This window comes from Phoca vitulina, unplaced genomic scaffold (genome assembly GCF_004348235.1).
Source record: "Phoca vitulina isolate PV1807 unplaced genomic scaffold, GSC_HSeal_1.0 scaffold1, whole genome shotgun sequence".
Classification (NCBI taxonomy): Eukaryota; Metazoa; Chordata; class Mammalia; order Carnivora; family Phocidae; genus Phoca; species Phoca vitulina.
Genome location: NW_022589704.1, coordinates 91,802,125 through 91,934,838, shown reverse-complemented (window position 1 = coordinate 91,934,838; position 132,714 = coordinate 91,802,125). Strand labels below are relative to the sequence as shown.

General features: G+C 38.0%; 1 protein-coding gene and 1 non-coding gene across 4 annotated transcripts; both read right to left on the bottom strand.

Moving 5' to 3' along the window:
* Positions 1-5,521: 5,521 nt before the first annotated feature.
* On the bottom strand, positions 5,522-5,615 carry LOC116638240. The gene has a single exon (XR_004300669.1). It is a non-coding gene; the product is annotated as a small nucleolar SNORD12/SNORD106 (small nucleolar RNA).
* Positions 5,616-18,857: 13,242 nt separating this feature from the next.
* DARS1 (aspartyl-tRNA synthetase 1) lies at positions 18,858-77,012 on the bottom strand. Of its 3 annotated transcripts, XM_032411218.1 has the most exons (17): positions 76,753-76,842; positions 75,927-76,111; positions 74,559-74,616; positions 70,806-70,898; positions 59,672-59,774; positions 39,533-39,635; positions 36,697-36,777; positions 35,423-35,482; positions 33,549-33,660; positions 32,581-32,715; positions 30,446-30,593; positions 26,408-26,554; positions 25,117-25,159; positions 23,706-23,786; positions 22,269-22,380; positions 21,997-22,068; positions 18,858-19,523 (listed from the first exon to the last, which is right to left on the bottom strand). In XM_032411218.1, the coding sequence occupies exons 3-17, from the start codon at positions 74,581-74,583 to the stop codon at positions 19,432-19,434; spliced, it is 1,407 nt and encodes a 468-aa protein (XP_032267109.1). In that variant the 5' UTR covers positions 74,584-74,616; positions 75,927-76,111; positions 76,753-76,842; the 3' UTR covers positions 18,858-19,431. The 3 variants fall into 3 exon arrangements, with proteins under 3 accessions (XP_032267109.1, XP_032267104.1, XP_032267111.1); XM_032411213.1 differs by lacking the exon at positions 75,927-76,111 and having other exon boundaries at positions 76,753-77,012; XM_032411220.1 differs by lacking the exons at positions 74,559-74,616; positions 75,927-76,111; positions 76,753-76,842 and adding an exon at positions 71,680-71,857.
* Positions 77,013-132,714: the final 55,702 nt, after the last annotated feature.

Genomic DNA, 132,714 nt, shown 5'->3' with positions numbered 1-132,714 from the left:
CAAGATCTTACAGTTGTAAATATTTATGCCCCCAACTTGGGAGCACCAAATATATAAATCAATTAATAATAAACATAAAGAAACTCATTGATAATAATACAATAATAGTAGATTTTAATACCCCACTTACAGCAATGAACAGATCATCTAAGTAGAAAATCAACAAGGAAACAATGGCTTTGAATGACATATTGCACCAGATGGACTTAACAGATATATTCAGAACATTTTATCCTAAAGCAGCAGAATACACATTCTCTTTGAGTGCACATGGAGTGTTCTCCAGAATACATCACATACTAGGTCACAAATCAGCCCTCAACAAGTACAAAAAAATTGAGATCATACTATGCATATTTTCAGACCCCAATGCTATGAAACTTGAAGTCAACCACAAGAGAAAATTTGGAAAGACCACAAATACACAGAATTTAAAGAACATCCTACTAAAGAATGAATAGGTTAACCAGTAAAATAAAAAAGAAATTAAAAATCCATGGAAGCAAATGAAAATGAAAACACAACAGTCCAAAACCTTTGGGATGCAGAAAGGGCAGTCCTAAGAAGGAAGTGTATGGCAATATAGGCATACCCAAGAAGCAAGAAAAGTCTCAAATACATAACCTAACCCTACACCTAAATGACCTAGAAAACTAACAATAAATAAAGCCTAAAGCCAGCAGAAGAAGGAAAATAATAAAGATTAGAGCAGAAATAAATGATACAGAAACAACAACAACAATAATAACAAAAACCCAGTAGAACAAATAAACAAAACTAAGAGCTGGTTCTTTGAAAGAATTAATAAAATTGATAAACCTTTAGCCAGATTTATCAAAAAGGAAAGAGAAAGGACCCAAATAAATAAAATCACGAATGAAAGAGGAGAGATCACAACCAACACCACTGAACAAATAATTATAAGATACTATTATGAAAAATCCTATGCCAACAAACTGGGCAATCTGAAAGAAATGGACAAATTCCTAGAAACATACAGACTACCAAAGCTGAAAAGGAAGAAATAAGAAATTTGAACAGACCCATAACCAGCCAAGAAATTGAATCAGTAATCAAAAATCTCCCAATAAGCAAAAGTCCAGGGCCAGATGGCTTCCCAGGGAATTCTACCAGACATTTAAACATTTAAAGAAGAGTTAATACCTATTTTTCTCCAATTCTCTCTCTCTCTCTCTTTTTTTTTAAAGATTTTATTTTTTTGAGAGATAGTGAGTAAGCAAGAGAGAGCACAGGAGCAGAGGCAGAGGGAGAAGCAGACTCCCCTGATGAGAAGGGAGCCAATGCGGGGCCCGATCCCAGGACCCTGGGATCATGACCTGAGCCAAAGTCAGACGCTTAACAACTGAGCCACCCAGGTGTCCCTTCTCCAATTGTTTCAAAAAATAGAAATGGAAGGGAAACTTCCAAACTCCTTCTATGAGGCCAGCATTATCTTGATTCCAAAACCAGACAAAGACCCCACTAAAAAGGAGAATTATAAGCCAACCCCCTTGATGAACATGAATGCGAAAATTCTCAACAAGATACTAGCAAATCAAATCCAATAATACATTAAAAGAATTATTCACCAGGGCGCCTGGGTGGCTCCGTTGGTTGAGCATCCAACTCCTGATTTCGGCTCAGTTCATGGTCTTGGGGTCACGTGTCGGGCTCTGAGCTCAGCGTGGAGTCTGCTTGAGATTCTCTCCCTCTCCTTCTGCCCCTCCCCGCATTGGTGTGCTCGCTCTCTCTCTCCCTCTCTCGCTAAAATAAGTAAATAAATAAAATCTTAAAAAGAATTGGGGCACCTGGGTGCCTCAGTTGGTTAAGTGTCTGCCTTTGGCTCAGGTTATGATCCCGGGGTCCTGGGATTGAGCCCCGCATTGGGCTCCCTGCTTAGTGGAGAGCCCCCTTCTCCCTCTCCCTCTGCTGTTCCCCCTGCTTGTGCTCTCTCTCTCTGTGTCAAATAAATAAATAAAATATTTTTAAAAAGAAAAGAAGCCAGATCCAAAAATAATAAAATAAAATAAAACAGAAGCTAAATCCTATTTCCCCTAGAGCTGAAGCCTTGCAGCACTCTATGATCAGTAGACTTGGTGCATGCAAGGGGTTTGTGCTGGTCTTCTCGGGGAGGGGCCTGTTGTGTTGATTCTCAGACAAACTTGCCCTAGTGGAGATGCACCTGCAGGGTGCATCCCCCTCTTCTCTTCTCTAAGGAGGTCTCAGCAGACCTGTAGAACACTTCTACCCAAGACTTCAGATAGAAAAACCCAAGAATGAAGGTTAGGAATATAAATATGCGAGGAGTGTGACTAGCCAAAGGGTCTGAATCCTTGATTGCTTCTCCCTTCAGAGATTGTGATGCATTGGCTGTGCACCAGACTGCCAGGGCACCTTTCCCCTATGAGGCCTGCCAGGTAAGGCCTTTGTAATCACCTATGGCCAGGCCTAAAAAATCACACATAGATTTTTAACAAGGTGCTAGACTCCCCAATCAGTAGACCCCATGGTATTGTGCCTACTGTTTTGCTATAAAGTAGGACTCTTAGTATGAGTTGTAGTGTGGGATTCCATGTTGCTCGATCAAAATTTGTAAGCTGCTGGATATTGTTACTAGATGAGACTTTGTGGAAAGGAAAGAAAAACCCATACCTTAAGTATGTGTTGAGTCAAGTCAAGGGGAATGGCCGCCCTTTCTAGGGTGGAAGGGTCCAATGTAATCAACTTGCTAAAAAGTGAAGGGTTGGTTTCCTCAAGAGATGGTGCCATACTGGGGCTCAGCACTGATTTCTGTCACTAACAGATAGGACATTTAGCAGTGAGAATAATTAGATCAGCTTTGGTGTGTGGAAACTCATACTGGGTCCATATCCACTATCTCTGCCACTGGGCTACTCTTTCAAGAGCCTATTGTGCCAGCCTTGCAGTGGCTGACATCAGCTGGCCCAGTCACTCTGTCCACCAATGCCTCCTCCGTGGTGCTTCTTCTCTGGGGGGCATTAACATGTGATGCTAAGATCTTTACATTTTGTGCATATGTCTTTTTTTTTTCAAAGATTTTATTTATTTATTTGACAGAGACAGCGAGAGAGGGAACACAGCAGGGGGAGTGGGAGAGGGAGAAGCAGGCTTCCTGCTGAGCAGGGAGCCCGATGCGGGACTCGATCCCAGGACCCTGGGATCACGACCTGAGCCGAAGGCAGATGCTTAACAACTGAGCCACCCAGGTGCCCCACATATGTCTTTTTTATAAGCCTCCTTATTCCCAATTTCCAAACTTTCTCTTTCCCTGCCTCTGACTAATCAGCGTAGCCATTTCATTTGCGCACAAATGAATGTATAGTCTTACCTAGGGCCACTTCTCTTTCTATACAAAACAGATAGCCAGAGGCACTGTCCACTGGAAGGATTTAAAATCTTTCAAGTCCACCCTTGAGTTACCACTCAAGGGTAGTAGTGTTCAACAGCAGTTACTTGCAAAGTCAGCCCAACCCTGAACCAAATATGGCCCTTTTCTTCCTCTGCCAACAGGTCCTTTCCCCCTCTGTCCCATACAAGGCCATAAGTTTGAGCTGAGGAGCAATGAAGCACCAGTAGTGATGACAAGGGACCCTGAGAGTCCTGATCATCTAACTTACTTGGGCCTTTTTCTATTCAAGTCCAGTCCCAGATGTACAACCCACTATCTTATGATGGATTGCTATTGACCCTTATAATTTGGTGGATCTGATAGAACCCAGCACATAATGGGAAGGTCTGGCCACAAGGTCACTTGATGTCCTATAATCAGGTGCTCTATCTCCACCAGGGCCCTGTAGCAAGCCAGGGGCTGTTTACTGAATGGTGTATAGTTTTCTGCTGCAGATGGCATAGCATTGCTCCAGAACCTATGGGGACTATGTTGTGATTCTCCTCTTGAGGCTGCCTATAAACTCCACATGGTATCTTTTCCACCAGTGATACAATTAGAACCATGGGTTCTGCTGCTTGAACCACAGCCTGGACCTGGTGTAGAGCCCTCTCCTGTTCTAGGCACTACTCATACCTGAGAGCATTCCACATAGATGGGTCAGAGCAGTATTCTGTGAAGTAGTCTGTTAAGAGTTATTAGTTCCATGTGTTCTAGACTTGGAAAGTAAAAAGAAACTAGGATATTATTATTATTATTACACTTTCTGAATGTCTTATAAAAAGTGGGGCAACCATAAAAATGTATGGAGGAAATCTCTTTAATCCACAATCATGAATGCAGCAGAGTGTTTAAAGCAAACACTAGAAATGATTAAGCTTAGTGAGGAAGGCATGTTGAAAGCCGAGACAGGCTGAAAGCTAGGCCTCTTGTGCCAGCTAGTCAAGTTGTAAATGTGAAGGAAAAGTTCTTGAAGGATATTAAAAGTGCTACTCCAGTGAACACCTAAATGATAAGAAAGTGGAACAGCCTTATTGCTGATATGGATAAAGTTTTGTGGTCTCGATTGATCAAAGCAATCAGAACATTTCCTTAACCAAAGCTTAAACCAGGGCAAGGCTTTAGCCCTCTTCAATTCTGAGAGAGGTAAGGAAGCTGCAGAAGAAAAGTTGGAAGCTAGCAGAGGTTGGTTCATGATGTGTAAGGCAAGAAGCCATCTCTTTAACATAAAAGTGCAAGGTGAAGCAGCAAGTACTGATGTAGAAGCTGCAGCAAGTTATGCAGAACATCAAGCTAAGATGACTACTGAAATTGATGATAATAAACAGATTTTCAATGTAGACAAAACAGCCTTCTGTTGAGAGAAGATGCCTCTAGTGCTTTCATAGCTAGAGAGAAGTCAATGCCTGGCTCCAAATCTTCAAAGCACAGGCTGACTCTCTTCTTAGGGGCTAATGCAGTTGGTGACTTGAAGTGAAAGCCAATGCTCATTTGCCATTCTGAACATCCTAGAGCCCTTACAAATTATGCTCAACCTATTCTGTGTGTGGTCTATAAACAACAAAGCCTGGAAGACAGCACATCTATTTACAACATGGTTTACTGACTATTTTAAGCCCACTGCTCAGACCAACTGCTCAGAATAAAGGATTCCTATAAAAATATTACTGCTTATTGACAATGCTGCTTGTCACCCAAGAGCTCTGATGGAGATGTGCAATGAGATGAATGTTTTCATGCCTGCTAACACAACATCCATTCCATAGCCATGGGTCAAGGAGTAATTTTGACTTTCAAGTCTTATTACTTAAGAAATACCTTTCATAAGGCTACAGCTGCCATAGATAGTGATTCCCCTGATGGATCTGGGCAAAGACAATTGAAAACCTTCTAAAAAGGATTCACCATTCCAGATGCCATTGGAACATTCATGATTCATGGGAAGGGGTCAAAATATCATCACGAACAAGAGTTTGGAGGAAGTTTATTCCAACCTTCATGGATGACTTTGAGAAGTTCAAACTTCACTGGAGGAAACAGCAAGAACTAGAATTAGAAATGGAACCTGAAGGTGGCTGAATTGCTGTTCTTCTTTTTTTTTTTTTTTTCCTTTCCAATGCATCAGATAAAACACTGGCTAATGGTTCAGCTGGATCAACAGGGTTAATCTGATGGGGAAAAATGTTATGTCATCAGCTGCATTATTGCTTCTACCTTATGATAAAAATTTAATGGGTGAGGAGTTCCTTCTTATAGATGAGCAAGGAAAGTGGTTTCTTGAGATGGAACCTATGTCTGGTGAAGATGCTGTGAAGGTTGTTTAAATGACAACAAAGGATTTAGAATATCACATTAATTTAGTTGATCAAGCAGTGGCAGGGTTTGAGAGGATTGACTCCAATTTTGAAAGAAGTTCAATTGTGGGTAAAATGCTATCAAACAGTGTGATATGCTACAGAGAAATTGTTCATGAAGGAGTCAATTGATGCAGCAAGCTTCGTTATGGTTTATTTTAGGAAATTGCCACAGCCACCCCAACCTGTAGCAACCACCACCGTGATCAGTCAGGAGCTGTCAACATTGAGACAAGACCCTCTACCAGCAAACAGATTATGACTGGCTGAAGATGGTTAGCATTCTTTAACAATAAAGTCCTTTTGTTTATTTTTATTTTTTAAAAATATTTATTTATTTATTTTAAAGAGAGAGAGAGAGAGAGCAAGCAGGGAGGGGCAGAGGGAGAGAGAAACTTTAGCAGACTCCTTGCTGAATTCGAAGCCTGATGCAGGACTTGATGTTGCAATGCCGAGATCATGACCTGAGCTGAAACCGAGTTGGACACTTAACCAACTGTGCCACCCAGGGCCCTAGCACAATGTACTTTTAAATTAAGGGATGCATATTGGTTTTTTTTTTGACATATTGCATACTTAACAGACTACAGTATAGTGTAAACATAACTTTTATATGCACTGAGAAACCAAAAAATCTCATTTGACTTGTTTTATTGAGATATTCACTTTATTGGGGTGGTCTGGAATTGATTTGCAGTATCTCCAAGGTATGCCTGTAGTTAATTTGAAAATGATTTCTGTAAAGATTTGACTAAATTAGAAAAATGGATGAACTATTTTGAAGCTGAAATAATCCATCAGTATATGTCATCTACTTATTTTTTAAAAGCACATATGAGGGGTGCCTGGGTGGCTCAGTTGGTTAAGCATCTGCCTTTGGCTCAGGTCATGATCCCAGGGTCCTGGGATCGAGTCCCGCATTGGGCTCCCTGCTCAGCGGGAAGCCTGTTTCTCCTTTTCCCTTTGCCCCCCCCCCCCCCGCCCCCGTCCACTTGTGCTCTCTGACTCCCTCTTTTTCTGGCAAATAAATAAATAAAATCTTAAAAAAAAAAAAAAGCACATAGGAAAAAAAGCATAGGGTTAAAAATGACATTGCTGTTTATATCCTTTCAGACCTCTCTGAGTACACACACATATTTGGATATGTACATATCATTTTCCGTAAACAGTGTGACACGGTATCTAGGTTGGGTCCCGGTGGAAAACACATGGCACACTCAGGAGTGATATGCTTGAAGACAGTTTTGTGAAGTGCTCATAAACAAAGGTTTGGGAAGCTTTAAAGAAAACAGAAAGGGATGGTGATGTACTCTAGAACTAGTAACTATAGGAAGCTATTACCACCTCTAGACCTGAAGGGGCAAAGAGAGAGAGTAGTTAACTGGAACCTGAGAAGAAGCTGTGGCTATATGGAGGGAGTTGTGACCTTCTGCTCAGTGCAGGCTGTGGTCTTCAGGAGAGGACAGCAGAAATGGCCAAAATATGGCTCAGCAGAGAAGGAAAATAAATATCCTGACCTTTCTCTTCTCCTTTCATTTGATCTCGTGTTGGTGCTTTCCAAAGACCAAATCCAATCAGAAGCCATTGAGAAGGCTACTTGGTTGATGCAGTCTATAGGGGGCCTCCTAGGGCACACATCAGAGTGGAAAAGGGCAGAGAGTGGGGAGAAGGGGGGAAATAAAGAATGTCTAGCTCACAGACAGAGCTTTCAATAACAATAACTATACATATATGTAGTCCTAGCTTTGCATGGTTCTGATATATACAACTCTCAGTTACCACTGTTTTGTTAAATTACACCAGTCTTCTAACAACATGGTTCAAATTCCAGTTATCATGGTATATTACAATTGCAAAAATACAAACTTCACGGCTAACTCTCCAGTCCACAAATCGTTCTGCAAATAACAGATGTTCATCATGTTTAGGGATCAATCATGTCACCTCTTTCAAAATCTGTCAGTGATTGGTCACTGCACATGTTGTTAGTTTATACAGACAGCAAAATGTGTAGTTGCGTTGCCTCCTTGTCTCCCACTAATGAACCTATGTGACATTTTATAAAAGCAGATAATTGAAAGAGGGAACTGGCTAACAAAGATGAAAGTAACACAAAGAGGGATGCCTGGGTGGCTCAGTTGGTTAAGCGTCCCCCTTCAGCTCAGCTCATAATCCCAGGGTCCTGGGATTGAGTCCCACATCGGGCTCCTTGCTCAGCAGGGAGCCTGCTTCTCCCTCTGCCTGACGCTCCCCCTGCTTGTGCTCACTTGCGTGCTCTCTCTCTGACAAATAAATAAATAAATAAATAAATAAATAAATAAATAAATAAAATCTTAAAAAAAAAAGTAACACAAAGAAAAACAGAATTCCATAAGTGAAATCTGAATAGAATGTACATGGAGTCAGAAATAGTAGCTGACCATGGAGACATGGTCCTATTTGAGAAACTCCAGATATGCAGCCAGAGGAACTTAGTAAAGATGAACTTATTGACATGAACAAGGAAAGTAGTTGTGATTGAAAGGATGAAGATATCTCAGAGGAAGTGACAACAGCAAAATATTTCACATTAAAGGAACTCTTGCAGATATTTCATGACACTGCAAGTACAAAGGATAAAGTGTGGGAGGCTATCTGAACTCAGGAAGTAGTATGGTAATTCACCAAGGTATAGGAGAGTCACTCCATACTGAAAGTTTTATGACTAGAAGAAGAGCAGTACTGTTCAAATTACTCTTGCTAAGTTTTCTTACAAAGGAATAAAACAATTGAATTCTTAATCTTGTAATGTTTTAAATCATAATGTACTAAATATTAGTTTTCCTATTTTTTGTTTGACAAATTTTAAAAGTCATAGAATAATCCTATTCTCCCCCCCCCCCCTTTTTTAACATTGTTTTGCAATTTAGTTTGTATGGTGATTTTTAGGGTCCTACACAACTGTGCAAAGCAAGGATTGCCTGTATTGTGTTTTCCAATGACTGATTAACATTCTATAACATGCACAAAAGCATTATTTAGTGGAAATTTGGGTTTTTTGCATTTTTTCTACTGGTATAAACAGTGCTGCAATAAATATCCTTAAAACATCTTATTTTGTGCACCTGAATTCTTAGGACAAATTCTAACAATGACGGGTCAGAGGCTATGCACCTTCACATTTTGATATGTGCTGCTAAACTGCCTTCCTGACAGGCTGGCTGGTGCCAGTTTACACTTCACCAACAGTGCCTCCAAGTTTCCAATTCTCCGTCCATGTCTTATCATCATTGCCAGTTTGATATCTCAGTGTTTCAATTTGATTGCCAGAGAAGTTGAAAATCTTGAAGAGATAAGGTTTTAAGAAGTTACTTGGAGGGGCGCCTGGGTGGCTCAGTTGGTTAAGCGACTGCCTTCAGCTCAGGTCATGATCCCGGAGTCCCGGGATCGAGTCCCTCATCGGGCTCCCAGCTCAGTGGGGAGCCTGCTTCTCCCTCTGACCCTCTCCCCTCTCATGCTGTTTCTCTCTCGCTCGCTCTCTAATGAATAAATAAATAAAATCTTCAAAAAAAAAAAAAAAGTTACTTGGAAAGAGAGTTCCCTAAAGATTACTCATGTTGTAAGTAGACAGAGCGTTTACTTGCTCTAGCGACATAATGACGTCTTGATCTATTAAAAACAAGGGAAGCCACCAGTCCATCTCTCTGAGCAGCAATTAAGAGTCTGGTGTTTCGTTTTAATTAAGCAAAACAAACAATGATTTGAAGAAAGAGTGTACAGAAAAGTGGTAAGACTTTACAAACTGGTGGCTACCACTCTACCAGATGGCTTGTTTTTAAAGGCCTCTGGGTCACACTTTGGTCTTTCAACTAAATATATACACACAGGGTCAGATTTAAATGAACATAATATACTGTCAGATGTGAATGTAAAAATAAACTCCTGTGTAAAAACATTTTATCCTGGGCTTATTATTAAGTTTCATCCCTGAACTACCAAAATTAACCAATTTATAAGTAGTATCAGGCACAAGCCATGTATTCGTTTTGCTATGAATATGGGGCTATAAAAAGTTTAAGATGCGGTCTCTGCCCTCATCATTAACAATACCTGTTCAGAGAATATATTTTATATGCATAGAACTACAAAGGAGCTTTTACCTGTGTCTCTCACTTAGTCCCCACAATCCTGCAAGGTAGGAATTAACTACTATGCAGATGAGGAGATCTGAGACTCAATTACACACCTATTTCCTGTCAGGACTGAACTCAAAGTTTTCTAATTCCCCATTGCTATACCAAATTGTTTAAAAAATCCAGTTGAAGAAACAACCGGCATGAAGAGTAACAAGAATTTTAGACAAAAATTAGGTATAAAACCATGTGGTCTCAATAGTAAGGTGGTATAGTTTTCTATGGGTTGAATAGCCTAGGGTGTAGTCGATTGGATAGATCAATATTTAGAAGATCCTGAGCAACCTTGGGAGCAAAAGAGCCATTCTTCTAAGTGTGTGGGATCTTGAGAGACAGATGCAGGTATGGGAAAGGAAGGGTTGAAGGAGCTTTGCCAGGGTCCCATGAGATAAAAGGAAAACATTTTATGGCTGAGCAAAGGGAAGGAATGACAGATGCAGCTTCTCTGAAGAAGGGTCAGAACATCAAGGGGCAGGTGGTGTCGGCTCTGCTGTACTGGTGAAGTAACGTATCACACAGTTGAACAAAGGGCTACTCTGGTGAGTTCACCATAGTCCTTTGTGTTGGTGTTGACATTTGGAACAAAGTGGCAAAATAAAAATGTTTCTATTGGACTTTTGAGAAACTGAAGTCACCAGATAACAAATACAACTCAAAATCTAGAGAAATCCTCAAATGCCAGCAGGGTGAATTAAAACAGAAATTAGGGGAATGTTGTATTTTCTCTACAACTAGTGCCAAAGCCGGTATCACTGAGTCTGTAACTGCAGCCTTAAAAAAAAAAAAAAAAAAAAAAAAAAAAAAAAGACCAGGCTGACACATGCAAAAGAGTATTTTAATGGTCTAAATATTTCCAGATATGTCAATTATATCTCAATAAAGCTGGAAGAATAAAGAACCCCTTCCCCGTTAAAAACCACCTTCCAGAGCTTGCAGGAGGCTGTTTGCTGAAAAATATATTCTTATGTGATCCATCTGTATAGTAATGTACTAAAAAGAAACATTTACTTCAAGGAAAAAAAATTTAGAAGTCTTGAACTCATGTTTCAGCCTGAGTTAACAAAGTTTTACTTCATAAAGTGCTGTTAACTATAAATAAGTTACAGAGAAAAAAGAAATCTGAAATACAGGAAGTTATTCAGTCCAAGAGATGGTCCATGGCAAAAACCTCAAAACAAATTTGACTCTACCCTAGAACCCTTTGTCTCTCCATGCAACAGCCAAAGAGAGAACTTACTGTGGAGCCTGCTACGCTCAGCCACTACAAAAGCCAACTGGGCAACAATTCAATATGAAAACTACTGTGCTAGGAGATAGCATTTACTCATTGTTCAGATATTATTTTCTTCTTTCATGTTATAATCATCCTCCTCAAGATGGTCCATAGGGTTTACATGTGATAACTCCTTCTATGTGAACACATGTCAAGAACAAAACCAAAATAAAATCAGGCAAAAATATTTTGTAGGACAGTATGATAAAGCATTTATTGAAAGCATAAATGATGGCATAACTCCCAGCAAAGAATATATGAACAAAAATAGGCATAAATGAGGTAAGAACTAATTAGAAATTTTAGAAATGAAAAATATAGCCACCGGAAAAAAATCAATAAATGGGGTTTAGACTAGACATATTTGAAGAGTAATTAAATAAATTAGAAGATAGCACTGAGGAACTCAATCAGAACATAGAACAGAGACAAAGATGAAAAATATGAGAATAGGGGTGCCTGGGTGGCTCAGTCGTTGGGCGTCTGCCTTTGGCTCAGGTCATGATCCCAGGGTCCTGGGATCGAGCCTCGCGTCGGGCTCCCTGCTCAGTGGGAGGCCTGCTTCTCCCTCTCCCACTCCCCCTGCTTGTGTTCCTTCTCTTGCTTTGTATCTCTCTGTCAAATAAATAAATAAAATCTTAAAAAAAAAAAAAAAGAAAAATATGAGAATAGTTAGAGACCTAATAGAATATTCAGAGGCCCAAGCTTAGCCAACTGGAGTTAAAAAAAAAAATGGAGCAAATGGTAAAGAGCAATATTGAAGAGATACTTGCTGAGAAGTTTTCATAATTGAAAAATAGATGTGGGTCTTAGACAAAAAGCACATTCATTACTAAGCAAGATGAATAACTGTTGAACAGATCACAAATATCAAAGATATCTTTGATATCTTTGATATTTGTGTAGAATATCAGAGATAAAGAGGCAACTTAAAAGCTTCCAAGGAAAGAGGCCAGATGATCTACAAAGAAAAACAATTATACTGACAGCAAACTGTTCATAGACAACAAGAGAACTGAATGGTATAGTATTTTAAAGTGCTAAGGGAAAAATAACTGCCAACGTAGAATTTTATACTGCGCCAAACTATCACTCAAGAGGATAGCACATTTTAGCGTTTATAATCAACAGGCTCTAACTTAAAGATATACTAAAGGAAAGAATACTAAATAATACTAAATACTAAAGAAGAAGTGAACCCAGATGAAATGTACAGATATAAAAAATGGCACAAAACTTGATAAAAATAAAAGTCAGTATATTAACTACAGACTATAAAAAAAAAGAAAACTGTAACTTAGCAAACTAGGGGAAAAAAACCTTACAGAAAGCAGAAGGAAGGAAAATGATACAAGAGCAGAAATTAATGAACAACAACAACAAAACAAACACAGAGGATCGATAGGATCAAAAGCTCAAGATATTAGGTGAAGTAATTTAAAAAAATAGAGAAATGCCTAATAAAACCTTAATGATTAAAGAGAAAAAAAGTACAAGAAGATGAAGTTAAAAAATTTTAAAACCCTAAGAGAATACTGGGAACCTTATCCCATTAAATAGAAAACTTTCTATCTCAAACAAAACTTTTCTTTCCTTTCCTTTTTTTAAAGATTTTACTTATGTATTTGCTTATTTATTTAGACAGAGTATGAGCAGGGGGAGGGACAGGAGGAGAGGGAAAGAGAGAATCTCAAGCAGACTCCACACTGAATGCAGAGCCTGACTGGGAGCTTGATCTCACGACCCTGAGATCATGACCTGAGCCAAAATCAAGAGTCAGACGCTTCACCGGCTAAGCCACCCAGGCACCCCTCAAACAAACCTTTTCAAAAATCAGAGGCTGATATGCCATAGATATCCAAACTGGAGAAAAAATATAAAAAAGAAAACAATGGCTATAAACAGAGACATAAAATCCTTAAATAAAAAATTAGTAACTATAAGTGGACTATAGAAGTTAAGAATGTACATTATAGTCTCTAGAGCAACCACTAAAAAACAATACAAAGAAGTTCAATTAAAATACTAATAGGAAAGTGAAATACTAAAAAAAAAATATTTAAAGTCATTACAAAAAAGACAAGAAAGGAAAAACAGGAACAAAAAACAGAGGAAGCAAGTAGAAAACATTAAATGGTAGATACAAATCTAACCATATAAACAACTACATTAAATCTTTTGGGATAAACTTTCCAATTAACATGTAGAGATTGTCAGAATGTATAAATAAGACCCAACTATATGCTGTCTGTAAGAAACTCACTAAACACAAATACAGGTGGGCTGAAGGTAAATGATGAAAAAAGATATGTGCAAACAATAAGCACAAGATGTTAATAGCAATATTAAGATCAGATAAAACAGATTTTAAGAGGGAGCATTACCAGAGTTATAAAGGGACATTTCATCAGATAAAAGGGTCAATTAATCAGGAATATGTAAAAATCATAATATGTATTGCATGCCTAATAACATATACAAAGAGCTTCTCAATACTCGAATCAAAATTTTATGGAATTAAATAGACAATTCCAAAATCATCTGTTCAATTTCTGCGACTGATAGAACTAGACAAAAAACCCAGCAAAGATGGAAGTTCTGAACAACACTATCAATACTATTTCTATCAGTATACCCAACAAGGGCAGACTATACAACCTTTCCAGAAGCACACGGTTAGATTTACAGAGATGTGATGAACTAGTACACGGAACACCAAAAACTACTAAATGCGATGATATTTCATATTCTTGGATTGGAAGACTCAAACTATTAAGATAGCAATTCTCCTCAAATTGATCTATAGAATTAATAAAATCCAAGTCAAAATCCTAGCAGACTTTTTTGAAATTGACATGATGATACAAAAATTTAAATGAAAAGTCACAGGACTTAGAATAGTTAAAATAAACCTGAAAAAGAGGAGGAACAAGACTGGAGGACTTAAACTCCCTGATTCAAGATTTACTTAAAACTGCAAAAATCAAGGTATTGTAGTATTGATGCAAGAATAGACAATATGGGGCGCCTGGGTGGCTCAGTTGGTTAAGCGACTGCCTTCGGCTCAGGTCATGATCCTGGAGTCCCGGGATCGAGTCCCTCATCGGGGGTCCCTGCTCAGCAGGGAGTCTGCTTCTCCCTCTGACCCTCCCCCCTCTCATGTGCTTTCTCTCTCTCTCACTCTCTCTCTCTCTCAAATAAATAAAATCTTAAAAAAAAAGAACAGACAATATGGATCAATGGAATAGAACAGAGTTTAGAAATAGACCCATACCTATAGGGTCAACTCTTTTCTACAAAGGTGCTAAGGTAATTCTACAGGGAAAGGATAGTCTTTTCAACAAATGGTGCTGAATCAACTAAATATCAGTATGAGGGGGTCGGGGTGGGGGAAGAACCTTGACCCTTACAAATACCATATACAAAAATTAACTCAAAATGGATCATAGACCTAAATATAAGAGCTCAAATTACTGAAATTATAGAAAAAAATATAAAACACTTGTGACACTGGCTGAGGCAGAGATTTCTTAAACAGATCATAAGCACAGCCATAAAATTTAAAACTTTTGCTCTTTGAAAGGCAGTTAAGAAAAAAAAAAAAGGCAAGCCACAGACTGGAAGAAACAAGTTGCCAAACATACATCTGTCAGAGTCCTCATATTCAGAATATATAGAGTTCTTATAACTCAAGTAGAAGACAATCAACCCAATAAAAGAAATGGGCAAAAGATATAAAGACACTTCCACAAAGATACAGATATAGCCAATAAGCATATGAAAAGATGCTTAACATCATTAATCAGTAGGGAAATGCAAATTAGAGCCACAATGAGATACTACTATACAATCACTACAACAGCTAAAATTAAAAAGCCTGACATTTCTAAGTGTTGGTGATGATGTGGAGCAGCTTAAATTTTCATTCCCTGCTAGTAGAAATGCACAATGGCACAGCTACTTTGGAAAACAGATTGGCAGTATCTTACAAAGTTAAACATAGACTTCTCATATTACTCAGAAATTTCACTCCTCAGTATCTACCTAATAGAAATGAGAATATGTCTACACAGACTTCCAATGTTCACAGAGGCATTATTTATTATAGATTAAAATCTGGACATACTTATATGTCCATCAACTGAATGGGTAAGTAAATTATGGCATATATATTCTATGGAATACACTCATCAATAAAAAGAAACATACTGGGGCACCTGGGTGACTCAGTCAGTTGAGCATCCGATTCTTGATTTCGGCTCAGATCATGATACCGGATCAGGTCATGATCTCAGGGTTGTGTGACTGAGCCCAAGTGGGGCTCCACACTGGGTGTGGAGCCTACTTAAGATTCTCTCCCTCTCCCCCTTTCCCTTCCTTCCCCTCTCCCTCTCTAAAAAAAAAAATATATATATATATATATATATATATATAATATATATATATTATACATATATACTATTAATACATGCAACATGGATGAACCTCAAAAGCATAATGAATGCTTAAAGAAATCAAGCACAAAAGACTATTATATTGTTCCATTTATATGGAACTCTAGAAAAGGCAAAACAATTGTAATTAAAATAGATCTTTAGTTGCCAGAGGTGGAGACTGACTAAAAAGATGTACTACAGAACTTGCTGGGGCAATGAAAATGTTCTGCAGTTTGATTATGGTACAGGTTACTTCACTGTATAAAATTACCAAAATTAATCAAAATGACACACTTAAGGTAAGTGAATTTTGTTGTATATATTAGCAAGTTGAATTCAGTAGTACATACATACATACATAGTAGTACATACATACATTACATAGTAGTACATACACACATTAGAAAGTAATATGTAGTGATCAAATACTATTTGTTCCAGAAAAATACTAGGAATTTCTATTACTGTAATCTACCATATTCAAAACTAAAAGAAAAAAAAATTGGGCGCCTGGGTGGCTCAGTTGGTTAACCGTCTGCCTTCGGCTCAGGTCATGATCCCAGGGTCCTGGGATCGAGCCCCGCATCGGGCTCCCTGCTCTGCGGGAAGCCTGCTTCTCGATCTTCCTTTCCCTCTGCCCCTCTCCCCCCACTCATATTTTCTATCTCAAATAAATAAAAATTAAAAAAAAAGAAAAAAATTGCAGCAAATACAGAAAAAGTATTTGACAAATTCAACAGTCATTCGTAACAGAAACTCGTAACAAATGGAATCTTCATTAACCTGACAAAAGCATCTGTTAAAAATCTACAGAAAATATCACACTTAATCTTGAGACTTTACAAGTATATAAATAACAACCAAGAAAAGCATGGCCCCATCACTGCTTTTATTCAACCTTCTACTTGAGGGCTCAACTAATGAAATAAGTAAATATGATATAAGAATTAGAAGAAATAAAACTGCTTATCTGCCAGATATTACTCTAGATGACAGGCACTGTTCTAATGGTTTCACGCTTTTTAAACCCCACAATAGTCCCATGAGATAGGATTATGCAAATGAGGAAAGTTAAGGATAAGCCAATTACCCAAGGTTATACAGCTAGTGAACAGCAAAATCAGGATGTGAATCCAGGCAGTACAGCCACAGAATACATACCTTTTACTCCTGTGCTACCCTTCTTCACATCTGTCTACATTGAAAATACAAGACACTCAATACAAACTATAAAACTAAAAGTTCAAGTATGTTGCTGCGCACACACAAAAACATAAAAACTGGTAACTGATAGTGTTCTTATGCCTCAGTAACAGACAACTTAAAAATGTTGGAAAAAAGATCCCATTTCCAATAGAAAATAGTAAGGTACTCTAGCATAAACTAAAAATTAAAGAACAATTTTCAAGGATAGTCAAGAGTACCAATATATTTTATAATTAAAAAAATACCAAAATGAAGGGATATACAATGTTCATTCACTGGAATACTAAAGAGAAGAAAATTCCAAGTCTTTCAGATTAGTCTACAGATTTACGGTAATTCCAATCAAAATCCCAGAATATATCAAATAAATCTGCACAAATAAATACTAGGTAATGTTAATAGAAAGATAAGTATTTAGGTAAAATATAACATGAAAAAGAATTAAAAAACACTGCATTCGGGGGTGCCTGGGTGGCTCAGTCGTTAAGCATCTGCCTTCGGCTCAGGTCATGATCCCAGGGTCCTGGGATCGAGCCCCGCATCAGGCTCCCTGCTCGGTGGGAAGCCTGCTTATCTCTCTCCCGCTCCCCCTGCTTGTGTTCCCTCTCTCACTGTGTCTCTCTCTCTGTTAAATAAATAAAATCTTTAAAAAAAAAAAAAAAAGAATGCTAGCAGATGGCCCAGGGTGATCATGAAAGACATTTAAAAAACAAAAACAAAAACAGAAAAACACTGCATTCATATAACAGTCACCACTAGGGTAGGAAAGAATAGGATCAGAGTGGGTACACATGACACCTTAACGGTTTCCATGTCTTTTCCCCTAAAAAATGAAAATAAAATATTTGAAAGCAAATATGACCATGTTAAGATTTGATAAAGCTGGGTGGCAAGTACATGGATGACCTTTTTATCATGATCTAATCTGGTTGGCATGTTTGGAATACTTCATAATAAAAAAATTAGATAAAAAAGATCATTTATCAGGGGCACCTGGGTGGCTCAGTTGGTTAAGTGTCTGCCTTCAGCTCAGGTCATGATCCCAGAGTCCTGGGATGGAGTCCCACATTGGGCTCCCTGCTCGGCAGGAAGCCTGCTTCTCCTTCTCCCTCTGCCCCCCCCCCCCCAGCCCACTTGTGCTCTCTGGCTTTCTCTGTCAAATAAATAAGTAAAATCTTAAAAAAATATCATATCATTCTAATACTTTACATTTAACAATTTACATTATTTTGAAAGAAGCTATGATTCTATGAATTTGAGAATAGCTTTAGGCTATTTTATTTTAGGGCCTGGGAATTAATACACAAAAAGATGGTTAGTAGTCCATTTATTCTAGGTGTAGCTTAAATTTATTAAATAGTTTTAGAGTGCCTACTATACTCAAGATAGTCTGTAGGATATGAAGGAAAGATATAAAAATTTAGTCTCTACTTTCACAGAAGCTTATAATCTAGGTGGTGAAATAAATTAACTTTCCAAAGTAACAGGCAGATGTTTATGGTCCGGGGTAATGTCCTACCTTTCAGACTTCCCTGTTTTTCTGTGTTATTTTTTCTTTTCCTGTAGGAAAATATCGGTTTTGTTTCTGCCCATTACATGTGGTTCACTGTAAAATTAACATTAGCATCAACCATCTAGAGGGAAGGTGTTCCTAACTGTAATTGTTACACAAAAGTTTCTTTTTGGTAGGGAAAATGAGAGTGCATTTTAGTGACATTCACTAAATATTAGTACCAGTTAAGAATAAAAAAAAATTCTGTAGTATTTTTAACCTATATGAAATAAACTACTAAGCAACCCAAGCTTTCAGCTTTAAGAATTCTATCCTCTTATACCCAATCTGAACTTATATCTTGATATGAATATATGTTATGAATATATCAGCTTTCATTTGTTTTTAGGTATTTACATAAACTAATTGTGTACTTTTTCTTTTCCCAAATTATAAATGCCAAGAACCAGTTACAAAATCAGACTGCCATGAAGTTACACAAAGACAACTACGACTAGCTTTAAAATTTTATTGAAATTCAGGTTAGAATTCAACAATTTAATACAGCATTATATTGATTATCTTCTAATCAGTATTCTCACCTGCTTTACATGATTTCTGGGCACAACTTTAAAGAATTGATACTTTCTGCCTAATTTTCCATGATATGCCAATTATACATTCATTAAAATCTCAGATACTGCCCGAAAATTGTCCTTATTTCAATGTCAGAATTTAAAAAAATAAGCTCAAATATTGAAAATTTAAGACATTAATATCATAGCTACTATAGTATAGAAAAGAAAAAAAACCTTACACAATCTGAACTGTTTAAAATTAACATTTATTGTACTAATGCAATATGAATTTTTAACATAACCAATTTTTCATTAAAATGTTCAACCATTTCCTACTGAAGCATGTCCAAAGTTATAAAAATCTTCTCTTTTAAAGTAACCTATAGTGAATTAATCCAAAGTAACTGTGGCATTTTAGAGAAGACATTTACTCCATTGCATATTTTAAGTAACTAAGGATAGCCTGATCAATAGCACGTTACTGGAAAGAATAAAGAAAGCATAGCTTTCTTTAAGGAGTGAGTCGTTTGGGATCACGGGGAAACATTGAGGTCTGACGAACATTGTGCAATCCCAAAAAAAGCATCGTCACTCGTTCCAACCCTGGGGAAAACAAAATAATCATTAATTCCTTTTCTGAAAACCTTTCAGGGTCTTACTTACTGAAACTACCAACACAGTATCACTGATCAAAAAAATACTTCTATTATTTTGAGTTTATTTAAAATGAATTATTTTGGAACACCTGGGTGGCTTAATCAGTTAGTTGAGCATCTGATTCTTGATTTCTGTTCACGTCATGATCTCAGGGTTGTAGGATCCAGCCCTGTGTCGGGCTCTGCACTGTGCAGGGAGCCTGCTTAGGATTCTCTCTCCCTCTCCCTTTGCACCCCCCCCGCCCGCCCTTGTGCACCTATTATTCTCGCTACAAAATAAAATATAATAAAATGGACTGTTTTGGGTCTGACTCAGGAATAGAAAAAAAGAAATGATGCTGTATGTGGGAAGGACTAAATCAGATATCCTTAAGTTCTCTGGATTCTGTGAACTACAAAAATCTTGTAAATGTCCAAAACTTACAATTTAAATAAACACAGAAAAGCCATTTTATAAGTCTATATGTGGGGCGTCTGGGTGGCTCAGTAGGTTAAGTGTCCGACTTTTGATGTTAGCTCAGGTCGTGATCTCAGGGTGTGAGATCAAACCCCACATTGGGCTCAGGCGCTAGGCATGGAGCCTGCTTAAGATTCTCTCTTTCCCTCTCTCCCTCCCCTCAAGCTCTCTCTTAAGAAAAAAAAAAAAAATACACACACACACACACACACACACACACACACATATGTGCCTACATGTTTGCCTATATGTTTTCAAATGGGACCAGAATCTTAATTATGTAGTCCAGGCCATCAATATAAGATGAGAGCCATAAACTTGTTCAAGGAAGTTTATTAATGGAAATACCAGAAATTTATTGTAATTCAATAGATATGTAACATGGTGGTTCTTAGTATAAAAGACTCTAGGATACATTACTGTAAATGTTCCAAGTGCAGAAGAGACTGATTTTGACATGTGACTTAAATATTGTATTACTGGCAAGAATTAAGACCATGTATCACCTAAGAAACAGAGCAGAACTAGCAAATGAAACTTCATGTGTGCAATTTATCTATTTTACCCAAGTTGTATAAGACATGTATTACAGAAAAAAGGCAAGGTCAAAGAATATTTTTATATAGTAATGACTTTTAATTTTAAAGGAATGTATTTAACACTAAAACAAATAAATATAAGAGCATTAACATTGTTATTGCTATTCCTTACCAAAAAAATCTGCAAATATTTGAACCTTGTATTACAGTAACCTAATACTAATCTTAAAATAAAAACACCATATCCCATCTTCCCTTCAATCATTAATTACCAAAAAATGAGTAGTATTTGATAACCATTCAAATGGTCTTCACAAGTATGATTAAAATTTACACTGTGTAACAAAAATTTTCAAAATATACAAAATGCACATTACTGAATATTTTAAGAGAAAATAGTTGTCACTCTCCCATTAAAAATTAAACTATATATCCAACGTAGCACTGGTATCAATAACAAAAGGCTGGTATCAATCCACATGTCCATCAGTAAGAAGCTGGTTAACAAGATTATGGTGTACCCTTTCAATGGACTGATTCTATGTAGTATTAAAAATATCTTTTTAAAAGTATATTTTTGCATATGCAAAGATTATTTTTGCAAAGGTATAAAGAAAACTAGAAACAATAGTTTCCTATAGGGAGGTGAATACACACTCTTCTATACCCTTTTAATTTGGTAAATTTTAAAGTATATTACCTATTCACCAACCCCCCCAAAACAAACAACAAAAATTTTAATAAAACTATAAATTCAGAATTCTTTTAAGAGTCTCTGATATGGACATCCAAAATTGAGCTAAACATTTATCCTTTTATTTATTTATTTTAAAAAGATTTCTTTATTTTTTTAAGTAGTCTCTACACCCATTATGGGGCTCGAACTCACAAGCCTGAGATTAAGAGCTGCATGCTGCACTAACTGAGCCAGCCAGGCACTCCTTACCCTTTTTAAATCAGAGTGGTATCTTACATATACTCTAGAAGTGGTCCTAAAAGTCAATGAAATGTTACATTACAACAAAAAATTTCGCAGCAATCTGAGCTAACTTGAGGGAGAGCTTTAATTTGGGCTAATCAGAATGAACTCATGGATGCAGAGAGAAAATAGGATACTCAATTTATAAGATGTTTTGCTTCTAAACTCTTCAGAGAAAAAGATGGCTAGAAATGTATTACAATATTTTAGAATACACAAATTAGCTGTTCATTTTGTTCCCTTGAAATCAAATTTTTCATTTAGTCACAACTCAACTTAAAAATTTGTTATAATACTTAGCACGCATGGACTTATTTGTAAGCAACAGCAATATACAAAATTTAGTTTTTGGAGTCCAGTGCTGAAGAAATTAGAACTGAATGAACACTCTGCCAAATGAAATCTGGGTTGGAAATATATAGTCATAATATTAAAATAATATTACCAATGCCTCCGCCAGCATGAGGAGGGGCTCCAAAGCGGAAGGAATCAATGTATGCCTTAATTTTCTCCAAATCTAAAAAAAAGACAAAAACAAACTCAAAAACCAAACATAATGTATCATCTTACTTAGTAACTTAAAAAAAGGTACAAAAGCAATTATCGTTCAATAAAAATTAAAACAAATGATGATGTTTCTAAGAAGTCTTTAAAAGGTTTAAAATGTATTGCTTTCACAATATATATTACTCTCCCAAATATATTTAAGTTGCTTACCAATTCCATGATGTAAGGCTCGCTCTGTTAGCAGCTGAGGATCATGTATTCTTTGAGCTCCTGATAGTATTTCTTCTCCTCTCATGAACATATCATAAGAGTTGGACTGTTTCTTCAGGGAAAAGCAAACACAAGAAAAGACCACTCTTCAAGTTACTGTCATTCTATTTCCATTACTCACATGAGGAATAAAAAAAAAATCTCTTTTGCACGAAGAACAAGTCCATTTTTCCCTACAATTAATGATGCAATCTCCTCCAATGAACACAATTGTTTCTCTAAAACAAGGTTAAACTAGTGAGAGCTCAATAATAACTTCTTCCTTCCCTCTATCAGATTTTATGATCCCCTTCTCCTACACCTTCCAATAACAAATTAGAGTGCCATATCTAACTTTAAGAAGTAGTGCTGATTCTCATTTCACTTTATTTTTTATTTTTTTAAGATTTTATTTATTTGACAGAGAGATAGAGAGCGAGCACAAGTAGGCAGAGCGGCAGGCAGAGGGAGAGGGAGAAGCAGACTCCCCGCTGAGCAGGGGCTCAATCCCAGTACCCCGGGATTATGATCTGAGCTGAAGGCAGCCGTTTAACTGACTGAGCCACCCAGGAGCCCCTCTCATTTCACTTTATCATCTGAAATGTTTTTAGGTGTGATATGATTTGGGGTCATTCTTGGAACTTCAAATTATCAACAGGTGTTAGTCTTTTTAATTAAAAAAAATTTTTTTTTATTTTAACAAAAGTAAATGGAACATCAATTTGCCATAGCTTCACCTATTCCCATATCAGGTTTTAAGTTATTTTCCCTGTCTTTGGACAAACCAATGGTTCTCAAAGTGTGATTCCTGGATCTCAAAGTATGATTCCCGGATCTCAAAGTATGATTCCTGGTAGCCTCAGTATTACCCAGAACTCGTTAGAAATACAAATTATCAAGCTCTCCCAAGACCAGCTAATCAGGAAGTCTGGTGATGGGGCCCAGTCATCTGTGTTTTAAAAAGCCCCCCAAGTGATTCTGACGCACACTGAAGTTTGGGAACCACTGCAATGGAAAAACAGTAAAAGGCCACAAAACACAAATTAGATGAACTCCCAGGACAAACTGTTGTTCTTAGTTCAAAGTCAATGATAATATGATGTGTTAAAGTCTGCAAGTCTAATGATACTATTTACTATTTAAATGGCATCTCTTCCTCATAAATCTTTAAAAAAATGACCCTTGAAAATGATTTTTAATGCAGGTTTTGGGACTAATTTTTTAGAATTCTCACATTTCATGGTATTCTTTTGACTTAAGAATTGATAGAAACTAGTAGTAATATGTATAACAATGGCCCATTAAAATTGCAAATTACTAAGGAAAACCATTATTCCCATGGTCACAATAAAGTTTTCCTTCTCCCCAAAACAAATTACTTAAAATAAAATTACTTACAGGATTTCTTGGGTCAGGCATGGTATAGAAAGGTCTTACAGCCAATGGATATTTATCAAGAATATAAAAGTCTGTATCATACTATAAAAAGAATGATTAAAATTAATTTTAAAAAATTTTAACAAAAGTAAAAAGAAGGCTAACATTTTGATAATTGTCCTTTTAAAAGTAAGTTTTGTTCTTCAAAATTACTATAATTACATTGTATATACAATAAGTATTCTGTTTCTTTCAATTAACATTTGTATCCTCTAGTATTTTGCCATCATGTTAAAAATTTCTCCAATACTTAAATTGTGGGAGCTATTGACTATTCTATCATAGTTCAAATATTCATTTTCTTCTCTTTTTTTTTTTGGACTTGTAATCTCTTTCCAATTTCTTCCCCATTGAAAACTATGCTGTGATAAACTTCTTTGAATTTCATTCTTTTCTTTGCTAATCTAATTCATTTACTCTTTCAGATGCAATTTGTTAACTTCCTGTTAAATTATCCTAAATCTCTTTGGGTTTTACAAAAACTACATTAAATCTATAAATTACTTTAGGAAAAATTGACATCTTTTACAATATTCATCTTCAAAAAAACCTTGATTATTTTCCCAATTTAAATTTTTGTGCGAACATCTAAAAGGAATTTGGTAGTTTTCTTCATATGAAAACTATAATTGAACTAAATAAGTAACATTAACATGAAATTATGACATTTTTGTTACAAAAAATAGTTACTACATGACCTAGATTTAATTAAAAAGAAACCAATCACATTTCAACTCTTTTGACATTAAACATTTTTGCTAAAACTCAAGCGTAGAGGGAATGTCAACAGAGCTGACAAACTGGAATCTGCTCTGCTGAAACAGCATTTTGAAGCTATAAACTCAACACAGCAGTTTCAGAAATAGGTTAGCTCCCCAGTCAATTTTGAGTGCAGCCAGCAGGAGGAGCTCAACGACTGTTTTCATTTATACACAATTCTCTTAATTTCTTGGCTTCTTTGGAGTTTTAGAAAATGAGATAGGAAAGCAGCTTTCACAAAAGAGGCCGAAAAGAACCTCATTCACCTTCAAGTCCCATGAGTCATCAGGGGTACTCAGGGAAGACCATTTCTAAAGAATTTCAAATCATCTTGAGATTGTTTCTAATCTAACAGTCTGATACAGATACCACTTTTAGAGGGACCTCAGTACAACTTAGTACAAAAATCAGATACTGAGCTAATCAAACTGAGCAAAGCCTATCTGAATATTTTTTATTTTTCCAAGAATTAAAAAAAAAAATTGTTCCTTGTGGTTTTTTATTTGTTCTGGGATCTTACCATTCTGGAAAACTGTTCCCCCTCAACTATTCTTTAGTACCAGAATATGTTTCAGATTTAGAAAAAGAAATCCAGCATGCACAAGAGTCCTACCTTTTCCTTTACCAAACGACCCAAGAGTTTTTCATTTGGTGTACTGAAAAACAAAAACAAAAACCCCCATGAAATTAGGTGTTTGAAGATCAAATAGCAACTTAAAGAGTAAGGCCCCTCTTCTATTTGAGGTTCTCAAAGGATAAAAAATGTGGTCAAAATACATAGTTGTCTATCCTGCTCCTTTTTTAAAAGGCAAGTACAGTCACAACATTTAGTAGGTGCTGCTCAAAAATATTTAAATAAAACAATAAACAGATATAGCAATTCACAGATTCAGAAATAACATGGATGAAATAATTTCCTACAATTATATATAATTAAAGTTCACTATAGCAACATAGGCTATTCTTGCCATTAAGTGGTTCTACTTCAAGATGCTCTCTCCTTTTGTTACTCTTTATCAAAGGTTTATAAAACAAAAATCGGTATTTCCAAGTCTTTAAAATGTAATCGTGTTTCTATAGCTAAGAGGCTGTTATTTTAGCTTCTATCCTAGGTAAGAACAACTGACAAAATACTCAAGAAAATATTGCTCAGCTTAAAATAATCATAGAATTTATAGTTTGCCTTAAAAATGTAATCTAGCAATGAAGGAGATGCTTAAAACCATAAACGTATATTTCTGTTAAACAAAAATAAAGGGTTTTGAGCAAAATATGCTTAAAAAAGCCCCAAAAAAGACAATAACCATTCCTTTCATTCCTATATCCATACGAATTATTGTGAGGGCTTAAATATTTTAACTTAAGAACCCTTGAGAAAAATGTACTAAGTACTGTAGACAATAATTTCTTTATTAAACTACATAATTTATTCAAATTATAAGTTATATGATCTGAATTTAGATAACATAATACTATATAACAAAGAACAGATATTTTTATAACTTTTGGAGATATTAATTTTATGCCCTAGTCCGGTGTGGGGATGGATTAAGACTGCTGTCTACCCTCTCTAACACCACTGATTTAGAGAGGTAACATATTAGATGATAAAAAGATCACAGGCCAAAGTCCCTATATATTCTTTAAAGTGTTACAAATATGGGGGTGTGGTAGGGTAAAAAATGGTGTTTATAAACAAAACTATCAAAGCTCAGGCAAACCACATTAAACATAATATTTTATTTCAGATCACACATTAAACAAAACAGCATCATACTATATATATACCAAAGTTAATAAAACTGAAGTTTATCAGCTGGGTGGAAAAAATCATCATTCATTAATATATGCATTCTTTCATATCTTAAACCTAATTACTAAAGTTTAAAAAATCAGAGTCAAACCTCAGATCTTCTTCATCTCCCATTTCGATTCCAGCTTCCCTAAGCATAGCCAATGCTTCACAATACTCGAGTCTTAAAGTTGGCTCCAAAAATTTGAATGGCTCACACGGGAATTGTTTATTCACTGTCTGAATTTCAGTTTGAAACCTATTTGTACAAGATAGAGTTAATAAAAAAAAAAAAAAAATGTGTCGTGTTCTCCCCACAAGAGGTCACTGTAGCAATACATAACACATTTTTTAAGAAAGATTTTACTAATATAAGTGAGATAATGAGTAGATAGCTTTATTCTTCTACAACCTGATACATTTTTTTTTTTTTAAACAAAGAAACAACATTTTTAACATTTCACAGGAGTCACTGTATGTGCGATGATGAGGAAAGGGCAATCTGAGTAGGTTCAGGGGTAGTAGCAGCTCCATGGTCAGCGAAGTGCCTTTTCCAGCTGAGCCACTCAGCCCCACCCCCACAGACCCTCCTAGCTGTCTGGGAAACCCATTCCCTAATGGCTGGCTGACATGAACCCAAGAGTCTACTCTACATACTATTAGTTCTATGTGTTCCACTGATAACAATTTTGAAATTCAGAGGTAACTCAAAAGTAAATGCTTTTATTTTATTTAATTAATTTATTTTTTAGAGGGGGGAAGGGAGGGGCAGAGGGAAAGGGAGAAAGACAATTTTAAGCAGGCTCCATGCTCAGCACTGGGCCCGACGCAGGGCTCCATCTCACAACCCTGAGATCATGACCTGACCCAAAATCAAGAGTTGGGCGCTTAACCAACTGAGCCACCCAGGAGCCCCTAAAAGGAAATGCTTTTAGAGAAAGTTGTTTTGTGTAAAATCAGCCTCAATACAAAAATTGGAGACTTGCAGTCTCTTTTTTTTATTTTATTTTATTATGTTATGTTAATTACCATACGTTACATCATTAGTTTTTGATGTAGTGTTCCATGATTCATTGTTTGTGTATAACACCCAGTGCTCCATTCAGTCCGTGCCCTCTTTAATACCCATCACCAGGCTAACCCAACCCCCCACCCCCCTCCCCTCTAGAACCCTCAGTTTGTTTCTCAGAGTCCATAGTCTCTCATGGTTTGTCTCCCCCTCTGATTCCCCCCCCCTTCATTTTTCCCTTCCTGCTATCTTCTTCTTTTTTTAACATATATTATTTGTTTCAGAGGTGCAGGTTTGTGATTCATCAGTCTTAAACAATTCACAGCGCTCACCATAGCACATACCCTCCCCAATGTCTATCACCCAGCCACTCCATCCCTCCCACCTCCCACCACTCCAGCAACCCTCAGTTTGTTTCCTGAGATTAAGAATTCCTCATATCAGTGAGATCATATGATACATGTCTTTCTCTGATTGACTTATTTCGCTCAGCATAATACCCTCCAGTTCCATCCACATTGTTGCAAATGGCAAGATTTCATTCCTTTTGATGGCTGTATACTATTCCTGTGTGTGTGTGTGTGTGTGTGTGTGTGTGTGTGTACACACACACACACACACACACATCTTCTTTATCCATTCATCTGTCGATGGACATCTTGGCTCTTTCCATAGTTTGGCTATTGTGGACATTGCTGCTATAAACATCAGGGTGCACGTACCCCTTTGGATCCCTACATTTGTATCTTTGGGGTAAATACCCAGTAGTGCAACTGTAGTAGTAGAAACAGCTAAGAAAAAATATCTGGTAGGTACTGAGTACCTAACTATGTCACATAAAATCATTCTTTGAATCAGTGTATGCACCAGGAAAAAGTGTTACCAAGAAATTATTTACATTAAAGATGAAATTTAAATACTCAAAATATTTAACACCTTTCTTAGTCTCCTCTTGTTTTGTCACCACAGTGGCATTAAAGGATTAAAAACTTTATACCTCGTATCAGCTAACACTGTTAGTAACGTAAAATACCCATTTTATGAGGCATTAGAAAGAACTGACTTTTTAATCCTTTAACAACACTTGTTATCCGCAAGGTAGACCAAATTAATGAATATTTGTCTTATCTTCCCCCATTCCCATTATACGGTAAGTCTGTGAGTGCAATCTCCCATTTTAATAACCACTATAGTACAGTGTCTAGCCTTTAAACAGCGGGCACAAATGTTTACTGTATTGAATTGTGGAAGATCATATTTTAGTAAGATTTAAAAAGTATATTTTTGCCACTTATGGATGAAATGATAGCTGGGATTTGCTTCAAAATAATAGGGGATGGGAGAAATGGGTAAACAAAACTGGCCATGGGTTAACAATGGCTGAAATTGGGTGATGAGTACATGGGGGTTCATTAGGCTAGTCTCTATTTTGTATGTGTCTTGAAATTTTACATAATTGACAGAATTGAAAAAGTATGTTTATATTCCATGAAAACACTAGAAATTAAAACATTATCATTTCCTGATTAGTCTTAAAGACTTTCATGGGAGCAATAAAGCTTAGCCATTGATTTATTCAAATCTTGATGTAAGAAGGGTTAAGAAGATCCCAATAATTGATTTCTAAATTCTTTCTTTGCTTTGGATATTAACCCAATCATGTCTATCAATATTTTAAAATACATTTGCCTATTATTCTTCTATGAGAGATAAGTACTAAGGATAAACATGAGAGGTATATGACACTAGCCAGGTAACACAACTTACAACTGACAGAGAAACTCAGAATTCCTAAATGACTTACAGAATATAAAAATAAGGCTTTTATTTCTAGGTTGCCACCTTAAATCTACTTGAAAAAGTCCAGTGATGATGGTGTTTGAATCTCTAATTTGTAAACAGAGATTTGATTAATCCCAAGGGCCCGATTAATGCTCGATCTATTATTACAAAAACTGAAGTGGAAATTTCATATCCCAATATTAGAGAAGATATCAATACCCAAAATAAATGGGCTTCAGAAACCTTCTTGATTTATAAATGTGGGGAAAAAAAAACAAGAGAAAAGCTCTGTTCCTTCACTGTAGTTTCAAAGGGTATTTTATTTTATAAGGAAACATCAGTTGTTCCATAGACTACGTGAACGAAAGTTGCTTAAAATAAACGGCATTGAAATTTTCAGAGTACAAAGGTTTAAAAAAAAAGGCTGTCTACAATGAGCTAGTCATCAACATACCAATGCAATGCGGAGAATGCCTGGAAAATATCGGTACTTATGCTACAAGATTTTTGTAAGATCAATGATTAATTTCTGTGTCCTTGAAATTACTCATTAGACTTGCAATGGAGTAAATAAGATTCATAGTATTTTTGAACTCTTTTTAAGTATCAATGAAGCATATCCAAATACATCAACAATTAACAGTTAAATCAGTGGTCTTTAAATAAAAATTTCAAATACAGCCCTTTGTCAATTATCAAAGTGCTAGATAAGTCTACAATAGCCTACTTAATATTTAGTACTGTCTCAAGTATGGAGAAAGTAAAAAAAGACTCTCTTGTTCCTACTTAACTTGTTTTCCATTTTCTTTTCCTATTTTCTCTGTGTTAAACATCATCACAAGTAAACAACTTTCAATGACCTTTAAGGAAGAAACTATTTGCCAGTTTAGAGGGTGTACCTAATGTGAACATTTTACATAATTCAATTCTCTGCACATCCTGAACATGTCTAACAATTTTCTGTAAGATTCTTATCACCACATTATTACCACTACCAGTTTAATAATAAACTGCTATAAAAGTAACATAGGTGCTATTTCTTTCAGACATTCAGGATATTTAATATAAAGGGAAAAAAAAATAGTTAGACTGGTTCACAATCTGGTAAACTTCCCCACCAAAATAAGGTTAACTAGCTGATCCAACTGACTTGGATCCAGAAGTACTATTCTGACTGTTCATTTTTTCACTAATTAACTATTGATCATCTATGTGGCAAGTCCTCTCCCCACCATATATATATGTATATTCAGTATAAACTTAGTTTACATGTTTCAGTTCAAGAATTACTTTATTTTGGAGAACCCAAATTGGTTAGACATTAAGTCCATCTAAGGGATATACAGTATTTGTTTTTACCTTTTTTGGAGTCCTTTGAATATTTGTACTAAGGTGTCAGCAATTTCTTCCACAACTTCATGGTAATGGTAATTAAAAGCCATTTCAATGTCCAAACCAACAAATTCAGTTAGATGTCTGTGGGTATTTGAGTCTTCAGCTCTGAATACTGTAACGTTATTAAAAGAAATAAATAGTAAATAGTGCTTTAAAGTTTTGCAAAAATTGTGATTTAAATACAAAATTTTATTTACTAGTACTCAAATGGTATTATTTTCATTTATCATTATGGGGTTCTGGAAAGACTTTGGATAAGCCATATACTTCAGCATTCTCTTGGACAGCAAGTTCATTACCAACTCCTACAGTCATGTAGTAAAAGCTCTAACAAATGTAAATTAATAAATGAGGCTTCGGAGAATCCTAAGGGAATGCAAGGTCCTGAAGTGCCTTCTCAATGATTAAAAATAGTGAGTTCTTCTCAATTTTATTAAAACTTGACTCCAGCTAAATGAAATCTGTACCAGTGAAGTAACTTTATATATATATTCCAGCCATTACCTCTGTCCAGCTCTTACTGTCCTCACTGCACTTTCTTCCTTTTCCAGTCTTCCTGACTCTAGCTCTGCTCCATCTTTCACATCACTTTAAGACTAAAATTCCTACAACACATCCTTGCTCAGTAATTAACTATTGATCATCATGGTTCCCAAATAGCACTGTAATAGAATATAAAATGACAAAAAATCTAAAACCTTTATGCTTTCATATTTAATCTTACCCTATATTTTCCGTTTATTCTTAACGCTACGTAGCCTTTTTATTTTCTCCCATGCTCTTTACTCATTCTGCTTCTGCTGACTAGAATGCCATTTCTGTAGTCTGTATCTCCTACTCTGTTCTTAAAGCCCACTTCAGTTTGCATTTTCCTTTATGGTAACTATAGCAAATTCCATCTTCTCCCTCTTTTTACACTATCTATACCCCATAATTAACACCAATCTTGCTGTGAAAACCAGTTGATTATTCCCTGCAACTGCTATATGTATGCATGTCTTTTTCTGTCTTGGGAGAAGGAACAATGTTTCTTCCCTTGTCACTCAAAACATAGTTTACTAATTGGCAGCATCAGCAGTACCTGGGAGCTTGTGAGAACTGTAGAATCTCAAGCTTCCCTCCAGACCTACTGGTTGGAATCTGCATTTTAACAAGATCCTCAAGTAATTCATGCACACATGAACATCTGAGAAGTGCTGGTTGATTTTTCTTTTATGTACATGTTACCTAGCACAATGCTATGTATGTAGCAGGCATTCAACAAATTAGTAAATTCAGAAAATTAACACAATTAATGCTCTTGCCAGTTTCTCTAACAGCAGGCATTTAATTTTTATTTAGCTATCAAAAAACTTACATATATAAAATAACTTGTAAGTTTTACAGAACGAAGCAAAGCTGGTTTTTGCTTATAATCGGCTTCATTAAAGAATCTACCACATGATTATGTGTCCATGCTTAACTTTTAATTTCTAATGGACTTTAGCATATTCTCAATAGTAAGAACAGTACAAATAGTGATAGTAAAACAGAACAGCTTTGAAATAAATTGGTAGCAAAGTACCCAGAAGTACATTTGTAAACTTACAAGAGTAGTAAGGGGCTATCAAGGACAACAAAATACATTATTTGGAAGACTGCAACTACTTGTTCGAAATTTCGTGTTCATGGAGAGTTGAAAGGCGAGTCCAAACAGGAGCTAATTCTGTTCTAATTACACTGAAATAATAATAAATAATATACTCAAGGTATATTTCAGAGGGTATATATTTTCAAGGCATGCATTTTTAAAATGAGATATTCCCAAGGCAAACATTTTCTTCAGCAATCCTCTGTAGGAATATAAAATGCTTATGAATCTATTCACATAAATGATGTTCAGCTACTTAAAGAACTATTGAGCATACAATTTTTTTTTTTTTTTTAGGAAATGTCTACCCAAGCACATTATCATTTTTACCTAAAAGTCTAGTGTTTATATAGCCAACATATAAAAGGATTTAAGCTTCCAAAATGTCTGTATGCAAAATGTGTTCCTAAAACCTTAACTATTGTACAATTAATAAATTTTGAGAAAACTATAACCACCAAAACCTTACCTGGTCCAATACAGAAAACCTTCTCAAAATCAGCACAAATACACATTTGCTTGTACAGCTGTGGGGACTGGGCCAGGTATGCATTATTTTTAAAATATGACACAGTAAATACATTGGCTCCTCCTTCACTGGCAGCTGAAATGTAAACATTTATGTTATTATAACCAACTGCAAGCTTATCAATGCAAATTTCTAATAAAAACAGTTTATGCTTTTAAGTATTTCACTTAAAAAAAATAAAAAATTTCAGAGAAACTATATATGATTTATACCTGATTCTAAACCATTTATAATTTAGGAGAGATTTACTTCTTTGGCTATATCTTCACTTTATCAGATATATACACTTCCTTTCTGCATCAATTTCAAATCTATTAAAACTACTTTGGAGTTGTAAATATTTTTTTCAAAAAGGAAAAGATATTCTTACTGATTTTTCTAAGTATCAAGAAAGCAATGTTCAATTCTTGATTTATAAATAAATGCCACTTGTAACACATTTTTTAGTGTTATTTAAGCAACTCTAAAAAGGGTAAAGTGATTAAAATAAGATTCTCATATGAGACTGAGAATTAATGAGATTTTCCCACTTGCAGTATTTAGTAATATTACAATGCAGTTTATACAAAACAAAATTGCAATACCAATTTAGAAAGAAACCTACATAATGAAAGTAGTTTCTGGTGCAACTTACATAATATCAATCTTGCTTCATCTGTTACTGCCTCATTTTATAATCACTATACATAATGACTCTTAAAACAAGAAGATGCTATATTATTGATGTCAGTGATATGTGACTGCTGATATATATATATATATATGGCATAGTCTTCAAAATAAAAAGTCTCACGGATAAACCTTAAGGGACAGTTGGGATTCTCAATTTAAAAAAAAAAAACAAACTAAGCAACTTGGGAGAAAGCAAATTTATTTTTAAAAATTAAGAGAAATGTCTTAAAGCATACCTGAGATAATTTTAGGAGTTTGGATCTCCATAAAACCCTTGTGAATTAAAGTTTCTCGGAAAAGATGGCAGATGCCAGACTGGAGACGGAAGACTGCCTGACTAGTTGATGTCTAAAAGACAATAATAAAATCTAATGAAATCAATTTGACACATTAACTGAGATGGAGTATTTTCTAATCAGGCCACCTGCCTAGAAGGTTCACAGAGAAAACAATTCATTATATGAGAGAAAAGTTAGGTTATATGACAATTAGTATAAGGATATATCTTGGAATTTCTTCCTATTATAGGAGAATGGCAATTTTGCTCTTTAAAATCTCCAACATCTCCAACTTGACTTTGCTGAGAGTCTATAAAAGATTAGAGAGTAGTTTAAACATAAACTAAGATGCTTAAAAGACTTCAAGTACCAACAATGCTTCCCAAAATGTAAAGTCAAAGTAGAGGTTAAAACTGTGAATGCCTAGGGGCACCTGGGTGGCTCAGTCCGGACGTTAAGTGTCAGACTCTTGATTTCCACTCCGGTCATGATCTCAGGGTCATGAGATCAAGCCTTGCGTCAGGCTCCTAGCTCAGCACTCAGCGGGGAGTCTGCTTGAGATTCTCTCTCTCTCCCTCTCCCCTTTGCCCCCTACCCCACTTGCGTGTATATGTGTGTGTGTGTGTGTGCACGCGTGCGTGTGCACTCTCTCTCTCTCAAATAAATAAATCTTAAAAAAAATGTGAACGCTTACAAGGGCCAGACAAATAACATAAATGGAATAAATGAATGATACTTCCTGGGTGGTGCAGGGCATAGCAGAGGACATAATGCCTCATCTAGAGTGCTAGCTAATGTTGCCATGCCACAGTATTGCCAGATTCACCTCCAACTTTTTAAGAAAAGCCATCTAGATTTAATGTGTAAATCCTCACTTTTCAACAGTAGCAATGAATTTAAATTAAAAAAAAAAAAAGATACCAAAGAAAAATACTTTGGGGCCAAATTCTATAGGCACAACCAATAATTTCTGTGAATAAATAGCATGGGTAAAAAGAGTATGATGTCTACCTACTGTGGCCAAAATTATGAAACATCTGAGGTTTCTAGGCAGTATCAAGAGGACTACTGATTATTGTTATAGCCTTTTCTATAGACTACAAATTAAAATGGAAAAGGAAAGGGACAAAAAAGCAAATAATCAGGGGAGACATACGAGTGTATAATAAAGGTAGACCCATACGACCGCAGAAAAGTTGTAAAGAACTCTTAAGGTGACAAAGGATTTAAGCTTTAGGTAGAATATTTAAGGAGGAAGATGTGGTCAAAACATTAAGAAAGAAAGATGACATTGGTTTTACTACAATGGTGAAACCACTGAACTCTTTCACTTGCAACCAAACCAGAAAGGGAAACAGAAGACCTATGAGATTACTAAATAAACCACCAGGGCCAACTACTTCTTTATTATTAATTCTGGGCTCAGATCAAATTCAAAGGATGGAGGCATTAATTACTAATCTCCACCTGGTCCACATTCTAGAATATCATACAATTTCTTTCACAATTTTGTAGTGATATTAATGGTTATGTTTTTACTTATTAACTTGTCTAAAACAGGTATCACCTGGCAGCAAGCCCATTTATTGGCTTCATGTTCCTTTGTCATTTTAAAACAAAGCAAGTCAATACCCTGTGAATTATTACTTGACCGTCCTCGTTGCCTGCAATTATATTTAGGGAAAGGGTCAGTCAGAAAGGTAAATTGTTTCTTGTATTGTCGTACGTACAGACAAATGCCAATTAGTTCTATAAGTCTGAGACAGGTGTGGTATCCCTGCCCACCTTGATTTCGGCACAGTCACGTCACTTAATAAATAAATGAGGCATACCCTAAGATCAATGACTCTGTTGTCTAATCTTGTATCCTGGTTAACAGTAGCTCTTCCTTCCTAAAAAAAGATGAAAAAACAGATTTTACTAATTTTTTTAAGAACACAAAAACACTTTTAAGAAGCCATGTTTACTTCTAAGTGAGAACAGGTGTGCTTATGTGTGTTAATATTACACCCCCAAATCAGGGATCCAAGAAACAAGAAGCAGGGCCAGAGAGAAGCTATTGTTAAAAGAGAGATGGAAAGAAGAGAAATGCAAATGAACAGAGGTTAATGCTTTCCTTCCATCTCCCACCCCACCAAAGCCTGGCCTCATTACTGGGACATGAGAAGAATTAATCACTTGCACCTTCATTGATTCCTGGATTTTACCTGCTAAAGACTAAAGGACTAGATAAAAGCTGACAGAGTAGTGGTTCTCAAAGTATGTTCTGGGCACCACTGAAGGTCCCAAAGACACTTTCAGGGAGTCCATGAAGTCAAACCTATTTTTCACAGTGACAAATTTTCACTCTGTACTGAGTTTTCCCAAGGCTTCATGATGTGTGCTACCACAACAGAATGAATGCAGAGGCAGGTATGAGAATCTAATTGTTGTCCATTAAGGCAGACATTACAAAGATCTGTAGATATGTAAGACAATGTCACTCTTGACACTAAATTATTTTTTGTTTTTGGAAATATTTTTCAAGGGGCGCCTGGGTGGCTCAGTCATTAAGCGTCTGCCTTCGGCTCAGGTCATGATCCCAGGGTCCTGGGATCGAGCCCCGCATCGGGCTCCCTGCTTGGCAGGAAGCCTGCTTCTCCCTCTCCCACAACCCCACTTGTATTCCCTCTCTCGCTGTGTCTCTCTAATAAATGTTATTTATTAAATAAATAAATAAAATCTTAAAAAAAAAAAAGAAAAGTTTTCAAAAATGTTATTTTTATCATTCATATAGGATTAATATATATAAACACATAATATACCTACATTACTGTTACTTTTATTAATACATACTAAGAATTTCCTATTCTAATTTCTAATATTATAAATATTGATAAAGATATACAAAAACAAAAGTTTATGGGGGAAATTATTTTTAAGAGTGTAAAGGGATCCTGGGACCAAAAAGTTGGAGAACTGTTGATGTGAGAGTAAATTTAGATAAAAAATGAAGCTCAAATCACTTCACAGGTACCCTTCATACAAAAATAGGACATCAAGTTTTCAATGTTCTATAAATTAAACATACAGAGGAAGCAAAATATTTCAAAAATGTAATTTTAACCTCTTCTCCTTCCACCTCAGGCCGGACAGCATCATCCAGCTGCAGGGGCAGGCGGGGTTCAGCCAAACTGATCACATAAATCTGAAAGTGAGAGATTACCAAAAATATCATGAAGCACACAAAACCTGTTATCTTTTACTTAAAAAAAATCTACAGTTGACATAAATATGAAGCTATGTTTGCATATATCTTAACTGAAACTACTTGCTAAAATCAAACAAAGATGTACATGTTTTTTCACTTATAAAATGGGAATCATAGTATTTCTTGCCTATTTCCCTAGGTTGTTGGAAGTCAAATGAGAGAACATATATACAAATACTTTGTAAACTCTAATGTGCATACCAGTGTGACAAATAAGTACTAACTGGGGTCAAGGGGTCTGAGTTTACGGCCTTGCTTTGTCACATAAAAGCTGTTGTTAGGCAAATCATTTAACCTCAGAGCTTCAATATTCTACTCTGTAAAATAAGGTCTGAGGTAAGAATCAAATGGAGTAATGAATATGAAAACACTTTGCTCTTTTGAAAGGGCCATTAAACAAATGTGTTATTATCACTGTTCACAGCATTTGGCCATTTCTACTGCTAGGACCAAAGTCACCCCAACTCTGCTGTCCATCAACTCCCTTTTCTCATTCTTTTTCTAAATATCCTTTCCTTGCCATCTTTCATCAAACATGTTATATCTCATTTCCTGCTACTCTCCTGGTTTGGAGCTGCCATAGAAGGTATTCCTCTATGGTGTTAAAATTCCTTTTTATTTGTTAAATTCACTCACATTAATTGCACATTTTAGTGCTAAAATGCAGTTAGGTCATAAAAAATGAGCTAGGGTTTTTTGGCTACTCTTAAAACATGTTACCCTATTAGTTACTCCCAACTATGCCTGGAAAACCTGTTAAAGCACGAAAGGGAAACAGACCTTATTTAGTTAATTCAGGAAAGGAAATTACATTCTTCCAGTTGGTAGATCATATTTAGCGTTCAGTTCAGACTCTTTAAGAAAAAGTGTCAGAAGGATACTCCAGTCCTTCTGATAGTAAAATAGAATTGTCACCACCTTCTATGCTCAAGTATAGTGTTTCCCTTCGATGAGTTAATAGAAACTTGATTTCCAATGCAAAGTTGTAGAATGGAACAGCTCCCTCTTCTATTTTTATAACTAGTAGAAATTCACTTCATTAGGTTGTGAGCATCCTACAAATTCACACAGTGCTGGCTCAAAGTATGTACTCAGTAACTGCTGGCTGAATAAATAAATAACTGATAAGAGTCAGTGCTTACTATAAGACCCTTTTTAAGATATAACACTTTATACTTTGTGAGATACTTTATAATTATTTCCATTAAGGCAAAATTTGTAAGCTCTTTAGGCTTTATATTTATCATTTATATTTATTAGGGTTGTATTGAATGCTAGATAATTAGAATATTTTAGAATACATTTGCTCTACCCACTAAAATTTTATTTATTGAAGTATTGAAAAAGATATGTTACTTGGAAGATGGGGGTTGTTTTACTTGGTCAGCATACGCTTAGGTTGGTCTGCCTTTATAGGTTACACACTTCTTGGTGTGGTTGGTTTGAAATGAAGCTCACACAAAGAAAAAAAAGTAATCTGGCAAGTTAGGTCAGTAAAAAACACAAGATTTTCTAAGTCTTGAGGAGTTCCCATGATGATTCCAGTTAAATATGACCTTACTCTCAAATGAGTGGTATGAGTCCATCTTTCTGTAATCTGTCAATCTGCCTGACTGCTCTATCTTATATATGCTCACACACAAGCAAATAAACATATAGGGATAAGGGCAGGAAGTGGCTACTTTAAGAGAAATTTAATGATGCATATGGTAGATACAAACTAGGCCTGGACCTGAGAACTGCAGGTTCGAAACTGCAGGGTTATTTCAAAAGTACTAAATATGTGTGAGTTCACTTATAGTATTTTAAAAGTCAATGATAACGAGCACTTATAGTTTTTATTTCTGAGGAGGAAATAGACGTGGGAAAAATCTTGTATGAAAGGAAGTTATTGCTGGAATGTAAGACCGACACAGTTTTGTCTCTTTTGATTTCTCTATAAAGTATCAGTAATATAATGACTATAAGGAAATATAATCATTAAAAATTAGTATAATTAGTCAACCTTTAGAGGTATACTGTCATAAGAAAGTTCATAGCAAAATACATGCATAATAGCAAACAAAGCTTTTTAGATGTGTTTTCTATTTTTCCCTATGTGACTATGGTATATTGTTTGTTTGCAAAAAATGGCTCTAATAATTCCTCAGCCTCCTATATACATGTCTTTTTTCAATGATGTTGCCTCTTCCCATCAAGAGGTGGAATCTCTTTCTCCATCCCTTAAATCTAATTAAGTTATTTCATGTGACTTGCTTTGACCAATGACATATTTAGCAAACGTGACACAAGGAGAAGCTTGAAAAGTGCTTGCACACTAGGGCTTCCCTCTCTTGCTGCTGGGAACCCTTCTGGTACCATGTCAGCAAGCCTGGGCTAGCCCGCTGGACGCACAGAGGCCACAGGGAGAAATGTCCCAGAAATATCAGTAGGCCCAGCTGATGTCATGCAGAGTAGATGAGTCACCCCAGATAGGCTGACTCTAACTGCCCCATACACAGAATCATGAGCAAATAAATGTTTTAAGTATTGGGGTGGTTTGTTATAGGACAAAAGCTAATTGATTCGGTAATCGATTTATAAATCTCAATATTTTATATCAACTCTAAGAACACATAGATTTGATATGAATGGTTATGAGAACCACTCAAATCTATTTCTGTACCCAAATTTATATTTTGAAAAAAGTTACCTTTTGAACATGTAACTCTACGTCTTGCTGTGTACAGCTTCCAATTTTCTGATTCACTTTTCTCACTACACCTTCTACATCTACGATGCTCTCTTTGTTAATGCTGTCAAAAGAAAAAATTCACAACTTTAATCATCTCATCAGAGGTGTCAGAATTCATTTGGTGTTTCAACAGTAAAGCCGAAATATTAAACTCTTTTTTAATACAGTAAGCCACTTGAGATAAAGCCAGTCTATTTAACCTACTTACAATAAGCTATTATGTAGCACACCTTGTGAGATTTCTTGAAGAGATGATTTTCTAGATGCCATAATTTAGTTACCATTCATAAAATACTCTGAACATAAATGGCAACAGGACCAGCACTGAATTGTGAAAAGTAGAAAAAAGTCTTTCAATTATTTATCAAAGAACATTTCCCTTCCTATAGTTGAAATTTACAAAGATCAGCATTTCTTCCTATAAGGAGAAGCATGGGCTTCAATAAATGCAATTACTGGTATGTAATGGAATTAAATAATAGAAGAAGGTCAACTGAAAAGATTTCAAGGTAATAAAAGGATATTAGTTGCTGCAATTAAGCTCTCCACACCTATAGTTTCTGAGTACACACTGTCAGTGAATTTATGGCAGATAGCCCACAGGATTGTGCAATCCCATTTAAGAATGTCTACATGAAGCTCAATATACACTAAATGGGTCACCTAGGCAGTTGAATTTTATAACAAACTTGAATTTTGAACATAAGACACTCATATTCTGAAATACAAAATTTATTAAGTAGCTTATTAAGCTCACCAATTGATTATTTTTTGATTTCTAGGACATAACCAAGGGAGAAAGGGTATAATCCAAAATGGTGGTTCCCATACAAAATGTACCAGTTTTATGTATATTATTGTACTGACAGAATATATCATAATATATTTGTGGAAAAGGATAAATATTTAACTTTCAGTTTTGGAGAGTGATGTCAGCATCATGGCAGCTCAACTGGCCAAAATTATCAATGTAAAACTACCAATTAAAACTCTCAGGTGATAATTGGAACTGCAGAAGTGAGGTGAAAAGAGAAGAAGGAAGAAAAATGCAAAAGTGGTAACTGGGAGACAGTGGAGTTTCTGACACAGCTGGCATAATAGAAAGGGCAAACATGCATCAAGAAAATCTGTTCTGGACTCCCTGTTTATCTGCTCTGTCATAAGCCCCCGTTAACTTTTATATTGACCTTTCATGGCTAAAGTCCCAACCCAGAATCCTGCAAAATGAATGACAAGAATCTAAAAAAAAAACAAAAGAAAAAAAAAAAAGAGGAAAGAAAAAGAAGATTTAACTTTCACAGGAAAAGTTCTATTTATTCTGATGAGGAACTGGATCCTTAGTAGTTGCGGTGCCATTTGACAAGATTTCAGAAATCCAACAATGCTTATTTTACCCAAGAGAACACCACAATCCATTTCAATGAACATTTGCTCAGGGTTGGAAAACGATCAAAATGAGGATAAGAGGTGAAAAGTGGTGAAGAAAGGAAGAAAAATTTTCATTTCACTTTACTACACTGTCTAAAGCTCTATATGTCTGGTATCAACTTTAAAAGAAACCCAAAAATATGCCTATTTCTTACATTCATAAGTCTCCTGCACTAGAGCCATTACCTAATATCTAGCTAAAACTTCATAGCCTCAGATAATGTACTAATGAGTAATGCCTTATTCTTCAATGTTGCCAAAATTTTTTTTTAAGGTCTTAGCTTATCTCTATGGTGCACTGAATTCTTGCTCTCAAGTCTTTGCTCCCCTATTGTAGTAGTATTCATCCACACTTTTGCCATAGATTCAAGGTAGACAGAAGGTAACTTTTTGCCTCTTGGCTTTGGCCATATGACTTGCTTTATTAATGACATATCAGTGGATGTGATGCCAGTAAAGGCTTGAAATGTGCTTGTGCAGCTGAACTTGCCCTTCAGCATTTCTGCTTTTCTCCATAAGATGATGTCTCAAGTAGCTGTTGGTCCAAGGAAGCTGAGAAACACAAGGAGCAGACCAGGACACAAACCACAGCTTCAAAACAAGCTTAGATGGGGCGCCTGGGTGGCTCAGCTGGTTAAGCGACTGCCTTCGGCTCAGGTCATGATCCTGGAGTCCCTGGATCGAGTCCCGCATCAGGCTCCCTGCTCAGCAAGGAGCCTGCTTCTCCCTCTGACCCTCCCCCCTCTCATGTGCTCTCTCTCTCTCATTCTCTCTGTCTCAAATAAATAAATAAAATCTTTAAAAAAAAAAACAAGCTTAGATGAGCTGAATTCTAGCTGACCCACAGATATATGAGCAAGAAATCAAGGTTTATTGTTGTATGCTGCTGAATTTTTACTATTGGTGAAGTATACAATACATACAACTTACCATTTTAACCACTGTTAGATGTGTAATTCAGTGGCATTCACAATTTTGTGCAACCACCACCACTATCCATTTCTAGAACTTTTTCATTATGCCAGAAACTCTGAACTCATTAAACAATTAACTCTGCACTCATTCCAACTTCCTCCCACCCCCACCTCAGCTCCTGGTAACCTCTATTCTACTACTTTCTGTCTCTATGAACTTAATTACTCTAGGTACCTCAAGCATGTGGAACTGTAATATTTGTCCTTTTGTGTTTGACTTATCTCACCTGGCATAAAGTTTTCAAGGTTCATCTATATTATAGCTTGTATCAAAACTTCATTCCTTTTTAAGGCTGAATAATATTTCATTATATGTACATAATACATTTTGTTTATACATTCATCTGTTGATGGACATTTGGGTTGTTTTAGGTTATTGTGAAAAATGCTGCTTTGAACAATAGCATAACAAATATCTGTTTGAGTTCCCACTTTCGACTCTTTTGGGTATCTATCTAGAAGTGGAATTGTTGGATCATATGATAATTTTATGTTTAACTTTTTGAGGAACGGCCATATTGTTTTCCAGAGCAGCAGTACCATTTTACATTTCCCACCAGCAATGCATGAGGGTTCCAATTTCGCTACATCACTAATACTCATTATTCTTCCTTTTTTTGGGGGCGGGTAATAGTCATCCTAATGGATATGAAGTGATATCTCGTTGTGGTTTTGGTTTGCATTTCCCAAATGACTAGTGATGTTGAGCATCTTTTCACGTGCTTATTGGCCATCTATATATTTTCTTTGGAGAAACATCTATTCAAGTCCCTTGCGCATTTTGGAATTGGGTTGTTGTTGTTATAAGTTATCGGAGTTTTTACATGTTCTAGATATTAATCCTTTATCAGATATATGATTTGCAAATATTTTCTCCCATTCTGTGGATTGTCTTTTCACTCTCTTGATAGTGCCCTTTGATGCATAAAATGTGTTAGTTTCAATGAAGTCAAATTAATCTAGATTTACTTTCGTCACTTCTACTTTTGGTGTTGTATCTAAGAAATCACTGCTAAATCCAATGTCATAAAGCTTCTGGCCTATGTTTTCTTCTAAGAGTTTTATAGTTTCAGCTCTTATATTTAGGTAATTGATCCGTTTTTTAAAAAAAAGATTTTATTTATTTGCCAGAGAGAGAAAGAAAGAGAGAGCACAAGCAGGGGGAGTAGCAGGCAGAGGGAGAAGCAGGGTCCCTGCTGAGCAAGAAGCCCAATGCGGGATTCAATCCCAGGACCCTGGGATCATGACCTGAGCCAAAGGCAGATGCTTAACTGACTGAGCCACCCAGGCGTCCCGGTAATTGATCCATTTTCAGTTAATTTTATATATGGTGTACGGTAAGGTCTTTGGCATATGGATATCCGGTTTTCCCAGCACCATTTGTTGAGAAGACCATCCTTTCCCCATTGAAAGGTCTTGGTACCCTTGTCAAAATTCCGTTGGCCATTTAAGCCAGGGTTTGTTTATGTGCTCTCTCTTCTATTCCATTGGTTTATATGTCTATTTTCTTTTTTTTTTTAAGATTTTATTTATTTATTTGAGAGAGAGAGAGAGAGAGAGAGAGCACATGGGGGGGGAGGGTCAGAGGGAGGAGCAGACTCCCTGCTGAGCAGGGAGCCTGATGCGGGACTCGATCCCGGGACTCCAGGATCATGACCTGAGCCGAAGGCAGTCACCTAACCAACTGAGCCACCCAGGCGCCCTATATGTCTATTCTTATGTTAGTATCACATACTTTTGGTTACTATAGTTTTATAGGAAGTTTTGAAATCAGGGAGTGCAAGTCCTCTAAATTTGGTTTTTTTTTTCTCAAAACCGTTTTGGCTGTTCTGGGCCCCTTGAGAGTCCACATGAATTTTAAGATGGATTTTTCTATTTCTGCAAAAAATGCCATTGGGATTTTTGAAAGGGATTGCACTGAATCTGCAGATGGCTTTGAGTAGTCTTACCATACTGCAGAATTTAAGATGGTTTGTTACACAGTAGTTTTTTTGCAATAGCTGACTAATAATACAATCGTAAGTTTAAAAACATAAAATTAAAAAAAAAAATGCTTGAGTTCAAAGCGATCATCTGATCCTAAAAAAGGACTCTGAAATAAGTGAAAGTTTATTTGTACTTATTACATACACACTGGAATCCTCCAGTATGTATTATGCATTGTAAAGGGATTTAAAAAAGATATACAAAATCTGACTATGAAATATTAGGCTTGATTTAATATCAAACACAGCAGAATTTACCCATTCAAATGAATACTGCCCTCTTCAAAGTGACTTTCAGGGAAAGGTTGTAGGGACTCTAAATGTGTTTCAAAATTAGCACTGCCTAAAACAATCTTAAAACAACTTATCTGGAATTACCTCTTGGTTTTGTCACATAAATTATTTTTTGAGGGGCCAATCTCATTTATACCTATTGTTTACTACTTGTCAGAAATGCCGACGACCATGACGGAATTCTGTGTGGGGGATAAAAGGAGAGCCCCTCCAAAAAAGAAAAATCAAAAGAGAGTGGCATTAGAGATGCAAGGAAGCAACATGTTTCAAAAAGGAGAGAATAATATATCAGCTATAGGGTTAATATAGAGATTAACCTTACATATAGGATTAATACAGATAGATTAATTAATATATCAACTATAGGTTGACTGTCTCCAAACATTTCTGATAATTTGATATACTCTATCAGTAAAAAAAATTGGAGGGTATGTACCCCAATGTGTATATAATTTATTTTTTTCAGATTTTATTTATTTGAGAGAAAGAGAGAGAGAGAGAGGGAGAGCACGTGTACAAGCAGGGGGAGACTGCCTGCTGGGCAGGGAGCCTGATGCAGGGCTCAATCCTAGGACCCTGAGATCATGACCTGAGCCAAAGGCAGCCACTTAACTGACTGAGCCACCTAGGCACCCATATTTTATTTATTTTAAAATTATATACATGTAATCCTAAGCATAAGTATTACCCTTAGACAAACATAAAATCAGGGTAAGGTTCATAATTAGCAATAGTGAATGCAGATTCATACTTTACGAGTCTTCCTGGTAATTCCTTATTTGGAAGCAATGACATCTTGTCCAATCTTATTAGATTCTCCCTTGCCCTTCTTTCTCACACACACACACACACACACACAAAGCAGTGCAGAACCTGGCTGATACAAAGATCTGTAAGAGTAGAAGTGTCAGCATTAACATTTCTCATACGTGCTTATGTTTTAAATTTCATCCTCAATCTGTGGTCTTTATATAAAAATATAATTTTTAACTTTAACAACTGGTATTCAAATTAACTGTAGCCCTTTATAGGAGTCACTATAACTTTAGCTTGAAACTTCATTTTTTTTCTCCAAATTTTTAAATTAGAAAAAAATGGAACGAAGACCACTGAAGGAAATATTACAGATCACTTAACCACTTGGACCTTAAACTTGCTACTCCTTCTTTCTTTTTTTTTCCTTCTAGCTTGAAACTTTAAACACTGTTTACATTCACTGTACTCCTTAACAGCAGTCAATACAAAAAAGGCCTCTATGGCTGCCTTTAAAAAAATTTTGTCTTTACAAAACTCAACCATAGGGCGCCTGGGTGGCTCAGATGGTTAAGTGTCGGCCTTCGGCTCAGGTCATGATCCCAGGGTCCTGGGATTGAGTCCTGCATCGGGCTCCCTGCTACTTGGGAGCCTGCTTCTCCCTCTGCTTCTCTCTCTCTCTGTCTCTCATGAATAAATAAATAAAATCTTTAAAAAAAAAAAAAAACTCAACCATAACTAACACAAGATTACTGTGTTCATTACTTTAAAATGGCACTAAATAAAAAATAATTTTAAAAAGAAAAAAGAGATGACTTCTTCTCTTAACTCAAACACCAGCTACTAAATATTAGAAAGTTAATGTCAACGTAAGACGGAGATCCAGAAACACAGGCCTGGATAGGTATCCCATCTTCCTGCTTCCAGACAAATTTCATTTAAAGACCACAAACCATTTTGGATACACAATTAAGAACCTCTTCTTAAAGATCTCTAGGGAATGAGATGTGCCAACCTTCCTATGTAACTCATTTAGTTGCTTCATTTTTATATGCATTCAACCATGAGAAAATTGATCTTTCCAACAAACTGATTAAAATAACGTGTCGAAGAGTCCTGTGGCACTTAAATCCAATTAGTGAGTCAACTTTTCAGATTAGTATATTGATGAATTGGATATTCCTAGGAAAGATAAGTGGGGAAAACAACTGACCCTATTATTAAGTGCCAATGTTGCTCTTAAGGAATACACTCAAAAGCTAGAAACTGCTAGCGGTACAATCTAGTTAGTAAGGCAAAGATAAGCACCTCAGATTTAATATCTAAAGTAAATGCTAAGATAGTTATCCACTTAAGATATTAAAAGTGACCTCATATTTTGCCTTTTAAATGATTGGGAAACCCCAGCTGGAACTATCTGATTTGATATTTTTAATAGTGGAGTCCTTGCTTTTTTCCACCTGGTATATGGCCAGAGGGAATAGACTTAAATGTAGGGACTCATGGAATTAACATATAAATACCATTATTTCTGCCACTTTGTTGCGTAGGAGTTCACATGTTTTAAATGTCCAGTCTCTTAGGGTAGCACTATTCAAAATGGAAACACCTTGAGAATAAACAAACAGTCCTTAGGCACTCCTCTAAAGATAATCGCAAGCATTTCACAAATAAGAACTAAGACAAAATGAAAATTAACTGAGGATTAGAAATGGCCTTTTTCTCATGGACATATTTCTAAGCATGCTATTTTCCAAACCAAAGACTCTAGCAGAAAGGGTGGTTAGCTGACTCACTAACTAAGCTGCTACCTTTCCAAAGTGAATGTATTAGTAAATATTCATTTGAATTACTCATACTTTGCTGGTCCTCAAATTTCTAAAGTAAGCTAAAAACATCTATAAGTAAGGATTTTTGCTTCATTTAAATAAGTAACAGAATCCACCAGAATTTATATGTTGCTGTTCATGTGTTGTTTTTAATCATAATACAAGGCTGATGATATATTGAGCAATACAAGTCATAGTGTTTTCCAAATTTTTCTTTTCTAATTATAATTGTAGTTAGAAACCAAGGGATGAAGAGGAATGAGATACTGAAGAGTTCAGTGAAACAATGAAAACAGGGGGCAGCCTATAAACCTCTATTTTCATTATAAAGTAGAATACATTCCACTAGGTCCGGCTTAGAATAAAAATCAACTGTTGTGCCACAAATACACAATATACTCCTTAACCTCGTTGTTAGATTATGGGATCAGGAGTCTATGGGGCGTTCACATTCCAGGGCAAAAGAAAGGGGAACAGTGGGTAAGGATGCAGTGTGGGTAGTTCTGGGAATGGAACTGGCTTGTATAAGGTCAGACGAGGACAGAAAAAGTAGGACAAAAAGGGGAGACTGGTAAAAAGACCAGAAGTCTTGATGAGGTCCAACAGAAGATTAGGAGGCATGGGACAGGTAAAAAGTTGGAAATTATGGTTAGATAGAATCGCCACTGGAGTTTAAAATTAAGTTCTAAGGACCGAAATCCAAGTGACGGCCCCAGGAGTGAGTTATTAAAATGAATAGTGAAGCTAGTGGAGGAGAAGTAAGGAATTTTAAGGCCAAGCTATTCCAAATGAACACCTAAAGACATTTAGCATGAGATGATTTGAAATGAGAGGAATACAGTACTATCAGCCAGAAAAATAAAATGGCTTTGAGTAAAATATCCTATTTCATTCAGTCTTTGGAACTCCATGAACTCAAAAGGCTAGAACTTCTCTCCAATTTACTCAGCACAGATAAGCTTAGGTGATACTGCTAGCTGCCTATTCAAACCCACTCTCCTTGTCTTCATGGCTAACAGAGCCCCACTCCCATTCAGTATCCACTCTATCTGGCAAAGTGCTCTAAGAGAAGGTGAGCCCATCACAGGTCCAGAGAGTGGGTCGTGTTTAGTCCCAGCCCATCCTGGGAATTTAGTCCAGATTGACAGTGTCATTTCCACATAGTATCTCAAACCGGAAACTCTGAAGTAATTTTCCACTTCTTTCTTTTCCTCACCCCCACACATCAGCAGTCAGTAAACAGATAAGACTCATGTTTTTACCTACTCACTGGGCAAACATGGTTATCTCTTAAGAGTACCATCAGTTTTGCTATAATACTTGTTTTGAAAATGTGAATTCCAACACAATTGATACATTAGGTATCAATTGAAGCATAATGAGAAGTTTATGCTACCTATGCCAGACTTCATCAGTTGAGAAACACAAGGTCAATATAGACAACTGTACTCAGGTGAACTCAAAACACATACACCTCAAACATCTATCTATGTTACATGCCACACCTATCCACATCTGGCGGTACAATTTTCCTTTAGCTTTCAGCCAGCCTTCCTTCCACCCACTTCACAATAATCTACAAGCTGTAACTCTCTGCCACCCACTTCCACAAGGAAACAGCATGTTTTTAAAATTTTTATTTATTTGAGAGAGACAGAACAAGAGCATGAGCAGGGTTGTGGGAGGGTCAAAGGGAGAGGAAGAAGCAGACTCCCCGCCAAGCAGGACACCCGATGCGGGGCTCGATACCAGGACCCCAGGATCATGACTGACTGAGCCACCCAGGTGCCCAAACAGCATGTTTTGATTTGTTATGATTTCTCTTCTATGTAGAATCTAAAAGAAAACCAAAACGAACAAACGGCAAAATCAGACCTATAAATACAGACCTATAAATATATCAGAGCACACTGATGGTTGCCAGACAGGAGAGGGATGGAAGGACAGGCAAAATAGGTGAAGGGGAGTGGGAGGTACAGACTTCCAGTTACAGAATGAGTAAGTCATGGAGATGAAAGGTATATATATAGTCAGGGAACATAGTCAATGGTATTGTGATAGCACTGTATGGTAAGAGATGATAGCTACACTTGTGGTGAGCATAGCACAGAGCTGTCCAGTTACTATGCTGTACACCTGAAACTAATGTAACATGACATGGTGTGTCAACTATACTTCAATAAAAAAAATAAAAATGTGATACTTACTGTAGTATTATTTATGTATTTCTCAACCATTCAAGATGTATCAAGCTATTCTACCTATATTTAAAAAAATTAGGTTATTTTTAAAAAATTATGTCACTGATGACCATTGTGCTACTAATCCATTTTCCATATAAACGTTGAGGTTTTTACTGCATAATTTTGCACAGCACATGATTTTTAGGAAAGCATCTGTTATGTTACAGCAGAACTGAATGATTATTAGCTCTACTTTATAAAAAGTTAACCCTAAAGGACAACCATATTGTGACTGCCCCAACATCTCCTCCCTTGCTGACAACAGAGCAATTCTGAGAGGATTTTTGTTTGTACAAGTGTGTAACAAAAGCGATGAGTTAAGGAATAGCATCGGTTATCCAGCCAAACTCTTTCATTTCCTTCCTGAGTCCAGAATCTTAGTAAACGATAAATTCTTTTTTTATATTCAGAATTTGTGGACTTATTTTCCACATCAATTGCATACACGGTTGCTTTGTTGATTGACTCTGTTTTACTACTCACAAGAGTGCTAAGAATGTGCAAGATGCACTGTGTGGCAATGTTGATGATGATAAGAAAAAAAGACAAAAGGTTAAGTAAAAGTAGATGCAGTTATTAAATCTGCCTAGTGAATTTTAGGTTTTATGTTTATAATTATAGCTATCAAATATTTTTCATATTGAAATTATTCAAGAAAAATAACTATCTTTGCAAACACAAACTCTTTCATTTCTCCCCCCACGCCCAACGCTCCCCACCCCTGCTGTTTCCATTTTAATAGCATGCTTTTTAACAATGGGGTGACTCCTTAGGAAGCCAACTACTGCTTTATGGTAGAGGAGACAAGTTCACTAGTATTAATGATAGCTAGAAAAAAAATTTTAATTTCTCCTTTGGAACTGTTTTTAGCATTAACTTATGACTCAACATAAAAATATTTTTATTACTTTATCATCAGTTATACTTTTAAAACCGAAATTATTATTTTTAACCAGTTTTGGTTTTCAACTCGGGCAAGTATCTAAAAGTCATTATCACCATCAGGAAACAAAACAGGTATCTATCTATCTATCTATCTATCTATCTATCTATCTATCTATCATCAATCAACTATGTATCAGAATAAACTACACACTGGAGAAAAGATACTGTTTAGGCAAAAAGCATTACTTTGAGACCGAAAGCATTTCCCAGGCATGAATATATTTCAATAACAGTAAGGTTGTATTCTAAGTGAGCTGTATTATGGAGGGCTTTGAACTACTATCATTAGACTATCTCAGAGAAATAGGATGACATAGGAGGAATGTGAGCCCTAGAGTCAGAGACCTTACACTTAGTATTTAAATTTCAATTTCCTCAGCTGTAAAAATGAAGACATAAAAAAAAACAGTCTATTATCTCATAGCGCTGCTCTGAGGATCAAGGGCAAAGTACAAGTATGGCATTTTGCAGCTTCATATTTAGTGTATAGGAATATTTAATTATTACTGCTGCTATTGTTATAAGCAATAATATTAATAATGTTGCTGTTATTTGCCTGTACATCAGACTCTGATGCACTGCATCCCAATAAGTATAAAATTCATGCTAGACACTGGAAAGCTCAGCAAGATAAAGGAAGGGCAGGCACTATAATGAATTTTAATTATAGACTGTTTCTTAAACATTTTTTTTGTTTCTTAAAAATAATATTTCACATGTAATAAAAGTCCAGGGGTATATGTGGGGGGGGTGTGTGTGTGTGGGCAGGGGCTTCCTTCCATGGTCTTTCATCAAAGAAATATATGTCGCCAGTTAACAGAGGTCACTGAAGAGTATCCCATCATTATTCATATAATCTGCTCAATACATTCAAGATAATGATGGAAGGTTAATAGCATAACCTTTGTATGAACAGTAGTTTTTACCTTTTATTTCACATTATTTTAGGTACCACATACTTAAGCCCCTCAAAGTGCTTCTACCAAATATCCTGTCACAGTAAAGGCCTAAAACATATTTAGAAATCCTATATATGAATATATGCTAATTGTTACCTGTTCATAGTAGGGATAAACCTGGGAGTTGGATGAAAGCTAGGTCATGACTACAATTACAATTTTAGGTAGTCCTCAGCTCATATTTTTCAAAACCATTCCCATTTTATTCCTATCTATCCTCTGCTCCCTCCGCCCCAAATCAATAATGGTGAAAAAGACACTATTTTAAGCTTTTCTTTTTTGCATATTTACATATTCTAATATCAACAGAATATCAACAAAAACTATTAAAATTTTAACACTTCCAGAAACTTGAGTATTAAAAGTTTATAGCAAAAAACAGCAACAAATTTGTTAGCTTTCTGGTTGTTAAAAATAATTTGTTGAATCTTAACCATACTCAGTGAGAAGTGTGCCCCACAGATCTACATAACCACCCATATTCAAAATGAATAATTTGTAAATCTTGGGAAAGGTGTAATAAAAGATTTAAAAAAAAGGATAGACTATAAAGTTGCTACACACTAGTTTTTCAAGTAATGCACCAACATAAAGTGGAACAATGATGTAAATTAAATATACAATTCATTGAGGCAAAGAACTGAAAACTCCCAAACATGAGAAACCACATATTTGCCAGTTAAATCAAAATAGCATCTGAAAAGCATAAATTACGTAAGTTGTTTTAAAAATAACAAACCACCTTTTGATAATAAAAATCTGTATTCAATTCTTTTTTTTTTTTTTAAGATTTTATTTATTTGTTTGAGAGAGAGAATGAGAGAGAGAGAGAGAGAGAGCACATGAGAGGGGGGAGGGTCAGAGGGAGAAGCGATGCGGGACTTGATCCTTGGACTCCAGGATCATGACCTGAGCCGAAGGCAGTCGCTTAACAAACTGAGCCACCCAGGAGCCCCCCCCCCCCGCTTTTTTAAATGTAGTCTTTATGCCCAGCGTGGAGTCCAGCACGGGGCTTGAACTCACGATCCTGAGATCGAGACCTGAGCTGAGATCAAGAGGTGGATGCTTATCCCACTGAGCCACCCAGGCACCCCTCTGTATTCCAATTCTTTTTTTTTTTTTTTAAGATTTTATTTATTCATTCATGAGAGACAGAGAAAGATAGAGAGAGGGAGAAGGGAGCCTGACTCAGGACTCAATCCTCAGACCCTAGGATCAGGACCTGAGCCGAAGGCAGACACTCAACCGACTGAGCCACCCAGACACCCTGTATTCTAAATCTAAGGTAGGCACAACTTGGTTTATAGGTCAAATAACTTCTATTACAGTGAATCAGTACTATCACTCAATCTAGACTTTTATATTTCCCAGGCAAGTAGAAATGAAGATGTTTATTAAAAAAGGTTCTTGGGGCGCCTGGGTGGCTCAGTTGGTTGGGCGACTGCCTTGGGCTCGGGTCGTGGTCCTGGGGTCCTGGGATCGATTCCCACATCGGGCTCCCTGCTCAGCGGGGGGCCTGTTTCTCCCTCTCCCTCTGCCGTTCTCCTGCTCTCTGTCTGCCAAATAAACAAATAAAATCTTAAAAAAATAAATAAATAAAGAAGGTTCTTAGCTGTAAAGAATGAAGACCAGCATATGGTAAAAAAATTTATGAAGTCACATGGCTAGTTAGTGGGAAGCCAAGTTTCTGGGCTCTCTGGCCCTCTATTATTACACCCAGCTGCCCAAAGGTGGTTTGTAAAAATTAATGGTTTAATAAATCATCCTAGTAGTTCTAAGATGACTTATTTTGTGAACTCATTTGTCTTCACCAAACTCCAATAATGAGTTCAAAATAAACTAGGTAAAAAATTAAGTACTACTCAATATGGCACAGACCACTGGTTCTCAAACTACTACATGGGCTCTCTTTCATGGTATAAACAATGTCAGGGACCACTTTATTTGGTTTTATCATGTTACTTAAATACCTACAAATATAAAAGTAGTATGAATCCATATGCTTAAAGCCCTTAACTTTATTCTATTTTTTTAAGTTTTAATTTAAATTCTAGTTAGTTAGCATATAGTGTACTATTAGTTTCAGGTGTACAATATAGTGATTCAACATTTCCATACATCACCCAATGCTCATCACAAGTGTACTCCTTAATCCCCCATCACCTATTTCATTCATCTTCCTCACCCACCTCCCCTCTGGTAACCATCAGTTTGTTCTCTATAGGTAAGAATCTGTTTTCTTGGTTTGCCCCCCTCTCTTTTCTTCCCTTTGCTTGCTTGCTTGTTTCTTAAATTCCACAAATGAGTGAAATCATATTTGTCTTTCTCTGACTTATTTCGATTAGCAAAATACTCTCTAGCTCCATCCATGTTGTTGCAAATGGCAAGATTTCATTCTTTTTTATGGCTGAGTAATATTCCATTGGGTGGGTGTATGTATGTATATATATAATATACATATTTTATATATATATCACATATATATACATATACTATATATATACTATATCTTTTTTTTTTTTTTTAAGATTTTATTTATATACTTGACATAGAGCAAGATCAAGAGAGAGAGAGCACAGAGGAATGGTGAGAGCACAGAGGCAGAGGGAGAAGCAGGCTCCCCACTGAGCAGAAGCCCGATGCGGGGCTCAATCCCAGGACTCTGGGATCATGACCCGAGCCAAAGGCAGACGCTTAACCGACTGAGCCACCCAGGCGCCCCTATACTATATCTTCTTTATCCATTCATCAATTGATGGACACTTAGGCTGTTTCCATAATTTGGCTACTGTAGATAATGTTGCCATAAATATCGGGGCACATGTATCCCTTTGAATAGTATTTTTGTATTCTCTGTTTAAATACCTAGTAGTGTGATTGCTGGATTATAGGACAGTTCTATTTTTAACTTTTTGAGGAACCTCCATACTGCTTTCCATAGTGTATAGCCCTTATATTTTTGCGACAATTTATTGAGATAGCATTCACACACCATACAATTTCTCATTTAAAGTGTAAAATTCAGTGTTTTTTTACAGATATTTACAGATTTTTGCAACCACAATTTTAGAACATTTTCATCACCATAAATAGAAATTCTGTACCCTTTAGCTATCACTCTCTTATCCCCTCATTCTTCCCCTAGTCCAAGCAACCACTAATGTACTTCCTGCCTATATTAGCCCTTAACTTTACATCAAAATGAATTTTAAAGGAAAATGAAAGCAAATATTAAAAATAACAAAATTCAAATAACAATATTAAAGTTTGCTAAAACTCAAATGCTGACATTAAAGTTATAGTCTCAGATCCAGTTCTATATTTAATCTGTTTCTGTATCTTTACTTTATTACCAGTAAGGTGAAGAACGTCTGCTCACAATTATATAACATGTTAAGTCTGAGGTTGATTTAGGACAATTAGGCCCCATAATTAACCCAAATACTGCAAATAGCAATCCAAGAATGATAATTTAAATAAAGTATCAGTTGATAATTTTATAAAACTATCTTGTTCATATGAAAGTTAATAATGTAGCATTGTTAATAGAAATTTGAATCAAATAGGTATCTAATCTGATAACTACTAGAACTGGAAACATTTTTCCTTGCATAGGAACTATTATATTGTTAGTGATCTGCTGCCTCTATATAGACAAAAATAGGATTCAATAAATCTGCTGGAATAGCACAGGCTTTTAAAAGTTAAGGATGCCTCTTAACTATTAAGTACCACCTGTAATCCAACTTGTTCTCAGCACGTGTTGCTATTCAAACCACAGTAAAATCATCATTAGTACAGAACATGGATATCGTCTGGCTTCAGCTAGCATGAACACAGCTGTAAATATGACAGTAAATGCTATATGAAAAGTACTGAATTCACACAGCAGTTTTCTGTTACAAGTTAGCATTTAAAATGACATGGAGGGGCGCCTGGGTGGCTCAGTCGTTAAGCGTCTGCCTTCAGCTCAGGTCATGATTCCAGCGTCCTGGGATCGAGCCCCACATCGGGCTCCCTGCTCCACGGGAAGCCTGCTTCTCCCTCTCCCATTCCCCCTGCTTGTGTTCCTTCTCTCGCTGTGTCTCTCTCTGTCAAATAAATAAATAAAATCTTTAAAAAAAAAAAAAAAAATGACATGGAAAAATACCCTTACATAATAACTTTAAGATAATCACCGAAATGTACACTAAATTAAAAAAAAAAAAACAAAAAACTTCCAGCCTCCTAAGAACATATATCTATGGACCCCAAAGAAATGAAAAGAGAAATGAATGACTGAGGATCATCAAAGACATGGGCTTAAGCTAAGTGACAAAGAATGAGGATTCAACGAATAAAAGCAAAACCTTTAAAATAAGAGGAAGAGAGGTCACTGCCCAATATGAAGACATATATGGCAAAGTAGTGGGAAATAACATTGTGATGAGGGAATCAGTAGGCAGAATTAATATTGCACATGGTTGGAAATAGGAAGCCATTAAAGATTTTAGATAAAAATACCACTTGAAAATAAACTGGCAAGTATAGACTTAAGGAAGAGCAAGAAGAGCTTGTATAAATATTAAGTTTATATATGACTGGACTATTTTGTTCCAACCCAACTAACATGTGGCAGAAATTACAAAAAACAATACTAAAAAGAGAACCAAAAAAAAAAAAAAAGTCAAATGCCTTAGAAAACTCATTTGGAGAGACAAAAAGAAGATTTTACTCTCAAAAAAATTTTAGAAAATAACTATATGATTACTTTCATTCTAGTGTCATATCTGAAAATTATTCTTCATGCTTAAGACTATAGATAGTCCATGTGAGCTTAAGGGTTTTGCAGTATGGTATAATAATAATATGTGAGTATAACTGACCACAGCAAGTTATAAAAATACTTACTTTTCATCTTTTACTGTCAAGTAATTTCTTTCTAATGTTATTTATGATTTAACAATAACCTCACACCTTAGATTCTTGTTTTACAGAAATGCCAGCACTGCCAGAGCAAGTAACTTCAAAGATAAATGTATGACAGCTACCTTAATCTTTGTTTTCACAATGGAGCCAATGAACATCCATTTTATTTTTAAAGATTTTATTTCTTTATTTGTGAGATAGAAAGAGAGAGAGTGAGAGCACAAGCAGGGGAAGCAGCAGGCAGAGGGAGAAGCAGGCTCCCTGCTGATCCCAGGACCCTGGGATCACGACCTGAGCTGAAGGCAGATGCTTAACCGACTGAGCCATCCAGGCGGCCCTGAACACCCATTTTAAATAAAATAGTTTATGTAAAGCCTAACTAGTAACGATAATTTTTAGGAAAAGGATTCTGAAAGATGAAGAAAAAAACCAACACAATTTTTTCCTAAAAAAGTTCTGAAAGTTCTTTAGAATTCATATTATAACCTCACTTGATTTATTATTATTCATGAAAGGAACAGGTAATTTTCAAAGGAAAATTTTTCTGTTCTTGATTTTCTTCTTTAAAAATTGGCACTTTGATTATAAGATCATACTACTGGCTTTCTGTCAGAAATGACATGTGCCTTAGACTATTACCAAGAAAGATCAGGATTTCAGAACTACCTGAGAAGTACAGTCTAAAGTAATGTAAAAAAAGGCAAGTTGACTGACCTATCAGCAGCATGAAATCATGTTCCTAAGAAAATTATCAACCAACCACAAAAATTAAAAACTCATCATTTTTACATGGGCGGACCTAGAGGGGTATTATGCTAAGTGAAATAAGTCAGACAAAGACAAATACCGTATGATTTCACTTTTATGTGGAATCTAAAAAACAAAACAAATGAACCAATAAAGAAGCAGAAATATACCCATAAATACAAAGAAAAAACCGGCAGTTGCCAAGGGGAGGAAGAATGGGAGTATGGGCAAAAAAAAGGTGAAGGGAGTAGGAGATACAGGCTTCCAGTTATGGGATGAGTTAAGTCACAGAGATGAAAGGTACAGCATAAGGAATAGTTAATGGTATTGTAATAGCATTGTATGGTGACAGATGGTAGCTACACTTGATGGTGAGCATAGTATAATGCACTGAGTTCCTGAATCACCATGTTGTACACCTAAACTAATATAACACTGTGTGTCAACCATACTTCAGTTAAAAAAAAAAACAAACCTTTTTTGCCACAGAGTCTTAGTCATGAGAATCTTCCTCTTTCACAAGGTAGCGAAGTTATTAACACACTTACTCTTAATTACTCAGGCTAGATACTTTAACGTATGAGTAGTGCCAAAAATTAAATAATTAACCTAACTAAGTACCACATGTTAAGCCTATTGTATAAAATTGGCTTCATTCACTTGTATATAACCAAAGGCTTTATAATTTGCAACAGCTCTATTATGAAACCATCTTTTCCCACACATTACTAATTATATAAAGTCCATTTAATACATGTTCTTTGCTTAAAAAAAAAAAAAATCTGAGTCACAATTTAATTAAGCTGAATTACATCTAGATCTTGAGTTCTACTTCAGGATTATGAAATCCAGACTAATTTATCTAAATTCTTGCCTTGTCTAAGACAAAAATCTCACGTTATACTATATCATTTATATGAAGACCCTTCTTTAATTTATGTATTATGAGGACATTAGTGAACTAAATTCTATTTGGGAGACCATTTGCAAGTAGGTCTGCCAGCTAGTAAGCTTTGGTTGACCTCTCATATGGTCAATTGCTGTTAATCAAGTCGCAGAAGTTTGAGAAGACCCAAAGTAATAAGAAATAACTATTTGTGGACTACTTCTAAAGACATCAAATGAATTCACTGTCCTTTTGTCAGTAGGATATCTCTTAGTAAATACTAAGGGTAAGTGGGAATTTCAAAAGATTTTTATTTTTTATTTTTATTTTTAAAAAAGATTTTATTTATTTATTTGACACAGAGACAGAGACAGCTAGAGAGGGAACACAAGCAGTGGGAGCGGGAGAGGGAGAAGCAGGCTCCTGGCTGAGCAGGGAGCCCGATGCGGGGCTCGATCCCAGGACCCTGGGATCACGACCTGAGCCGAAGGCAGACACTTAACCGAATGAGCCACCCAGGCGCCCCTCAAAAGATTTTTAGACTAGAATATTTTCTTTAGGCATGTAACACTAAGGTTATAATGCAATTTAATGGAAACACACATTCTATATAAACTGTCAGCTTCATATATTAGTTTTCAGAACCAATTTAATACACAAAAGACAAAAGCCATAAGGTTATTTGCTGATTTGAAGTTGACTTTTTCCCAGTATTTTTCAGTACATTTAATATAATTTAGCATATACATCTATGGTTTCCAGGAGCTCTATTTATAGAAGGCTCTGTGTGGAAAGTTTATTTCTAGGGACCAAGTTTATCTATGTCCCATGTCACAGGACTGACCTTAAAAGGCTAGTTGACAATGTACCCCACAAGCACACACCATTATAGACCATGAGATGAAAACAGCAAACCTACTCACCAAAAGATACAGACAGAAGAGATAGAAGTCTCTGGGTAGTAGGACTGGGAGAGGGTGAGGTGGGACTACTGTACCAGTAATACAAATACTACTGAGTTCATCAGTGAACTGAGGTAATTAGTGGCTCTGGAGTTTTTAAACCAGAATACAGACACTGCTGTGGTACAATAAAACTAAATGTGATAAATAAATCTCTAAACCCATACCAGTTACTGAGCATCCACTACCTGTGAAACACTCAGGGAGTCAGGGAGGGCCCAAATATAAATTAGGATGTTAAACTAGATCGTTTTTTAGTTCCTTTCTAGTCCTAAAATTGATAATTCTTTCTATATTCACTCATCTTTGAAAGTATACAACTAAAGAACAGAGATAAAAATCAATCGAAAAATATAACATTTATCCTAGATTTAATTTCTTTTAAAAAACATTTATGCCTATGAAGTATGCTATTACTTAAAATATAAAGATCATCCATTTTTCCAAATCAGATACCTTGATCATTATCATGGAAATAAAATTTTGATTAAATTGAGAAAAACATACAAACAAAACTATCCACATTACCAACTATTATTACCTTAGAGCTACAGCATGCACAAGCACTACACTATCTCTATATCCTGCCTCTTGCAAACTTAATAAAACAATGCATTTCTACAGGAACTCTGAGCCAGACAGCAAGACTTGGGTGGGGGGGGGGGGGGGGGGTGGGTTGATTTTTACTTTTCTTTAACCCTTTTAATGTCAAAGTTAAAAGCTGTAAAATGTTATGACATCTGTTTTACCTCCTTTAGAAGGGAATCATTTGCAAAACTACACTCTCATTTTATATGCTTTTATTTTTCAGTTAGAAAACTTGTTGCTTAATACGCAAATCTCAAAACTGGGGGAGGGAGGAACTGAAGCTCAACAAACACAACAAAATAAAGTTGCTTTGCTATGTTGAGGCTGCCAGGCTTTTTGTTACTCTACTTGAAAGTAAATGTGACTTGTCTGTAGAGAGTGCTGCTTCAGCAGTTCCAAATGAATTTCAAGCCTGTGCTCCATATTTTCTCTTTTGTAAGTTTAATGTATTCAGCAATACTGAACTGACAATTTAAATAACTACATTTTTAAACAAACGAAGCATTGATGTTAATGTATGAAAATGGTCCAAACCCCTGGGAGTCTTGGTTCCCACCATTGTTTATTCTGACAACAGGATATAATTGCTTACTTACTTGGCAGCAAATTTAACCATCTGCTTGCTTGCATGGTCTCCCACCGCCACGAGTGCCTGGACATTAAACTGCTGCTGACGTAGGACTAAGAAACACTGCTTCCCTGAATAAGACAGAAAGAACACAAGTGTATTAAGGACACGCTACTTCAGGTTTTACAAAGAAGAAAAATGTTTCTCTACTTTAAAATTGAGCCAAAATTTACTATACTCATTAGGTACGTACATACATGTATCTGGCTTCCACGGCCCAAATACTCAGACTGTTGACAAGCTTTAAAGAAACCCAAGTTCCCACTATGAGTAACAAAAATGCTTTTAACATGTTTGTTATGAGAACATAGGCAAATCACCAATTCCAAAAAAAATATTATAAATCAGAAAATTATTCTGTCATTGCATTGATTAAACAAATTTCAAGTAACTTCAGATCACTTTCAACATTCATTCAAATAACAAGTGTATTCTTCAGGCAAAGGCACTGTGCTAACCACTATGGGATCTTCGATCATCAATGATGAAACCACAGAAGTGCTAATAAAGTGCTTAATATCAAGAACACAAGCATTCTGTGCAGGTGGTCCATTTTACTTCCCACCAAAGTACATTTTAAAGAGCACTTAGAATGACAGGCCAGTTTCTTCCATGTTCTATTTTCCTCTGTTTTATCATATTCCTCATCTTTCATCCTTTATAAGAGTTTCGCATTTTCCTCTTCACTCCAAATATCTTTTTTTTTTTTAAAAAGATTTTATCTATTTATTTGAGAGAGAGGAAGAGAGTGAGCAAGAGAGCACAAGCTAGGGGAGTTGCAGAGGGAGAGGGAAAAGCAGGCTCCCCACTGCGCAGGGAGTCCAACGCAGGGCTCAATCCCAGGTCCCTAGGATCATGGCCTGAGCCAAAGGCAGATGCTTAACCAACTGAGCCACCCAAGTGCCCCTCCAAATAACTTACTTTGCATATAAAAGATCATTCCCTTTATCCTCTATAACCAGTTTTATTTTTACATATTCTGGGCCTCATGAGCCCCCCAATCTCTCCTCCTTTCATAAGGAACTGCCATTTCCTATTCTTAACCTTTTCAAAAATATTATTCTAATAGATTCAGTGACTCTTTATCCTTGTGACATCCTTTTCCTCCAAACCAGATTCTTTTTAAGTCTCTGATCAAGTTTTGGGAAATTAATTCCTCATAAAACAAGTTAAATCTTTATAAGACCACTTTTCTCATCAGATTGTTTTATAAAACATCAAAAGATTTCAGTTTTTAAAGTCCTTGCAAAAAAAAAGCAAAAATGCAAGCAGACTTAGTCATTACTTTCAACATATAGTGTTTTGAAACACAAATCAGACCACAATCATGAGTCTAAAAAAAAACTTGCAAAGTGCCAACAGAGACATAATTTATGGACTTCAGAGTAACATATGACTTACATATTTTTTTTTTAAAGAGATTTTATTTATTTATCTGACAGCGAGAGAGAGAGACCGCGAGAGCAGGAACAGAAGCAGGGGGAGTGGGAGAGGGAGAAGCAGGCCTCCTGCGGAGCAGGGAGCCCGATGCGGTGCTCGATCCCAGGACCCTGGGATCATGACCTGAGCCAAAGGCAGATGCTTAACGACAGCCACCCAGGCACCCCATGACTTACATATTTTTAACCACCAAATATACATTTATTTTCCCTTTCCTTTGGACTATGATGCAGTCATAAAGTAAAATCTTAAAAACGAAAGTTACACGTACTAAACACATTCAAGGGGATTTTAAGATACTGAATGGATAAAGATTGTTACCGTGAAGAAATCTGCAGATGGATCAAAATGACATTATCCTGGGAACGACTGAAACCACAGAATGTTTGAGAAACCTTTAACAGAATGTTTCTGTGAAATGGAAGGGAATGTGATTTAGTAAATATTTTAGCTGCTCTAATAGGGCAGATAGGCAGCACAGACCTAGCTGCACTACAAAGCCATGCTGTGATGAACTCCAATGCTACACAAAAGACCTTGAGAGAGAAAGGAGCTCTAGAGGACTTACAAAAAGGGTTAGCACATGAAAATGTCTCTGGGTCAGCACTAGGGGGTAACAGTGTAAGGGTTGGTAAAGAGTAAAAGGTTTGAAATCAAAAGACCTAGGATCCTATCCTATCACTTCCTAGGAAGGGGCCTGAGGGAAAATTATTAAACTACTTTATGCTTAAGTTCTTCATCTGCAAAATGGAGAAAATAATAGTATGTCACTCATGGGGTTTTCTCCTACAATCTTGAGGATTATACAGGTAATATATTTAGAGCTGTGACACACCCAATTAATGTTAAGTATGAATTAATGTTATTAATTAATGTTAATAATTATTAATAGCACCACTGCTACTGGCTACTTATTTGATTGACTACCATTCCTTTTTCACATTTGGATTACAATGTGCAACAACCATGCCAGGTGCTGGGAACACAAAGTAAATATTTGATAGACAATCATGATAGACTATTATGCGAAGAAGGTGATAAAACCATATAAAGTATAATCCCAATTTTGTCTAAGTATATTAATATCGTGCAGAGGAAAAAAAACAGCAAAATGTGAAACTGATTGGATAGAAAAAAACACCACAATGTGGCTACTAACAGATGTGAAATTATGGGAAATTATGCTGTTCTTCGTATTTTTTTTTTTCTCTGAACTTTCTACAGTAAGCATGTACTATTTTTCTAATCAGAAAAAATACTTTTTAAGGGAATAATACAGTCAGGGAGGTAGGTATAGAAGAAACGTAAGGGTTGAAAGGAAATCTTGGCCATCTTCAAGATTTAACACAAATAGTATGTAGAACCTGGTGAGTTCTAGGAGGCTAAATATAGAAGCAAATGTGCTCCCTAAGATTTGACCTCACTGCTAGGGAAAACAAATCAAGAAATCAGTGGTAATGGGTGGAGTGAAAATTGTTCACTGTTCTCTTTTAATGTTTAATGTGTTTATTGTATGTAATTCTAAATATTACACCTCTTATTTTTTAAAAAAGGAAACAGATGGAAGGGAGGGGATGAAGTAGTAAAACCAGCACCATGAGATATTATATAAACCTACAAGTAAAAATGTATCAGCACAAAAACATCCAAATTAATGCAACAGAAAAATAAACTCAAAATAGACCCTATTAGAGAAAAGAAATTCTAATTCTAGATAGAATTCAGAAAATTAAAAAAACCCAACAAATAAAAAACTGAGTAAAAAATGAAACTGAATATTAAACTGTACAAAAAAGGAGGGGAGACCTTTCCAAGTTTAAAAGTTACAGAATATCTATATACAAAAAAACTGAAATACTGGGAAAAATTATTTGCTGAATGACATAACCTATATGAGTTAACATCCTTAATACATAGAGATCATAAAGATTTATAAGTAAAGGACACTGAGATTCTAATAGGTAAATGGGCAATAAACTATAACAAATCATTTGAAAGAAAGAGAAAAAGCCTGAGTAGGTAAATATAAGGAAAAAAATGAAATGAAGGTAATTCAAGTTGAAGCAAACAATGATGACACATAATTTACCTCTCAAATTTAAAAATATGTAATGTTATCTAATGCTTGATAGAATTAAGTGAAAACCGTTCCTTCATAAGTTGCTGATGGCAAAGTAAAGTTGCATATGCTTTCGGAGAATCATTTGGCAATGGGCATTAAAAGCTTAAAATCGTTCTCTTTGCTTCAAGAAATTTATTTCTTAGAATGTATGTTAAGGGGGCACCTGGGTGGCTCAGCTGGTTAAGTGTCTGCCTTCGGCTCAGGCCATGATCCTGGGGCGGCTCAGGTCATGATCTAGGGGCGTCCGGCTCCCTGCTCAGCGGGGAGTCTGCTTCTCCCTCTCCCTCTAACCTCCCCCCCATGCCCCGGTTCATGCTCTCTCTCTTAAATAAATAAAATCTTTAAAAAAAATGTATGTTAAGGAAATTGAGTATGGAAAGAGTCAAAGTGACAAAGATGTTCACAGCAGTATTACTTCTATAAAAGCACTGAAGCTCTATTATCACTCCATATTTAGGCAGTCTTTACTAGTGGAATGATCTACATGTGACTTTAATGCTATGGTTCCCAGGTTTTTGGTGTTCAAAGCACTTTCAAATACTAGAACCTTGATGGTCCACTCAAAAAGATTTTTAAAAGACTCAAAAAACCCACAAAAATCCAGTACTGGTTTCCTGGTAAGTAGACCTGTCTACTCAGACTACTTCTATCAAGTACTTTCAAGACCAAGTTCTTGGCTGTTCGTAAACAAAATTGTTCCTTCCTTGGCTCTGGTTGGTGATACACTGCACTGCATGACCTGCTTTGTTTTGCATTTTGCAAGGCACTATCTCATAGACATTGGTGAGTGATAATGGGGAGCAGCATGTGAACTGCCATACCTTTTATGTAAATTTAAAAAACAAAGAATATACCCATGCTTGTAAACCCATTTTTTTCCTGGAAGGATACACAAGAAACAATGGTCATTTTGGAGGGGAAGAGATTGTGATGACATGGAGAAACTAGAATTGTGAGACTATTTTTCCTTTTATATCTTTTTTTTTTAAAGATTTTTAAATTTATTTTTGTGAAGAGAGAGAGAAAGTGAGACAGCGAGCATGAGCAGGGGGAGGGGCACAGGGAGAACCAGACTCCAGGCTGAGCAGGGAGCCCAATGTGGGACTCAATCCCCGGACCCCAGGACCATTACCTGAGCTGAAGGCAGACGCTTAACTGACTGAGCCACCCAGGCGACCTTTCCTTTTATATCTTTTTTGCACCTTTAGAATTTTAATTTTTACTATATCCATATATTACCTTTTATTCTAAGAAGCAAATATGTAATTTCTCACTTTAGCAAAAAAGTCCTCTCTGTGTAAGTTAGTATTGGAATTTTATAACAAAGACTAATCAACTGTTAAATATTTCTCATCTTTCTTCTTGGAACCCGCCAACCAGGAGACAGTTTATAGAAAGGAAGATAGAGTCAATGTTCAAAATAGCTGAATAAATTTGCTACTTTTGGATATTTTAAATTTAGCTCCTAACAGTTAAGAATTTGTGTTGCATTTTGATTCTTAAGTTTTTAGAAGAGGCAGTTTATTTCTTAAGTTTACACAAGAGTCCTGTTCTGGAAAATGTAAAGTTTGATACCTTGTATAGCACCTGGTGCATTCTTTATTTCTAAGCTGAAGAACAAACACGGTCCTGGTCAGGACAAAAAGGCTCACCCTCATCTCCATTACGGTGATAGCTCAGTAATAAAGTGAGCTTTTGTGGGAGAATTACGTTATCCAACATGTGAGGCAATCTTATGTTTTCATCTCTTCCTACTGTCTTTTAGCTTGCCAAACTCCTGAATTCATTATTTAGATAATGTACCTTAACTTCCTAATACCCAACATTAACATTTTCCTTCATCATTTATGTTAATTCATTACCGAATAAAACAGCAATGACCTAAATATTCTAAAGTACTTTCCATTTGTTATTTCCCCTGAAATATTCTTGCATGAACATAAATTGAGGTCCTAAACTATCTGATAACCAAAATAAACTAGCTATTTTGGAAGTATAAGTAAGTTTTCAGAAAGGACAGTACTGAAGGAGAAGTATTTTGTGCCAATGACTTCAACGTAGTATATATAAAATGTGAAAGGAGTCACAGATATTTCAATTACTCTTTCAGTATGCAGGCTTCAGCTCATAAGCTTTCACAATCTAAAGAAATAAATTTTAAGTGTATCACTAAGAGTTCAAAATTTCTCATTGCTCCTGTATAAACCACTTGATTTTAGGGATAGGATACATAAATCTAGTAAGAAGTCTGATTTAATTTTTAAAAATTTATGAAATACTACCCTTAAGAATATTTGTTATAATAAGTTGTGGTTTGGTTTTTTTTTTGACATAACAGGATTCTAGTTGTCATACTTCTGACACTATGATTTTGACACTTCCATTTCCTTATTTGTGGTTTTCTAGAGCTTTGCACTACTTGAAATTGCCAGCATGGGTTATTTCCCCCAAGTCCAGTTTTAATGTGTTAACTACTTTTGGAGTTAAGGCACCTGAATGCTTCCAAGTAAGTCATATTTACTGGCAATTTTTCCTATGTAAGGAAGAAGGGAGTAGCAGCAATCAGGGTTTTGCAAATTCAAACCATAAGACTCTATTTCTTTCTTTAGATAATCTACTTTTTATTTTTTTTTAAAGATTTTATTTATCTGAGAGAGAGAGAAAGAGAGAAAGTGAGCGCGCACAAGCAGAGGGAGCGGCAGGCAGAGGGAGAGGCAGGCTCCCCTCAAAGCAGAGAACTTGATGCCGGGCTCGACCCCAGGACCCCGGGGATCATGACCTGAGCCCAAAGCAGACGCTTAACTGACTGAGCCACCCAGGCGCTCCTAGATAATCTACTTTGGCAGAAATAAAAAACATTGATGATCATTATTGGTAACAATATAGAGAAAGTGGTACTGTCATATACTTTTGGGACTATTACCTGACCAGTTTTTTTGGAGGATAATCTGGTGTAAGAAATTTTAAATAAGCATACATATGCCCTTCAACCCAAGAATTTCACTTCTAGAGATCTACCTTGGAAAAATACTGCCTTATGTAGATCTATAACTAGTATCATGGAAAGATGTCCAAGAAACACTTAATTGAAAATTTAAAAAGTTGCAAAATAACATGTAAAATATATCATCTACGTAAAATAAGACAAGTTAAAAGTCACATGCACAAAACAAAAACCTATATGTGTGCATATGTGCATTAAAAAGAAAGATTTTTAGAAAGACACTGAACAAATTATTAGGAATTAACAGAAAGGCTGAGGCAGAGGATAGTGTGTAGAGAAGAAAAAAGGGAGTATCAATTCTGTATTCTCAGAAAAATTTATGTAAAGATATTGATGTATTACTTAGGTAACTTACAGCTTAAATACAGATACAAACATATATACAAACTTAAAAACAAAAAGATTTTCCAATAAAAAATTATGAAAACCAGATTAATGCAAAATTCCAAGGAAAAAAACACTGAAACTTAACCTAGTACTATACTAAAAGAATACTACCCACACCTTTGCCAAATTCAGTTTATTCCAAGAATCCAAAAATGGTTCAACATTAAGAAATCCAACTACTATAAATCATTACAATTACAAAGAGTTGATTCTTGTTATTTGTGGTAGTTATGTTCTATAAAGTCAGCATGAACAATGAATTTGCAAACACCAAACCATTTTTCCTAGGGGAAATACAAGGTTAGGTTCCCGTGAGCCTCTGGTCACAAAATTTTCACCAGTCCATCAATACATAACCTTGTTTTGTAGGTGTTTGTTTGAAGGCACACTCTTTAATATATATTGTTGATTCATTAACATTGAACTAACGGCCAACAGCACTGTAACTCATGCTTGAATGAAGCTTATCTAACACATGTATTTTCTAAGCAAGGCATAAGCCTTCTTGCACTTAGGGACACTAAAGTACTTTAGCACTATGCTTGGTGGCCACTGTAAACAGCCATATCACCAACTTTTACAAAGCACAAGACTATGAAGAATGTGGCATTAAATAGATTGTGAAAGAACACTTGTTCAAGAGAGCTGATACAAGAAGGCAGAGCTTCACTGTTTGACCTCAGCTGGGAACATGTGCATTGGGCGACTCAAGTGTTTTGCCTCTCTGCACATGTACATGTCTGGCATTTCTGTGAATGAGAGCGAAAGTGCTGCAGGTATTGATTTTGGGGTTACAACTACATTTTAGCAAGCAGGAGAATTTGCAAATACACAATCCATGAATAAAGAGGATCAACTACATTTTAATTTTTTATTATATGGAAAATCTCAAAAAACACAAAAGCAGAGAGATTAGTATATGAACCTCTATATAAATACACTCAATACAATTATATTTTGAGGGAAAAAAAACTGATGAAAAAAGGTCTAGTAAAATTTAACATCTATTCCTGATAACAGAAAATTTGGACTAGAAGAAAACTTCTTTTAATCTAGTCTTTAAACTTTGGCATTGTTTTCTAATGACATTTTATGCAGAACACCCAAAGTCATGAAATAACTCATCAGGAGTTTAAATCTTTGCTGTTTGAAAAATTCTTCATTGAGGGAATCCCCGTAGTACTGAAGAATCTACTAATCATTGCAAAGAGAAACAAAAAATGAGATAAACATTTGAAAGAAAAGGACAAGATCATTATTTGTAAATGATACCAATGTCTACCTACAATCCCCATGTACTTCAATAAATATCAACTCATGGACATTCTTGTTTCAGCTTTATCCCAATCCTCATATCCCTCTATTCCTATACTACTGTGAAGCAAATTTCAGCCACATTATTTCATCCATACATAATTCAGTATGGATCCCTAAGAGATAAGATCTTTTTAAAAATAACATTACCACAGTACAATTATCCCAACTTAAAAAAGAGTATTTTTTAACATCAAACATCCAGCCAATGTTCAAACTTCCAAGAGTCTCAAGTGTCCTTCCTTCCTTCATTTATTTAACTATATATTTAACTTCTGATCCAAATAAGTGACTGTTGAGAGATAAAATTCTTAAGTCCATCCCTCCCTTTTCAATTTATTTGTCTAAGAGATATGGTCATTTTTGCCCAGTAGTTTCCTATAGTCTAAATTTTGCTGATTGCATCCTCATTGTTACTTAACATATTCCTTTGTCCTATGTTTTTCCTATAGGTTGGTGGTTAGATCTAAAGGCTGCATGAGATTCAGGTACAATTTTTTTGGGCAAGACTACTGCATTGGGTGGTGTTGAATTCTTTCATGAATAGACATAAAATATTTCTGGTTGTTTCTCTATTGTGTCATTAGCAGTCACTGGTGATGAAAGCCTGGGTAATTTACTAGGGGCAAAATGATGAAGTTCTAACATACTTTTTTTTCATTTTATTAGATGGAATACCTCTCCAGCAACTTCCCCCTATCTACCATTTGGTTAGCCAGTGATACTCAACTCATTCAGAAATGGTACTTTCTCTTTAACAGTTTTCAAAATAATGAGCTTGTTTCATTGGTGACCAACCAGGTTTTGTTGCCTGTCTTAGCATTATTATAAATTTAAGGATTTAAAAATATCTGATGTGTTTCGATTCACTGCGGTTATCCTTACTGATACTCAAATTGTTCCATTTGGGGGATGGGTGCAAAGGGAAATATTCTTGGCTCAGGCCTACATGTAGCATGCATTGTATCTTTTAATTTGCTAAATAACTATGTTTAGGAAACATACAAAGGCTCCCAGTCTAATGGGAGAAAGACAAGTAAATGAAGGATTACAATACAATGTGGTTATCTTTTGGTAGAATAAATGGCCCAAACTTTCAGAAAGGCAAATCAACATTTTTGAAAAAATTAAAACTCCACCAGTTTTCTCAAAGTCCAACAGTATTCAGCTATTTGAGGGGGGAGTATATTGGAAGAATAGACAAACGTTTAGTTCTAGTGATCCTGAGAGTGAGATATACGTATATGTACGTGAGATCTATGTATAAAATGGTGTACATTAATGCTATAATAAATATTTTAGAACAAGTAAGAAATGTAACATAGAATGTATTAGATATTACAGAAGTAATTAGCTCTGCTGGGGAGACTAAGTACCTTAGAAAACTACCACATTCCGTTCATATTCTACCAATTACTAGGAGTTCTTGGGCCTATCATTTGAAGCGTCAGTATCCTCATTTACAAAGTGGAATAACAAAGCCTGTTCTGCCTACTTCACAAATTTGTAGGGATTATCAAATGTGCAAAGTGTGTGAAAAGTATAAAATTATAAACTAATGTTAAGTGTCAATATTTTTAGACAATTTTGAACACTAGGCTAAGACAATTTTCTATAAGGAACAGGCCTAAGTTATCCTCATCTTTCTTCTTTGTTGTTAATGCTAAATTCTTAGTACTGCCTGACAGAACTTTCTACACTGACAAAAATATTCTGTATTTATGCTATATTTGGGAGCCACTAGCCATTGTGGCTATTAAATACTCAAAATACAGCTCGTAACTTGAACTACTGAATTTAAATTTAAATTTAAATTTAAATAGTTAAAGGTAGCCAGTGGTCACTGTATTGGACAACCTGAACGTAGCCTTATTTCTTTGTTACCTATCTTGCTATCTAAATTAAATATTACAAATATAAGAATATTAACATATGAAAAGCTTCTCAAACATACTCTTCACTTAAAAAAATTAAACTTTTGGGGTGCCTGGGTGGCTCAGTTGATTAGGTGTCCCATTTTTAATTTTGGCTCAGGTCATGATCTCAGGGTTGTGAGACAGAGCCCCGTGTTGGGCTCTGCACTCAGTGTGGAGCCTGCTTGGGATTCTCTCTCTCTCCCTCTCCCGCAACTCAAAAACAACAACAAACCCAAAAAGAAACAAACAAAAAACCCCCAAAAAAACCAACCTTAAAATTTTGAGAGGTGCTAGAAAAGTACCTTAAAGTCTTGGATTTAATCTGAGTCTTTAAGGTCAAATTATTTTTAAGGATGTCTTTTATTAATTTTTTGTTTTTAAGTAGGCTCTACACCCATGGCGGAGCCCAACATGGGGCTTGAACTCACGACCCAGAGATCAAGACTTTAGCTGAGATCAAGAGTTGGAGTTCAGGAGGAGTAAGATGGCGGAAGAGTAGGAGACCCAAATTTTGTCTGGTCCCAGGAATTCAGCTAGATAGTTATCAAACCATTCTGAACACCTACAAACTCAACAGGAGATCGAAGAAAAGAATAGCAGCAATTCTATGAACAGAAAAGTGACCACTTTCTGGAAGGAAAAATGTCTTCTCTTGAGCACAGATATAAAGGGTAAGAAATATCAGCAGGAAAAAAAAAAAGTCTGGGGAGTTTAACCAACTGAGCCATCCAGGCACCCTAAGGATGTCCTGTAAGAACTAAAATTAATTAAACATGGATTAATGCTTCACAGTGATTTAAGAAAGAAAATAAATCTTTTTGTTTTGTTTTTAAAGATTTATTTTGGTCTGTGAGGAATTTGCAAAACAAAAAATTCAGAGTCCTTACCAAAAGGGCTATAATTATGAAATCAATCTTACCTTTAGCTCTACTTGTATGAACCCTTGCACGCACCCAAACAACTTCATCAGCTTTGTGTACTGTCAAGTCACTAACCCGAACCAAAACTCGATCTGCAGCAAATAAGTAAAACAATTTTGTAATTCAGAATTTACAAAGTCATAATTATTTTGGTTTAACAGCTAGCGTAAGTACTCGGTATTATCTTTTTTTTTTTTTAAAGATTTTATTTATTTGACAGAGAGACACAGTGAGAGAGGGAATACAAGCAGGGGAAGTGGGAGAGGGAGAAGCAGGCTTCCCGCAGAGCAGGGAGCCCGATGTGGGGCTCGATCCCAGGACCCTGGGATCACGACCCGAGCCGAAGGCAGACGCTTAAGGACTGAGCCACCCAGGCACCCCAGTACTTGGTATTATCTTAAGTAATTTTCAATCTCTGATAACACTTTCTTTTCTATCATTCTCCATATGCAATTTGCTTCAAGTTTTATGAATTATACTAAGTACATCTCTAAAATCTATCCAATTCTTTCATCTTCATTGCCACCATCTCAAACCAAAATACCATTTAGTTTGCCTAAACTATAGCAACAGCCTCATAAGTGGCATTCCCTGATCCCCTAATTCTGTCTACATTGGACTCAAAGAGATAGTTTCAAAATGCAAATCTCTTGAATACTTCAGTGACTTACAGGGCCAAATACAGCCTGTCTTCACCTGCCTTTGCCTAAAGGGACATGGTATTTTCCCTTGCCTGCCATAGTATATAAGTGAACCGCACAGGGTTGGATTTTCTGCCAGGCCTGGATAGTCATGGTACCAGGACACAAAGAATGATCCAGGGAAGGCATGTTCCTCAAAATGAACTAATCAAAGTCCTTCTGTGGGACTTACTAGAGAGACATGGGAATGAAGCTCTCTTCCCTGGGGTTCCTGAGCTGAGATGGTGTAGGCCTGGGCTGTAGCCACTACTTTTCCCAGTACTTGAGATGGCAGGATGAGAGAATAAGGCCAATAACCTAAAGGAAGTGGAGCCAAAAAGTGAAGACAGAAAGTATAGATGCTGCTTGAGCCTCTAGATTCAATTATGCTGTCTGCTATCTCATACTTTGTTTCCTATAGTTATGTGAGCCAATAAATTCCCTTTTTGGCTGTAAGTGAGCCCCCCAATGCTAATAACAAAATACTATATTTATCCAGAAATCCCAAATAGGAAAACTGTGACAAAACAACTATTATGTCAAGATAGTGACATAAGGCAATCATGATCCAGAAATCATTTTATTATTTTATATGCAATAATTTGAATATCAAAGAAAAATTTAAGTATTAATTAAAAACATAGTAATAGACATGACATCATAACATCAAGAGTAATAAAAGATCTCTATTCTCAAGAGTTACATTGCCTAATTGTAACCAAATCTGTCAATATCACATGCAGCAAAACCTAGTTACTACATTACTAAAAATACTTTTGGGAGGATATTATAATGAAATCAAATTATAAATCTATTTTACCTACTTTGCTAAATGTATTTGTAACTTGTCTCTTGAAACAAGAAGATGAAGCTTAGAGAGAATCTGATTTACAGAACACCATGGTTCTCATTGCCAGAAACAAAGAGAAAGAATGAGGAATTTTTAAGCCATTTTGCAGAACATTGCCAACAGACCTTATAAATTAAGCCAATTTCCAAATTTGCTGTGTAAACTCAGGCAAAAGAAAGTGTGAAAGAGAAAAGACAGACAAAGCAGCATAAAAATTTAAAAGACAAATCTGAAAATGCCAAGACTGAAAAAGGAAATGACTTATTAACTAGTCAGTCAAAACTCAAAAGCAAATGAAACAGAGTAACATAAATCTAAAAGAATGAGGTTATAAGTGGCATGATTAGAGTAATTTTAAGAGTACTTTTTTTTTTTTTTTTTTTAAGATTTTTTTTATTTATTTTATTTGAGAGAGAGAATGAGGTAGAGAGAGCATGAGAGGGAGGAGGGTCAGAGGGAGAAGCAGGCTCCCTGTTCAGCAGGGAGCCCGATGCGGGACTCGATCCCGGGACTCCAGGATCATGACCTGAGCCGAAGGCAGTCGCTTAACCAACTGAGCCACCCAGGCGCCCCAAGAGTACTTTTTAAAAAAAGATTTTATTTATTCATTTGAGAGAGAGTGAAAGAGATCACAAAGGGAGAGGCTGAGCAGAGAGCCTGATGCAGTATGGGGCTTGGGACTTGATCCCAGGACCTAGAGATCATGACCTGAGCCCAAGGCAGATGCTTAACCGACTGAGCCACCCAGGTGCCCCTTGATATTACTTTTGAAAACAAAGAGTATCATTTCTTTTTTTGTGTAGCATTAGAACTAATTAGCACGGGGTTCTCAACCTTCAACACATCCACAAATACTTGAGACACATGTCACACTCTCATCAGTATGACTGGCTGAGACAATGATCATGGGCAGCAGGATTTCAGTTTGAAAATCTACTGCCTCTTCCACACTTTTAAGTCACTAGCATTAGAACAAAGGAATTTGGAGAAATGGAAGCACATGCGAAGGAAACTTCGTGTTGAACCAAGTATTAGGATTTTAGCAGAGATAAACCAAAGGTAGAATTTTCCTGTTATATTACTGTTACCAGGTGACATACATAGTTTATCCCCCCCTACCCCATGAGAAGAAATTATAAGTGGAAGACAGTAGTCTGGCTTTGCTAACCAAATGGGAACAGTGTAGCAATAGGTGATTGGAGCTCACGTAAAAGACTGAAACTCCAGTGAGCTTCTTTGTTATAGTTCAAGGAAGTTCAATTCAGGAAGATACTGAAAAAAAAGTCTCAAATCACCCCTCCTGCTTGTCCTGGCAGGGGAATGTCATCTTCTATACTATATTGTTTGTATTCCATTTTATACTAAATTATTTTACTCCAGCATCTTTGCTTTTGGAAATAGTTTATTTTTAGCAAACCATTTGTCTTATATTGTACATTTTTCCAAGAAAGTTGAGAAGTAAAAGTGACTTTGTGGCAGTGCAATAAATCAAATCCCAAAGTACAATAAAACTGACCTGGAGGTTATTTCCAAAGCATAAAATTCATAGGCAGGCTTCTGAATCAGAAGTACATAAAAAGAGGAAAGAAAGAAAGAGAGAGAGAGAGAGAAAGAAGTACCTAGTACTTCCAATGGGCCAGAACTTAAAGTTCTGCAGTTGTACCAAAGTTTGAATGATCTGGGGTGTCTACCAAAAGAAAAGTGATTGTTAAATAGTTGACAGTAAGATAAATCTGATATTACACACATACAAATATATAAAAATACAAACAAAAGGAAGAAATAAATAGAAATAGAAAACCTACAGGTCTGAGTGAAACAGCATGTGACAAGTCAATTGCAAAGAAATATAATAAAGTCAAGGGGGAAAAGGAAAGGAGGTGGCTTCATAAAACATGCAAAAAGGCTGCATATAATGAAGGCAGTTAATATTAACCATTCTTCTTTATCTCCTAGGCTAGAGCTAAATCTTAGTTAAAGCTTGTACCTTATCTTTTTAATATAATTTACCATTTAAAGTTAACTCTTTAATGTATTTTTCTTCCCTTTCTAGAGTAGTAACCCTAGACTGACAATGATTATGCAGGGTTATGGCACTTGCTTGGGTTATTCATTTAACCTTTTCAGAGTTATGCCAAACTTACTTAACTTCATGAAGAGCTTTCCTGGAATTAGAAAGACCAAAAAAAAAAAAAAGGCTTTATTATCATAAAGCTACTAACCTGGTTTTTCTTGTGATTGTATCATTGAAGATACTCCATATCTCTCTTTAGCATAATCCTACAAAAAAATGGTTTTGGATTATGATTTTTTATTTAGATACAAATAGCACATTATACACATACATACAAATAACAGAATATAAAAATGAATTTATTTTGGGGCGCCTGGGTGGCTCAGATGGTTAAGCATCTGCCTTCGGCTCAGGTCATGATCTCAGGGTCCTGGGATCGAGCCCCGCATCGAATAAGCAGGGAGCCTTTTTCTCCCTCTACCTCTACTGTTCCCCCTGCTTGTGCTCTCTCGCTCTGTCAAATAAATGAATAAAATCTTTAAAAAAAAAAAATTTATTTTAACTTTCAGTACCATTTTATTAATTTAGAGAGCCAGTAGTTTCAAAGTGTGGAAATCTGCCATATCATTTACCTATATATAGAAAAAGTTTCTTTTGTTTTGAAGATCACCTGTCCTGGATGGATATACCATATACAACAGCACTCAAAGATAAAATTTTCACACATATACAACACATCTTAACTACCTTCTTCAAAAAGAACATTAAATGACTTCAAAGCAGGGATATAAATTTCCTCTGTGAAGGGAGTAGGATGAAGTACCAGTTTTTATTAACTTCCTATTACAGCAAGAGATGTTCAAAGAGAACCAACATTTTTGGGTAAGCTTTCTGAGCACCAGATGTCCTCAGTTTTTAGAAATCCGAGATGTTGGATATAAGCTACTACAACTTTGTAAAAATATTCACCAGCTTCCTGTTTCTAAAACTACCTTCAGCATATAGGATTGCAAGGGGTTGGAAATAGACAATATCTAACTTCTTGTTACATTTTAAAGTCAGGAGCAGGAAACAGGAGATCTATGGTACAGACTATTAACAACATACTTACAGAATAGCTAAGTGGCCTTTTATTTTAATCTCACTTTACTTCTAAAATGGTATCTTAAGATCCTTCTAGCTATAAAATGACATAATTCCATCAGAATGTCTACCTTATAATCTAGATCTATGCTATCTGCAAAGGAGCACAGTTTACATAATTAGATCAAGAAATAGCGAAAATAATTTCCTTAGATTTTACAAGGTACTTTAAGACATAAGGAAGCAATTAGTTTCTGTCACTCCCTAGTTATCTGCTGGAATCCTCTCCTTTAGATCTGGCAGATATTGGAGTTTGTGTTTATACCAAAATACACCAGACATATTAAGGTGAATACTGAATAATTTTTTTTTCCAAATTAAAAAAAAAAAATACACCTAAAGACAAAGATAACCCAGCCCTAACAGATAGTCACACAACGCAGCATGAGGCCACCATAAACAGACTACAGCGTGTGAATACAGGGTCACTTACCAGTACTGTTCATATTTCAGCAACTTTTATTCCATCTAATATTATTAAGATGACCCATTCCTTATGTAGCTTATCACAGATTCATAACTCCTCAAGTGAAAAGTTAGGAGCTGGGTAGGGATTGAGGCTCGGTTATCCTACAGCAGTGTTGTAGGACGGCTTCAAACTTTCATTTCTGAAAAGCACTGAAGGACCACTGGGTATTATGAATTACCCACATGATTTTGAATCACTTCATCTCAAATGCTTGCTCTGCAAACTTCCCCACCTACCTCACTGGGTCACTAGAAGGGAGAAAGTAAATAAAAATGGCAAGCGTTCTTTGAAGCTGTCACATGGTAAATAGTCATTAAACATATTGGCAGATCGTTTTACTAAGTACCGTCATTACTTGCAAAAACATTAGGAACACGAGAGCTGAGGAAAAAATCGATTACTAGTGGACATTAAAATTTTACGGGGCAAGGAGTAGGGGCGATTACATGAGGGACGTGCCTAACCCAGGGAAGCGTGTGACCCCGCCGCTCCTACTTCCGGGACAGTCGGTGCTCCACGTCCACCCCACCCCGGGACACGCTTCTGTTACGCTAGGCCTCCCAAGCGTCCCTGTGAGAAATGAGATCCGGGGTGGGTCTGGCCACGCTGCTCGCGCAAGGGCCCTGGAAGCGCAGTGAGGGCTCTGGGCATCCCGGCCCCAGGCCCGCGGCCTGCAAGCCAAGTGCCAAAAGGGAGCCGGAGGCAGGGCCCCGCTCACCCTACTCCCTCCCTCAGCGCGGTGCGGCCCAGGGGGTCTGTTTTCCCAGCCCCGAGGAAGGAGGACACCCACTTCCGCCGCATCCATGATCTCCCGCGGCTTCTCCTGACTCTTGCGGCTTTGGTTGGCGCTGGGCATCGGGACAATGGGACGGGGCAGCGGTCACCACCCTTCCTCGCAGGCTTCCGTAGGACAGGCAACGGGGCTGCTCTCTGCCACACAGTCTCCGCCCTCCCGGCACTCCAGCCAGCACGCGCGCTCGGACTCCCTGTGGAGGGTCGGCCTCGGAAAGATCGCGAGAACTGAGATTCTTGAGCGTGTAAGGCGAGCTCCTCAGTGCCGCCGTCTCTTCTTGCCCCGCCCCTACGGGCGTTTACCTGGAGTTTGAGGGAGTCCCTGGGAATGCGTTCGGAGTCTCGCGGGACTGGCTCTGAGGACTTGGGTGCCTGAGGAGTGGGCATGCCCCGGACCTCCGTCGTTTTTCACTCTTATCCCCGCTGCGACTTTTGCTCGGTTCTCATTTCAGTCTTATTTACCCCTACTGGCTTTAAATGCAGACGGTTCCCTAAAACATTCACCCAAGCTCAGGCGTCGGCTTTTCCTCCCTCGGACTTTCCCGCCTTCATACTCCGCAGCGGCATCGTAGCTGCCTGCGTTTACGGGAGACCTCTTCGCAAACTGCTCTCTGTATTGGGGTCACAGGAGTGCTGGGTTAAAAGCAGTTGGCTTGCTAAGGTAGGATTGAGTACCACTACCCAAGTGATAGGTGAGGTGTCAACATAATGGTAGAAACCCCATACAATTGCACTGATTACCTGGACCCACTGCATTATTTCAGGATGTGCATAATGTTGGTTGTTCAAGGGACAAATCACCCTGTTAGGCTTTTAAAAAATTGTGATCCATGAGCCGTTTATCGCAAGTGAAAGTAATTTGGGGGCTAGATTACTGTCTCTCCTGCTAGACTTCTTTGCACTCTGTCAAGTTTTAACTATCTTAGTAATGTCTTAGCCAGGCACAAGTGGCACAGTTAATACTCGTTAAAGAGTGCAGAGAGATCCCAGGGCAAATAAAAGGGCTCTGGAGGCTGCCTAATTTAGGTCCTTGGATACAGTCGTGAGAAGACAGACATTCCTGCCCTTGTGTAGCTTACCTTTTTTCTGATTGTAGCTGAGAAGAGAGATGCTATGAAAGTTTCTTTGAGGGCATTCACCTCAGGGTTCCCTGAGGAAGTGATTCTTCAACTAAAATCTAAAGTAGGTGTAGGGGCCAGCCAGGTGAAGAGGGACTGAAAAAACAGAATATTCAAGACGAGGGGGTAAAGAGAGAAAGATCATGGTCAGGTTTGGAGGTAGTACGCATGAAATGCTTTTGAGACATCCGAGGGGAGATGTCCAGCTAATCGCTGGCCTTGTGGGGTCTGGAGCATAAAATAGAGGTCTGGGCTATGGATAAAGACGGGTAAGACAGGAGAGGTAGGTGGTAATTGAAGTCCTGGACTAGAAAAGAATGTTACAGGAAGAGAGTATTAACATTGATCCTCAACTGCTACGTAGACCTCAAGTAAGATGATGACTGAAAAATATTCGTTGGATTTAGTAACATAGAGGCCATTGGTATTCTTAGTAAACACTGTTTATGGCAAAGTGATGGGGTCAGAATTGGCTGAGAAGTGAGTGACAGTGAAGAAATGAAAGTACTGCGAAAGTGATTCTAACAAACCTTTATATGGTGCTTACTATTTGCCGAGCATTATCAGTGTTTTAAATTTTTAAAAGTTCTTAGATGAAACAATATTAAGTGTACGATATAGTGATTCAACTTTTATATATGTTATGAAATGCTTACCACATAAACTGCAGTTACCATCTATTACCATATAACTTTATTACAATATTATTGGTTATATTCCCTATGCTGTACTTTATATCCCCATGACTTATTTTTTAAATTTTTTTTTTACTTTTTAAAGATTTTATTTATTTGAGAGAGAGCAAGAGAAAGAGATCAGAAGGAGAGGGAGAAGCAGACTCCCCGCTGAGCAGAGAGCCCAACTAGGGGCTAGATCCCAGGACTCTGGAATCATGACCTGAGCTAAAGGCAGACGCTTAACCGACTGAGCCACCCAGGCTCCCCCACCGCCAACAACTTATTTTATAACTGGAAGTTTGTACCTCTTAATCCCCTTTACCTGTTTTGCCCATCCCCTCACCCTCTCCCCTCTGGCAACCACCAGTTCCCTGTATTTATGATTCTACATTTTGTTCTTTTCTTTTTTAGATTCTACATATAAGTAAAATCATATATTTGTCTTCCTCCGTCTGACTTATTTCACTCAGCATAATGCCCTCTAGGTCTACCCATGTTGCCCTCGATGGCAAAATTTCATTCTTTTTATGGCTGAGAAATATTCCATTGTGTATATACCACATTGTCTTTGTCCACTCATCTATCAGTGGACACTTAGGTTGCTTCCATGTCTTGGCTATTGTAAATAATGCTGCAATGAACATAGAAGTGCATATATCTTTTTTAATTAGGGTTTTTTTAAAATTAGGGTTTTCATTTTCTTTGGGTCAATACCCAGAGTGGAATTACTGAATCATATGGTAGTACTATTTTTGATTTTTTGAGGAAACTCCGTACTGTTTTCCATAATGGTTGCACCAATTTACATTCCCACCCACAGTGCCCAAGGGTTCCTTTTTATCCACATCCTTGCTAACACTTGTTATTTCTTGTCTTTTTGATACTAGCCATTCTGACAGGTGTGAGATGATATCTTACTGTGGCTTTGATTTGCATTTTCCTGACGATTAGTGATGTTGAGCATCTTTTCATGTATCTGTTGGTCATTTGTATGTCTTTGGAAAAATATCTGTTCAGGTCCTCTGCCTGTTTTAATCAGATTTTTGGGGGGTGTTGAGTTGTATAAATTCTTCATATGTTTTGAATAGTAATCCCTTATCAGATAACATCATTTGCAAATATCTTCTTCTATTCAGTAGGCTGCCTTTTTGTTTTGTTGATTTTTTTTTTTTTTTTTTAAAGCCTTTTTTTTTTTTTTTTTTTTTTTTTTTTGGTGTAGTCCCAATAGTTTATTTTTGCTTTTGTTTCCCTTGTCTGAGGAAAAATATCTGGAAAAATGTTGCTAAGCCTGATGTTAAAGAGATTACTGCCTCTATTCTTCTAGGATTTTTATAGTTTCAGGTTCTATATTTAGGTCTTTAATCCATTTTGAGTTTATTTTTGCCTGTGGTGTAAAAAAGCAGTCCATTTTTATTCTTTTTCGAGTAGCTGTCCTGTTTGCTCAGCACCATTTATTGAAGAGACTGTCTTTTCCCCATTGTATAGTCTCCTTTGTTGTAGATTAATTGACCATATAAGCTTGGGTTTATTCCTGGGATCTCTGTTCTGTTTCATTGATATATGTGTCTGTTTTTGTGCCACTGCCATACTCTCTGATTACTATAGTTTTGTACTATAGTTTGAAATCTAGGAATGTGATACCTCCAGCTTTGCTTTTCTCAAGATTCCTTTGGCTATTTGGCATATTTTTTGGTACTATACAAATTTTAGGATTATTCATTCTAATGATGTGAAAAGTGCTATTGGTATATTGATAGGAATTGCACTGAATCTGTAGATTGTTTTGGGTAGTATAGACATTTTAATAATATCAATTCTTTTTTTTTTTTTTAAAGATTTTATTTATTTGACAGAGAGAGACACAGTGAGAGAGGGAACACAAGCAGGGGGAGTGGGAGAGGGAGAAGCAGGCTTCCCATGGAGCAGGGAGCCCAATGTGGGGCTCCATCCCAGGACCCTGGGATCATGACCTGAGCTGAAGGGAGACGCTTAACGACTGAGCCACCCAGGCGCCCCAACAATATCAATTCTTCTAATCTGTGAGCATCTTTCCATTTATTTATGTTATCTTCAATTTCTTTTATCAATGTTTTATAGTTTTCAGAGTACAGGTCTTTCACCTCCTTGGTTAAATTTATTCCTAGATATTTTATTCTTTTTGATGTAATTATAAATGGGATTGTTTTCTTTTTTCCTTTTTAAAGATTTTATTTATTTATTTGAGAGAGAGAGAATGAGAGACAGAGAGCACGAGAGGGAAGAGGGCAGAGGGAGAAGCAGACCCCCCGCCGAGCAGGGAGCCCGATGTGGGACTCGATCCTGGGACTCCAGGATCATGACCTGAGCTGAAGGCAGTCGCTTAACCAACTGAGCCACCCAGTCGCCCAAATGGGACTGTTTTCTTAATTTCTCTTTCTTTTTTAAAGATTTTATTTATTTCACAGAGAGAGAGAGACAGCAAGAGCAGGAACACAAGCAGGGGAAGTGGGAGAGGGAGAAGCAGGCTTCCCACGGAGCAGGGAGCCTGACACGGGGCTTGATCCCAGGACCCTGGGATCATGACCTGAGCCGAAGGCAGACGTTTAATGACTGAGCCACCCAGGTGCCCCTTAATTTCTCTTTCTGCTAGTTTGTTATTGGTGTATACAAATGCAATATATTTCTATATATTAATTTTGTATCTTGCAACTTTACTGATTCCCTTTATCAGTTTTAATAGTTCTTTGGTGGAGTCTTTAAGGTTTTCTCATATAGTATCATGTCATCTGCAAATAGTGAAAATTTTACTTCTTTCTTGCCAATTTGGATGCCTTTTATTTCTTTTTGTTGTGTGATTGCTGTGGGTAGGACTTCCAGTTGAATAAAAGTGGTGGCAGGGGGCATCCTTATCTTGTTTCTGATCTCAGAGGAAAAGCGTTTAGCTTTTCACTATTGAGTATGATGTTAGCTGTGGGTTTGTCATAAATGACCTTCCCTCTATACCCACTTTGCTGAAAGTTTTTATCATGAATGGATGTTGAATTTTGTCAAATGCCTTTTCTGTATCTATTGAGATGATCGTATGGTTTTTATCCTTCATTTTGTTGATGTGATATATCACATTGATTGATTTGTGGATGTTGAACCATCCCTTGTATCCCTAGAATAAATCCCACTTGATCGTGGTTTATAATCCTTTTAATGTATTGTTGAATTAGATTTGCTAATATTTGTTGAAGATTTTTGCATTTATGTTCATCAGGGATATTGGCCTATAACTTTCTTTTTTTGTGGTGTCTTTGTTTGGTTTTGGTATCAGGTAATGTTGGCCTCATAGGATGAATTTGGAAGTATTCTTTCCTCTTCTATATTTTGGAATAGCTTGAGAAGGATAGGAATTAACTTTTAAAATATTTGGTAGAATTCACTTGTTAAGCCATCTGGTCCTGGACTTCTCTTTGTTGGGAGTTTTTGTATTGATTCAATTTTATTACTAGTAATCAGTCTGTTCAGATATAATTCAGTCTTGGTAGATTGTGTGTTTCTAGGAATTTATCTATTTCTTTTTTGTTGTCCATTTTGTTGGCATAATTTTCTAGTCTCTTATAATTGTATTTCTGTGGTCTCAGTTGTAAGTTGTCTTTCATCTGATTTCTTTCATTTATTTGAGTTCTCTCTTTTATTTCTTGAGAGTATGGCTAAAGGTTTATCAATTTTGTTTATCTTTTCAGAGAACATTTCTTAGTTTCATTCATCTTTTATATTGTTTTTTGTTTGTTTTGTTTATTTCTACTCTCATCTTTATTATTTAATTTCTTCTACTAACTTTGGGCTTTGATTATTCTCTTTTCTAGCTCCTTTAGTGGTAAGGTTAGATTGTTTATTTGAGATTTTTCTTGGTTCTTGAGGTGGGCCTGAATTGCTATAATCTTTCTTCTTAGAATTGCTTACTGTATCCCAAAGATTTTGGACCATTTTGTTTCCATTTTCATTTGTCTCAAAGTATTTTTTAATTTTCTCTTCGATTTCTTTGTTGACCCATGGTTGTTTAGTAGTTTGTTGTTTATTTTCCATGTTTGTGGGTTTTATTCTGACTTTTTTCTTGTAACTGATTTCTAGTTTTGTACCATTGTGGTTGGAAAGGATGTTTGATATGATTGTAGTCTTCTTAAATTGACTGAGACTTGTTTTTTGGCCTAATATGTGATCTGTCCTGGAGAATGTTCCATGTGCATTTGAAAAGAATGTGTCTTTTGCTGTTTTGGGATGAAATGTTCTCTATATATCTGTTAAGTCCATCTGGTCAAATGTGTCATTTAAAACCACTGTTTCCTTGTTGATTTTCTGTTTGGATGATCTATCCACTGATGTAAGTGGGGTATTAAAGTCTCTTACTATTATTGTATTGCTTGTCAATTTCTCCCTTGAAGTCTTTCAACATTTGCTTTACATATTTAGGTGCTCCTTTGTAGGTGCATAAATATTCACAAATGTTATATCCTCTTGTTGGATTGATCCCTTTATTATGTGATGCCCTTCTTTGTTACTTGTTATAGTCTTTGTTTTAAAGTCTATTTTGTCTGGGGTGCCTGGGTGGCTCAGTTGGTTAATCATCTGCCTTCGGCTCAGGTCATGATTCCAGGGTCCTGGGATTGAGCCCCGTGTTGGGCTCTCTGCTTGTCGGGGAGCCTGCTTCTCCCTCTCCCCCTGCCTGCTGCTCCCCCTGCGTGTGCTCTCTCTCTCTGTCAAATAAATAAATAAAATCTTTAAAAAATAGTAAAGTGTATTTTATCTGATATAAGTATTGCTACACCAGTTTTTTCTTCACTTCCATTTGAATGGAATATCTTTTTCCATCCCTTCATTTTTGGTCTGTATGTGACTTGAGATCTGAAATGAGTCTCTTATAGGTCTTGTTCTTTACCTATTTAGTCACCCTTTGTGTTTTGATTGGAGTATTTAGTCCATTTACCTTTAAAGTTATTATTGTTAGGTGTGTACTTATTGTCATTTTGTTAGGTGTGTACTTATTGTCATTTTGTTAAATGTCTGGTTGTTTTTGTAGTTCTTCTCTATTCCTTTTTTCTTATCTTGCTCTCTTCCCTGGTGAATTAATGAATTTTTTTAGTGTTATGCTTGGATAACTTTCTCTTTATTTTTTGTGTACCTGTTATAGAATTTTGGTTTGTGGTTACCACGTGGTTCATGTGTAACACCCTATGTACATAGCAGTCTATTTTAAGTTGATGGTTGCTTAAGTTCAAACACATTCTAAAGGCACTACATTTTTACACCCCCTTCCACATTTTATGTTTTTGATGTTATATTTTATGTCTTTTCATTTTGTGTATCCCTTAACTAATTACTGTAAATGTAGTTGATTTTTACTACTTTTATCTTTTTAACCTTCATAATAGCTATGTAAATGATTGATCTATTACCTTTACTGTATGTTTGCTTTTACCAGTGAAATTTTTCTTTCATAATTTTTTTTACTTTTGGTTATGATTTTTTCTTTTCCACGTAAATAAGTCCCTTTAATATTTCTTATAAGTCTGGTTTAGTGGTGATAAACCCCTTTGGAAATTTTTTGTTTCTCCTTCAATTCTGAATGATAACTTTATCAGGTAGAGTATTCTTGGTTGTTGGTTTTTTCCTTTCAGCACTTAGAACATATCATGCCACTCTCTTCTGGCCTGCAAAATTTCTCCTGAAAAATCAGCTGATAGCCTTATAGGGTTTCCTCTTATAGGTAACTAGTTGCTTCTCTCTTGCTGCTTTTAATGTTCTGTCTTTATCTTTAATTTTTAACATTTTAGTTTTTATGTGTCTTGGTGTGGCCTCTTTGGGTTCATCTTGTCTGGGGCTTTCTGTGCTTCCTGGATCTGGATGTCTGTTTTTTCCCCCAGGTTAGGGAAGTTTTCAGCTATTATTTCTTCAAATAAATTTTCTGTCCCTTTCTCTCTCTGTTCTCTTTACGGGACCCCTATAATGTGAATGTTAGTATGCTTGATGTTTTTCCAGAGGTCCCTTAAAATTCTTCATTTTTATAAAAATTCTTTTTGCTGTTCAGCTTGGGTGATTTTCATTACCCATCTTCCAGATTCCTGATCTGTTCTTCTGAATCTTCTAATCTGCTGTTGATTCCCTCTAGTGTGTTTTTCATTTCAGTTATTGTATTTTTTAGATCTGATCGGTTCTTTTTTATATCTTTGTTAAAGTTTTCATTGAATTCATCCACTGTTCTCCCAACTTCGTTGAGCATCCTTATGGACCATTACTTTGACCTCTTTATTAGGTTGATTGCTTATCTCTGTTTCATTTAGTTCTTCTTTTTTTTTTTTTTAGTTTTATTGTAAGTAATCTCTACACCCCATGTGGGGCTCAAACTCATGACCCTGAGATCAAGAGTCACATGCTCTTCTGGCTGAGCCAGCCAGGTGCCCCTCTTTAGTTCTCTTTCTGAGGTTTTTGTCTTGTTCTTTCATTTGGCATGTTGTTTCTGGGTGTTAGGAAGGTCAGCTACATCTCCATGTCTTGAAAGTAGTGGCCATATAAAGAAGGTGTCTTATGGGGCCCAGAAGCACAATCCACCCTGGTTACCAGAACCAGGCACTCCAAGGATATTCCCTGTGTGGGCTGTGTGTACCCTCCTATTGTAACTGGGCTATAACTACTGTAGATGTGCTGGTGGATGGGGCTGGCCTTCCTCCTTTCCCCTGGGTGGAAATCATTTTGAAGGAGCACTGGTCCTGGTCAAGGCTGTCTATTGGGTGTGGCAGGATGGTAGTCACTTTGGGGAAGTGGTGCCTGCTGGAATATGTGGGTTGGGTGGGGCAGGTCTGCAGGGGAACATCAGGGTAGGTTGAGTGGTCCTGGCAAGGTGGAGGGAGAGTGTCAGAACTGGCACCCACCACTGTTGGGCCAGGTAGGATAAAGGAGGGGAAGAGAAATGGTGCCCACCAGCACTTCTGTTCCTGGGTAAAGTTCTTACAGATCCCTGCTTCTCTACACATGTCCTAAAAGTATTTTTGGGTTTGGTTCCTGACCAGACTGCATCTCTCTCCCTCCTACCCTCTGGATGTGGCTTTTTCTTTATATTTTCAGCTGTGGAAGAGCTGTTATGTTAGTCTTCAGGTCATTTTCAGAAAGTTGCTCTATATTTAGTTGTATCTTTTGTGTGTCCGTGGGAGGAGGTGAGCTCACTACTTCCTACTCGGCCATTTTCCTCTTGCCTCTGTAACTCACTTAATTGTTATACCAATATTATTAGAGAGACAATATTACAATCTTTTTCCATACGGGGAAATTGAGGCAAAAAGATGTGAAGTAACTTGCCTATGGTTACAGAGCCATTAAAAGATATATTTGAATTCAGGGAGTGTGGTTCCAGAATCCGTGTTCTTAACCTCTTACATTGGTTAAGAACACTGCCTTTCTGAAGGAGAGGATGCTAGGATAGCTATAGGTGTTTGGTTTCAGGAAAAGGAAAGAACTCCCATTTGATGAGTTCTGTTTTCTCTAAGAAGAGGCTAAGTCATGAATGGTGGGTGTGGCTGTAGGGGAGGGAGAAAAGAGAGATTGGTGATTTGAGGAGAACAGGAAAGATTAAATAGTCCTGGAAGTTATTTAGTATTTGGTATTATTTCTGGGGATTGTAAGGACTCGTTTGGTAGGGAATCATGAATTTCATGGAAGTGAGCCTCCTCCAGACCATGGCTGGTTGGTGCTTTTATTCCCTCAGTTAATTGTAGTCCTAATGTATGAACTGATGGTCAGAAATCTGAATACACATTATTGTCCTTTTGCTAAAGTACAGATCTTACTTTTTAATCTTTCCATTGCTTATGAAGCCTCTACATGTACTTCTTCCTTGCTTTGATCTCCTTGTCTCAATAGATTAATCTTATTTAGGACATAGCCCTGGGGGAAGACTGTAAATATAAACTCTTGCTTCTGGCTTTCTTAATAGTGATGGAAAAGAAGAATTTGCCAGATCAGTGACCATATACAATGTGCCTGAGGTCTTGTGAATGTACTCTAGTAAAGATAGCACAGCTGTAACTACTTGCTTGAATTTGCAGTAGTCTACCATCAGTTTCCTGTATCTGTCTGCTTTTTGCAGGAGCCAATTGGTGAAAATAGAAATATGATGGGGATGGTCAACTATGAGGTCTCTAAGGGTTACGCTAATCTCTGCCATTTTCCCTAGAGATATGATAATGTTTATGATTTACTCTCATAGTTGAGGACTGGGGAAGCAACCTTGCAGGTATCCAAATAAACCATATAGGCAAGGGCTGACTTGAACTGCAGCTAATCTGAGCCTTGGAAAAATGCCATGTGATCATCCTAGAACAGAAGGGGCTGCAAGGCCATCTCCTTTTTGCTTCCCTATCTCCCCTAGGATGCTGTCTAATGAGGTATGGGACTCTGTCATGCCCTTCCCACCAGTGGAGCTACACAATGTGAACTGCATCAGTGGAGTCTAGAAGTGACTCCACAGCAACATGATGTCTGTAACTCATATTGCAGTCATCTGGTCCCTTTTGTTTCAGTGTCATCCTTTTTGGTGTGTAGGACAAGGATCATGGGGAGCTGGCATCTTTAGCTTATTCTTCTTTTCGCTATTTAATAACAAACTGTCAAAATCTAAAAGTGGCTTTTTATATCTTTACCGATCAAATCAGTCTGGGCTTGACCTTGGCCTTGCTTGTCTTGTGTGTTCCTATCTTGACAGGAACCAATGTGGGGTTCTACCAATTACCAAATGTGTCCATTCCAAACTATACATTTAGGGATCAGTAAAATGACTATGGGTAGGCCCCCATAGACCCATTCTAGGTGTTGCTGTTAAGAGGTTTGAAGCACCATTGTGATTCCTAATCCTTTGTATGTGATTCTTTTTTCCCTGGGAAAAAGAAGTTTGCAGTAGAAGTTTGCTAGTAGGTTACCACTCATCCTTCTCTTTGTTCCCAATGCTCTGGAATTTCACAAAGTGTGTCATCCTGTACGTCTAAATTTACCCTTGTGCTGGACACTCAGCAGGCCTTTCAATCTGGAAACTCATGTAACTTAGTGCTGGGGCATTTTCTTGAAAACTTTCTCTGATGATACTCTTCATTTTCTTTCTGCTCTCTTTCTTGAATCCTTATTATTCAAATATTGGCTTTTCTGAGTTGGTCTTCTAATTTTTTTATCGTTTTTCTCCATTTTCCATCTCCTTGCCTTTTTGAGCTGCTTTTGGGAGATTTCTTCTACTTTATCTTCTGATCTTTCAATTGAGATTCTCATTTCTGCCATCCTGTTTATTATTTCCCAAAGCACTTTTTTGTTCTCTGAATAATCTTTTAAAAGAATAGCATCCTGATTTTTTTACACAAAGGCAACATCTTATCTTTCTGAGCATAGTAATAAGGTCATTTTTGGGGGGTAATTTTTAAAGTATTCTCTCTACGTAGCCCATTTCTTACAAGCTATTTTTTGTTCATTTCTGGCCTCTATCTTCCATGTTAGAGACCTACCCCAGTTGTCTGGTGAATATTTATTTAATTTTCTGTATATTGTGATATTTTAGAATCTTTTTTTTTATGAATCCTTGATTGCTTATTTTAAAAATGGGGACTAAAAATATAATTAGAAGCTCTGAGCATTTGGATGGGGTTTGTCCATTTTGAGTTTTACTGTATAGTAATCTCATTGAGCCATTTGATAGGCAACCCCAGATGTTAAGATCTTTAGATATTTCCCCGTTGGCTGGTCAGATTGTTCAAGAAAAAACTCTTCTAATCTGCTTGAGGAGTGTAAGTCTGCAGTGTTCTGGGAATATTCAGCATTCAACATGCTTTTAGTCATTGAATCCCCCTATTTTTGGTACAGTACCCAGTTCCTAAAGTCCAAGAATTCACTCTTTTACCCTCTCCAGAGAATACACCACGACAGGGTAGGAGAGGACCCTTGCCAAGAGAGTGCAGTAGGGAGGGATGCAGGGATCAGACTTCTCAGGTAGCTTTCCCCAAATGTTCCTTTTTATAACTCCCAGTCCCTGCTTCCATTTTCAGAGGTACTTGGTGCTGCTTGTTTTGATTCTTTTGAGGTTTCTATGGTACAAATTAGGTTGATTCTCAGTGCTACCTTAGGATTAAACTTTTCATATCTGAAAAGTTGGTTACCATTGGTCTGTCTGCTCTCTAGTTTCCCATATTTTGGGGCTATTGTCTCCTGTTCTCATATACTCTTGGTTGTAGTCTTTGTAGGATTAGGGGCAGGAGCAAAACTGGATCTGCTGTCTTAGCACAGAAGTCACTTTTCATGTTTTATTTTATAATGTCAATGTATACAAAATTTTTAGCAGATGACTTATAATTACCATGATGAAAACCAATGCTCATTCATTCTTTCAACAAATATTTATTGAGTGTCAACAATGTGCTAGGCATTAGTCTAGGTATTTGGGACACACTAGGGAGCAAAGCAGATAAAGATCCTAGCTCTTTTTTTTTTTTTTTTTTAAAGATTTTATTTATTTATTTGACAGAGAGAGAGAGCACAGGCAGGGGGAGCAGCAGGCAGAGGGAGAGGGAGAAGCAGACTTCCTACTTAGCAGGGATCCTGAAGCAGGGCTCCATCCCAGGACCCTGGGATCATGACCTGAGCTGAAGGCAGATGCTTAACCAACTGAGCCACCCAGGCGCCCCAAAGATCTTAGCTCTTGTGGATCTTATCTTTTTGATGGAGGAGGCAGACAATAAATAATAAAATAAGTAAATTATATAACATGTTAGAAAGTGATAATAAGAAAGAAAGAAAAAATAGAGCAAGGTAAGGGGAATGAAGATTGCTGGGGGACAGGAGGGCAGGTAGGTTGCAGTATTCAATATGGTGGTCAGAGTAGGCTTTGTTGAGAAAGTGACATTTGAATATTTGAAAGCAGTGAGAGATGTGGCAATATACAGATGTGGGGGAAGAGCATTCCAGGCAGAGGAACAACCAGTGCAAAGGCTTTAAGATGGGAACAAGGCCAGTGTTCTATATAATAATGTCTTCAGGCCTCTGAAGTGTGAGCATAAATGACTCCAGTTTGCCAAGCTATTTTTTTTCATTGCATAAAAAAATCCATATAATATAAAACTTTACTCTCTTAACCTTTTTAAGGTATACTGTTTAGTAATGTTTATTCACATTGTTGCGTAACAGATAAGTAGAACTTTTTCATCTTGCAAAACTGAAACTCTATGCTCATCAAACAACAACTCCCCATGTCCCCCTCACCCAGCCCTTGGCAACCATCATTCTACTCTCTGTTTTCATTTTGACTACTCTAGATATCTCATATACGTGGAATCATACGGTATCTGTCCTTTTGTGAAAGCATTTGCCAAGCTTTTTAAGTTCTTGTATTGCAAATTTATTCTGGCTCCAGCCTTGCTCTTCTTTTAGCTATTACTTCTCTCCTACATGCATGTAAGTCAAATCTTAACACCCCTGTTTACCAGCTGAATCAGATAGGATGCCTTTGGCTGCAAGGGAGAGAAACCCTGACTCAGACTGTTTCAAACAGTAAAGGAACGAATGGCTCACATAGTATAGAGTCTAGAGAAAGGGAGCTGAAGTTTGTTCTATCCAGCGCTTCAGCAATATCATCAAGGACTGAGGAGTTCTTTTTTATTTTTTCCTCTCAGCTCAGCAGGTTTCAGCCTCAGGCTGGTAGCAAGAGGGTTGCAGCTAATTCAGGCATTATATCCAGTCATGATAATATCAGGGAAGGAAAGAGACCTTCTACTTTATTGTTCCTGTCTCTTAGACACAGGAACCTTTCCTCAAAGTCCTTTCATGAGGCTTTCCTTCACATCCAATTGGCCAGAATTCTATCACATGCCTGTGTCTGAACCAGTTCCTGGGATGGGCTGGGTCTTTGCCCCCATAGAAGCACATGAATGCATGGGAGAGAGGTGGACACCTATATAAAATCAGATTCTGTTAGAAAAGAGGAAAGGGAGAAGGATGCTGAGTACATAGCTGAGGTATTGTGATATAGTAAGAAATATATATTTGGTATTCATCTCTGGTTCTTGGAACAGGACTTCTAAACCCTTGGAATCTTCTGAGTGATAGAGGTGATAGGAGTATGTTTTGTTATTCTTTTAACCACACCTGAATTTATGTTAATGAGATAATTGGTGGCTGAAAGCCCCGATAGCTCTAGGATGCAGGCTTATTTGCCAGAAGAAGCAACCATGTGATTAGAGGGTTGCAATTTTCAGCCGGACTCCCATCCCTAACCTCTTGGGAGGAGAGGCTAGGCATTGAGTTAATCACAAATGGCCAATGATTTAGTCAATCATACCTACATAGTGGAACCTCAATACAATACCTAAATGAAAGGGTCAGGACAGCTTCTGGTTTGGTGAACACATCTGTGTGCCAGGAGGGTAGTGCATCCCAGATTCCTTAGGAACAGAAACTCCTGTGCTTGGGATCCTTGTAGAACCTTGCTCTATGTACCTCTTCATCTGGCTATTCAATTGTGTCCTTTATAATAGCCTTTATAATAAAACGATAATAGTAAGTAAAATGCTTTCCTGAGTTCTGTGATCCATTATAACAAATTCTCAAAACTGAGGAGGGGGTCATGGGAACTTCTGACTTGTAGCCTAGCCAGACAGAAGTGTGGGTAACCTGAGCACCCACTACTTTCAGCTGATGTCTGAAGTGGGGCAGTCTTGTGGGACTGAGCCCTTAACTTTTGGGGTCTTCGCCAATGCCAGGTAGTGTCAGAATTGAATTAATTGCAGGACACCCTGTTGGTGTCTGTATGGAATTAGAGAATTACTTGGTGTGGAAAATCCATACATTTAGTGTCAGAAGTGTTGTGAGTAGAAAATGGTGCTAGTAGTTACAGTACAGCCAACAGTGTCGGCTACAGCAGCTGTATGATTTGAGGAAAGTTATTTAACATCTCTGATTCTCGATTTTCTTGAGACAATAAGAATAATGCTATTTTTCTCATGTGAGGATTAAATGATATAATAACTGAAGTGAGAAAACATACATAAAACCACCCAGGACAGGCCATGGCACGTAGTATTGCCTGGAGGAAAGGGAGAAGGATGCTGAGTACATAGCTGAGGTATTGTGATATAGTAAGAAATATATATTTGGTATTCATCTCTGGTTCTTGGAACAGGACTTCTAAACCCTTGGAATCTTCTGCAGTTGTGGAACCTGGACCAACAGCACCAACATCAGCATCACCTGGTGTTACGGGCTGAATCATGTTCCCCGCTTCTCCTCCATTCATATGTTGAAGCCCTAACTTCAGGTACTTCAGAATGTGATTGTACTTGGAGATAGGTTTTATAAGAGGTAATAAAATAAGGTCGATAGCATGAGCCCTAATCCATTATGACTGGTGTCCCTGGAGGAAGAAATTAGGACCCAGACACACACAGAAGGATGACCATGTGCAGATACAGGGAGAAGACAGCCATCTATAAACCAAGGAGAGAGGCCTCGAAAGAAACCAACTCCGCCTATACCTTGATCTCAGACTTTAAGGTTCCAGAACCGTGAGAAAATAAATTTCTGTTATTTAAGCCACCCAGTCTGTTGTACTTTGTTATGGCAGCTCTAGCAAACTAACATTATCAGGGAACTTGTTAGAAATATAACGTCTCTGGCCCCACCCCAGACATACTGAATCAGAAACTGTGAGGGTGGAGCTCAGCATCCTGTGTTTTAAAAGTCCTTTAGGGGCACCTGGTTGGCTCAGTTGGTGGAGCATGGGACTCTTGATCTCAGGGTCGTGAATTCAAGCCCTGCGTTGGGTGTGGAGCCTACTTTAAAAAAAAAAAAAAAAAAAGCCCTTTACATTACTTTGATTTAACACTTAAGTCTGAGAAAGGCTGGCCTAGTTGTTAAAGGATGGAGGAACTTGACTAGCTTGGGTTCATATCCCAACTCTACCACTTAGCAGCTGTGTGATTTTTGGGTACTTTTACAAATGTCTTTGTGTTCCAATCTCCTCATCTGTAAAGTGAGGATAATCCTAGTCCTTACCTGTTAGGTTGCACTGGTGATAAATGAGTTGATCCGTATGGAATTTAGAACAGTGCTTGGTGCATAGTTAATGCTCAACAAGAGTGAACTATGACTGTAGAAGATAACATGTAAATGTTGAGTCTGAATCTCATTTTAAATGGTTGGGTTTGGAAAAAGAGATAGTAGCTGAGCTTATTGAAATTATTTGTAGAGTGAGGTCCTGGAGACTCTCTTAAATAAAGTTGAATACTCCAGCCCCTACTTTGGCTGCTTAAAACCCTTTTTTTCTTACTTCCTCGTTCATGATTGTGATGTGGAAGATGCAGACGGTGCCAAGTTCTTTGTAGTTTATGCAAATAATACACAGCACACATTGTTATGTTGCTCTTCATTTTCTACGAAGGCTCCATTGTCATCAATTTTATATCCTGTTCCCATGAGAACTTTACCTTTTTCTTCTCTGCATTCCATTCTTGATGGATTATCTAGTTTCTCATCTAGACAACTTACCCTCTTTTCCCGATGGCCCATTTAGAACCACCTCCTATTAAAAAATAAGTTTTCCATCAAGGCATCTGTATACTCATTTCCCTTGTTTTTTATTTGCCTTCTATCCGAAGTGATTCCAGTTGTTTTACAGTGTGCAGCTGCTACTAGATAATGCCATTTTCACTGGGGGAGTTGCATTTTCCAGCCTTGTTTCTGTATATTTGATTGTCTTCAATACTTTATGTGAGCTGTAAAGACACTGGGTAGAAACAACTCAATAAATGACAAACAGTAAAATGAATAATAAAAAGTTATAGTCTCATATAAGGAGAATGAGTGGGGTCCTTCTCCCATATAGAAGTAAGCCAGGGATATCAATATGTTTAGAAAACTACTGGCTAGCTGCTACTTTAAAATATTCTTTAAGTCACAAACTTGTTTTCCCCTGCAGTATGCAATTCACTTTCCCCTCTGCTTAGCTTCTTAATCACTCCAGGAACCATCACCATTCATTTATCATCCAGGCCCCAAACCTTGGTGTCCTTTCTTACTGCTTTCTTTTCTCCCCAACATTGAAATATCTACCAAAATCTTTCTGTTATTGTATTTCTAACATTATCCATTTCTAACTTATCTCAGAGACCAGACTTTCTACAATCATGAGGCACTGGACAGTCAGGGTAAATAATAATTCATTTGGTTAGATTACCTCCAATCTTATTTTATAATTCCATGCCTTACTATAGCCATGTCCAGAAGTTCTATACTTTTAGACCCCCTCCCCCAATAAATTGAAATGTAAAATACAAAGTAAGTGTAAAGTATACCACACTTTTAAAAGAACTGTATATGAGCCAGGAGGTGGGGAAAAATAAAAATTTCAGTAATGGCAATTACAGGACTCTTGTGGACCTCTTGTCTGACTTTTCCTATTTATTATTCAGATGCTCTTTGTTGTCTTCTACTTTGTTCACTTCAACATACTACCTTTCAGTTTTTCACTATAAGCTCACCTATGTCTCTATTCAGGGAGCATGTGGTTTTACCATCTACCATTTCTTTAAGGAAAAGCTTTTACTTTAAAAATGCTCTTTATTGAAAATTATTTTCTCCAACCTATGTCCTTTATTCTCATTATGCTTCCGAATATAACTTTAAGCCAAAGGAACTGTTTTCTATATTCTGAAGAATGACCCTATGTAAGTCATATATAAACAAGTTATGCTAAATTAAAACATTTAATTCCATTTACTTCTTCATTTTAGTAGGTAAGTTGGTGATCCAAGCTCAGACCGGCTTCCTCATTGAGTCACTCAATCCAAACACTGTTAAGAAAATCTAGTTTCTTACTATTCCCTGGATTATGGTAGATCATGTTTCTAAAGATAGCTGCAACAATATCTCCCATCCCATATGTTCTTTTGCAATGTGCTAGCTATTCCCTGATCAAGAAGTAGAGTTTATAGTCATTCCCTTTGTTTTTTTGTTTGTTTGTTTTTTAAAGTAGGCTCTACGCCCAGTGTGGAGCTCAATGCGGGGCTTGAACTCATGACTCTGAGATCAAGACCTGAACTGAGATCAAGAGTCAGACACTTAACTGACAGAGCCAACCAGGTGCCCCTATTGTCACTCCCTTTGAATCTAGACTGGTCAATGACCTATTTTGACCAATAGGATGCATCACAAATGATGCTGTCTAAACTCCAAGCCTGGGCCTTAAGAAATCTGTACCTTCTGCCTTAATGTCTTGGAATGTTCTTTTTTGGAACCAGCTGCCATACTGGGAGGGAGCCCTAGAAACCATGTGAACAGATCTCATCAAGGAAAACCAAAGACCTTGGCCAACAATCCCAGCTGAGTTTCCAGCTGGGATGTGAATCAGGCCATTTTGGTTATTCTAGACAACTCAGGACCCTAACCAACACTCTATAAACTAGAACTGCCTGATCAACCTATAGAGACATAGGAAATAAGAAATTGCTTCTCTTTTAAGCCACTATGTTTTGAGATAATTTGTAATGCAGCAATGCCTACCTGGACCACTGGGACTCCATTAATCTTTTTTTTTTTTTTTGAAAGATTTATTCATTTATGTATTTAAAAGAGAGAGAGAATGCACTAGTGGGAGGGGCAGAAGGAGAGGGAGAAAGAATCTCCAGCAGACTCCCTGCTGAGCACAGAGCCTGACATGGGGCTTCATCTGATGAACTTGAGATCATGACCTGAGCTGAAACCAAGAGTCAGACACTTAACTGACTGTGCCACCCAGACGCCTCTCCACTAATCTTGTTTTTGAGGCCTTGTGCCAAGTTTACCAGCTTACCTCACCACCCTCAGACCTCTGCAAGGAAGTAGGTATAACTTACTTTCTGGGTCTTCACAATCTCCTTTTAGCTCTATGGACAAAATAGCTCATGCTTCAGTGGAAATGGCCAAATGATAACCATACTAATACTCATGAACGCTTTTTGAATGCTTATGATGTGCCAGGCACTGTTTTAACTATAATATAGTTATTAATATATCTAATCTTTAGAACAACTTTTGAGCTCAGTACTATTATCTCCATTTTACATATAAGACAACCACGGCACAGAGAGATGAAGTAACTTGTACGAAGTCCAACAGCAAGTGGTGGAATCACCATCAGAACCCAAGCCTTAGGTTCCAGAGCCACACACTTAGCCACTATGATGAACTGCCTCCAGTTCATCCGGTTAATCCTAAAGTGACTGAGGTAAGTGATGTTTCTTTGACTTATGTTACTTGATCCTCTTACTTTGGCTAAGAAAGTCCTTTAAGGCTTTGATTGCTTCATTCATGTATAGTAGATTCTGGACTGCGTCCCAAGCTACCACTTATGTTTAGAAAAGCCTAACGTTAGAAAAGTCTGAATGCTTGACTGTTTTTACATTCGCAGTTGAGGATAGGAGAGAACCACAGGTTCCTCATCCCCACTCCTCCACAGAGGGCAGCAGAGTGACAGGCAGGCAGCGACCTAGGGGAGGGAGCAGAAGAGGAGTGCCGGTCTGGGGCAGAGCTCTTTACTCATCCTCCAGACCACAAGCACCAGGCGGGAACGCGGCACAAAGCCTCTCGGCACCTATCAGACTGAAGGAAAGGAAGAACTGCAGCTTCTACTGGCAGGGGTCGGAGGCAGCCAAAGCCGTGCCTGTTAGACTTAGAGTGGAGGAAAGCCTCTGTGCTTGTTCAGCAGTTGCAGCCTTAAGACAGGCTCTCAGTGCCCCTGTCCAGCTGCACTGCTGCCTTCTGGTCTCTTCTAGGTAGCTGCTAGAGCTGTCACTGAAAGGGCATGGGGTTTTGCGTCAAGTAGTCTTAAAGTCCGTCTGCTTCCTATCCTGCCTGATAACTGCCTCAAGAACTCTAAGGGAAATAAAAAAGCTAATTATGAAATTCAATAGGTCTGCGTTCTCATGCTATATTCAGAGCATGGCCTCTGGAGACAGACAGTTTTGGGGTCAGGGCCCCATTTTTGCTGCTTAATCGCTGTGTGATTTTGGGAAAGTCGCTTTCTCCTTTCCGCCTCAATGTCCCTTAGCTGTAGAACAGGTTAGTGATATTTACCTTGAGTGGCTGTTGTCAGGAATAAATAAGTACTACGGGCAGAGCTCTTGGCCTCCTATATACCCAGCAACCATCAGGGTACCTATTATTACATAGACCGTATATATTCGACATCTCTATAACCACAAGATACCATTCAGTCTTAGAGTGTAAGCTGGTGTTTCAGGCTCTCCTACATAATGGCTGCTCAGGGAAGAGGCAACTGCCACGATCTGTTTTAGAAAAGTACTACCTTTTAGGCCCTTCCCTTCCACTTTCATCCCCTAAATGCTCTGGAGGTATGTGGTATAAAACTGACTTCTCTAGTTTTAAAAGATATCTAAGTCTTGATCGCCTGTTCTTAATCTGAGGTTTACTGGTCTCCAAGAGTCCATGACCCCTTGAAATGGTGTGCCACATTTTGTGTATGTACATGTATGTGCATTTTTTGGGGGAAGAAATGATTCATAATCATCAAAAGACTGTCAAAAGGGTCCATGTTGAGGGGCGCCTGGGTGGCTTAGTCGTTAAGTGTCTGCCTTCAGCTCAGGTCATGATCCCAGGGTCCTGGGATCGAGCCCCGCATCGGGCTCCCTGCTCAGTGGGAAGCCTGCTTCTCCTTCTCCCACTCCCCCTGCTTGTGTTCCCTCTCTCACTGTGTCTTTCTCTGTCAAATAAATAAATAAAATCTTTAAAAAAAAAAAAGGGTCCGTGTTTGGACAAAAGCCTAAAAAAACTCTAATATAGAAACAGCCTTTTAAATCTTCTATTGAAAGTAACTTGGAGGCCTTCCCTGACTTAAGACAAAGCAGGAACAATTGTGGAAAACACTGGAAATGGATCCTGTCTTCCAACCAAGGCCCAGTCTCTTTTCCCCAGTGTGTCTCTAACAGAGCGGGATGCTGGCTATTCCCACTGGCACAGGTAGATGCCATAAAGACAGGACTCTGTGGATGAAGAGGCGTGGCCTTCTCTAATTACAGCTCACAAACACCAAAGCCTAACCTCAGCTGTACCTTCTGTCTCTGGGAAGTCACTTATGGAGGAGACCTATAATTGGGATTTGCTACCTGAGATATAATTCTCAGGATGACGAATATCTAAATTACGTTCCCAGACACATACCTGAGGCAGAGCCCTAAGGGCTGATGGCCATGGGCAGGGGGGGCTTGTGGTATTCTTCATTCAGTGGGGATTAATAAATGAGGATGATATCACTTAGAATCTCTGAAGGGGCAGCTGTCCAGGAGGCCCTTTTGGCTTCTGCAATGAAGCCTAACAGCCTGTGTACTGGGCTCAATAATTTATGCCTCCCGCCCAGAATTTGCACAAAGCAGGAGTGCCCACATCAGCATTTTGGGATTTAAGGCCAGCCTCTCTTTTCCACAGATCCGCTCCCCCAAATTGTAAGGATGATTCGGCTAATTAATCCCGCTTCATTTTTAAAGAAAATGATTGTTGGTGTATCAAGCAAATGAAAATATAGCTCTTGGGGGAGGGGATTTAAAGTAATTTAAAAGTTCAGTGGATGATGACTAATTTTGCAATTGTTATGCTTACATCTCTTTAATGAACAGATAATTTGTGAATTATGGAGTATACAATATAAGATGTATGGACTATATTAGGGAAACATTTTTGGTCCATGTAAATAAATTGAGACAAACAGTGGGTGCACCTGTCCCTAGCCTGTCCCAGGAATATACGAAACTCTGGCACAGGATGAACGTCTGTTGGTGTCAGTGTGACAATAACAAAACAAAGCTGGCACTGGGGTCAGGAAGTCTTTGGTGGGCGGGGAGCCACGGTCTGCAGCCAGAGCCCAGCACGGCTGTGCGTTCTGATGTCCATCAACCAGGAAAGGGAATCTAAGGTTTTCAAATGATTTTCCCCCTTCACAAAGCTGCTGTAAAATAAAATACAAATCCTTCCTGAATGTTCCTAGCTTTCCTTCCTTTAGGAAGTTTTCAGTCAATGGGAAACAAAGTCTTATTCAAAGGATTAAAGCCATAGTCATTCTATTGTTTACAGCTTCAATAATGTGGCTTTCCTTCCATGGACAAAATTTCCAATTCACAAATCATCTAAAAAACAGGAAATTTGGGGGAAACACGTGCTAATGATAACAAACAAGGGAGCTAGCGTGCGGTATAGAAGTTTATGCAAGGAGGCATCCGATTTTAAGGTTTTTTTGGACTGCCGTGCTTCTGGATGCATTCTAGGAAGATTATTCCTTAAAAGAAAAAGCCATATGGCCTATAACATAAAACTACTCTGTTCCCATCCCTCATCCCCAGAGAGGGGAGGGGCAGGGAAGAGGGGAGGCAGATTCTGGCTGTATTTTCAAGGCTGTGCTGCGGAGGATATGGGCTTCTACCCTCTTCTCCCTGCCCTTGTTAGTCCTCTGTTTCTCCTCTCTCTCCAACCAAGGCCATGGCCCTTACCTGGGGGATGGAGGGAGAAGGGCCAGCAGCATTGGTTAGCAGGGCTGGAGAGAATGCATAAGAGAGGGAGGGGCGGGCAGCTTTGAGCTCCGGCTGAGGGCAGTAGCCACAGGGAGCCATAGGAGGTTAAAGAGGTTGTGGAAACAGTCACTACTCTTGCAAGCAGGGGGAAAGCAGGGCTGGTGGGGCCAAGGAAGAAGCAGCAGCACTAAACCATGAGCAGACAAACTCACTCTGGAAATCTATTCCAGCTGCTTCTAAATAAACTACCAAGAGAATTCTTTTTTTATTCAGATTCTTTATTTTGGTGACAATGTCTTAGTCTTTTTACCTGTATCCTAGAAGGAACACCATAGTTCCTCCTGAATAATAATTTTTAGTGTCTGAAATTCCCCAACATTGTGATTTTTCCCCAGTCCCCATCTTTCACCATTCCCTTTAACTTTTATCCACACTTCAGGGAAAATACCACTTTTCCCTGATTGGGGGATGACAGAACCTAGTTACTTCCTAACGTTTTCTTCTGTGCCCTTGCTACTCAAGGTGTGGTCTGGTTCCCAGCAGCAGCAGCACCTAGCTTAGCAGAAATTCAGACTGTTGGGCGCCTGGGTGGCTCAGTTGGTTAGGCGACTGCCTTCGGCTCAGGTCATGATCCTGGAGTCCAAGGATCGAGTCCCACGTCGGGCTCCCTGCTCAGCGGGGAGTCTGCTTCTCCCTCTGACCCTACCCCCTTCTCATGCTCTCTCTCTCTATCTCATTCTCTCTCTCAAATAAATAAATAAATAATCTTTAAAAAAAAAAAAGAAATTCAGACTGTCAATCCCTGCCCTGTGCCTACTGAGTCAGAGTCTGCATTTAAGGGAATCCTTGGTGATTTGCATGCATGTTAAAATTTGGGAAGGGCTGGTCTGTTCCCTACTATAGACCTGACTCATAATCTATACCACCAAAACTTGCAGGATCCTACATTCTCTGGCCCTGCCCACTTCTCCAGTCTTATCCCATAACATCCTACTGCTCATTCACTAGGTCCAGCCTCTGAGCTTTTGCATTCCCCATTCCTTCTGCCTGGGGTGCTCTCATCCCCTCTTAGTATAGCAAACTCCTTTATGTCATTAAGGTGTCAGCTTAGATGTTACTTCCTTAGAGGAGACTTCCCTGACCACTCTATATGAAGAACCACCCCCAACCCTGCCATGATCTATCCCATTACTCTGTTTCATATTTTTTTATGGTACTTGTTATCTGGTATCATTTTATTAACTCATTTTTGGGTCTGTTTTGTTGAGGGTTGTATTTTCAGTGCCAAAAGCAATGGCTGGTACATTGAAGGTGCTCAGAAAATATTTTTTGGATTAATGAATAAAGTTTTGGGGATCATGAACAGTGAAAACCTATGCCCAGAGAATTATATGGTAAGATCAGGAACCCTCAGAACCAACTCAACAGCTTTCAGTGAATTGGCCTGAGACCAATGCTTTTTGAGTCCCACATAAGTGGTTCACAAAGCCTGGTCTGTAGATCAGAAGCATCAGCATCCACTGGGAACTTGGTAGAAAGGCAAATTCTTGGGCACTACCCTAGACATACTGACGAACTCTGATTCAGAAATTTAACAATTACCTTAAATTTTTAAGTCTAGCAACCTGTGTCTTAACAAGGCCTTTAGGTGGTTGATGCCTTGCCCCAGACAGTATCGACATCTTACCTGTGTAGAGAACCCATAGGGTTCAAAGCCCTTTCACATATATCACTGTAGATCCGGACTTCAGAAAAGCCCTGAAAAGTAGGCAAGGCAGGTGTCATTCTCATTTTACAGATGAGGATACTGAGCCCTAAGAAATGATTCAGTTTGCCTATGGTCATATAGTTTGATCAGAATCACCTGGGAGGGGCGCCTGGGTGGCTCAGTCGTTAAGCGTCTGCCTTCGGCTCAGGTCATGATCCCAGAGTCCTGGGATTGAGCCCCGCATCGGGCTCCCTGCTCAGCGGGAAGCCTGCTTCCCCCTCTCCCACTCCCCCTGCTTGTGTTCCCTCTCTCGCTATGTCTCTATCTGTCAAATAAATAAATAGAATCTTTTAAAAAAAAATCACCTGGGATACTTGCTAAAATTGTGGATACCTGGGCTCTATCCCAGACCTACTGAATGAGAATAAGTGAGGTTGGGGCTCCAAAATCTGGATTCAAAAAAGAAGTAAGCTTTCTAGGAGATTTGAAAGCTCCCAAAAGTTTGAGAACCAATCATGCTAGAGAATAGAGGAATGAGAATTAGAACTCATAGCCCCTTGTTGCTAATGCTCTGCTTTTATGGGGTCTTGAGAAGAGTAAGCACAAATGATACTGACCTTTAGTGAAAATAGTTAAAGCAAAGTCTCAGTAATTCCGTCACTTTTATTAGACCCTGACTCTATTTGCTGCTCTTGTAAGTGAGGGAGAAACAAACTCCGTGACAAGGGGCTGTTTTGGTAATATGAGTTAGTTGTGATTATTATGGAATTAACTAAATGGACCATCACTTAAGGTTTGGTAGGTATTGCTAGTTAACGACGCAAGAATTAAAAAAAATTTTTTTCCTACTGTGAGAATTGTTGTAAGATACTTCACCTGTTTGGCGTACTCCTATAGTACTTTACCACTGCTGTACTTAACTTTCCTTTGCTTACGTCTTCTAGTTAAGAAGAAAATTTTAGAAAAAAAAGTCTTTCAAGCTAAAAGCTATGGCTGTTTAAGCAATCATTACAACCTCAGACATCATTTATTTACCTGGCTAGCCTGGAAAAGATTAACTTTTACAAGGACTTCTCCAAATTGTCAGGTAAATCCCAGTCTCTCTCTCCTGCCCAAGCAACTCCTACAAACTCCAGACTCATAAATTCAACTGTACGTGAAACAGCTCTCTTCTGAAAGCCCTGCAGATATCTTAAGTGTGTCCAAAACCAAATTCATTACTACCCCATGCATTATTCCTCCTGGATGCACTCAATAAGCTAATAACTATACCACCCACTGCGTCATCCTGGCCAGAAATCTAGGCATGGTCTCTGGATTCCTTCCTTCCTCCTTCTGGATAGCCAAGCACTCCTTTCATTTTACTCCCTAGGTCTCTCTCTAATCCCTCTCTTCCTCTTCATCTCCACTACATAGTGCCACCTCAGGCCTTCCTCATCCCTTGCTTCAGCCCCTTGGTTATGCTTCTACCTGACTTCATGTCCCGCTGTTCCTTGCTTCAGTGCTGCTGAGCTGTGTTCACTACTTAATGAGGTTTTGTGCTTCTGTGCCTTTGTACGTGGCAGCGGCTTCATTGAGTTTTCTTTCCCCACCTCCCGGGGATGGCAAACTCCTACCTGTTTTTCATGATACTGCTCAGTACTCTCTTCTCTGTGAAGCCTTCCCTGCGGACTCCTCTATAGCATGGACCATTCCCTCCTTTGTGCTGCCAATCTAACATCTAGTCTGCCTTCATTAGACTATCTCGCTCACGAGGTTGCATGTATGTTTATGCTTTTTTTCTCCCTCAACAGAGCACGAACTCCTTAAAGGAAAGGAACGTGTCTTATTAATGTTCGAATCTCCACCTCCTAACGTAGAATCAGCTCCATCAGACACCCTCAAACATGCATTCAGTGAATACCTGGCTAGATTTCTGGATTCCAGAGATGTTTGGGGGTAAGAGGAACTGATAAGTATTGAGCAACTCTTAGGTGTGAAGAGCTTAACACCCATTATCTATCTGATTTTTACCAATAATACTTGAAGTAACTATTATTCTAATTATATGCATGTTGAAACTTAGACTCGAAGTAATTAAATTGCTCGCTTTAGGTCTCACAGTTCGTAAGTGATAGTGCTTAGTTTAATTCAGGCTTTTCTAACTCCAAACTCCATGTCCCTCCATCCATCTCACGTGGCCCCTAGTGTTACCCTAGCAGAAGCCATAGGTTTTAAAATGACTTTGTACTCTGTTTGCAAAATATTAAAACATATTATCTTTAAAGAGTAGTGGTGATATCTTGTATAGTAGGTAGTCTCCAAAAATGGTCCCTAATGAGCCCTGCCTCCTGGTATTCATGCCCTTTTATAGTTCTCCTCCCATGTACCTAGGCCTGTTTTGTGTAGGCAACAAAATGTAGCAGAAGTTGGGTCATAAGAAGCCTCACGATGTCCACTGAAATGCTTGTTCTGGGGAAAGCCAGCTGCCATGTAAGAGATCTGACTCCCTGGGACCACCATGTTGTGAGAAGTCCACCTTGTCCACATGGAGAGAAAGAGACTTTTGACCAGCTCCCAGCTTTGCCAGCCATCCCAGCTCAGGTACCAGACAGGTGAATAAAAAAGCCTTCTTAGATGTCCAGCCCCAGCCACCATCTGATTGCACCTGCATGAACTATCCTAGGTGTGAACTGCCTAGAGGAGCCAGATACTATTCTCTCTCACAGAATCATGACAAATAATAAAAAACTGTTCTCTAATAATAATAATAACAAATAATATAAAATATATTATTTTATATAACAAATTATATAAAATATAAAAATGTATAAAATAAAAATAACAAATAATAATAAATTGTTCTCTAATAATAAATTGTTTTGTGGTGGTTTGTTAGGTATCAATAGGGAGCTAAAAGATCATGGCTTTTTTTTTAAAGAAAATTAACCTAATATTTATAAGCACAGCTTTTTAAACTTCTTTTTGCTATTTTCCCTTTATACAAGTACATTCTGCAATATAAATAGATTTCTTGCTCAGTCCTTAACAAGATTTATGACCTTAAGCGAGTCTCTGTAATAATGTCACTGAGCTGCTCTTGCCTCAGTTCTAAGATGAAGGGCTGTACTAGTGAATCACTGAAGTCCATTCCAGTTCCAAAATTGTATCATTCCCTTCAAACTATCAGAGAAAAACTGAATCTTTGCCTGACAAGTTTTAAGTTGCAACAAAATTGTACGGGCGTGAGAATTTTCAGCCGAACAACCAATGGCAGGGCAGTGCTGACTCAGCACAATGCTGTGTTAGCAGAAGGAAAACCAACCCAGGAGCAACCATAAATCTGATCCTCTCGCTCCTTCTCCCTGAAGCAAAATTCAAAGAGATGATTATCTGTAACAAAACACTTGAAAGAGGATTCTTACTTCTCCCTCTTAAAAAAATCTGTTACTGAAGTCTGTGGGTGACTTCAGATCTTTTTGGCTGACTATTCAGTGCTGCGTAGTTGAATCAGTCTCCGGAAGATCCCTACACACAAATACTAAGTTTAGGGCAAGTGGACTGGGTGATTCCTAGAGGAAATAAACTCTCGCCTGAGAACAACAGCTGGAGTAAAATCCCATAAGCCAGGAAAACAGCCACACAATCGCAGTAACAGGTGGTCGGTTTCAAAACAAATTTCAAGGTCTGACTTGCATGGCACCTGCTCTAGAACCACAGACGGCAGTGTAACTCTGTCTGGGTCCGAGTTAGGTCATCCCTGCCACGGTATGGAGGAAGATTAACTACCTTTATTAGCTGAGCTAAGTCATGGTAGGTTAGGCGACCGCCTCTGTTTGGTAGTAACCCTTGGGTTCCCTGTCAGAAAGGAAGAGGGAATGAGAGAATTTGGGAACCAGAAGGGAACTTGGAGATTGACTAGTTCGACGCCCTTGGTAGCTGAGCACAGTGAAGCCCAGACAAGTCAAGTAGAAATTGGCTCAAGGTCATATGACCTATGGAAGCAGACCCCTCCCCACTAATTTTAGTAGGAAAAATTTCAAATAAACAGCAAAGTTGGAAGAATTTTTGCAGGGAACACCATTACCTAGATTCTACAGTTACCATTTCACTGAGCTTATTTATCACATACCTAGCCATCTAGCCATCCCTCAATCCTTCTACCTTATTTTTTGGATACTCTTTCCCTTAAAGCAGCACTATGTTTTATCATTATTTCTTTTATTTTATTTTATTATTTTATTTTATTTTATTTTATTTTATTTTATTTTATTTATTTGACACAGAGAGAGACAGAGAGAGAGGGAACACAAGCAGGGGGAGTGGGAGAGGGAGAAGCAGGCTTCCCGCGGAGCAGGGAGCCCGATGTGGGGCTCGATCCCAGGACCCTGAGATCATGACCTGAGCCAAAGGCAGACGCTTAACGACTGAGCCACCCAGGTGCTCCTGTTTTATCATTATTTGTCTAATTATTTGATACTTCAATTTTATATATGTTATGGAACCAGACAAAAATTATAAAAAAATATCACTGGACACAGCACATGTAATTTAGCATCTGCTAGTCTGAAAGGCAGCCCAGCTTCCTAACTACTGGGCCCTTGAGGATTCTTACTAAGAGCAAACTCCAGAGGAGGCAGGGATACTGGTCAATACACAGCCCTGCCTATGCGGCTCCCCCTACCCAGAATCCTGCTCTTGCCCATTCCTCCAAGAATGGTCTCAGATGTCTACAAGTAACAGAGACCACTGTTATACATACTATATATACTATATATAGTAATACATACTATATATGTATTCCTGTTTTAGGAAGGAAAAGTTATTTAAAAAAACCTCTGAAAAGCCACCTCCATCCCAATGCCTTTCCTGAACCCTGAGTATTAATCTTTCTCATTTGAATGCTCACAGGCCTCCCTTGTTACTTTTCCTACTTCGTTCTACCTTGTTACAATTTAATGTGTATTTATCTATCACTGCTACTGCTACTACTATTACTACTATTGTTGTGGTTAATTCCTCTTTGTGAGGGACCATATCTTAAGACTTATTTCTGTATCTCCCACCTTTCCTGACATAGAGTCAATGTTGAACATTAAATAACTTCAGCCTTCAAGTCAGTGTTGGGGCAGTTTTGTGAAAGTCAGATCTTAAGGACCTGAGGGATTTGTTTAATGTGCAGATTTCTGGACCTCCTGCCCTCAGAAATGCTGACTCAGTAGGTTTAGGGTGGGGTCCAGAAAGCTGCAGCTTTAGCAAGTGCCCTGGTCTTTTCAATGCAGGCAGCACAGAGATTGCACTTGGAGAAATCTGCTCACAGGTCCGCATTACCAACCTGACTTTAATCAGTTTTAAGCCAGCAGTCCCAATCTGCCTGTTCCTTTGATGGATCCTGGATAAAGGTGTCGCAGACAAGGAGCCTGTCACGGTGGAGTGTGACAGTCACGGCATCATCCTTCACCACATCATGTGCTGCCAGTCACCACTTCTGCTCTTGCCACCAACCCCCAAGTTTCCCTTTGTCACTTCCCTCTTGCCGCCACCAACTGCTACTAACTCTCTTGCCCCTCACCCTCCAAGGCTGAGTCAGATCCACTGTGGAGCCCTCGGGGAAGCACATTTTGGAAGACAGGATGAGGGTGTTCTTATTCTACCTTCACATGCCCCCATGTCGGGGAGCAAAGGAACACTTGCTTCTGATCCTGGCTTCTTAAGAAGTTTGGCAAACCTGGTTAGAAAGTTGGGCCCATGGTTTGGAGTTCCTGCCACCTTTGATTTTACAATGAGTGGCAACCAAAGTTGAGTAACAGACCTCTTGCCAAAGCAGTAAGGGCCACCACAAAGCATAGAGCAATGCGGCAGGAGCTCATAAGATGTGGTTGTTCCCTCCTCCAGGCCCAGTATTTCTGTGTAGGGAATGTTGACTGTACTCCTCTCCAGGGTCTGGTCTTAATAGTATTTTTTATTGCTGAAATTTACTTTCTTTTAGGTGCCCAAAGGATAAGCCTGAGAAAAACTGTGGACCAGAGAGTTGTTTCATGAAGCATAGCCTGAAATATATTTTGAGTTGAATATACTTGAAATCATTTTCTCTGAGACACTCACAGCATTATCATTTCTAGTTCAGCGTATGTCTTTACTGTGGTGATTCCCAAGCTTCAATAGGCATCAGGTTCATCTGAAGGGCTGGATCTCACTCACAGAGTTTCTGATTCTCTAGGTTTGAGGAGGGGCTGGGAATTTGCATTTCTGACAACTTGCTAGATGCTGCTGGTGATGCTGATCTGAAGGTCATGCTTTGAGAACTGCTCTAAGGGAAAGCAAAATGGTACTACTTAGGCCATTTGCTGATCTGCCTGCCTGTCTTCTTATATCACAATGGCTCATAGCCGTGACTCTCAGCCCTCACTGTCCATTAGAATTACCTGTGAAGCCTTTTAAACACAGTGTCTGGGTAGGATGCTCAGACCCTACCTTAGAGCCAAATAAATCTGCAGCTCAGGGATGGGGTCTGGGTATTTTTGAAAAAGATCCCCAGGTAGTTCTAAGGGGCATCCAGGATTGAGAACCACAGGCGTATAGCAAACTCTGGCCCTATTCTGTGTTAACATATAATTCTCACTTGACAAATATTTATTGACCACTCAATATATGCAATAGAAAATGACAAAGTGTCTAAGAAATGGTCCCTGACCTCAAGCAGAGATAGATCACATACCCAAACATTTAAACAAAAAGCTGGTGTGTGGCAGGTGCCAATTAGAAGAATAAACCATTACCGGAAACAGAAGGCTAGATGATCCAAGGTAAATCAGTGCTGTACTAGAGCCTGACATTGTTTGTGATAAGTTATGTGTGCCTTTGCCACACAGGAAACATATCCCTTTGGTGGGGGATATTGCTCATTTATTGGTTCATTGAGGATGCTCCAACTGATTCACCGTGGTAGGCGTGATTGAACCATGGAAATGATAGAACATTAAATCAATAGCTAGTCAGCTGGCAACTATTCGTTTGCTAAGTATGCTATTAAGGTTCCATTTCACAAACCCTGTGCTCAACAGAGGTAAAGCTTTTCAGGGGAGAAATGAAACATGAATTCTGTTTAGAAACCACTTCAATCTGGAGTTTTAAATAAACATTCCATAAATATATAAAAAATTTGGATTTATTTGGGAATCAAGAGGTAAGGATCTTTAAAAGTGTGTACCTATTTACACCCACTGGAATACAAAATAATTTCATGTTTCGGTGTCAGCTGGCCCATGAAGGGGAGAGTTTCTAGAAATGAGAAAATAGATCCTCTTCAGATATTACTTATGTATTCATGACATTATTTAATTCATTGTGCTATTTAATTTGGTTACTTCTTTTGAGGTTTTCTTTTCACGTGGGGGACTTTTCCCAAGAATAAGAGATCCCAAGGACAACAAAAAGATAATTGTTTTCAAGAAAAGGAAATAAATACTTTTTGAACCGTTACATTAATTTCCATTCAAAAACACCAGAGGCAGCATTTTAGGCATTGTGGGAGAATAACATGAATATGACAAAATAACTGGCTCTCAAGGAAACTTATAACCTAGTAGAAGGGAAAGATAAGTACCTATTTGAAGCAAAATATGATACATGCCTTCAGAGAAGAATAAATTTTAATGAGGCTTCAAAGAGCTGGAAGAAAAAGAGGTCAAGGTTCAAAGAGCCTAAGATAAGGCGTAGAACTGGGCTTCTTGTGCAATGCATTACTGCATGGCCAATTTTCAAAGGCCAGCTGTTCCCCGTCAAACGAAGACAGAAGATGAGGGTGGATGCAATCAATGGGAAAATCATGACACTCTCCCTTATTTTCCTGGCAACGTAGTTTCAAGATCAATAGTTTTACAGTCTCATTTCAGGAAGCAAAATGAAAATGAATCTGGTGCATTCTTTTTAGTTCACTTCTTACTAACAACATCCAATTTAAAGGATTTTATTGTCGCTATATGGCCACTAATATTTAATAAAAATGTTTAACCTCTTTAGTAGTCAAAGAAATGAAAATTAGAATAGCAATACAATAACTGTTTTGGGCCTATTAAATTGATAAAGATTTTAGATGACTACCAAATGTTGGGGCCTCCTCCTCCTGCTTGTAGAGTGCTCTTGGTTCTGCCTTGGTTCACCATAGCTGGAGAACAATTCATATTCTATAGCTCATCAATTCTTCTAGGAATATATTCTAAGGCAATAGTATGGGTATATGCAAATACATATAAAAATATTCCTCAGTACTTTGTTATTATTGAGAAAAATCAGTAAAGAAATAAATGCCCAACAATAGATTAATAAATATAAAATGTATTAGGGTAGGGGCGCCTGGGTGGCTCAGTGGGTAAGCATCTGCCTTGGGCTCAGATTGTGATCGTGGGGTCCTGGGCTTGAGCCCCGCATCAGGCTCCCTGCTCAGCAGGGAGTCTGCTTCTCCCTTTCCCACTCCCCCTGCTTGTGTTCCCTCTCTCGCTGTGTCTCTCTCTGTCAAATAAATAAATAAAATCTTAAAAAAAAAAGGTATTAGACTACGGAAGGAATAGTAGTAGTCCACTCACCCAGAAACCTAGAAACTGTGGTCTGTAACAAATCTTCCAGAGTGTTTTAGGTAAGTCAGTCCCTTCTACCCAAGGTCAATCCCCTTTCCTTCATCACCCCTTCTGCAGATAGTCTGTAATCCTCCAAATAGGACCACTTGTTCTTTGTGCCCTGAACTGATTCTCTACATTTTTTTTCTGCCTCCTGGCCATTGCTCATGCCTTTCCCAGTGTCTGAATGCCTTTCCTTAATCTCTGAGGTCTCACCTCTTCAAAACCCAGTTTTGTAAGCCACCCAACATGATGTGATAATGATGTTCTACTACATCACCCAGACAGAAGGGTTTATTCTCTTCTTCAACCCTCGTAGCAATTATTGTTATTGCTTGGTTATCTTCTATGGCCTTTCTCACACTCTGTGCTGTATTCGAATGATCTGAATATATATACATATATATTTTATTTTCTCTATTAGGTTTTGACCCAATTGAAGACGGGCCAATCTTGTTCAGATTTATATCTCCTCATAGTTATAAAGCATGTTGGGTTTGCTTGTTGAATGAGTGAATGAGTGGTGAATAATGCAGAAGTGCACTTGAAGCTAAATTCTAATATTCTCCGCAGACATGGGATGAACTTGACAAGTGCCAAAGACACTCTTTGGTGCCTCCTTTTTGTGTGGCACAGGGCCTGAAACCTTCCATCTCAGGCACGATGATGAGACTAGTGAAGACCAGGACTTAGAGGGAGTGGTCTGAGCAGGGAGACCAGGATGATGAACCAGAATTGCAGTCATCCCCCACATTTACCTCCCCCGCAATTATTGGAAGAGCGGTAGGTAAGAATTTTAACCAAGAGGGAAAACTGATGAAGACCTTTGCAAAAGAAAGTAAGCACTTCTGATCAGTTATCAGTTCTTTGACCATCCCAATAACATCTGTTTTAATCAGTAGGTCTTAAAAATAGCACATTTGTCAACAAAATGAAGAGAGGAGATTACCAGATAATTGAGAGGCAAAATAAAAATGAAATGTTTTCAGTGGGAAGAAAAGACTTTGAAAGAGTTTTAATGATGCACATTGATTTATACATTCCCAGATTCAATAGACAGCATAAATGCCATTCATGTTAATGATGAAAATGCCTCGATGCTATCAGTGAGGAAGTTAATAAGCTGAGCAGCTGAACTACTATTCAAAATAGTCAAGCTTAAGTCTTGCTAAGGCATTTTCTGTCCCCACCTGGTATAACCTACATGTCCTATTATACTTAGCAATACACCTGCTGGCTTTTGTGGACCTTCAGGAAATGCCTTTACTTCCTGAAGACTGCAACAGACTACAACACAAAACACCACCGTGGCCAACTGATACCAGACTGTAAAGTGTAGTTACCTCTCTGACAGGGTTAGGTACTTGGGTGATTAGTATTTGCAGGTTGTGCTGTGGCCAAGTTCACAAAAGAAGTTCTTACATTAAAAAAAAAAAGAAACACACACACACACACATACATATGCTAATATGTATATGCTAATCCAAATAGTATGGATTCTATATATGTATGTATAAATCCATGTATGTGTATATGTCTGCATTTGTAATTTTTTTAGGGGGGGATCATTACTTTTTTTTTCTTATAAAGCTCCCTGGTGTGACAAAAGTAAGCCTCACTAGAATAGATTATTTTTATCAGTAAACAACAACAAAAACTGCTTTTCACCAGACAAAGGTCTGCTCCCTCTGCCAAGTAGCAGTGATTTACAGACCTAACATGTGAGCAAATGGGAAATACTATATTTCCAGACTTGGGTAATGAATAACCTCTGAGGGCTTGAACTTTTCTCCGTTCCCACAGACGACATCCACAGAGCGGTGCTCTTGCCCTGAAAGGAAGGATTTACTCCGGTTTGGAAGGAAGTAGAATAAATAGAACTGGAAGTGGCAAGGTCACCTTTAATATCATATGAACTGCCTCTTAACAAGCTTCACAATTGCTCTGTTTCTTCCTCCCTCAGTTCTATAAACAGGCAAAGTCAAAGCAAACTCTTAGAGCACACACAGTGCGTGGAGGAAGCTCCCAGAGCTGTGAGGAAGGGGAGGCTGCAGGCTCCGTGGGGCCCATCCCGCACGCCAGGGTTACAATTGTATTACGGTGTGGTGGCCAGAAGGGAAAACTGCTTGTTTTTAAAGGAAGGAGTTATATTGTCCTAAATTCCTGTGTATAAAGTATAGCACAAACAAGTTACAGTGGGAATCTTTAATTTGAGTATGTGGAATATATGGCCTATTTGCCTTTCCCTTGTCTTTTCCCTACTAACTTTAAGTATTGCATGGTGATTGCATAAATACAAAAATGTAATTTTAAAAACGCCTTTCCCTAGAACCCTGTTCAGTTGGTATTCCTAACTCAGTGCAAGCTCTTTCCTGGCATTCTGCTTCACAGAAAGAGTTTTCGTCTCTTCCAAGGTCCTTCAGGCGCATTCCCACCTCTCTGTTGTTTCTCAGCATTTCTTTTTGAGTATCTCCTTACATTCAAGGGGACGAAAGAGTATCTAGGAAGTATAGAAAAGGCACTAACAATGTTGGGATGCCAGAGGGTTGGGCAACAGACAGGACTGGGATTTTGGTGTCCTGTCTTTCAGTAATTCTTTGGTAGTCCAATGTATAACTCATCTTGGAAGACCACATGGGTGGGTAGTACTGTCATTATCAAAGCAAAACAACAATTCACGTTGGGGCTTCGAGTCTAAGGTAACCTCACATGGCTTACAGATCATCAAAGAGAGCATGAACCAAACAAAACTGAGTTGGTACTTTGTAAATTGTTACCCACTGTATAGATTCTCCACATTTGGCAAAGGCGTCTAGGAAAACCTCTCTTGTATTTTTGAAAGTGCAATAGAGCTATAGAGTATTGTAATTATAAAAAAGTGTGACTAAAAGGATATAAGAAAGATACAATAAAAGTGTCTAAGGGGTAGAAAGAGAAACCTAGAGGGCATTCTCTGTCTAATCTGTATTTTGGCCATTTCTTTACAATTTCAAGATGAGATGAATTCTTGGCATTACGGATAATGGGTCAGAGCTGAACTATTGCAGAAACTGCTAGATGGAGCTGGAGTTATGATATGACCAAATATTTTGATCTGTGGATAACATGTAATATTGAGAGATTCTGATCTCTGGTAGGTGTCTTAAATTGTCAGGGGAGCAGACATTGAGGCATCAGTCTAGAAATTCTAACGGGCATGCTCTACTAAAATGCTATGCTAGAATGGACCTGACCAGGCTAATCAACCTCTAAAGTGCTTCCTACGCTGTAATAGCCAGAAGATATTTTCTCCCCACCGGTATGAAGGGTGGGTGGGGAAAGGGCAGCTCTTCCCTTTGTCCTCCGGCCACCTAGAACAGCATGGCTAATTTGCTTTGTCTAGCAGCAAGAATCTTCAGTATATGTTTAACTGTCAGGTTGGGTGTGTGCATTTGCACACACTCCTTCTCATGCTCACTTCATATCTTCACGTTTTTCACCTTTTCTAAAATATGAAAGCAGTGAATCCAGACTGAAACTTGCCACTCTTTTCAATCAGACAACCCTTTTCTTTGAGGACAGGAGGACATCCTCCAAATGTGTCAGCTGGGCAGTTGTGCTGTTATTTCTTCCCAGATGACAAAATAGCAACATGCTTTGTGATGATGAAACCCAGTTTTATTTTTTCTTTTCCCTGTAGTTCTGTTTGTAGCATGAATCTGACACTGTTTATTCTTTGGGCAGAAAGTCCCACACGTCTGAACTACGTGACTGCATTAGCCCTGCACCCTGTTCATTAAGCCTGCCCCCTTTGAAACGGAATTGATGAGTTTTCCACAGCCATTTGTAGCATTTGAGATCCGTAGGCATCGAGGCTTGATGCATGGTCCTCATCTCTGTGGGCTCCTGTGCAATGATTCTCATCTGTCTTGGTTAGAAAGTGAATTAATCTTGACCTTGGCCTCTGGGGTGTGGTTCTCTGTCCTCTCACACATCTTCAACTCACTTCTTTATCAGAAGCACTTCTTGTTTCAGGCCCAAGCTCCCCCAATTTCAATTTCAGCCTTTTGTCTTTAAATTGCATTGCTTTGATTTAACCCAAAATCTATATTTCTGGTATTGTAGATTATATTTCTAGTAAGTTCTCATTCTGAGTTATAACTTAATTATATGGGTCATTAAAGCTTTGAAGGATGCTAAAGGGCAGAAAGGGATTGACAAAATGAAAGTTATTATTAGGAATTACAAATCACTTAGCATTTCAACATCGCTCATCGGATGTGGGCATTTTGTTGAAAGAGACCTTGTTTTGAACAGTGACAGTGCAGAAGACCTTTGGAAGAAACAGACTTCCAACTTGATTTCTCTTTGTTATGCATAGGAAATTATCAATTATATTTTATATCAATAAGGTAATAGATTTAGAAAAACTACTAGCAGAAAACTTGATGTATCAGTGCTATACCACCTCAGTCCAACCACTCAGCTGTACTTATTTCATCCATACTTTCTTTGGTTGTAAGTGATGTCAGTATTTCACAGTGAAAGTAAAATTGCCAGATAGTTTTGTTTATGCCTTCAGTGGGCTGAAGAGTTGAACCATGGTGACAGCACTGTTGGTTAGAAAGATAATGAAAACTTAAGGTAGTTTTTCAGATTCTTTTTTTTTTTTAAGTAGATTTAATTATTTATTTTTATTCTTTTTTATTTTTATTGAAGTACAGTTGACACAGGATTATTCTTATTAGCAAGCATTAGGTAAAAGTTAAATTTGGGAAGATATCACCCCAGTATTAAAAGTATTTAAGCCATTCTGCATAAGTTTAATAATGAAACATTGTATGGCTACATTTATATTTCTACCAAATTTCATTGAGTTTTCATATTCAATTTTTGTGCCGTAGGCAGTGACACATTGCAAGTAATTCTTGTCTGAAATGAGGAGCAGAACAATAATATTTCAGGTACACAGACAGTAGACATGGCTAGAAAATCACAAATAAGTTGTTAGTTATTCGTGTCGAGTTTAAAGCTCTCAGGTTCTGCTGATAGGCCATGCAGAGCAAATGAGAGAAACAGAATGGTCTCTAATAAGAACATTTACTACCATTGTGTCCCCTGCCCATTCCCACTCACTGTGCCCTAACTTAATTGGCTCCCTCCATCCAGGCCACTGCAGGGAAGGATGCTGAGCTCACAGCTATCTGGCTTTCACTATGGTCGTCAGTTCCATTTGATATGGCTACAAGTTTATATGCTATATTTTGAAAACAATGGGGATCATGGAGATTGTTCATACTGAGTTGCAAGCCAATGGTTGTGTTTTCCAAGGAATGACCAAATTCCCCGACAACATAGCCATAGAGCAGAATGAATAGAGATAGATGTAATGGCACATAGAAAAATACTCTCACCCTGTACTATTCATTTTTTACCATCCAGGTACACAGGAGGGGGAGAAACAAGACAAACTGTGATGGTGGGAAAAGAATGCAAATGAGGGGAAGTAGAGAGAGGAAAGAATTCAGGAGGGGCTGGTATGAAAGAGGGGAAGCGGGAATGCAACCAAACCCATGGGGTAAGTGGAATCGCTATTAGAAGAGATTTTCTTTTGAATAAAAACTCAGGTTTTTATTCAAGTATAAAAGGAATAAGAAAAGAGAAAGTAGAAAGAGGCAAAGTGTACCAAGACTACATGAGGTAGCTTTTAACATAGTAGAAGGTTTCTTTTATTTTACTTCTTATGACTTATCCCTTAGAAAAAGGTCCCTGTTTTATTGAGTCAGTGACCAAGGAACTAATTAGAGATAGCTGCTTCACAGAAGACTTGAGTTGAGTGGCATTTTCCCTTTTAGAACTTAACTGGTCTAATCAAGTTATTTAAAAATTGTGCCAAAGTGCATAATTTCCCCTAAATCCCAAGTTCTGTTGAACTACTTCGAGGAACTGAGAGTTATATTTTTATGTAATCCACACAACGGAGTAATTTGTGAAGCCCTGGAAGGGAAATCTGAGTTGTGACGGTATCTCAGCTTGAAACACATGAAGCGGAACCTGAGGTCACACTCACAACCTATCAGGAATTAAAGGAAGTGATTCCACTTGAAAGACCCTAATTGTGTGTCAAGACTAGAGAAGATAGGTCCTTCCCCAGAGTGGAGAGAAAGGGAGAATGAAGGTGCAGAGGTGATCAAGAGGGAAAACAGTTACACGTATTTATTGTCCCTGGGTGAGTGAGTGTCTATCCTGCTGTGTCCTAAGTTCTGAATCTGGATGTCACTGATCTCCCATTCCCACTTCCTCTGAATTCATTAAACCACTGAAGCCACCGCTTGATTCCTTCACCAAGTTCACAGTGTAGGTTAATAGGTGTTTTTATTGGACTGAGATCTCTGTCACTACCAAGGCTGAAAAGAGCAAGCTGAGGGAAGATGAGCCTGACTCTGGGCTGATTCCAACCCCAAGGGAGCACTGGACTGCACCGTGCACCCGCCACACAGACCTTCCCAGGGAATCCTTCACCAGGCACTGAATGCTTGCTCTCATAACTAGAAAAGCATGCAGGAGATTATCTGAAGAGCACAGGCTGGGTTTGGAACTAGTTGGCCCTCCTCCGCTTCTGTAGATTCTGTACATACCTCTCTGATCGCTTCTCATGGCTTAGTAAAAGGCAGGTTTCCAAATGGCTTATTAAGAATGTGGCTAAGAGCTAGCACCTTGTACTAGATGTGTGACCTTGGGCAAGTTACTTAACCTCTCTAAGTCTCAGTTTCCACATCTGCAGAATAGAGATAACCATAACATTTACTATTCCTAGAGTTGTTGGGATCAATGCGTTAATATGTGTAACATGCTTGGAAGACTGACTGAAATGTTAGCCATTAATGTTATTATAAATCTATCTTTTCCACTAGAATGTAAGGTTCTAACAGGGAAAATTTGTATATCCAATCCTTAGCAAAATAGAGTATTCAATAATTTATTGAATGTTATAAGATACTTTAGGTAGGTTTGGTTTTAGAAAGATGATTCACATTCACTATTCATTTACTTAGTCACTCAACAAATGTTTCTTGAACCTTCTAGTAGGTGCCAGGGATCTTGCCAAATATTGGGTGAACCAAAGGAAGAAGGTTTCTGCTCTTGAGGAATTTAGTGATAGAACTATTATAAAAGACTAAACATAAAAATAAATTTGTAATTATAATTTGTCTTAAGTGCTTTGAAGGGAAAGACTAGAGAGCTATGAAAGAAAAGAAGCTTTGTATATTTGTGTATTTCCCAAGATTAACTGAATTTCCTTTTGTATATGTGCTTCTCATATTATGTTAAAAATTTGGGTGATCATGGTAGAAACATCTCAATAACTGATCTTTTGCTGGTTTTTCTTATGCTTTGGCTTAATCAACATGTAATGCTCTCTGATGTCCATGGCTGGTTAGCTCATTTGGTTAGCTAATGAGGTCAAGGTCAGAGGCCAGCATGGGTCAGCGAGCTTTTCTCCTTTCTGTGGCCAGATTGCACTCTTAACCCCAGTCATCTTTCAAAAGTGCGTGTTTGGTCACAGGAAGGCTGTGTCAAGAGAATGTGGATAGAGGAGCCCCAAAATCACCCTCACTGATAGTTGGTCTCTGCTGACATTTTCATATATTAATGATGGTATGCTATAATTTATTACTCTCTGTCACTAGGGTCTAGTCCCAGTTTTGACAGAGTTTTTTCCCAGAAAGGAAAACTGCCATTCCAAATATTCAAGCCACTTTTAAACATTATGTCTACCAGATGGAAGCTATAGACTAGGGCAGTACTTCTCCATTGGTAATGTGCATAAAAATCACCTGGGGTATTGTTAAAATGCAGATTTGGGCATAGTAGGTCTGGGTCGGGTTCACAATTCTGCACTTCTACTCCCAGATGATGCTGTTGTAGCTGATCCATGGAACATACTCTGAGGGGCATGGGACTAAGCAGACAGTAATGAATCAAAGCTAGGTCTAGATTTTAGAAATACAGCAAATACTAAGCCAAAGTATGATAAGTTTGACCAAAGGTACAACTTGCTGAAACTGTTCACTGTTTAAGGCACTTCATTGTTTATAGACAAGTTCTCTCCAAATGTTTCCTTTCAGCTTTTTTTTTTTAAATGGTGTTCTATTTTCTGGGGAGGGTGAGTATAAGAAATTCAATAAACTTTCATTTTAGACAATATATTTATTATATACAGTATACAGGAAGCTCAAAGGGCTGGAGCTAGAGCTAATTCCATGTTATGCAACATAAAATGCCTTTGAAACACACACAAAGCCTTTTGTTTTATGGAGGAGATTTTAGTTTCATCTTCAACTTACTTCACCATATGTGACAAGTATAGTAAAAATCTTTTGTGTCTTCTGTATTTATTTTTGGTAATAAAAGGAGACAGCTCCTTTTTCCCACTGCCCAGAAGAGGCCTATTCCCCTGCTGACATGTCTGCGTAGCTCCTATTGATACTAAGATGATCATGAGCATGAAGTTGCCAAAGAAACAGCTTCTCTGAGGAAATTTCCATGAGTGTGAAATCATGGGAATCAAAACTGATGGGAAAGTCCCTTTGAACTGGTGAAAATTGCCAGGATTCTTATAGCAAAAAGCCTAGAAATGCCATGATTATCTTCTTTACTATTTAGTGAGATGCATTTCTGTTGGCTTTGGAGAAAATTGTCAAGCTCTGCTCAGTGCAAAATGCTTCATTTCTTTTTCTTCTAATGCTTTAGGTGGATATATATTTGTGAAATTTGAATTTTCATACTTTAGATTATTTGGTCTGATCTCAGCATTTAACAGGCAAGGACACCCAAGTGCAGAGGATCTAAATGACCTTTTAAGGTGTCACATCCAAGCTAGAGGCAGAGCCTAAGTCTTACCTGGTCCTTTCTATTGCATCTCTGTGCCTTGGGTACCTCCAGGTAGTCAGAAGGGCAGAAACTTAAAAACACATTGATCTGAAGAAAAGTTTAGGATTTATACATATCTTGGTTCTCAATTTATTTAAGCAGTCAGTCAATCAATAAATATTCAATTAGCTTCTGCTGTGTGCCCAGCACTGCTTTACATAATGTAAAGTAATTTAATATTTATTTATTGATTCAGATTATCTGGCAGGAAACTACTTTAGAGTGAGTTAGTCACTTTAGGTTGCTGAGTTAACTCTTGGAGTCCACTTGGGAGCTATTTATTATAACAAACTTCTGAAATTTGAAACCTCTATCACTTTTTACTCCTTTGTCTCATATCCCCCACATAAATCAGTGGCTAAGGTTCTTTCTCAAGTGCCTCTTACATCACTTCTTTCCTTTCTTCATCTGCTTGTCTTGAAGGCCCTGTTACACAATTGCCATCTCTGGCCTCTGGTTGAGGCTTGGGGCCCCTTCTTCCAGAGATCTCCCATCACCCTGACGTCCCTATTCTCTTTTCCTTCAAAACATACTTACCCTGTATTTGCTCCCCTGAATTTTCTAGTTAACTGAAGCTAGTTTACTACTTATCACCCTAGTTTCTTTCCTGCAGTCTTTGAACTAGACTCTTCCAAACTTCTAATCAGTGTCCTTGATTGCAGCTTTTTCTCCCTCCTACTTGTCCTGCACATACAGCTCCTAAATCCATGTTTCTAAAGTGTGGTCATCTGTATGCATGACCTATCTTGCCTGGAACCATACCTGAAACACTGCAGGCAATTAATAAGTGTCTACCTTCTTCTTTTTCTGTCTATCTTACATATACAAAAACTGGAAGAAGAAGTCACTAATGATTCTTTGTTTCCACATATGTAAAGTGGGGATAATAATAGTACTAATTAATTTCATAGAGTTGTGAAAGTTTAGTTATTACTTTACTGAGAAAAATTCCAAGCTATGAATAGTTAATCTTATTGTCCTCTATCACTTGGTATCATCATGTATGCTAGTTTCATTCTTTTAAAAACCAAATAAGGGGCACCTGGGTGACTCAGTCAGTTAAGCATCAGGCTCTTGATTTTGGCTCAGGTTATGATCGCGGGTGGTCAGATTGAGCCCCACATAGGGCTCTGTGCTCAGTGCAGAGTCTGCTTGAGACTGTCTCCCTCTGTCTCTCTGCCCCTCTCCACTGCTCTCTCTCTCTAAAATAAATAAAAATAAATCTGTAAAAAAAAACCCAAATAACAAATACCTCGAGGAAAAGACAATGTTTTGCTTTTTAGAACTCTCTTTGCCCTCTACTCTGCTTCTTAGCACAGAGCTTGATCCCAGTGGGTGTCAGCAGTAGTGCTCCACTGGCTTACACCCTTACAGGCTACCCACGCTGGGTCCATGCTCATTGCTAGGTGTCTGTTCTGATGGGTCAGTTCTTGTGCCACATCAGTTGACAAATATTTGCACATCACTGCCTGCTTGATTGATTTAAGGTAACCGGAGTTTGACATTGGTCAACTGAAAAAGTTGAAGTAGATTCAAGGCATCCAGGCTTTTATTCTCTCCCTTCTACCCCCATAATATGAGTTCTGTATTAAACATGTTATTACTGTATATTTGGATCCCTCTCATAGCCCACTTTATTTCACTGTGCCTGGGTTTTAACAGAATATTATGGGGCAAGGGAGCCAGAATAATGAGAGAAACACAAAGAGTGGCAGGGGGCTGCACGCGCAAGGTACACCTCGATTCCCACATGGGCAGTAGCCAGTGTGCAGAGATACGGGACCAGTGCCTGTGCCTCCGCCCCGGCCTGTGGATGGCTGTGGGTGGGCCCACACTTGGGAACCCTGCTGAACAACAGGCATTTCACATTGCTAACAATATAAAAAAAGCCAGGTAGCATAGTGTTGCCTTCACGCACTTCTCCCTCAGCGAGTAAGAACTGGTATCAAAGGGCTGATGGTAACGCTCTCTGTCCATGCTACACTGTGGAAGAAAAGTACTCATATCTTGGCATGCTTTTCCTTTGGAGAGAGACCCCTTCCAGCTTTTACATACAATTGCTCCTGAGTGTGACTTAAAATTTCTCTTCCGAATTCGCCACCGAATTTCCCCGAATCCAAACGCAATGCTGAACACTGGGTCAGGGTATAGAGGGTGGTGAATTAAATGTAACTCTCTTCAGACTGGAGGACGGAGAGGGTTGGAAAATCCCGAGGAGTCTGAGCGGACTTCAGTCTCTGAAGTTTGGGGAGTTTGGCAGACACCATAGAAAGGCTCCCTTCATCTCTTAAATTGTTTGAGTTCCATGGCAACAGCAGCCTTAGAAACTTGAGAGAGACGGACGGGGGAGCGGGGGGATGATTGAGAAAGAGATAAGAAAAGATGACCGAATGGGCCTGGGATTTTATATGCGGCGCTTGAGAGAGAAGGAAGCGAGTGGGGAGGAATGCCCAAGACCGCCGCCGGAGTGATCTCATACCAGCCAAAAGGCAAACGAGGGCCTGGCCGCCAGCTGAAAGGAACAAAGGCGGTAGGTGGGTGGATGTGGCAGAGGGAGGGAGGGGGACAACTCGCCCACGCTTGCGAAGCGCTTCAGCCAGCGTGTGACAGGCCCGGAGTTCTGGCACCGGGAGCGGAGCAACCCAGCCTACAAAGGCTCTGGCCCAAAGAATGGCCTGGCGCGTAATTCAGTGCAGGCCCCGTGACCACACTGGAGTTGTAGCCTTTTGTGTGAGCTACAACAATGGAGGGGAAGAAATCAGGCCACAGGCTCGCGGCGCAGACGGGCTGGTGCGGATGTGTCTCGGCCCTGGCGGCTACGTGTGCTGCCTTTCAGGCCGTTGCCCGGCAACCGGACGCCGCCCGCCTGGGCCTGCGGAGCCCATTGAAAGGCGCGGCGGCCGGTGAAAGGGAGAGCCGCGCAGTTCACAGGCCGGGCTGGGGAAGAGGAAACAAAAGACAGGGGGCTGGGGCCGGGATCGCGTGGGACCAGGGGGAGGCCTCACTCCGTACGAGGGGCGACCTTGGACGCCCTTTCTTCTGAGGGGCCTGAGCTGAAGCCCTGCCTTGGCCTAGCGTGGGGACTGTGAACAAATATAGCTCTTCCTCCGTCCTCAAGTTCATGGCTTTCCTGGCCCAGATGTATTAAATTGTTTGGCTATTGTGTGAAACATGTAAACAACAAAAACAAACCCTGTTCAAGTGGCCAGCAGAAATTCATTTGTTAGGCAGGAATATTTTCCAAAGGACGACCAGTTGCACCTGGTGGGTGAATAGAGGTTCACGGCACGGAAGTGTTCGCTAAATGCACTATGGTATCCTGGATTGCATCGTGAGACATTAGTGGAAAAACTAGTAATATGACGTCCGTAGTTAATAGCAATATTACAATGTTAATTTCTTAGCTTAGACAAGTTGTCAGCAAACTTTTTCTGTAAAAGACCGGGAAGTAAAGACTTCAGGCTTTGTGGCTTTATGGTCTCTGCCGCAGCTACTCACCTGTGCTGTAATAGTGATCAAGCCCCCACAGACAATATGTAAAGGAATGGGCTGGCTGTGTTCCAATAAAATTTTATTTATGGACACTGAATTTTGAATTGCATATTCTTTTCACATGTCATGAAATATTCTTCTTTGGGTTTTTTTTCAACCATTTAAAAACATAAAAACTCTTCTTTGCTTGCAGGCCCTAGGAAAACAGGCGGTAGGCAGGATTTGGCCAGAGAACTGCTGCCGTTTGTCATCCCCTGGTTTAGACAAATGGACCAAGGTTATGTAAGATGTTAACATTAGGAGAAATTGATAAAGGGTATATGAGAACTCCCTTAAAAATATTTAAGAGGAAAGCTTTTTAGATAGAATGTTTGGATAGACTGGCGTGTGTGTGTGTGTGTGTGTGTGTGTGTGCACGCGCGCGCTGGAGATATAAAGGGATGTTTTTCTAAGTATTTATTGACATATGGTACTAAGACCTCCCAAAATGAAACTCTGCTACATCACTAAATGGGTAATCAAGCCATTAACATAAAACAGTCTGAAAACAAAATAACATTCCCATAATACAGAACTTTTTGACCCTGAGGGTTGGGTGAAGAACATTTTCAGCTCCCACTGAACCAGGATGAGGGACACCAGAACAAGGAATAAAACCCATTTTGCTCTAATAAGAAACTAGAAAATTCTTGGCAAGCTGATTTTTAACCGCACACCCACATATGTGTACACACACTCCCTTTTTCTTTCCCAATCTGGGTAACATCTATACCAAATAAAGAACATACAAGACTTTTCCTTACAAACCAGGATCTATATCCCTTCCTGATATTATTAATTGTACAAATACAGACTCTTCTTTTAGTTGCCTGAAAATGGTATGATATTATGAGACCCTCTTTTTGCCTTCTTTCAGATTGAGTTCTAAAACATTCTATCTCAGGCTGGGCACTACCAATTAAGAATGGGTGATGAGAAAGTACAGGAGGGCATTTAACAAAAAGCACACCTTTCTGACTGCAATACTAGAAGGGTGTGGGATGTAGTGTAAAGATGATATAAAAGCCCGCAAGTAGTAAATTGATGGAACACTAGGTATGGTGGGCAGGGGAAGCTCAGTAATGAGAGTTGATGCTGAGAGTGAGGGAGAGACTTGCAATAATGTTTCTTGGCAAAATGTGAAGCAACAGGACATTTGATGACAGGGATTTTCCACCGCTCTTTTCTTCTGATTTCTTTTCCTGGCCTCACACTCTCAACTAACTACTCCACATTAAGATTTTATTTGATGTTTGTTTTTTCATCCAGAGATGTTTCAGGACTCCTTTATTCAATAACTTTTTTCAAGCCTGGACTTTCCCTGTGCCATGGATTGGTCCTGGATTGTGGGGAGCGGGGGGGGGAGGGTATAAAGATGAATTAGAGATGGCTTCTAGCCTAGAGTGTCAAGGGGCTCAGGGTACAAATAAGGCTGAGTTCTCCAGTGTTGTTGGTGGACACCAGCATCAGAATCGCTAAGGAGGGTTTTATTTACAAATGGAATCTCCTGGGCCTGTTCCACATTCATTGACTTGAAATCTCTGTACATAGCAAAGGGAATCTGTATTTTTATTTATTTTATTTTATTTTATTTTTTTATTTTTAAAGATTTTATTTATTTACAGAGAGAGAGACAGTGAGAGAGGGAACACAAGCAGCGGGAGTGGGAGAGGGAGAAGCAGGCTTCTCGTGGAGCTGGGAGCCTGATGCAGGGCTCGATCCCAGGACCCTGGGATCATGACCTGAGCCGAAGGCAGACGCTTAACAACTGAGCCACCCAGGCGCCCTGGGAATCTGTATTTTTAGCACATTCCTCAAGTGAATATTTTGCTCACTAAACATTTGAGATCCACTGAAAATGTTAATAGGTGTGAAAATGCCTTAAGTATGCTCCTGCTGCTGCTGCTGCTATGACCTGGCTATTATAGAAGCATAGAGAAGGGAGGCGGGGTGGCACCTGGCTGGCTCAGTTGGTAGAGCATGAGACTCTTGATCTCGGGGTCCTGAGTTCGAGCCCACCTTGGGCATGGGGACAACTTAAATAAAAACTTTAAAAAAAAGAAAAAGAAAAGGGGTGAGGGTGAAGTTAAAAGGGAAGTTCCCTAAAAATGACATCTGAGTCAACCTTGAAGGAAGGGAAGATAAGAGTGGGGATGAAGGTGAGGGATACCAGGTTAAAGGGAATGAGAGCAGGAAATGAAATCCTGTAGTGGGAAAAACCATACCTCCTTATGTAGCTGGAGTGTAAGCAGTAAGGAGGAATGAATGTTTAATGGTGGACTTTCAGGCATTTTGATAGACAGTGGAAAATTTATTTTGAGCAAGGGATCCTCCTTTATGTCACTCTGCCTGATGATAAGTTCAAGTCCGCTCCCCAATTATGGGTATTTGGATTTTGGTAAAGGCTTGGCTTTTTTCCTCTTAGTATATTCTCTGTAACACAGATACCTGGAATGCAGTTGTGCTCTGTGCCAAAGGGTAATAACAGATAAGGGTGTATCCGGTCATTTAGGCTACTCTGCTTCCAGACTGGAACATTCCTGGAAATAGAGTGATCTTCCTTTTGATTAGAGTTGGGCTGTCAGCTCTGTGATGTGTAACCCAGGGAGGATGTGGATTATCCTTTGGTGCTTTTAAAAGAAGGCAGGTAATGCTTCTATTTGGCGGAATGGCTATGAGGTAGCTATGGGAAAATAATGTGGTCTCCCCTCGCCCCCCAACTTTCATTTCTAGGTTGGCCTATCATTGCATCCTCATCAGTATTTCTATCTTCTTCCATTGTTTCTTTTCCTGGACTTCAGCAGGTGGCCTTGGCATTGCAGGTCTTTGATTCTTCTGAAAATGAGATGGTTGGGTTGTCAGCCTTATCTTCTTTCCCATGGTTTCACATTTCCTTCCAGGTTGATCTGGTTTCTTTGACTGTCCTATTTTAAGAGGGAGGCATTTTCGGAGAAAGGGGGACCCTCCTACACTGTTGGTGGGAATGCAAGCCAGTGCAGCCACTCTGGAAAACAGTATGGAGGTTCCTCAAAAAGTTGAAAATAGAGCTACCCTATGACACAGCAATTGCACTACTGGGTATTTACCCCAAAGATACAAATGTAGGGATCCGAAGGGGGTACGTGTTCCCCAATGTTTATAGCAGCAATGTCCACAATAGGCAAACTATGGAAAGAGCCAAGATGTCCATCAACAGATGAATGGATAAAGAAGATGTAGTATATATATACAATGGAATATTATGCAGCCATCAAAAAACCCCCGAAATCTTGCCATTTGCAACAACGTGGATGGAACTAGAGGGTATTATGCTAAGCGAAATAAGTCAGTCAGAGAAAGACACGTATCATATGATCTCACTGATATGAGGAATTCTTAATCTCAGTAAACAAACTGAGGGTTGCTGGAGTGGTGGGGGTTGGGAGGGATGGGGTGCCTGGGTGATAGACGGGAGGGTATGTGCTATGGTGAGCGCTGTGAATTGTGTAAGACTGATGAATCACAGACCTGTACCTCTGAAACAAATAATATATTCTATGTTAAAAAAACAAAAAAGAGAAGATCATAGGAAGGGAAGAATGAAGGGGGGGAAATCGGAGGGGGAGACGAACCATGAGAGGCTGTGGACTCTGAGAAACAAACTGAGGGTTCTAGAGGGGAGGGGGTGGGGGGATGGGTTAGCCTGGTGATGGGTATTAAAGAGGGCACGTATTGAATGGAGCACTGGGTGTTATATGCAAACAATGAATCATGGAACACTACATCAAAAATAAATAAATAAATAAATTAATTAATTAAAAAAAACCTCAAGGGAATGTCAAAAAAAAAAAAAAAAAGAAGGAGGCATTTTGCTTGGTCAAGTGCATGAATTAATGTAGCTAGGGCAGCTAATCTAGACAGAAAAATACATAACACACAAACCTCCCAACAGCTGCAGAGACCATTATCTATGCTGTTTTTCTTTACCAGCTAAAGAACCTCAATTCATCAAAATAGTTGAAGACGCTTGAAAAGTTAGCACTGACCATTTGGCTCCTGAAAGAGAGAACCATTTGTTTTGTGCTAAAAGTAACCCTTTGTGTCTTGTAGTAAGTCATAGATTTAGGTGAAAGCAGAGTGGTGACCAGTTTTACTAAGGTAGAGAAGAGGTATTGAGGGGTGGAGAAATTAGGGAGCAAAAAAATACATTTCTATCCCATCCCTACACAGCCACATCTGTGCCCAATTTCATGGAGCAGTTGTGAAAAAACAAACAAAAACCAACCCCAAACTCTAGTTCAGAGTATCTCAACCTAAATGCTATTGACATTTTGGGCAAGATAATGTTTTGCTGTAGAAGGCTGTTCTAGGCCTTGTAGGATGTTTAGCAGCATCTTTGGCCTCTACCTACCGGATGCCAGGAGCAACACCCCTTCCACCACCTACCACCAGCAGTGACCATCAGAAATGTTTCCAGACATTGCTGCATCTCCCCTGGGAGGTCAAATCAGCCCCTGTTGAGAATCACTGCCCTAGTAGAATCACTTACCACTTTAATAAATCAAGCAGTATCCAAAGTGTTTATGGTTGTGATGGGAAGGCAGGATGCTCCAGTGGCTGCATATTTCTGTTTGGCAGCTTTCATGGACAGATCAGGCTTAAGTGGACATGGAGCATAGCTTCACTTCAAGAATGTGACAGTCACAGCTGTGAGTTGTAGGATGGTTGAAAGAAGTAAATCCTTTTGGATAAGATATCCTGTGAGCATAATATGTGATACTCATCAGTTTTCAAAAGTAGCTTTAAAGTTTTTTTTTTCTTCTTCTGAGGCTTTGTGCTGTTGCTTGTGTCTTCAAGCATATAATTTCAATTCTTCACAGTTCATGGGAGTTGCAGGAGAAACATTTTTTTCTCCCTTCGTGTACTCTGTAGGTCTCCTTGACAATATACTAGTATCCATAAAAAAGAGAAATTCACCTGAACTTCTAACTTGTGGTATTTGATTTCACTCAGAGTCAGAGAATGTTCCGTACCCCCGGACCCATTAATCTTATGGTAAAAATTAAGCTATAGACTGGTACATCCTTCAGTAGGAAATTCCCATGGTTCCAGGCCCCAAGGGTGGGTCCCTGTGCTGATTCTGGAGGAAGTCCATGCTGCCTTCTCCAAACTGTGTTAAGCCTTTCCTTTGCTCTTATCAGGCTTGCCCTGCCTTTTAATACAATAAGGCCCAAACAATGAAAAAGTAATGCTGAGATTTAGACCAAAAAATCACAAAGGAAGGAAATTTTGAATTACTGCTTTCACTCAGGCTCTCTTTCAACAAGTCCCAGTGTTATCAAAAGATCAGGGAATCGTATTATACATCCCACAGCATATAATTATCTACAAATATACTATTATAGGCTTAGAATCTTAAAATATCTCCATCCCTGAAGTGGTAGGTAAAAATTCCAGAGTACTAGGCAGGGAGTCTTGGAGAACCTGGAAATAAATTGTGGGTACAATTATAATTCAACTTAACAGAATGCTGTTAAGATTGGTAGTTAACAGTACTTTGGCCTTTGATCAAATTTAATTTGGTCTAGATCTTAACACAATGCTTAGCTATCCCGACCTTCTTATATTGTCATCATAGTTGGATATGCATTGACATATTGACATTGATATGCAGGGATCAAGTTGCTTTCATCTTTCCAATGCTGACATTAGTTATGTCTCCTTTAAAGCAGCAGTTTAAGCCTGTGGGTTTTTTGTTGTAAGTCAGTTGTAAGTGAGTGATTGTAGTTTCACTCTATTCTCGTGGGTGTAACTTAATGCTGTTGGGTTTACCTTGGCATGTGAGATAGTCATAATAACATTAAACTTTAAAATCTCTAGGACAAAATCTAGGGTTTGAGTTTCCCTAACTCTTTGCAGAGCTGTTACTTAGCTGGAAAATTACATTTCAGTTGAACATTCCATAATGCTCTGAGGTAGTGCAGTAAATGAGTGTGAGAATGCCAAGCACATCCCATCCTGGCACTTCTTATTAAGCATATAACATTTTTGAGTGGAAGTAATATTGCAGAGTAATTTGGTTATTAAGGCAATAATAGCATATCTTGTCCTGATGATAAAGTTACCTTTTCTTAACAGTTTTTCTGCCCCATTTTAATAGCTGCATTAAGAAAGACGGGTAATGAATTTTCTCTGCAAAGATGGCCTGATCCACATTTTCTTCTACCTGATATTACCACTATGTCCAAGGCTGATCGATAACAAAGATGACTATCCATAGGGCTAGTAAATATAAATATTTCACATAAATGACTGATAAACTAAAGACTTTGTAAGTTAGACCTAGAAGGATATATTCTTTTTTTTTTTTTTAAAGATTTTATTTTTAAGTAGTCTCTACACCGAGCATGGGATTCAAACTTACAACCCCGAGATCAAGGGTCACATACTCTATTGACTGAGCCAGCCAGGTGCTGCTAGAAGGATATATTCCAGGTGCTTATTCATAGATGGTAGGGGTACAGGTGATTTGTTAAAGATTTTTTATTTGTGCTTATCTGTGTTTTCAAATTTTTCTGCAATTAACATGTATTATTGTGTATTTCAAATAAGAGGGTTAATGGATCCAGCTTTCTAGCTCTTTTACCACAGAAACCCGCACTGTATTCAACCACAGAAATTCAGTAAAAAATTTTTTCATTCTATGATGGTATTTTGATTGCTTAAAATGCATAAAGGCAATATTTTTACTCCTAAAGCTTGTTTAACAAAGAAAGAAGCAAGTCATTTTTAGCTTTGGGTTTAGGATATTCCTAGGTTGATGTGAGTATATTATGCATTCATTTAGGCATCTCAGGTGGATCAAACTGAAACAAATGAAAGAGTTCATTACATTCAGTTGACTTGCTCTTTAAGGATAAGTGATGCTTGGAATGTATTCAGATACATTCCTGATAAATGTTTTTAATTTGGTGAAATATAACTTGAGGAGGCCATAGCTACACAAGAGCAGCCTTATATTGTAAAGGTACGAGAAAATAAGCACAGCTACCTGCCGCTCAATTTGCTCCAAACTTTTATGTTCTTTCTAGGCATCTATTATTCCTCAGTTGAAAAAAGAAATAAAGAAAGAGAGAAAAAAAATAAGTAGGAAGCAAAAATGCATATCAATAACCTATTAGTCAGCAATGTATCTTGAGAACGTACTACATGCAAGTCATTTGGCTGGGTGCTGGGGGAATTCAAAGCTGTAATAGTTTTCTACCATCATAGAATATGACACATAATAGGTGCTTCATAAATATTAATTTTGAGTGAATGCATGAAGTCATAAAAGTTAAGTTGTGATCATGAATAAATAAATGTAGAGATTCAGAGAAGGGAACCAGAGAAGGTCTGGGTAGTTTTCACCAAGAAGATGGAACTTCAGTTTGGCCTTGAAATATGGGTACTTCTTAGGTGGAGAAGGCAAGGATCAAATGACTCAACTTAAGTCCCTGGATTCATAAAGATTGGATCTTTCCTAAGCAGGAAGGGAGGTTGCACTTAGGAAGGGAGAGAGAAAGTGGTCAGGCAGAAGAAGAGCTGTTCAGACACAGAGATAAACCCAGGCCTGCTCACTCCACCTGTGTGTTAGGTGGACCCCAAATTATGTCTTGAGGGGACTCGGGCCTGTTTTTAGGGAGTTCTTTGAGATCTCTGGCCTTCCGTTTAGTTTCCAGTTCTTGTCTAACTTCTCAGCTCCTCACTAATGTCACTCACTCGTGCCCCAGCACCTGACACCTATCTGGCTATAGGGTTCTTCTCACAGCTATGAGTTTAGACTCCTTGCTGCTCAGAGCTTAAGGAGAACGGAGTAGAGAAAACAATCCAAAAGGAAAGTTGTCTGAAGAATTCCTCTAGTTAGTGGTTTTCATGGGAAAAATACATCATGACTATAAGTTATATATTTACATATATCATGATGTCATATATATATCATAGTTACTGTGCTTTATATATATGTGCACGCACATACATATTTTATTTATTATGTTAAATTATATGTATTTCATATAATAAATATGTATGTATTCACAATTAAAGAATACTCTAATTCCATATCCTTGCAATTTGGGACATGTATATTCCAGTCTGTTCTAGATATATTCTAGTCTATTCTGTTTTGTATTTCATTTCTTAAAATGCTCATCATGGGGCACCTGGGTGGCTCAGTTGGTTAAGCCTCCGACTCTTGGTTTCAGCTCAGGTCGTGATTTTGGGGTTGTGCGACTGAGCCCTGGGTCAGACTCATGTGCTGGGTGTGGAGCCTGCTTTATAGTCTCTCTCTCCCCCCTCTTCCCTCCCCCAACCCCTGCTCACACACTGTCTCTCCCCAAAAAAAAAAAGAAAAGAAATGCTCATCATGCCTCAGTGAATTCATTAAACACCCCATAATGAGTCTACCCATAGACCAAAAAACTTGGCTGTAGTCAAAGTTTCTCAAACATCAGTGTGCATCAGAATTGCTTGGGAAACTTAAAAAAGAAACCAACTAAGTTTCTGAGGCCCCTACCTCAAAGATTCTGATTCATTACATCTTAGGGGAGTTCCAGGAATCTACATTTTTTAATTAAGTATCCCAGTCTGTATTGATGATATATAGATCACATTTTGAGGAACACGGTGTCTAGAGATTTAAAAGAAAATCCATCTCCAAATGAAGCCAGACCAGCTAAAAACAGATCCTGTTGCTTTGGAACTTCTCATTTCCATTATTCTCACTGATTTTGACTCCCCCCCAACCCCCACCACCCCAGTGTTATAATATCAACTGCCTACATGACTGGATGTATTTACTCTAAGAGTCTTACTGAGGACAGCTATTGTTCACCAAAGAGCACAATATCCTTCTGTGTGCAGCCCTTAGAGAGAAATTTCTGTCTGTTCTTGGTATCAGAAACTATTGGGCTTATCCTGAGAAATTGGTTTGTGTTTTATCTTAGTTACACAATGATTCAAGTGTCAGATTGTGTACTTCTTGCAGCATGCATTTTGTATAACAACCTTACTTGTGGTTTTATCTTATTTTCTAACCATAATTATTCCTTTGTTTCAATTTAGTGACCAACTTATTTTAAATTCTATGTTATCTTGTATGAAGTTTTGTAAACTCCCTGAAATTTTATTATGGAAGAAGGGAGATATATAAATAAAGAATAAAAATAATAGGGAAAATTGTTTAGGACTCATCTAATTGATGCTGTGGTCCCACTGTCTAGCCTGCCACCCATTTTTGTCTTTCTCCCTGAGCTACATCCACTCCTTTCTGCCTTAATTCATAGCCGCACAACTTCAGTCCTTAACTATACAGTACTTAGTCTTTTTGTCTCTAGTTTGCCTTGAATGTAACCATCCTGTATACATTGTGTTCTCCCCCTGTTAAAGACCTTTAATAGTTCCCTGGGGAGCCCTCTTCAATCTGATCTCATCTGACTTCTGTGCCGACTTGACATATCCTCGTACTTCCTGCAGGTCTAGCACAGTATTAGGCATCAAGGGTAGTATTCCATATATGTTGATGGAAGATGATGTAATCTACTAAAGTCCTACTGCCCTTTTTCGATTTAGCTTCCAAAGAAGATTTTTATTTTTATTTTTATTTTATTTTATTTTTTGAAAGATTTTATTTATTTATTTGTCAGAGAGAGAGAGTACAAGCAGGGAAACGGCAGGCAGAGGGAGAAATAGGCTCCCCGCTGAGCAAGGAGCCTGATGTGGGACTCAATCCCAGGACCTTGAGATCATGACCTGAGCCTAAGGCTGACGCTTAACTGACTGAGCCACCCAGGTGTCCCCCAAAGAAGATTTTTAAAAAATAACAATATTAAAAGTTAGATATGTTCAATATCAAGACTCAAAGAGGCAGATGTATCTCTGTCTTCAGAGAATTCATACATGGATTCAGAGAATCTATACATGGAAATTAAAAAAAGATGATACTGAGTACACCCTGCTAAGGTCCATATGAGAGGTTCTGGTAATATATTAAATCCATGTTCAGAGTGAAAATTGTTTAAAGTCCTGGGCAGAGTCTACAATCCTCTAATTGTACCTCTCAATGGACACTTAGGTTCCGAGAAAGAAAATCCAACTCATGGAAGAGAGAAATGAAGAAGCTGTTCACTGGAGAAAAGTTATTTGTGTTCTCTACAAAACTAGAAATGTTTAGAAACATTACTTAATATCTTCACCTAACTTACTATTTATAAAATATATTAATCTTCTTCTCTTCCTTCTCAGTATAGTAGAATAGGCTTAAAGCATGATTACATTAATGATACCTAGAGGTGATAGTCTAAAGCAAGTTAAGTGCTAGGTAAACTGCCCTTTGGTTGAGAATCCCATAACTAAAGAGGTCATCAACAGATCTCCAAGGAAAGTCTGCAAAGGTACTTAAGGCTGCCATAAAAACAAACAAAGATCCACATGCCTAGAATCTAAAACATAGTGACACAAAGTGAACCTCATGATATTCAGATAGTGTCTAAGATAATAAGTAATATTTGCTCATTTGCTTTTTGTTTAAAGCCCTGGAAGGGTGTGGTTGTTTTAAGCAATGGCAAAATAACTAAATAGATTTTTGGAGCAAAATTAAGACTTGGTTTGAACATCCTTGTTTTCATCAAATGTTTAGGTCCCAGATGTATGTTTAGGTCCCAGATGCTCTATGAAGCACTCATAACTGATGTGATTTCTCTCTTTAAGAGCTGACATTTGCAAGGAGCTTCTCAGTTAAGTGTAGATATAAAATACTTTGTTGTAGAAATAGAGTGTGATGTCTTTTGCATAAGAAGATAATGTTCCTGGGATGCCTGGCCTGGGATAGGCTCTTGATCTCTTGATCTTGGGGTTGTGAGTTTGA

Excerpts from the sequence above, each read along its gene's own strand:
- DARS1 (XM_032411213.1), bottom strand. The coding sequence starts at position 76,818 with ATGCCCAGCGCCAACCAAAGCCGCAAGAGTCAGGAGAAGCCGCGGGAG. Across the intron at positions 74,617-76,752 it reads AGATCATGGATGCGGCGGAA|GATTATGCTAAAGAGAGATA; the intron begins GTGGGTGTCCTC and ends ATTTTTTTGTAG. Across the intron at positions 32,716-33,548 it reads AACTCCTAAAATTATCTCAG|CTGCCAGTGAAGGAGGAGCC; the intron begins GTATGCTTTAAG and ends TTTACATTTCAG.